The 144179-nt window shown below is 38.1% G+C and overlaps 1 protein-coding gene across 1 annotated transcript; it reads right to left on the bottom strand.

Moving 5' to 3' along the window:
* Positions 1 to 36365: 36365 nt before the first annotated feature.
* Positions 36366 to 140593, bottom strand: LOC131039931 (pentatricopeptide repeat-containing protein At3g18110, chloroplastic). The gene is made up of 4 exons (XM_059221210.1): positions 136769 to 140593; positions 136460 to 136660; positions 38023 to 38113; positions 36366 to 37791 (listed from the first exon to the last, which is right to left on the bottom strand). Exons 1-4 carry the CDS (start codon positions 140410 to 140412, stop codon positions 37285 to 37287), a joined length of 4443 nt encoding a protein of 1480 aa, XP_059077193.1. The 5' UTR covers positions 140413 to 140593; the 3' UTR covers positions 36366 to 37284.
* Between the last annotated feature and the right edge of the window lie 3586 nt (positions 140594 to 144179).

The raw sequence follows: 144179 nt of genomic DNA, 5'->3' as shown, positions 1-144179 counted from the left end.
CAGGCAATGCCAGCCAGTCAGGGGGCACTGAGCTAAGATGCGTCGGGCGAGATCGGAGTGGTCTCAGAGGATGCAGAGCAGTGGTGGTGTTATGGGGCCTCCACAGAAAGATAGTGCGGGTGGTGCAAGGGGTAGTGGTGGAGCAGGCGGTGATGGGGTGCAACATCTGGCCAGAGTGCCATTTGAGAGAGCTTTATGTATTTTATTATATTGTTATTTTGGGCTGTGACTTGGATGGCTCTTGGTAGCCGATATTTTTGACATCACTGTACTCTGATACATGTATGTTTTTGCGAGATGATATATGATATGATATGATATATGAGGAGATCCCATATTTTGTGATGATATTAATGTTGATGATATGTATGGATTTATGCAAGATGATGATTTATGATGTATGCTTAGATGGATGTTTTTACTTTCTAGATGTATATGTTGATGAAATGATTTCTATATGCATATGATGATGTTTGAATGATGTCTATATGCATGTGATGATGATTTTATGATGTCTATATGCATGTTTATGAGTATGATGCTAACATGTGGATGCAGGTTAATACATGTATGATGTGTTATTGTAATGCTTTATGTATGTAATGCCATGATGATGATGTACGCAAAATGATGAATGAATGATGTTGACTATGAGATAGATAGTACTTGTGTTTATGTTGATGAAATGATGATATGCAGTTGTGTTTTTTATATTATGAAGATGTAATGAATCTAATGGTTTATGTAAATGTTCATAGATGGTTAAAAATGAATGTAAAAATAGATAAACAAATGGTGATTCAAATGTTTATGTGATGATCTTAAATGAATGCATTTGTAAAAAATGAATAAATAAATGTTGAAACAAATTTTTATGCTATGATGCTAAATGACTTAAAATATAACTAAGTGAAATGATAATGCAAATAAATGCAACTAAGGGATAATGAATAAATGCACCTTAATGCAATTAAAAGGATAATGAATGCATCTTGTTTATGGTGAAAATGGATAACAATAAACAACAATATTGAAAGACTAACATGGATTCAACCACCAAACCCTAGCCTAACAATGAACAAAGATCCACCATAACATATGAAGATAACCTAAGACAATGCAAAATAACTCAAAAATCACAAAGATTATACCATCACATGTCCACTAGGGTTTTGATCTCCATTCTTCCTATCTCCATTGATCTTGTTTGATATGCTTGCTCTCAGATTTTTATGTGCACAAGAGCTCAACAAAGAACGGAATGTGGTTGCAAGTAGAATTGTAGTGTAGCCAAGTACTCCAAAATCAGTCATTAGGAATTAGGGTGCTTCCTTAGGGTTTGACAATGAAGAAAGCATCTCCTTAAATAGAAGACACAATAGGAAATGGAGGGTTAAGATTGAGAGGTGTAAAAAGGAGGTCGGCTAGGATTAGAGGGTAGGTATAAGAAATACCAAAATAATGAAAGGGGTAGGTAGTGTATGAATTAAGAGATGAATGACATGTGTCATGTGTAGAAAAAGATAATGAACTAATTAAATAAATAAAGATTTATTTAATTAATAGAAGAAGTAGGACAATTAAATAAATAAAATATTTATTTAATTTAGGAAAGGGATAATTTTAAATAAATAAATGTATTTATTTAAATGAGAAATAAGGCTAGAAGAGGATAAATGAATTAATTAAATAAATAAAAATTTATTTAATTAATAGAAGAATTAGGCTTAGATAATTAAACAAATAAAATATTTATTTAATTAGACATGACAATTTTGGGTGTCTACATTTTGCCCCTCTTTGAGACAATGCGGCTTGTCGCGTTGTTTCAAAGAAGATAAGATGAACTGATACAGAGTTGCCCCAGGATGGGAATGATATGCCCCCTCGAGAGATTGGATGAAAAAGTCTGGAAAGATTGCAGACAATCTCTCGATAAGAAAGATGGGATAGAATGGACTGAGCGAATAGAGTGACAAAGTCACAAGATGAAGAATACTGACTCAGGAAATGAGGGCGAGGGCTAGGCTAGTCTATAAGATAGACCACGGGCAAAAGACATCCTCATTGTCATCCACACCCTTAGAAGATCACAGTGCAGAGCGAGAAAAGAGCAGCAGCAGTCAGCAGCGATGGCATTCGTTCATAGATTCGACCGTGTCCGCCGATTCCAGCGACCAGCCGATGCAGGAGAGCCGGTAAGTACCCGAAAACCTCCTCGTACTTTCACGCATTTCGAGTTTTGTCATTAATGCATGTTTAGGAGCAATAAATGCGCTAGAAATAGGATAGTTTAAAAGTGCAAAAACGCGCAACCGCGTCTGTGTCAGTGCCAGGCGCGTCTGTGTCCAACAGGCGCGTCTGTGTCGGGTCCAGGCGCGTCTGTGCCTGGAACCGCGTTTGTGTTGATTGCGGACGCGTTTGTGAGATGCAGAAGCGTCTATGATTTATAGAAGCGTTTATGTCATGCAGGGACGTCTGTGTTCCCTGGTCGCGTTTGTGTCTGGCATAGGCACGTTTGTGTTTAGAAAGCGCGTCTGTGTTGCAGAGGCGCGTTTATGCAGTCTATAAGCGCGTTTATGAGTTAAAAGCGCGTGTGTGTTGAAACAGTGCGTTTGTGTGTTTAAATGCATGGTTTTAGTCCTTTAGGTCAAATCGGCAGTTCTGTGATGAACATACGCTGTCGATTGGATAAGCTGCTGAGAGGATACACTCAAGCAGGTCCTCTAGGAAGATTAGGATAGATCAAGGTACTTTGTGATGAACAGGGAGCACCAGGATAGGCAGCACTTTGTGATGAACAGGGAGTGCGAATGTGAGTGACACTTTGTGATGAACAGGGAATGTCACACACGTAGTACTTTGTGATGAACAGTGAGCACTACTAGGATAAATAGCAACACTTTGTGATGGACAGTGAGTGTCACTAGGGTAGATAACCATATGCATTTAGGTAGCAAGTAGCATTTTGTGATAAACAGTGAATGCCACGATAACTGACAAGATTTGATTTGCTTGACTGCAGGAGTATTTGCCGATGCTAGAGTCAGGGGAGAGATTATCGTCGACACAGAGATTGCGACCTGAGTTGTCGATCCAGGACATGATTTCCATTGAGGAGATGGGTCTCACATATATGCTCTATGTGCCCGAGTTTCGGGCAAACATGGGGTTGCTGACTGCGTTGGCCGAGAGATGGCACTCAGAGACATGCACGTTTCACCTGCCGATGGGTGAGATGACAGTGACACTGGAGGATGTATACAGGATATTACATGTTCCCATTGATGGAGAGTTGATCCCCTACGACCGTGACGGTGACAGGGAGGCCTTGAGACGGGTCTTTCAGGATCCTGAGTTGGAGATGCGAGCAGGCCATGTAGCCTGGGACACCATGACTGCCACAGGATTGGCATTGCCGGCAGTTGTTGGGGGAGTTATCAGTGGATACTTGTGTCCAGACAGGGCCACACGAGGATTGGCAGTGGGCTGGGGAGGGGCCTTGGAGACGCTGATGGCAGAGCATACTAGGTATGCATGGGGGCCATGTGTCCTAGCACATTTGTACTATGAGTTGCATCAGTTTGTATACCATGGATCAGTGGGTTTGGGCTGCGGTGTGACTCTCTTGCAGGTGTGGGCCTATGAGCACCTTCCCATCACACGGCCTATTCATTTCAGAGGCAGAGGACAGGGACAGAGTTTTGTGCACCTATATGCGATGATTACATCCCAGCCTCGGATTGGGAGATTGGAGCACTGGAGGAGAGTCATTGACGATATTGACATGGTGATCTGGAGGCCGTACCTGGGGTGCGAGGAGTGGGGGGACGATGCACTGGAGCTGCCCTACACCTTCCGGAGCAGGTACCTGATTGGGCGGACGCCCTATATATTAGAGAGACAGCTGGTGGACAGGGTATGCAGGCAGTATGGCAGGATTCAGAGGATGCCGCGAGGCTCGGGCATGTATGCCCATACAGTCAGAGATCAGGTGCAGTTTGGCCCACTGCTATCATATGATCAGGCAGTGATGCAGCTAGCGGAGATGATGCCGATGCCATGGGACATGTGGCCAGAGGTAGATGATGCAGGGATGGACGCAGAGTACTCTGCGTACTGGGCAGAGCATCCATTTCCGAGGTTGACAGATCCAGCAGAGCCAGTAGATGGAGAGGGTGGAGGAGATGATGATGATGGAGGAGGGGATGCAGGTAGGGGCCGGCGGAGGCGGAGGGGAGTGGTGGGAGAGAGACGGGTAGCACCTCGGAGGGAGGGAGGTCAGGAGAGAGCAGCTCCAGTGGTGAGGGGACGGGGTGGACTGCCCCTACAGGTGCCAGCAGCACAGGGTCCTAGAGAGGGACAGAGACAGGTACAGCCACAGGTAGCTGTACAGGCACAGGGACAGGTGCAGGCAGAGGCACAGGGACAGGCACCTGTAGAGGAGGAGCCACAGGCAGGGACGGAGAGCGGAGACTCTGAGGAGGATGAGGTGGTGAGGCTGCGGGAGATCTGCCAGGGCCAGGCAGATGAGATTGAGGATTTGGTTCGAGAGAGGAACCACCTCAGGATCAGGGTCCGAGATACAGAGCGGGAGAGGGATCAGGCCATCCAGAGATATACCGAGGCCGAGACAGCTCTGAGGGCAGGTAGGCGGGCAGCAGAGGATGCAGGGGTAGGCTACGCCTATGTTTTGTGAGCCGGAGAGGAGATCGCCTACTGGAGGGATCTATACTATGCAGCCGTGCCAGCAGAGCAGCGGGCTAGGAGCTTCCAGAGATCGTCGCGCACAGCGACGGCTACGGGAGGGAGCCGCAGGAGACAGGCATCCAGCGGTGGAGTCATGGGGCCTCCACCACCACCAGAGAGACAGGGGGATCCAGGGGCAGGGCCATCTACAGCTCAGACTCCGTCGAGGCGAGGTGGCTCTGAGGGAGGGAGTTCCTCATAGCTATAGTGGGCTCCCATTGTATCAGTAGATGTATCATTGTTGTATTGTAGACACCTGCGGGTGATTCTTTTGTAGCCATATGATTCTTTTGACATCATTGTATCATGACACATTTGATTATATATGTGAGATGATTCATTTTGCGGCAGCTATATGCATGTGTACCTTATGTGATGAAATGTTCTTATGTGATGCATGTTTTATGATATGGATGCTTATATGATACAATGCAATATATTTTTGTTCTTTTATGTTGTATATGTGATGCATGATGCAAATGTGAATGTATGTAATGCAAATGAATATGATAATGCAAATGTAAATTGTGCTAACAAATGTTGTGTGCAGGATGTGATGTAATTGTAATATCTATATGTATGAAATGCTTATATGTGGTGATGCAGGTGCAACTATATGAAATGCAAATGTTTTTGGTGTGTCATTATACTCAGTCATGTGATAGCGGGCTACGCGGACACGAGAAGGACAATGAAAGTCAATCAAGAAAGGGGGATGGAAGACAGAAGATATGAACGTGAAAGAGCTTCTTGTGCGTTATCATCATTGAGCTTTATTATGGCAGAATAGGTTATGACAATCGAGGCATATGTTCGGCCCAGAAAGTCATTGTACCTGTTTGCATGGAGATAAGACAGTCACAAACAAGGAATGCCCCAGTTCATACTAGACTCACAGTGTCCTCATATCCTTGGACAAGTCATAACATTACTAAGAGACAATCCACAGACAGCAAATGCAAATAGGTGACGATACCCCATCCTCGCCTTTCTAGTCAAAGACATCCTGGAGATAGAATCTCTAGTCAAAGACATCCCGGAAAAGCTAAAAGACATGTCACCAAAAAGATAAAACCAAAAGAAAACCAAGACTCGACACCAACATCCACTGTAGTCCTCAAGTTTGTGTCTCTTGTCACTTGTTTAAGTCAAATTTTGATTGTGGTCACAATGTTCACTTTCACAAAAAGGATAGATAGCACTGAACCATATGTTGTCTGAGTCTGTTGAAAGATTTGATTTTGTTGAAGCCCATTGTTGCTGCTGTGTCTCCTTGGAAACTGACTGAATCCATGAAACTGATACCTTATTGTGGAGAAGATGGAACTTTATTGCGGATCTGCGATGCAAAATGTTGCTTTATTGCGAATTGTGCGCGGATAGACTGAAGAGAGCTGAAAGAAACTGTACTCCTCGAAACATGTGATGTTCTCAGTTCCACACCCATTACTAGACGTAGGAATTGGCCGTAGTCACAGATAGGATCTGATTTATTATGGATGGAAAGAGAGTGAAAAGGGAGGGTTTATTATGAATGGCTAACCAATCTTGGGTAGATCAATAACAAGCCATGATGGGAATGGGTAAGTTTATTGTGAGTGAATTGGTCGTGAGTGTGTGCGAAGTGAAAGAATGAAAGGGAATCCTGAAGGAGGGAGGAGCAAAGTCCCTACGCATGGCGCTGGTGACCCAGTTTTCACCATGGTACTTGCCCAGGGCGCCACCGAAGTGGTTTTCACCGTTGGACGAAATTATTTCTCTTTACTTTTTTGGATTTTGCAATTTTTTTGTTGTCACAAGGCGCCTGTTTGCCAGGTTTTCACCAAGTAACAATTTTTTTGTTTTATAATTTTTTTTTTGTATTTTTGAATTTTTTTTTTTTTTTTTTTTTTTTTTTTTTTTTTTTTTGAAAATAAACAACAATATTGAAAGACTAACATGGATTCAACCACCAAACCCTAGCCTAACAATGAACAAAGATCCACCATAACATATGAAGATAACCTAAGACAATGCAAAATAACTCAAAAATCACAAAGATTATACCATCACATGTCCACTAGGGTTTTGATCTCCATTCTTCCTATCTCCATTGATCTTGTTTGATATGCTTGCTCTCAGATTTTTATGTGCACAAGAGCTCAACAAAGAACGGAATGTGGTTGCAAGTAGAATTGTAGTGTAGCCAAGTACTCCAAAATCAGTCATTAGGAATTAGGGTGCTTCCTTAGGGTTTGACAATGAAGAAAGCATCTCCTTAAATAGAAGACACAATAGGAAATGGAGGGTTAAGATTGAGAGGTGTAAAAAGGAGGTCGGCTAGGATTAGAGGGTAGGTATAAGAAATACCAAAATAATGAAAGGGGTAGGTAGTGTATGAATTAAGAGATGAATGACATGTGTCATGTGTAGAAAAAGATAATGAACTAATTAAATAAATAAAGATTTATTTAATTAATAGAAGAAGTAGGACAATTAAATAAATAAAATATTTATTTAATTTAGGAAAGGGATAATTTTAAATAAATAAATGTATTTATTTAAATGAGAAATAAGGCTAGAAGAGGATAAATGAATTAATTAAATAAATAAAAATTTATTTAATTAATAGAAGAATTAGGCTTAGATAATTAAACAAATAAAATATTTATTTAATTAGACATGACAATTTTGGGTGTCTACACATCTTAATGCATCCAGATGAAACTTTTAAAGATGAGAATGAAATGAATGAATATAATATATAAGAATATACTGGATGGATAGATGAATGTGTTTGACTAATAGATAGATAAATGCAAATGAATGCAACTTAAATGAATCTAAATGAATGCATTGTAAACAAACTTAAATGATGATGAATGATTTTGAATGATTAAAAAGACATCTAACTATACCTAGATGACTAAATGAATGTATGTTTAATGGCTAATAATGGAAGGAAATGAAATGATTGAAAACTGATACAAATGAATCTAAATGCCTTTATTTTGAAATGATGAAATGATAATGTAAGGGTGATAATGTAAATAAATGATAATGAATGTGACTGAATGATATTAGATGCACTTAAATGAATATCTAAAAATGGATGTAATGAACCTACATGCAAGTAAATGATAATGAACTAGATGCATTTCAATGCAACTAAATGTAATGGAATGATAATGCCATCCGTTTATGATACATGAATGCAAGCTGGTGAGAAATTGTATGATGCATTGATGATGTATCAAAGAACTTCATCATGATTGTATCTAAGACCAATTCATATTTAAACTTGTTCACACTTGTATATAAAACTATAAATATGAATAATGAATGAGCAAATGGATGGGTGATATGCAACAGAATGCAATATAAATAGATGAGATGAAATGGTGATCCATAGTGCTTTTATTTTTCATCATTGAGAAATGGTAGTATCAATATTGGATGAGGTAGTAGGAACCAAGTTTGGAGCATTGTACCTATAAGCAAGCAGCATAGATAAAGAATATGGACCCTCAATAATGGTTCATGCTCATAAGGTCGAAGTATACGCTGTAGTAAGCAATCCATAGTGATCCATGACTAGATTTTTGCCTATGATCACATAGCTTAGTGAACTTCCCACGTAGACACCATTAGTACATGCCCCAAAAATTCATTGGAACAATTTGCAGACAATAAACAAAACGATGCTTAGGAACCATCCTGGCTATTCTAATCACCTATGGATATCCCTAAGTAGTGTAGGAACCTGATATAAATGAATAAATAACTAACAAACTGACCAAGGATTTGATAGCTTAAACAAAATTTTCTTGTCAAAGAAAATGTTATCGTGTCTTTGTTTTGGTAAGGAAGGATGCATCCTTGTTAAGATAGTTGTGTGTACCTGTGTTGATTGTTTGGTTGATTTGATAAGTGATCATCATTTTGAGTAGCTCAAAATGTTTGTTTGATATCTGTTTCGATGTGTATGTACAATGGATTCATGCGTTGCCATTTTTTGATTGATTTTTGATGTTTTATGATGTTTTTTGGATTTTGTGAGTGTTTTTTAATGTTTTTGGATTTTGTGAGACAGTTTTGAATGTTTTTGGATTTTGTGAGTCAGTTTTGAATGAAGAACTCAATGAATCATAAGTAATGTAGAATCCACTTCCATCAATAGGTTTAAGAGCACTGCTCCCAGTTTAGACATGACTATGAAAAAGCGAGATGCAAGACGCGTGAAGTACTATCCCTGATTGCAGGTCAATAACAAACCATGGTTTGACTTATGGATGAGTGGATGCAATGAATGTGATCACAACATGTCTAAAAGACAATGGAGCCATAGCCTTTACGAGTGGCATCTGTTTGCCAGGTTTTCACCATCGTACTTACCCAAGGTGCCACCAGAGTGGTTGTTCACCATTTAGATGCATGTTTTTGGTGTTTTTTTTTGGTATGTATGTGAGCTCGATGCCCTGTACAGCTTATGTATGAAACCATTTGAGGTGCATGTTGTTGATCAAATCTGCTAGTGGTTCTCCTTCTGAAGTAGCCAACTAATATGCCCTGGACCCAAATACAGCAATGATAACATATGGACCCAGCCAGTTTGATTCAAACTTTCCCTGATGTTCTTTGTTTGGTTGGTTGTGAGGGTTCTCCCTGAGAACAAGATCACCTACCTCAATGTGTGAGGCTTGACTCAATGATTGTAGCTCCTGCTCATGCGTTGCTGATAGGCTTTGAGGTGGTTGTATGCAGCTTGTCGGCTTTCATAAAGTAGTTCCAAGTCTTAAAGATGGGAGACTCCGTATGCTTCATCATCTATCAGATTATGCAAGGAAACCCATAGAGATGGTATCTCAACCTTAATAGGAAGGATGGCTTTTACACCATAGACCAATGAGTAGGGAGTTGCGCCTATAGGGGTTCGAATGCTAGTTCGATATGCCCATAGTGCTGGATTAATTGAATGTGCCAATCACGGTCGGCATCATTGACTATCTTCTTGAGGATTCTCAATATGTTCTTGCTCGATGCTTCGGCCAGACCATTTCCTTGTGGATAATAGGGAGTGGAAAAGCAGTGTTGGATGTGAAACTTCTCACAGAGCTCTAGGACATCCTCATTTTTTAAAGGAAGCTTGTTATCTGTGATGATGGACATGGGTACACCATACTAATAGATGATGTAATTAAGGATGAATGAGGCGATCTTCTTGCCGGTGACTTGGGTAAGTGGAACAGCTTCGATCCACTTTGTGAAGTATTCGATGGCAGTAATAATGAATTTGTGGTCGTTGGATGAAGATAGATGAATTTTACCCACAAGGTCAAGTCCCCATTGGCAAAAGGGTCATGGTGTTGTGACTGGTTGCAATTCCTAGGCCGGTGCATGTATCAGGTCTCCATGAACTTGGCATTTCTTGCATTTTCTAACAAAATAGTAGGAGTATTTTTCCATGGATGGCCAATAGTATCCAGCATGCATGATCTTCTTTGCTAAGGAAGGACCTTTGGAGTGAGTCCCACAAATTCCTTCATGTACCTCTTCCAAGGCCTTTGTTGTCTCATCATGTTCCAAACATTGAAGGAGAGTACCATCAAGACTGCATCGGTATAGGGTTTCAGCAATGATGGTGTATCAAGCGGTTTGGAAAATAAAGATTTTGCATTGGTTATTCGATTGGTTAGGAGGGAGTGTGTGATCGCGGAGGTAGGTGTAGAACTCATTGTGCCATGGGGATTCAGAACTGACAAGGCGACATATCATCTCGGATTCGAGGATATCATAAGTGGGAATCCAAAGTTGTTCTACCAAGAACTTGTAGCGTGTTGAATTTTGTGGAAGATCTAGGAGAGATGCAATGGTAGCCATGGCATCAGTAGCTCGATTTTGATCTCTGGGTATCTGCTCAAAGGTGATAGTCGTAAATGATGCTTTTAAATTATCCACCATTTTCTTGTACGGCATGAGTTTATCATCCTTGGTCTAATATTCATTTGTGACTTGTCGGATGACTAGTTGGGAGTCGCCATATATCTATAGCTCTTTCAATTTCCATTGTATGGCTAGTCTGAGTCATGTGATTAGGGCCTCGTATTCTATTATGTTGTTTGTACATGGAAAAGTTAGCCTGTAAGACTTTGGGATGTTGTCACCTTGAGGTGTGATAAACAAAATGTCTTCCCCCGAGCCATGCCTAGTATATGAACCGTCAAAGTATAGTTTCCATGGTTGTGTTGTTGTGATCATGAAGATTTCTTCATCTGGAAAATTGGAAACAAGAGGATGATCACCTATGAGGGGTGCATTGGCCAACTGATCTGCAATAACTTGGCTCTTGATAGCCTTATGGTCCACATATACAATATCAAATTCACTCAGAATCATCACCCATTTGGCCAACCGGCCTGTTAATGTTGCTTTGTTGAGGGGATCAATCTTTGCAAAGAGTTGTACTTTATGTGTTAATGGGTAGTGCCTCAGTTTAGTGGTTGCCAAGATTACTGCTAAGAAAGCTCGCTCAATAGGTGTGTAATTGAGTTCATAGCCGACCAGTGTGCGAGAGATATAGTATATAGAACACTCTTTCCCTTTTGCATTGTGTTGAGCCAGTAGTACTCCCAATGTTGTATTAGTTGTTAAAATATAGAGCAATAGAGATCTACTTGGATTTGGTGGGATCATTAATGGTATATTCATGAGATAGTCCTTAAGCATCTGGAATGCTTGTTGGCATCTGGCATCCCATCGAAAGTGGATGTTTTTGTGTACCAGGTTTGTAAAGGGATGACACTTATATGCTAGTTGTGCAATGAATCTTCGGATGGATTGTTGCCACCCTTGTAATGTCCTTAGCTGACTGATGTTCCTTGGAGGTGGCATGTCCAGGATTACTTTGACCTTTGCTGGGTCGACCTCAATGCCTTTGCTTGAGACAATGTATCCTAGAAGCTTCCCTGAGGTTACTCCAAAGACACATTTATTTGGGTTGAGGTGAACATGATATTGTTCTAGTCTGTCAAAGATTTTATCTAATATTGCAAGATGACCTTCTCTTGTTAATGATTTTGCCAGTAAGTCATTAACATAATCCTCCATTATGGTATGCATTATATCATGAAAGATGATGGTCATTTCTCTTTGATAGGTCACCCCTACATTATTTAGACCAAAAGGCATCACATTCCAACAGTATGTTCCCCATGGGCATGTGAAGGCAGTCTTATGTTGATCCTCTACTGTGATCTTTATCTAGTTGTACCCTGAAAAGCCATCCATGAGAGAAAGCATGGCATGTCTTGTTGTTAGGTCCACGATCATGTCAATGTTTGGTAGGGAGAAGTCATCTTTAGGATATGCCTTTTTTAGATCTTTGAAGTCAGTACAGATACGGATGCCCCCATTGGTTTTCTGACAGGTACAATACTAGATAAACAATTTCCATAATCAATTCGTCTAATAAAACTAACATCCAGGAGTTTCTTAAGTTCTGCTTTGACTAGTACCGCAATCTGGGGGTGCATCTTGTGAAGCTTCTGTTTGACAGGCTTAGCTCCTTCTGCCACGGTGAGGTGATGCATGACCAAATCAGGATCTAGACTAGGCATGTCTGCATATGACCATGTGAAGTTGATCTGATGCTTCTAGAATAATTCTACAAACTTAGGTTACTCTTCTAGAGTTAAAAGAGATGCCAGATGGATTTGGTGAGGAGTCTCAGGGGTCCCCACATTGAATTCTTTTGTTTCCTCAATAAGGATTGTTGATCATTCCTAATTTGCATTGGAGGGGAGGATGTCAAACCTTTAATTCATAGGCACCTCAGAGAGGTTTTCACCATTAGATACACTCTTTCTTTTTACTTTTTTGGGATCAAACAGTGCCACAGTGTGGTTTTCATAGGAAGATCCATATTTTATTGTAATATTTTTGCAGCTGAAAGGTTTGGCATCTGCCCCAAAGTATGTTGCGCTATTATGTTCAATGGCAAATCCAGATTTGTGATCCCCGCTTGATATGTTATCTCGTAGTTCCAAAAATTCAATGATTGCCCCATCGTTTTGAAACTGGTCAAGGCATGGGGGATTTGGTTGGTTCCATTCAATGAGTTCAGGATAGATAATGGGCATTACCTCATTGGTCAAGTTAAGTTCATAAGATGTGTCAATAAGGGTTAAGACATTGTGGTGAAGGTCATTGATGGTACTTTCCCTATCAAAATCAGGTGCAGGATGTGACATAGGGTCTTTGGAAGGTGTCTCCAGTTCAAGAACCCAAGAGGTTTTAATCTATGCTTCTCCATAAATAGGGAATTCTTTGCGAGGTGGATGTGGTGATACGTCTTCCTCATCTGAAGTATTGAGATGTACAGAATCAAATTCACACTCATGTGAGTCTATCTCTGAGTTGCTTTCCAGTATCTGATCGATTACTATACCAAACCGGGATATCTTTTGAGTTGAACATTGCAGGTGTAATCAACTGATGTACCTTTGGAGAGGGAATGGTTGGTGTTATGGGGAGGATTATTGGGATCACTGAATCCGATATTGGGAGTATCAATTGAATCTATCATTTCGGATGGAATTATCAATGTTGTCAATACTATTGGGGGTTCTGATACTGCTAATGGATTTGTTGATGCGGTTGTTGTTGTTGATGGAGTTGTTGGTTTGATTGGTGGGATGATTGGTGTTGTGGATGGTATTGTTGGGATTCTCATCCTTAGTGGGGCAGTTGGTGTGGTTCTTGGTGTTGTTGATACAATCAAGGGTGGCCTCTTTAGAGTATTAGGCTGATATAGAGTTTTGTTGTGTTTCCCTTTCAATCTAAGCTTAGGAAGAGTCTCCTTTTGAAATCCTAATCCAGTGTTATATTTAGGCTTTAATTCAGGTTGCAATGGCTCATGTCATCCTTGCTTGTAAGGTCCCAAAGCAATATTGGTATTATGGATGTGTTGCACTAGTTTTGTCATTGATGTCAATGCTTATCAACACTTATCCTTATGGAGATCCTTGGTTATGTTCATTGGCAAGTTCAGTGACATGCACAGTCACCATTATATCACTCACCGACAGGTTATATTGTTCACCAGCACTGAGGATGATTTGTTATCATCTGGAGATTACTTGGTTATGTTGAAGACATGGTTTGGATACTTTGTTTTGGTATTTTGGTTATTGGTCTAATTGGGTTGACATATTTGTTGTTACCGGCAAATTGATCTAGAATATGGACTGGCATGTGTTATCTATTCCAGATCAGCACGGCATGTTATGGAGATGATTTATTGATTGAATATTATTGTAAATGTATTGAGCTGACATGATGCATCGCATCTTGATCCATTTGTAATTGATTTAATTGTAATATTCTTAGTGATCTAACCTACACATTTGGTCTTAGGATTGGTATATATGTAAGGTCTCATTTGTGAGATGAGATATGATGGTATGGTAATGGTATGAGCAGAGAAGAAAAGGTTATGGTATGTACAAATATTGAAGATCATATGAGAAAACCATAGAGAAGGTTCAAGGAAGGTTTGAAGGTGATTATCAGAGCTTAAGCGGTACTAAATCCAGCATTGAAGATACTACTTTGAGCAGTACATTATCATTGGATTTAACTATCCAATTTTAGTCAGTGTGACTCCTATTTTGTGATTGAGCAGTGAGCTCTAAGCAGTTGGCCTTTCTGCATGTGTAGACCCCATTTTTATAACACATGCTATCTGCAGTAGTATCATCTGATTGTGGGTAAGGTTTCCCATCGTAGTTTTTCCCCTTAAGGGGTTTCAAAGTACAAATCTTTGTGTTATGTGTTGTGGATATTGTTTCTCTTTCTATTCTATGAATTAAGTTTTACCGGTATTAATATTAATTGCTAATCTGTCAACCGACATTAAGTTTGGTTTACCAATATTAAGTATCAAGTTTTATTAAGTTATATTTGGGTTGAAATTAATAGACAATTGATTCACTCCCCCCCCTCTCAGTTGCCTCCGGGTCCTAACAAGCACTCTGACCATCATAGCCCATTCTTTGCATAATGGTAAGGCCTTTGCCATATTGATCTATAGGAAGCTTATCTCGTGGGATTTCTGTGGTGATAGGGTCTTTATAGATCCATTCGGCTAAGTCCTCATCTCTGGTCTCCTCTTTCTGACTCTTTCCAAGGATAAAAGGTGCCAAAGTGCATGCTAGCTTGACCAGTGGTGCTTGAAGTATCCCTTGATGCTTACCATGAGTTCTAGGGGAAGTGGGTAGTTGCCCAACACAAAAGAGTTGGCTTAGATTGTACTCCCCGAGACCTTCCTCTGCCATTTTCATTTTTAGCTTCTCTTGCTTTGGTATAGTGGTGTTTGAACTAGAAAGAGAGGATGGACTAACATATGATGTGGATGGGATAGCTTCTTTGTTGTTGGGAATGGTAACCTCTGGCTGATGGTTGATATTGTTATAATATGCAAATGGATTTTCATCGCTGAGGATTGTAATTTCTACACCGTTATGAGGAAACTTGATACACTGGTGATAGATGGATGGAATGGCTTGCACGACGTGTATCCAAGGTCTTCCTAACAATAAATTATATGGCAAAGGAAGGTCCAGAACTTGACATATAATGTGCTTCACCATTGGGCCCACTCGGATTGGTAACACAACTGCTCCTTTTGAAGAATGCTCTACATCATCATAGGCTTTTATGGTTATCTTTTTGTGGGGGTCCACTGATTCAACTGCATATCACAATGTTGTGACCAACTATAACGTACATATATTCAGGCCTGCTCCATTGTCAATCAAGACTCTCTTGATCTTGTGTTGGTTGAAAAATCCTTCAATATGGAGTGAGGCATTATGAGGTTGTTGGAAGGATGTATTGTTGCTTTTAGAGAAAGTGAGACATGGTGATGACCTCAAATTACAAACCATAGCTTGAAATTGATTTGTATTTAGATTGGTCAAGACCGATGCCTCTTGGAGAGCTTGATCCAAGATTGTTTTATGAGATGGGGAGAGGCACAAAAGCTCTAAGATGGATATAAGTGCGAGCATCTTATCTAACTGTTCCACAAGGTTATATTGCTTTGGGATGGATGTTGTTCCTTGTGGAGTTGTTTTAATGGTGATCTTACTATGACGCGTAACAACATTGCAAGTAGGGTTTGGATCTTTGATGGTGATGGTTGCAATTTGTTCATTGGCATCATATAGGTGATTCACAATGTAATTATAGGCAGCTTGCGTATAATCAGTTGTATCTATGTTTCGCCTTGAAGTGGAAGGACCTCTTTGATCTTATGATGGAAGCGGATTCTTAAACATGAGATGATCATTATTTGAGGTTTTTGGGTCATGTCCTTCAATTTCAATCTCTCCTTGGTCAATAAGATCTTGAACAAGATCTTTCAATCTATGGCAGTTACTTGTTTTATGCCCTTTCCCTTGGTGAAATTTGCAATGTTCATTATCTCTCCACCATGGAGGTTTGACCTGAGGTTCGTAGTTAGATGTCTTTGGTAAGGTCACCAGATTTGAAGAGACCAATTGATGCAACGTTGCTTTCATAGGTTCCCCTAAGGGAGTGTATGTATGTTTTGGTTTATAATTTTTTTTGTCGTTGTCTCGGTTCCTCTTGTAGTGTATTGCGACCTTGATTTTGTGGAGGAGAAACCGTATTATTTTTAGGAGGGGGATTTTGCCCCACAAATCGGACCACATGTTGTGTGCTCTTTATAGTTCTCACATCTACAACCCCTTCATTAACGATGTTTTTGTTTTTATTCCATCACTATTAAAATGCAGGCGAGGGCCATCTTTTGGTTCATTGTATATCTTGATAAGTCCCTTTTTGATAAGGGCTCGTTCACATTTTAATCCCTGGGTGAGCATGTCATTAAAGGACTATGTTCCTTTCATGTCTAGATGGAATTCCATTTCTTCGTTCAAGTTGGAAATAAATATTTCCACTAGCTCTCGTTCAGGTAGATGAAGAGAACGTCCACTAGATAGTTGTCTCCATCATTGCAGGAAAGTTGAAAATAACTCCCCTGGTTTTTGCTTGGTATTACACAGATCTGCCATGGTGACATCGCGTTCTATGTTGTGTGAATAATGTGCAATGAACTTTTGGATAAGTTCCTTGAATGTTCTAATGCCACCTGTTAATCGAGAAAACCATTGTGTGGTTGTCCCTCCCAAACTCTGAGGAAAGAAGCACATTAGATATGTGTCCTTATATGCCACTTCTAGGCAAGCTGAGTAAAATTCCCTGACATGATCTCAAGGGTCTCCTTCTCCCCGATACTTTTTGAACTTAGGTGTTACAAAGCCTCATGGAAAAGGTGGAATATGTCGATTCCTATCAAAGGGATAGGGGAAAATGTCATTAAGTGAAAACTGAGAAGTTCTTACACCACCGTGGAGTTATTGGGCTAGATTCTCGACTTGTTGCCTCAACATGTCAATGTCATTAGGAGGAGGAGGAGGTGGGGGATTTCTTTGAATAAGGTCATATCTGAAGTTATCTTGATCTCTTCCACCCTCATTATGACTATGGTGTTCTGATGTTTGTCGTAATTGTGCAGTATCAAAATCAGAGGGTGGTTTGGCTCCCTCTTGAGCAAGTCTCAAAAAATGAGCATCAGTGTTGTTTTTGAGGATTTCATCAAAAAGTCGATTGAAAAGGGGGTTGTGTTGTGCCCTTTCTATTGCTTCAGGAGTGGGAGTACTAGGATTTTCATCATTTGCATTTCCTCCAAGGGCTTCTTTAAATTCATTGAGATTTTCATCCTCCTCTTCTTCGACCTCTAGTTGTCTAGTCATTGATCTGGTTTGAGCCATTTTGTTTGAAAGTTGTTGTTGTAGTTTGGTGAAAATGATTATGAGTTGGTGATGGAATGAGAGATAAATGTTTGGTGAAGTGTTTAGCATATGCATCTCTAACACTAAAGGTTTGATGTTACCAAAGTCCTTTTATGAATTTCTTTTTTTTGTGTTGTCAACAATGTTTGATATGATAAGGTATACCAAGGTCTGAGATGTGTTACAAACTAAGCTATCTAGTAATGAGAGGATGCACTCATAAACTAGTTTTAACCTGCATATAAATGACTCTTAGGATGATTTTATCCTAGATGTAGAGACACTCTAAAGAGTGATGTGTTGTTTTGATTCAAGCAATATCTAAAAAGAACTTAGGACAAGACCTTTTTATGTTTCGAGAGTTGGAATGGATTGATGATGTATGAATGTGAGAATGGATGGGAATGTTAACGGCAATAAAAACTTTGTGTTACATATGGGATAAAATTTTCCTCTTCTCTCTCAGGGGTTGGTGGTTCTTCCCGAGCTATATTATATGTAATGCATATGTCTGGAAAGAAGGCAGGATTGATTTTTCCTCCTTTGTTTTTATGATAACTCAAATCTCTATATTGAGTAAAAGCTCTGCTATTCAAAGACTCTTGATCAAACTCATTAGATTTTCCTTGAAGATATAGATGCATATGATGCAAGAAGGCTCTGTGTGAGACAAAAATTTGTCTATTGAGATAGAAAAATTTCCTTCTTTTGATGAAAGCTTTTGAGCTCAATGGTCTTTTCTTCAAATTGATATGTTGATGAAGATTCCTCTTTCTCAAAATATGAAGGATGGTCATATAATTTGATATCTGGTTTTGCACTTTGTTTTAATTTTTGCCAAATGTTGCTTTTGAAAATTTTGTGTTGGATGAATACTTTGTTTTTGAATTGGTTTTGATTTTCTTTGACAAGAAAACAAAGCAAGCACACAAACACAATAATGTTGCCTCAAAAGGCACAAATAGGTGTGGGTTTAGATCAACCCAATCATGAACTTGGACCCTTTTACAAGTGTATTTTAGATGTTTCAAAAGCCTGAAGCCGACTCAAATTTGTACTAGTCTGACACAATATGAAGACAAGTCAAGCACTTTTTATCCATAAGGTCAAATGGCCAGTTGTAATAATTTCAGCCCACATCCTGAAATTTCTTCAACTTGGGTACTATATACCTTATGAATCTCATTGTAGCAAGTAAAGATGTGATATACTAAGTCTTGCGTGAGCATAACAGATAGATGATCCCTATGATGGGGGAGTCACCACTTTTATCAAGCTACAAGTAGCCTTTCAAAAAGCCATGTTTCTACTCAAGGAAATATGTATGGTGAGTATCTTGGGAGCAAAACCATCTATGCTCTTGCACTAAATTTATCATAAATATCCTCAATCAATAGAATGGGTGGGTTTTTATATAAAAAGGTGTCTAGTAATGTTCGATGTTTTTGGACATAAGTTCATTCTCCAATGACTCACTTAGGAGCCTTGTAGCTTGTGGTGGGGCCTATTTGTCCTTTCGGCAAGTTACACTGTAGGAACAGATATACCCAAGGCTACAGCTTTCGCTCACACCTGATTTCTATAGCGGCTCGAAGGATTTATCGAGAAAGGTCATTCCCAAGAGTGATGTGTCTCTTGGTAGGCCTCTATTAAAAAGATAAAATTTTGAGTGTTACTAACACTTTTCTCTTGCACCTAGGACCACAAAAGCCAAGGGAGAGGATAGTGTGTGTTAGAAGTAGGACCACTCGACAAACTTTGCACAAGTGTACCAATCACCAAAAAGACTTGTCCTTTTTAACCAAAATATAACATTGTGATCTAACTATTTGGAGATGCTGCTCCAACAATCATGGCATTCTTTTTAACTTCAAAGGCAAAATGTTTTGTAGTCTAGGAACTGAAAATCATGTTCAACTGAATTTAAAACACGTTTTTGCTTGAAGTAAAATCGCTTGAACTTGAAGGGACAAAATGGCTTGTTCTTTATAATCTTGCCCAAAATGAAGTGTGGATTGTGATTTCTTTAAGTTGATGCAAGAAATAAAATTTGCTTTGTTGTTTTTAAGCACCAAGATAAAGATTGTTCCTATCTTGCCAAAAGAAATTTTGTTGGGTTTTGAATTTGTGGTTCTTTTTACCTTGACAAATGAGATTCTTTTTACAAGCCCAAACAAAATGTTTGATTCTTTTTAAGAGCCCAAAATGGAAGTGAAGTTGATTTTGTTAGAGTAATTAGGTATTTACTTGATTAATTAAACAATATTTGTTTAATTCTTTAAGTTCCCTATTATATTTTTACACTTAAGCTAACATTAGGTGCATAATAATTAATTCTTTTATTAATTATTATGTGCAAACCTAGGTTTTCCCTTTTAGGGTTTCTTGACCTATTAAAGGTTAAGTTCATTCTTTTCATTGTAACAAGAAGGAGGATTATTACATTACATTTTTGTGAATATTGAGCTCTCTCTTTTTGAGCATATTTTATGTGTATTTTGTTCTTCAGATTGTTTAGCTTCCTTGCTTCTCCTTGTAACAGGTTTTTCAGCTTGCAGAGATCATTTGGGCTCCTGTGGTGTTGTATTTTCTCAACTCCAATAGATTTTAACCAAGAAAAGAAAATGAATTCATTTTATCCTAACTTTAAAGACAAAACTAGAAACGTAAATAAATTTACTTCCTAAGCTTAATTTCTGAAATCCTACAAAAATGGGGTTAGTCCAAACCTACACAAAAGATAACAAGTTAGTAAAATCCGCATGTTTTGTGGGCTTCTACAAGCCTAATATTTTTGGTTTTTCGGTTACAAGGAAATTTTTTACAACTCTCTGTTACAATAGCGCTACTCTGTGTGGAAACAAAATCTTTATTTAACACAAAAGCACTAAATAACCGACGAAAGTGTTAAAAGAAGGGAAAGCACGCTATAAAAAGAGACAATAGCGCTAAAAGAACTCTGTCAAACATAATTAATTATGTCAAACAACGAGCTGAAAGTGCTAAAACTAGGAATGATAGCGTTATTTAATGGTCAATAGCGCTAAAAGAAATACAATAGCACTATTATTAGGAACAATAGCGCTAAAATACCAACTTTCAAAACCACTAGAGTGTGAACAATAGCGCTAAAGCGTGACCTGTGTGTCAATTAAAACATTAAAAAGTTAGTATCTTTCAAAAAAATACGATATCAAAAGGTTGCGTGTTTGATTCACGTCGGGTTCACCAAATGATGCTCTGCAAAAAAGGATGGTTAGGATGACAAACACAAACAAACAAGCAACAAACAAGTGTTAGTGTTAGAAAATCAGAAATCAAACACTATCCTAAGCAAGCATATCAAGAGACACTAAAATCAAAATAAAGAGCTTAACAAAGAAAACAAATGTTCTAAGACATCTCCAAATGCCTTCCACCATGCTTGTAGCTTCTCCTCCCTTGTTCCTCTCCTCTCCAAGTTCCCAAATGAGTGTAGCTCTTAGTAGCTTTTTGCACTATTATGGATGTCTTATGGAGATTCAAGATTGTAAAATGGATGATTATGAAAATGAAAATGTGAACAAGCTAAAATAATATATTATCTAATTATCTAATATTAATTTTAGCCCAAAATGACAAATGTGGATGATTATGTTAAATGGTCTCTAAAATTCACTATAAGTTAGATGCATATAAGTTTTCAGGATTTGGATTATGAAGAAATGAGCTTTATTTATAGGTAAAATGGAGCAATGGAGGGTTGAGATTGAGTAATCTCAACAAGGGTCTAGATTGAGGGGTTTATGATCTATGTGAGGGATTTCAATCCAATCTCAGGATGACAAATGTCAACAAGAGATGGGTTGAGAGGAGAGGGAATAAGAATTAAATGCTTGACATGGCTAGAAGGTTAACTTGGGAGGTAAGGTTAATGTTGAGTTGAAAGAATAAAGCTATTATCCAATAAATAATGTCTTTATCCAATGGATAAACTCTTGTGCAAGAGTTAGTGAGGATAACCATGGTCAAAGCAATAAATGATTGAAGAGACCCATGGGTTAAATGAGGGTTGAGTTAGAGGTAAAGTATCTAGCCATGGGGACAAATGGTTTTAACCGTAAATGGTTATGTAAGAGCCATTAGTGGTTTGGAAGACTTTAGGGGTTAGCTTGTTGAACACATAAAGCATTAAATATTCATTTAATTAAGTGGACAGATTTATGTGACTACAGATCCTATGGCAACTAATACTTCAAATCCACCAGCAACTATTTTCAGAAGAGAAATCCCTAAGCTTGATGGAACAAATTATGGAATATGGAAAATCCAAATGGAGACTCAACTTAGATGTCTTGGCAAGGATATTTGGGAGATCACTGAGAAATGATATACACCTTATGATCTGGCATCTGGCAATCCTACTCTTGCAGACTTGGGTAAGAATATTGTAAATGGTTGCAGAGCTAGAGAAGCCCTCTTGTGTGTACTCACTGATTAGCAAATCATGGGATTGACTAATAAATCATCTGCAAAGGTTATGTGGGATACATTTCAAAGTCTGATAGGTGACCCTATTGTCAAAATTGCTAAACTTGATGGTTACTATTAGGTCCCGGAGACAACTAAGAGGAGGGGTGAATGAGATGTCAAATAAATTCAAACCAAAAACAATTTAACCAACTTAGTGCTTAATACTGGTAAACCAGTTCAATATGCCAGTAGACAGTTTTAACAATTAATTGTTATACCGGTAAGGATTAGTGCATGAAACATAAAGACAAAGTCATCCACAACACATAACACCAATATTTGTACATGGAAACCCTGTAAGGGGAAAAACCACAGTGGTAAACCTTACCCACAATCAGATGATACTACTGCAGATAGTAAGTGTACATAAATGGGGTCTGCACATGCAGAAAGGCCAACCACCTAGAGCTCACTACTCAATCACAAAATGGGAGTTACACTGACTACAGTTGGATGGTTAAATCCAATAAGAATGTACTGCACAAAATAGCATCTTTATATGCTGGATTCAATACCGGTGTAGTTCTGATTGTCTTCACAAAAACCCTCCTTCAATCTTCAAATGATGTCTACGTGTATAGCTCTGCTTATTCTCGCATATACCTTCACACAATCCTTTTTCGCATTCCACATCTGATCTTACAAATAAGATCTTACATTTATACCATAACCTAAGACCAATATTAGTAGGTCTGTTCTACAAAATATTACAATAAAAACATTTTACAAACAATATAATATCTGATGCAATAACTGATTGAACATGTCAACTTAATGCATTTACAACAATAATTAATCATCTCCATAGTGTGCCATGTTGATCTGGAAAAGATAAGCCTACGGGTGTAACCCTGGACCTATTTGTCGGTAACAACAAATATGCAAATATGAATATACCTATAAACAAAACTCCAGGACAAGATGTCCAAACGATGTCTTCAACATTACCAAGTGTTTTCCATATCATTCCAAGTGTTGGTGATCATTATATCTTGCCGGTGTACCAGATACTGGTGACTGTGCATGATTCACTTGCTTGCCGGTGAATGTTGTTGATTCTCCAAAGTGCTAGAGTTGATAAGTGTTTAGTAGGTGTTAACATCAATGACAAAACCATACCAAAATACCAAAAATCTCCCCCTTTGACATTGATGGCAACACAAGATAGAAAAACCATCAAAGTGCCAAAACAGAAATGCCAAATACCAAAAACCAACAATCTCCAAAAATGATCATAACCAGAAATCAAAATACAGATACAGAGAGTAATAATCTCTCCTAAACAACAATCTCTCCCCCTGGGAGCAACATGTGTTTTCCTTGTGTTTTTCAAAGTTTTTCCATACCAATCTCTCCCCCTTTGATATCAAATGCCAAAGTTACAATAAAAACCAAGTTCATATACAAAATACCAATCAATTCAATATACCAACTTCTCCCCCTGAGAAGTAGCTTCCCATCAAAGACCGGAATAAAATATTTCTCTATTAATTCTGTCGGTTGATGTCAATCATCAACTGTCTAAGTCTCTACCGGTGGTGGTATGACTCCAAGTTGATCTCTGAGATATTCAAAAGTCTCCTTAGGCAAAGGTTTAGTGAAAATATCTGCAATCTGCTCTTTAGTATTCACATAAACCAGTTTTATCTCCTTTGCTTCAACATTTTCCCTTAGAAAATTTAGTTTGATAGAAACATGTTTGGTTTTAGAATGTAATACCAGATTCTTAGATATATCAATTGCTGCAGTGTTATCACAATAGATAGTAATAGGTTCCTTGCATTTTACCTTTATGTCTTTCAACATTTTCTTAAGCCATGGTACCTGTGTACAGTTAGTTGCTGCTGCAACATATTCTGATTTTGCTATTGATAAAGATGTACAACTTTGTTTCTTACTCAACCAAGAGACTAATCTATTTCCAAGAAAGAATGCTCCGCCGGTGGTGCTTTTTCTATCATCCACATCTCCTACCCAATTTGCATCTATGTATGCACATAATTCAAAGTTTTCATCTCTGGGGTACCATAATCCAAGATTTATAGTGCCTTGTAAGTACCGAAAAATCTTTTTTACTGTTGATTCATGATTTTCTCTAGGATTACTTTGAAATCTTGAAACAATACATATTGCATTCATAATATCTGGTTTGGTTTGTGTCAAATACAGTAAACCTCCTATCATAGATTTGTATCTAGTTGGATTAATAGGTGTAGATTCATCCCTTTGTGATAATTTGTCATTTGTTGTCATAGGTGTGCTTACCGGTTTAGAGTTCTCCATCCCAAATTTCTTTAGTAACTCTTTTAAGTATTTGGATTGACTCAAGAATATAATCTTTGGAGGAGAAGATGGATATTAAATGTGCATTTTTGAATGGAGATCTTGAAGAGGAAGAATACATTGAACAACCTGATGGATTTTCTTTGACAGATGACAATGATATGGTTTGTAGGTTAAGAAAAGCTCTGATACCAATTGTTAGGTCCCGGAGACAACTGAGAGGGGGGGTGAATCAGTTGTCATATAAATTCAAACCAAAAACAACTTAACCAACTTAGTGCTTAATACCTGTAAACCAATTCAATATGTTGGTAGACAATTTTAACAGTTAATTGCTATACTGGTAAGGATTGGTGCATGAAACATAAAGACAAAGTCATCCACAACACATAACACCAATATCTATACGTGGAAACCCTGTAAGGGGAAAAACCACAGTGGGAAACCTTACCCACAATCAAATGATACTACTGCAGATAGTAAGTGTACATAAATGGGGTCTGCACATGCAGAAAGGCCAACCGCCTAGAGCTCACTGCTCAATCACAAAATGGGAGTCACACTAACTACAGTTGGATAGTTAAATCCAATAAGAATGTACTGCACAAAATAGCATCTTTATATGTTGGATTCAGTACCGGTGTAGTTCTGATTGTCTTCACAAAAACCCTCCTTCAATCTTCAAATGATGTCTGCGTGTATAGCTCTGCTTATTCTCGCATATACCTTCACACAATCCTTTTTCGCATTCCACATCTGATCTTACAAATAAGATCTTACATTTATACCATAACCTAAGACCAATATTAGTAGGTCGGCTCTACAAGATATTACAATAAAAACATTTTACAAACAATACAATATATGATGCAATAACCGATTGAACATGTCGACTTAATGCATTTACAACAATAATTAATCATCTCCATAGCGTGCCATGCTAATCTGGAAAAGATAAACCTACTGGTGTAACCCTGGACCTATTTGTCCGTAAGAGCAAATATGCAAATATGAATATACCTATAAACAAAACTCCAGGACAAGATGTCAAAACGATGTCTTCGACATTACCAAGTGTTTTCCATACCATTCCAAGTGTCGGTGATCATTATATCTTGTCGGTGTACCAGATACCAGTGACTGTGCATGAGTCACTTGCTTGTCGGTGAATGTTGTTGATTCTCCAAAGTGCCAGAGTTGATAAGTGTTTAGTAGGTGTTGACATCAATGACAAAACCATACCAAAATACCAACGGTTACCGAGTAAGATATGAGAACTTGAAGATGGAAGATAATGAAAGAATTACTACATTTATGGAAAGAGTAAATGAGATTGTCATGAGAATTCAATGTTATGGAGGATCTCTTAGTGAAGATGAAATACTTTTCAAAGTCTTGAAAGCCCTTCCACCGGCTTACAAGATGAAGGTGACTGCAATTAATGAATTGAGAACAATGGGAAACACTTCAGTTAACAGAGACATTCTGATTGGAAAATTATCTGTTTTTGAGCTTGAAGAATTTGGACCCTCTGGAGCTACAAAGTCTGAACCTTCTTTTCACGCATCATCATCTACCAGCAAAAGTGATTGGAAAGCCCTATATGCAAAAGAATTGGAAGATATGAGGAAAGAGGATGAATAATTTGAGCAACTTGAAGCCTTATTTGCTAGAAGAGTACCTAAAGGACTGGAAGGAAGTAAGTATGAAGGAAAAGCACCTTTTAAATGTTTTGCATGTAATAAGATTGGTCATTTTGCATCTAGAAGTCCTGAAAGGAATGCAAGATTTGAAGAAAGAGTTAAGAAATCATTTAAGCCTAATCAAAACATATATAGATTCAAAAAAATCAAACAATGCTACATTGCGGATGAGGAAGGAGTAAGTGATGACTCTGAGGATGAACCGGCAGCACACTCTACTAGTGTATCCGGCAATGGAAAGGAATGGGTGTTTTATGCTTTAAAGGAAGATGAACCGGAACCGACTATCAAGAATGAAGAAAAGGCCCTGGCAACAAAAGTTGAAGACAGGGATGAATGGGTAATTGATAGTGAATGCTCACATCATATGACTGGAGATAAAATAAATTTTTTGTCCCTGTAAGAATACAATGGCGGTCAAGTCAGATTTGGGGATGACAAAGCATGTATGATCAAAGGTAGAGGTATTATTTATCTAGATGGAAAGCATAATACTGATAATGTCTATTATGTAGAAGGTGTAAAGCATAATATTTTAAGTGTTGGTCAATTGGTGGACAAGGGATTCCAATTTCAGTTTAAAGATAGAAAATGCAAAATCATTAACAAAACTGGTTTGTAGATTGCAATTGGTACTCAGACTGGAGGTAATATCTTTCACTTGAACACTAGTAATAAGACATGTTTTCTTGCTCATATTGATGAAAGTTAGTTATGGCATAAGAGGTTGTGTCGTGTTAATTTTGATTGTATTGTTAAGATCAGTTCAACCAAGGCAGTTAGAGATATACCTAAGATTATAAAGCCTCATAATCCGGTATGTAAGGAATGTCAATTGGGAAAGCAAGTTAGAACTTCTTTTAAGAGCATAGATGATATATCTAATGATGTGCTTGATTTGATTCATACTGACTTATGTGGTCCAGCAAGGACCAGAAGCTTTCAAGGTGATAGATACTTCATGCTGATAATTGTTGATTATTCTAGAATGATGTGGGTGACTTTTCTAAGAGAGAAGTCTGAAGCTTTTGAGAAATTCAAGATCTTTAAAGCAAAGGTGGAAACAGAAACTAGATTGAAAATTAAATGTCTGAGATTGGATCAAGGCGGTGAGTTCACATCTCATGAATTTAACAGTTTTTGTGAGACAAATGGAATTAGGAGACAGTTATCTGCAACCCAGACTCCTCAACATAATGGAGTAGTGGAAAGAAAGAATAGAACCATTTTGGATGCAGCAAGAACCGTGATGATGGAAGCCAAATTGCCTCACATCTACTGGAGAGAAGCAGTGAGTACAACAGTCTACACACTCAACAGAGTTCACATCAAAGGTGAAACCGATAAGACCCCTTATGAATTATGGTTTGGACATACACCTACTATTAAATATTTCAGAATTTTTGGAAGTAAATGTTATATCAAAAGGGATCATTCAATTGGGAAGTTTGATCCTAGATGTGATGAAGGGATATTTCTTGGATATTCAATTCAGAGAGCATATAGATGTTATAACAAAATATTGCAGAAAATTATGGAGAGCACAAATGTGAAAGTGGATGAGCAATATAGAAATCAATTTATATCATATGACAGGGAACCGGTAGTGGAAATGATCATAACTGAACTGGCAATGCCTCAACCGGTACAAGACATTGAGACAGTTACACCAATACAATCAGAAAATTCAATTGTGACTGATGATCAGAATAGTGAACCTGAAGTTCAGAAGACACCAAGGTATGTAAGGTTAAATTATTTTGAAGATCAAATCATTGGAGATAGGAACAAGGGAGTTATGACAAGAAAAAGACTGGCAAATGAAGAGGTATGTCTTATTTCTCAAATTGAACCGGCATCTGTTATTAAATTTTGTAAAGGTAAACATTGGTTAAAGGCTATGGAAGATGAATTAGATCAGATAGAGAAGAATAACACTCGGACTTTAGCTCCCTGACCTAAAATTAAGAATGTTATTGGAACTAAATGGGTTTTTTAGAAATAAACTAAATGAGGATGGTCAACTTGTAAGAAGCAAGGCTAGACTGGTTTGTAAAGGATATTCTCAAATGGAAGGAATTGATTATGGTGAGACATTTGCACATATAGCTAGAATTGAAGTTGTTAGACTATTTCTTGCCTATGCAGCTTACAAGAACTATAAGGTCTATCAAATGGATGTTGAATGTGCATTCTTTAATGGTGAACTTGAGGAAGAGGTATACATTGAGCAGCCTGATGAATTTTCACTGACAGATGACAAAGATATGGTTTACAGGTTAAGGAAAGTATTATATGGATTGAAACAAGCTCCTAGAGCTTGGTATGCAAGGTTGGATAAATATCTTTTGAAGCTTAGTTTTACTAAAGCCAGTGCTGACAGTAATTTATATTACAAGATCACTGATCATGATATTTTGATTATTGAAGTATTTGTTGATGATATCATTTTTGGAGGTGAAGATAAATTGTGCATAGAATTCTCTAATAATATGAAGAATGAATTTGAAATGTCCATGATTGGTGAGATGATATTTTTCTTAGGTTTGCAGATTACTCAAACTGACAAAGGCATTAATATCTATCAAACTAAGTATCTAAGGGAATTGTTGAAGAAGTTTGGTATGGATAATTCCAAACCGGTAAGTACTCCTATGGTGACAAGTGAGAAATTATTTATCAAAGACACATCTGCATCGGTAAATTCGATAAGGTATAAGTCTATGATTGGTGGCTTGTTATATCTAACTCATACTAGACCAGATATTATGAATGCAGTAAGTATTGTTTCGAGATATCAAAGTAATCCTAAATAAAATCATGAATGTGCAGTAAAGAGGATATTTCGGTATTTGCAAGGAACAACGGAATATGGCTTATGGTATTCTAGAGATGATAACTTCACTTTATGTGCATATACAGATTCGGATTGGGTAGGAGATACTGATGACAGGAAGAGCACTTCTGGTGGAGCTTTCTTTCTTGGAAAGAAATTGGTTTCATGGATCAACAAAAAACAGTCATGCATTTCTTTATCTACTGCAGAAGCTGAATATGTTGCAGCAACAATTAATTGCACTCAAGTCTTGTGGATGAAACAAATGTTGAAGGATATCAAGGTAAATTATAGTGAACCAGTAGTTATCTACTGTGATAACTCTGTAGCTATTGGCATGTCTAAGAATTCGATATTTCACTCTAAGACTAAGCACATATTAATAAAATATAACTTTTTGAAGGACAAGGTGGAAGAAAAGGAAGTCAAATTGATTTATGTGAACACTAAAGAATAGATTGCAGATATATTCACTAAACTGTTGTCTAAGGAATCATTTGATTATTTGAGAGACAGGTTAGGGGTATCTACCCCTCTGGCAGAAACTTAATTGATGGAGTAGACCATCAGTCCGGTATGCATCATCAGCTTTATCCTTTGCTCTGGGTTGATGTAGTGGTGCTACTACTCAGGGGGGAGTAGTAAGCTTTGAGATTCACAGAATTTTGATATCTATGTCATATCCTTGGCATTGATGTCAAAGGGGGAGAGTTATATGTGAAAAAATCATATCAGTTTTAGATTGGATTGCACTCCTTAGGGGGAGTTGCTGGGATTTTTCAATTTTTCATTATTATATCTTCTATGAGAGATGTTTGGCACTTCTTGGCACTTAGATGTTTTCTTTTTCACATCCTGTGTTGCCATCAATGCCAAAGGGGGAGATTGTTGGCAATATGGAGGAATTGATTATGTGTTGCATTGATGTTTTGTCATTGATGTCAACACTAGCTGTTATGGTTGGTTACCGACAGACAGGTTTTGGTTACCGGTAGAAGAACTTGTGTTACCGGTAAGGGTTTAAGGTTTTACCGACAGAGCTTTTACTGAGAATCTTTGACAGGGTGCATAAGTGGTGTTGGTGTGGCTTCTAGATGGAATTCGAGATGCAGAAGGTGATCCTTGACCATGGCTCGATTGATTGGAGACATCGCTTTGGCATGGCGGACCCAGATTAGGTATGGTACCTATCCAGGTTATGGACCGATATCATATTAACGTGTTCTCTACACGTTATCGAGATGATTTATGGATTGGTTAATGTTGTTTTGGTCTAAAGCCGACATGGCATATCATTGTAATATGGATGTATGTAATGATCTTATTGTAATATCTTTTAGGTGATCGACCTAATTGGTTTAGGCCTTAGGGTTTGTATAAATTAGTGTAAGATCTCATTGTAGATCGTGTGTCGTGGTCATGAAATGAAATATCATATGCGAAGGAGATCTGGTCGATCATAGGTGATCGAATTGGGTTTAAGAGGTCAAAGGCCTCTGGTATTAAGCTTAATCGAGACTATAATAAGGCATGATAGATGCTATCTCTGGCAGTTCATTCTTCTGGATTGTTGTCCAATTATCTTGAGGTGGTTATAACCTCTCTGTAGTCAGTGAGACTCCTTTGTAATGAGCAATACACTCTAGGCAATGTGTCTTCCTGTATGTGCAGGCCTCGTATTGTATCACATACTTTCTGCAGAAGTATCATTTGTTGTGGGTAGGCTTCCCACCATGGTTTTTCCCTTTATCGGTTTTTCCATGTACAAATCATGGTGTTATGTGGTATGGTTGATTTGTGTTAATTCTTTGTTTCATTCTTAAGTTTTATTGCTCACCGGTATCTGTTTCTGCTTTTTCGGTATTCAATGTTTATGTGCTTCGGTTAAAGGTTATAAAGTGGTTTGATTAATATAATTTGTCATTATCTCACAATCCAACCAATTCAATCTTAGCCATCTATTGTCTCAAGACCAATTCCTATCCATTGATCTTTGCCACCTAGGATCAGAACCTAAGATATCCTATAAAAGCATATCCTCATTTTGGCTAATATTCAAGAGTAGAGATTTTAGTAATTTGTGCTTATTGTGCTCAATACTTTCAAGAGTTCGTTTTAAATTTCAAAGTGTGACATTGTCTTAAATAGCATTAGCTTAGTCTCATATTTCCATTGTAGCTTCATCATAGTAATAGCTTGCATATTCATAATAGCTTCATCTCCATATTAGCTTCATATTATTCCATTACCACTATCTTAGTTTGCATTGTAGGAATATTCCACTTTGCGTTATTCAATTACCACATAGTTCAACCCTTTGAAGTCATCTTGGGACCATTTGTGCAAAAGTTCTCAAAGAAAATAGTGACAATAAGATTTCAAAAGGATGAACGATAATGGAATGCATTGAAGGAGCCAGCTGAAAGGTATATTGGTTTGTTTCTTATTGTTTCATTAGTGGACTTGTGATTTTAGGTAACTTGTGGTTTATCATTGTGTTTTACTTAGTTTCTAGATTACACTTAGTTTCTAGATTACAAGCTCACAAAACTAAATACCAACTTTTAAATAATTATTAGTAATTTAGAATTATATATAATAAAAAAATATTTTATTTTAAAAATTACTTTTAACACAATATTCAACTTAAAAAGTGCAACACTAAATTTGATTTATTATCTAAATGATTACTAAATTAGATATAGAATATAGCAAATACATATACACTAATTAAAGTAACAATTCTATTTTTATCAGAAAACGATTTTAAGACAAAAAGCAACTGAAAGTAAAAGAAATTTATTTCCTAGCAATTGGACCTTGGTGTGCAATGGGTATGCCGAAGAGGTGTGGAATGTCAAGTAGGGAAAACTGTGTTCTATTTTTTGCATACAATTGTGTTATACATGAAGTTATAAGAGTGGAGAGATATGGAGAGATAATGAGATTGAGATAGAGAAATGGAAGAAGAAATATGGAGAGATAGAGAAAGAGAGTCAAATATAAATATATATATATAAGAGAGAGAGAGAGAGAGAGAGAGAGAGAGAGAGAGAGAGAGAGAGAGAGAGAGAGAGAGAGAGAGAGAGAGAGATGGTCAAATAAAGTGATATACATAGAGATATAAGGAGATATATAAAGGGGAAGAGCTCGACAAAAAAATAGACTAACAAAAAGTAGAGATAGAGATATAGAGAGGCTGATAGAGAAGGGAAATGGGAAAGCTCGGGAGAGATATAAATATATGGGAAGAGACAGGGAGAGAGTGTTAGAGATAGATAAGAGAATTGGGTGGGAGAGAGAGAGAGAGAGAGAGAGAGAGAGAGAGAGAGAGAGAGAGAGAGAGGTATAAAGAGAGATGGAGATAGATAGAAATAGATATAGAGATAAGGAAGGAGAAATAGAAAGTATGTGTATGACATATAGATATGTAGAAAGAGATAGAGAGGAAGATAGATTTTATATATATATATATATATATATATATATATATATATATATATATATATATATATATAGAGAGAGAGAGAGAGAGAGAGAGAGAGAGAGAGAGAGAGAGAGAGAGAGAGAGATGTACAAAAATACCAAAGGAGAGATGAAGATATAGGAAGTGACATGTAGAGAGAGAGAGAGATATGTGGAGATGGAGAGGGAGAGAGATATAAATAGATAGAGAAGGAGGGGGAGAGAAAGGGAAAGATATAGAGAGGAAAGAGAACAAGTAAAAAGATATAGAAAGAGGGAAAGAAAGTGAGAGATATAGTGGGACAAATAGAAGGGGGAGAGAGAAATGCGGGAGGAGATAAAAGCATGCTATAGAAGGTAATATAGAGAAACATATTATTTGATCAATCTTAATAATTGATTAACTTGTAAGAGCATTTTCATTTAACTGTTTATATTTATTCTTCGTATCTCACTATTAAATATAGATTTTGCTGCTGCTAAGTGTACATTTTAGGATTTCAAAATCATTATAATGTGTATTAATGAAGGTTTGGTCCTTTATACTACAAATACTCCCCTAAAATGCCTAATGCTAATCTGCTAAACTAATATTAATTCCATACTTTATTGAGATAGTCTTATTAATAACTACATATAGCAAGCAACTTTGTTACACAAGCCAATTTAGAATGCTTAAAATGTAAGATGAAGAGTGAAGTTAATCAGCTCTAGAATCGTTTGGGGGATGGCATAAGCTTGAGCATTCTTGAATTTGTCAGTCCCTCCCTCCACTGCAAACTACCTCTCACCCAACAACAAAACAATTTGACAGAACAACCATATTCACCATTCTCCTCATCATCGTGGAGAAGGCCATAAACTGAATCTTACAGTCATAATCATTAATCTCAAGGGGGAAACATAACACGATATCTTTAAAATTCTAATTCTAATAATTTAAGATTGCACTACCTACTGTTTTCAATCAACTTTACAGACATATTGCTGTTCTTTTGTTGGTTGATCGTTTTCCGTAGGCTATGCAAGACAATAAAGTCTCTGAACAATGAGGCAAATCAAAGCAAAAATAAGTATTATGTTCTCTAAAGAAGTGCCTAAGAATCTTATCTCGATGACTGGAGTCATGTTAGAACACAATGTGGAAAGAAAATTTGCAGTCTTTCATAGCAGCACTACAAGAGAGAAAAGCCTTCTCATTTTACGCGATCAGTATTTGGAAGAATCCCCATATTTAGAAAAAAAAAACTTTGTTATTAAATAGAGATAACATTTAATCTTGAACTATGAAGTATTAGTATTTTTCAACTTTAATTTGGTTGGTCAAGACACTTTTCTCGCTCAACCAGAGAGTCGTGGAAATGGTCAACTGACTGTAGCAATGAAAATGGTAGAAGGTGAGTTTGAGCGAAGAGTAAGAAGATGAAATATGTAAAACAAGATACCGTTAAAGTTTGGAAGTGGAAGTAAGGCCACTATACTATTAAATCCAAAAAAACAAGACTGAGAGTGTATGTGTGGGTTGTGAATGGCCAAACTGAAGATAAATAAGCAGAGTTCACTATTTCTAGATGTAGATTGATCAATGATATCCATGTCATCTATTGTTCAGGGTTTGAGGAGCTCATTTGTTAGTTGATGGGTGTTAGTGTGCCTTTGGAGAGGTGGTGCGGTGCAGATCTGATCGATGTCCAACGGAGGTGTTCTACAACAGCCTTGGCAAACAACAGCACCAAGTTTCCGATAAAGGGCATCATCTGACATGCTCTACTTTATTCAGAGGACACCCTGAAACACAACTTCTCCGATTGCCTTTGCTTCTGTTTTTTATCGAGGAAGAGATTGCAGCAATCTTATCCCCGCCTTTACAAGTACTTTCTTTAGTGTAGTGACTGCTTCTGAGGTGGTGCAGAGGTTGGGGGTTCACAATCTTCTACTGACTGTGGAGAGTTAAAATGAGCGCAACCGAAAACAAAACGGAAGGCGAATAAGAACAAAGATCTGATGGCACGGAATAAGAAGGGGCCCCGACCTTAGTCTTACCCACGTTGACAAAGATGACCGAACTTGGTCTTATCCACCCGGACAAAGCTGAGCACAACTCGAACGGTCAAGCTGATTCGGATCGTCTTGCTGCAAAGTGAAGTTAAAGGGTACACTTTTGGCATAATTAAATTCAAAAAAATCATTCTATTTTATTATATTTTTTTTTCTATTTGAAAAAAAAACATTATATTCTATGAATGAAATGTATTACATATTAACTATTGGAAAGATAAATATTAATTAGTTATTAATAAATATTCCTTGTGGACTGATTAATGGATGACAAAAAGATGCACTTGTATTAAACTAAAAAGGAAAGAGAGAATAAGCAGTGACAACATCAAAGAAAAATTAAAATGAAAAATCTGAATGAACATTCCATCAAGCTAAAATATATCCTCTAAATTGTAAACCAAATTGAAAATATTCAGTGTGGACTGATTAATTGTTGTTATCAAAGGGAACCAAGTGGACTGATTAATGGATCACAAGAAATGCACTTACCAATGTTAAAAAACAGAGGAAAGAAAGAATAAACAGCGATAAAACCAAAAAGATAATCAAAGAAAAATTAAAATGGAGAATCTGAATGAACATACCATTAAGCTAAAATATATCCTCTAAATTGTAAACCACCGTGAGAAAATGGAAGATGGCATAGAAATAAAAAATTGTTTGAGAAGTGAAACACAGTTCATTAAATTTCTTTACATTGATATGTGCATGGACAGTTAAATAAAAATATGTGCATGTAGAGTTAAATAAAAAATTAGTCCAGTTAAAAATGGTAACTTGTTGGATTGACTATTGAGTTCTTTTAAATAGCCTACAGGTGCAGCATAACTATATATTCATTTTTTTCTTTTTTTCTTTTTGAAACCCCTCCATGACTGTGCCTCACAAAGAGCCCTTATGCTATACCATAATTCAAAAAGGTAGGAATGGCTCTGTTTTCTTGATTCGATTATGCTAACCATTATACCAACAACAATATAGTGTATAAAAATAGAAAGAAAACACTTTTTTATGGTACTTTTATTTTCTTCTTTGAAATGGATGAAATTCCAACTAACATAAAATCAAAAGTAACATATAATCCGTATATATATGTAAATACGACATTAACCTACAATTCATTTCATGTCAAATAACAATATATTGTAGGTGATATACACAGTGCAATCATGCAGTTTCTAAATAATTAGAAGCCATGCACAAAATAGATTTACAAATAAATTAAACAATGAAACTTCGTAGATCGACAATGAAACTCAATAGATTGTCTAGCCAATTTTTATGGCAAAACATAGATCTCCTCCACCTATAATGCACTTAAATAACGATATTAAACATTCTTTACAATTTGCAGATTGCGGCGAGAGTAAGGCTAGTTGAATACCAGTCTCTGTGAACTGATATCGAATACTCAGAATCTTGTTTACCGCTACTTATTTAAATACAAACTGATAGAAACCAAAAAACAATGCAATCGATTTTTATAAAACAAACGAATTTCCATGAACAGAAACTGTGTTTTTTTCCAATCGTGTAATTTTTGTTTACAGCTTTTTGTGTTTTTAGTTCACGTGCTGTTTTTTGTCCAATGATATATTCTTATCTAATCTAAGCACAATAATCCCCCATATGACCTAAAATCTTCTAGCCAATGGTATTGCAGAAAATTAAATTTTTAAATTATGTTTACTTAAAATATTTGCGTCTATATTTGAATCAAGATCAATATTTTTTGAATAGAAAAAATAATGCTATCTGATATGTAAATTCTCAATTCTGATTTGTTAGAAAAATATTTATTAATAACTCGTTAACAACAGCCTCTTGCCAATGGTTCTATGCCTATGGCAGGAACTAATAATATTTATTTTTCAAACCTATCATAATGGGGACATTACATACACTCAAAATGCACTATTTTATTTTGTCAACTGTATTTTACAAAATAACTATTGACACTGAAAACCAATAGATGGCTCTCAAAGATGATGGTGACGATTTTTTATGTCCTTCAAACCAAGTTGATCTGTAGGACCTATCAAAGTCTATAGACAATGCAATTCATCTCTATATCCATAGGCATTGGAGAACCTACCATTGTTGCCAATCTCCACTATCTTTGTATCCTAACTCCACATTGACTAATTGTGAAGTGCCTTGAATAGGAAATGACACCACCATATTAGATTGTCAGAGTAGAGGAATCTCGATTATATAACAGCAATATGAAAGCCACTCGGCAATAATCTCCTTCACAAGATGTTCTCCAATGTGTACAGATGCCACCATTCACCTAAATAAGTGAAGATAAAAGACCCAGAAGTTCTCTTTATTTTGCTAATAGAAATATATATATATATTATCTTCATTTCCATACTTCATAAAATTTGTTTTTATAAGAGAATAGGGTATATATGTGAAACTTATTGCAAATTTTAATGTGTTCGTATCCAACTTTTTTTCCCAACTCTGGGCAAAAGGTAATATACCAAAGGTTTCACCCAACGACTTAAGCTCTATAATGATGAATGATTTGAATGATTTATCTTGTAAGGCCCTCGGCCAAGTTGTAAATGTACAGTAAACACTGAATCGTGTAAGCTTTTCTTGACCATCTGATAAGTGTGCATAAGAATGCATTCAAATAATGAACCTCAAGATCCTAGATGCATCAGAACTACATTGTTTAGCTCCATGGTGACCTTGAGACATGAGATACAGGTAAATGGACAGGCCAAGGCCCTCATTCCTGCAATATAGTTTTTGGATGACTATGTTAAGCACGCATAAATACTTTGCATTTTATCAGATACAAGAATTACTCTCTGGCTCTTTGTTTTAAATTAAATTTCCTTCCCCTCTTTAATCTGATGGAACCCTTCCTCTTCTCTAGCACCTCTTTTCTGCCCTTTAATTCAGCAGATATTGCTTTTTCCCGTTTCTCATCTGGCATAAGAGCAAGCCTTGAAAATTTTTTAGGAGTCACTTTTCCCAGTTGTTCATTTATCTGTCTAAATGGAGAAACCATCTCAGACCTCATTAATGAGCCTTCATAAATGTCCATGGAATTATATTCAGGTAAAGATTGGCAGTTCTTCAGTTCAAGATCCATGCAAAATGGTGAGTCCTTAAGCCACATACACAAAGCATGACCTTTTGCAACAAAGATACCAGTGTGAAGCTTAGAAGGGTAAAAAGGTGAACCCATCTCCCATAAAAAGGCCTTCAAAGTTTTGTTCACAGAAATGGCATTACTGTAGATGCTGCTACCAGTTACTAATACCACAGATTTTGAACATTCTGGTACACCCTGCAAAGACGCATCCTATAGACAAAATTATCTGGGTTAGCCCAAAGCTCAATGATACTTCAAACCAAAGTGCAAACAAGCAGAAAACAGTATTAAAATCAATTTGCATACATTATAAAATTTATTTTGGCTATCAAAAGTCTTGGTGCCTAGATGAGTCTAATCAATAAATGTAATCTCATGACATCACAAACAGATCTTCAACTCCACAATTATTCTAGGAACAGACTACAGGATAGAAGCTACCTGCATATGATCCATCCACAGTGTGAGTCCAACCAATGCTGCACCAGCAGAAAGCCTCCGAAAATCAGCCCTCCAGTCCTTGTTTTCGACCCTACAATGTAGCATCGAAGTGTAATTTGTTCAATCTTTCTTTAATAAACAGCAAGCTACAGAAAACTTAAAAGAATGATAACCAAGTCAAGCATTACCATTTCATTCTCAATGCCTATGCATGACATCTACAATAGTAAGCTTAAATTTCAGTTTATCTCAAACAACCATCCAGTTAACTTTGTTCTCGGCATTTCCTAAACAAACCTGTCAAGTGGACCTAAAGTTGGCTGGGTATCTACTTTTCTAATTCAATTTAAGCTCATGGAATCTTAAACCTATACAAATCCAAGAATTCAAAATTTAACTAAGTTATTAGTTCCCCCAGACTAGCCCCTGGATCCAATGTCCAATTCATACCCAGTCCAAGTACGCAGTCCAGTCTACCATGGGTGTGGACAAGGCTCTGCAGAACCCACGGTAAAACCAGTTATCTTTTGTTCGCTTCCTCTTTTTTCAAATATTTTTCATTAAACAGTGCCATTACAGTTAGGAAGCTGAGAAAAATATGTTAGTAAGGCCATCATTCCCATCCACAGACATCCAGATCTGTTTGATTGGCCCTCTGAGATCACCAACATGCTCATCAACTTCAGCACTTAATTATACAAATGGCCATCTTAACCAACACCATAGAACACCCTTACCCCTCTGGGAACCCCATCAGTGATCTCGATAGCAAAGTAATGAAATTCCTCATCCAAGGCAATAAAGACTTATCTGCTGAGCAGGATCAAAGCCAAATCCTTCTAAACCTCCTACCTGCTTCTCTGTCCAATGACAGCCAATGAGTATGTGCATAGAAATTATGGGGGTTCAGTGGTGTTGTTATTAATATACTATTATCGGTCCTCCTGCATTTTCAAGTTTGTATTCTGGTCTTTAATTTTATTGTTAATTTTTTTAATTTGGGGATTTGTACTAGGGATTTTTAATTTTTATGGCTTGTGTTGTTACATAAGTCTTGGAGTATTACCAGGTGCATTTCCCTATAAAAGGCAATAATTACAGATTTGTGTAAATAAAAACAACACATGTTTTAATTTTGACTGCCTTTCTAAGTGTCCACCACATTCATATAGTAGGTTGCATTTCTTTAATCATGTTAAATGTTAATTATTTACAATGATATATATTTAATTATGTATTTACAATTTAAGTGTCAAGTTGTATTTATTAACAGTTTTTAAATTAATATAAATTTTGAATTTAAATGTATGTTTTATCAGATGTTAGCCCTGTGTATGATTTCGCCTGACTTTAAACTTTTGTGTTGAAATTGATAGTGGTTGTAGCGCCAAACCCCTTGTAACAACCCAAATGATGCAAGTGTATTTAAACACCTCAGAGTCAAATTGTTTGTCATGTGCCCACCATGACAACCATACTCGCACCATCTCTAATAAGAGAAAATTGTCTTGTTTCAAGACTTCACAATTTTCTGAAACTCAGATTGAACCCAAACATCAATCTGATCCTAGATTGATACAAAAAATGATATATATACAGCAATCAAGGCATATAAAATTGTTATTGAGGAGTGATCTTATTATCAACCAAGGCAGCCACCTTATTAGTAATTAATGCTGTGATCTCAACCTTAGTCAAGCAGCGATTCTATCTTAGAAAGAGCAACTATTCTTATTATGCTATTGTTGTGACCTTTTCACACATCGCCCCATTGCTAACGGGGACCCCCTTTTTGCCGGCTTTCTACGTTGTTAGGTTAGGGTTTTGGCTGCTTAGTGGGCAATTCGCATTTCCCGTGCCCGAGTCTCGGAGTTTTAATCATGCCTAGTGTCGTCTAGGGTTTTTGAAGTTATAGGATCACGTTGCAAACGTTGATATTTTAATGATCCTAAGTTTTGTCTAAGTGTAGACCTATTGAGCGTTAACGTGTTTTTAAACACGCGCATCAGTGATTTTAAAGTGCCAAGATATTCACAGACCTTTTGGAGTTGTTTTCTCACTCCTAAGGTATTATTCAAATTGATTTCGCACTTTATTCCAATATTTTCCTAGCGTTTCGCTCATATTTTTGGAAAATTAGCCCAAGTCCAGTCAGATTTAATGTTTCTAAGTGATTTTGAGTGGTTAAAATGATAAAATCCTAAGGGAAATTCATATTCCAAGGGTTAAAGGGTCAAAATCCATTCTAGAAGTACTTTTCCCCTCACATTCCAAACTACCCAACCCATTCCCCCACTCAAAATCTACACTACACATGGGTTTCCCCTGAAATCCATACTGGCTACTATTTTCCCCCACTGTTTATCCATACCCAAGTCGAATTTCCCCTGGAAGTGCTAAAATTTGGCTAAGTGTCAGGATTTATCCAGACTACCATCGATTTTCCACCAGGAGTGCGGACAAAGTTAAGGATGATTCCATGCCTGGGTTGATTTTCCACCAGGATTTTTGTGACAACTAAGTGAGGAGTTTTGTCCGGATTTCCATCCAGACAGGGATCGAATTTCCCCTGAGAGCATTTGTAAGGATTTTTGTCCGGATTTTCATCCAGACAGGGATCGATTTTCCACTGGGAATGTTTTGAAGTGTTTTGAGTCCGGATTTTCATCCAGACTAAGGTCGAAATTCCACCAAGGAGGTTTTTTCCAAGTCAAGTGATTTTGGAGTGTGGATTTTTCAATCCAAACTGCCATCGAATTTCCCCTAGGATAAATTTTGACATTTTAATGATTTTTGAAGGGATTTTTTAATCCCAACCTATATCAATTTTCTCCTGGGAGGGTTTTTGTGTGCATTTTGATGAAGTTATGCATGGATTTTTGTCCAAGCATGGGTCGAATTTCCCTTATGGGGTAAATTTTGACATTTTAATGATTTTTGAAGGGATTTTTCAATCCCAACCTATATCGAATTTCCCCTGGAGGCTTATTTTGGATTTAATTTACAATATTTTAATAAATAAGCCCCATTTTAATTGCTTTTAAATAATTATTAATGATTATTTAAAATATAAAAGCAAAATTTAATAACTTGCAATAATCATTTAATATTTGAACCTTCTAGAAGCAAGTTAGGTTTTTACCAAGCAAGTATTTATACAAATGTTTTATCCCACATTGCTTGTGTGGTGAAAGTGAGAGGTGAAAGCAAGTATAAGAGAGGAGACTTAGCATTATTTTATTATTATTTATGCCAGGTGTCTCCATGAAAGCGATTTTTTCTCCAAGTTGGGCGAATTTTTAGCAAGGCGTTTTTGTGAAGTGTGGGATTGAGGATTTATTTTCCTCCATTTTTTCCAGCTTGTTGATCTATTCCTTTTGGCTACCATTAAAGACCAGTTTCAGAATTTTGATTTTGCTAAGTTTGGCAATTTTTTCAAACTTTAGCATTTTTTGGTGAAAATTGGCAATTTCATGTTTGGAGACTTAGGCGATTTTTCTTCCACCATTTTTGCTTGCTGTTCAGACCTTCATTGCTGCAGATCAAAGCTGCCATTAACAACATTTTTCAGAATTCTGAAAATTTCGATTTTTGCTAAGGAAGGCGATTTTTGTGTTTGGGGTATCCAATCCCAACTTGGGCAATTTTTTTCAGATTGCTGCCATCCTTGCTACTGCAGATCTAAAAGCTGCCATTGACATCATTTTCAGATTTCCATTTTGGCGCCATACTTGAGAAATTTTCGATTTTGCTTGGGAGGTGATTTGGTGCCACATTTTGATGATTTTTGTGCATTCTTGGTGGCTGCCATCATTTCCAGCCTGCTGATTCGCTTCAGATCTAAGGTTTGCTTCAGATTTTGACCTCCATTAATGGCTGCCATTAATTTTCAGACTTAAGTTTTTATTGCCCAGCCAATTCCAACTTAAACATTTAGCATTCGGAGGTGTTTTATGGAGTTTTTTGTGCATTTTTTAGAACATTTTATCGCTGTTGCAAGTCTGAAACTCCATTGTTGGCGGTTGTCTTCAGAAATTTTCATTTCCAGCCACCTAACCATTTTTGGTGAATTTGCTTGGAGCTGTTTCCTTACCATTTTTCATCATTTTCAGGGATTTAAACCACTTGGCAAGACGCTGGTAAGTCTGAAGTATTCAATTTTCAGACTTGTCCTCAAAAATAAATTTTTTACCAGCCATACATTCCTGAGTATGATTATTTTCATCATTAGAACTGATTTTTATCAAGATTATGCACATTTTGAAGATTACAACATGTTTTAAGAGTCTGATTTTAAGGTTATCTTCAAAATTGTTGACCTCCATTGTTGACTACGGAAGGTGTCTTCAGACATTCATTGGGTGAAAACACAACATTTCACACCTTTCCTTAGTCATCATCAATCCAGTATACTCCTTTGCATTTTAGCTTGCATATTTTCTAAGCATAAGGAGGTATTAAATGAATTTTATGGAAGGCTTCCATGCCTTAGTGTTGTCACACTTTGAACTTAATTGCTAAAATTTACCAAGTGTATGGATTATTTTCCTGACTCCATGCTCTAAATTAGCTAAATCTTTAGAAAGTTAGGAATTGTATTACGAACATTATTTATTTTCCTAAGTCTAACTTCGAGCTTCGTACAGGTGCGATGTCAAAGTCAAGATATAAGGAAAGGAAAGAACTATTGAAGATGCTGGAGACTGGGTTTTATCCAGAGCCTAAGATTTCATCCAGATGGAAGGAGATCACTGATACAAACATGCATTTCTTGGACTTCGACCAGATGCAGCGTCGGATGTTCTGAGTCAGAGATCAGGTTCCTTCCCCAGCATATGCGAATATCATGAAGAGTGGCATTTTCCATGCCGCTGGATTTCCACAGTCCATACAGTGCAATGAGCTTATCCTGGAATGTGCACGATGTTACGATCCGCTCACAAGAATGATTAAGAGTCTTAAGGGCGTTGTCATCGCCTACCTTGCTGAGGATGCCATTGCTGAGGTGTTCGGAATTCCACGCGGAACAGACATGAAGAATGTGACCAAGGAGGATTATGCAAAAAGATACACGAAGGTGGGTGTATGCAAGAATTTAATTAACAAAGAGTGGATGATTGAGCCTAGGTCTCATCATTCCAAGGCTCCCAAGACACTCATGTGCATAGATTTTAAGGAGGAATATAGTGATTTGATATTCCTACTCAACAGAGTGATGGGGATGTGTTGATGTGTATTTTGTATACAACCAAACACAGAATAAAATATCTAAAGGTACCTTATCCTCTCTTGAGCAAAGTTTCCCGACTGCTGAAGATCTCGCCGAAGGATCAGTCGAGGCAACTCCAAGGTTCTTGTATGTAGGTTCTCTACTCGTGGATAAGCTCTCTGTGGTATGATGTGATTTTGCTGGAATCACAAGGGGACTTACACTTGACGACCTAAACGTCTGATTTGCTTTGAATATTACTGGAACACAGGATTTCACTAGCCTAGATTTTCAAAAAAGAAAAAAGGATGAGGGTGAGGAAAGGATCTAATTCTGACACTAAGAATGTAAGAGCAATAAATGACCTTTGATGAAATTCTAACTAAGTCTTGTTTTGACATCCCAGGACCATCTCCACAAGGTTAGTGCGATCTTCGAAGGAAAGCTTTATGATGTTCAAATTATCACTACAGGCATAGACACCATCAAGCTGATGCATGTCAATGAAGAAGCGACAATTGAAGTTAAGCTCAAGCTGAATGATTCCAATTGACTACACAAGGCAAGTCTACAATCAACAAACTGCTAGTAGTATAGATATACAAATTTCACCATCAATCAAACACATTTCTTCCACTCATCTAATAACATGAAGTCAAATCTGAGAAGTATAGAGACCATGCAAATTGTTGAATCAACCCATAGATTTCACCATTTCTTCAATGAAGTTTACAAGTCTTTTACAACATCTTGGCAACAATCTTTGCTTTCTCTTCCTATTCTCCTCTAACTGCTATTCTATTTGCTATTAATCATTAGCTATTCTAACCTCTATGAACTAACTATTAACCTTCTAGCTATTAATGACTAACTATTAGCCTTTACAAATGAGGAGCCAAGGCTTATATAGCGCTCTCAATACAATTATATGGCTCAGATCAATTTTAGATCAATGGCCGAGATTTTACAATGAAAACCCTAATTAGGGTTTGTTACAACCAACTCAATTCTGACCAATGAAATAATTGCATTATTTGGACACATGTCTTCTCTGGAATATTCGACCAATGGATAACCGGGGTAGGTACATCGAAGTTTGTGCCATCTTTGATGAGTCAGGTACATTGAATCTAGACACACTGAGGTGGACCAATCCGACTGGAGGAGTGCTGACTGGGATGCCACCTTGTCTGACACTTGCAACTTGGTAGATATTCAATTTGATGATGCTAAGAAGCTAATTCTAGTTAACTCTTCTGGAACTGTCTACTTCTTCAATGAACCCTTGCTTTAACCTCCTTTGTCTTTGATGTGCAAGATGGATGGTGTACCTTTCCTTCAAATGTTGGACTGGAAGAGGTCGTCCCTGATGATGCTGGACCGGAGAAGGTCGTCCTTGTCTTGGCTTGATCTTCTTTCATCTGCAAAAACAAATCAAAAGATGATTAAGGACATAATAAATTCATTTCAACATAGTATTTCACCCCTTAAATCATCAACAAAAGATATTAAAATGAAGTTAGTTCAAGACTCTTTCCAGGGACAAGCCCTATAAGAATTTCGCCCTGGACCCTCTGGAAGGGTCAGGAGCAAAATTAGCATTCCTGGCCAACTTGGACCTCTTTTCAACGTTACCTCACAACCAGCTCCTTGCCTGGCCCAAACAAGGTGAAAAATAATAGTTTCAAAAGATTTCGCCCTGGACCCTCTGGAAGGGTCAGGAGCGAATTTTGCATTTTTGGACAAATTCCATCATGTCTCTACTCCAAAATGTCTTCCAAGGCAAGCATACGCTATCCTTCTCCTCACCAAAGGCTAGGAATCTACAACCTGACCTTCCTCATGGGCAAACTAGGTGATTTTGGGAATTTCGCTCTGGACCCTTTGGAAGGGTCAGGAGCGAAATTCAAGTTTAAGCTTGATCCTTCATCTTCTTCACTCCAATCTATCCTGCAAGGCTAAATAACATCCTTCCATCCCAACTACCCCTTAGGACTCCAAGTCTTGACTTGACACAAGGAGGAAATAGGTAGATGAAGAATTTCGCTCTGGACCCTTTGGAAGGGTTAGGAGCGAAATTCAATTTTTGCTTGCTTATTCACACTCAATTTCACTTCCTCCACTTCACTTCATCTAGACTCCCTCATATCAAATCCACTCCTCAAGTTGGCAACATTGGTTTGATCTTCATAAGGCCCAAAAAGGAGAATTCGCTCAAAAACTTAGCCAGGAACAGGACCTATCTAGGATTTCGCTCTGGACCTTTTGGAAGGGTCAGGAGCGAAATCCTTGTCTTAGCTCAAAATTTACATTTTTGGTGGCCAAAATCCATTCAAAGGCAATCTTAAGGGCTTATCTTACCTAGGTCTAAGCTTGGCCTAGCACAAATTTTAGAGAAAATGATGGGTTTTAGGATTTTTGCTCTGGACCCTTTGGAAGGGTCAGGAGCGAAAATCTTGTTTTAGGCTCATTCCTCCATCATTTCAACTTGAATTCACCTCCAAGACTAAGGACACATTGCCTCACTCCTAACTAGGCCATAAAAATCAAAATTTTGACTTTTCTTGCAAAGAAAGTAGGTGATCCTAAGATTTTCGCTCTGGACCCTTTGGAAGGGTTAGGAGCGAAATCCTTGGTTTGGGCTAATTTCCATCATTTTTCAACACCAATTAACTTCGAAAGGCAAGAACATGTCTCCTTGCACCCATCCAAGCCATGAAAACCTAACGTTTGACTAGATTTTGCAAGGGAAAATAGGTGTTTGAAGAATTTTCGCCCTGGACCCTTTGGAAGGGTCAGGAGCAATTTTCATCATTTGGCTCAATTCCTTCAAACTTGATAATTATTGACCATTCAAGGACATGCCTAAAGACACCTCTAATCTTGACCCACACTAGACTTGGCATAAATTTGAGGGAAAAGATAGGTTTTGAGAAAATTCGCTCTGGACCCTTTGGAAGGGTCAGGAGCGAAAATCTCATTCTTGACCAAAAATCATCATTCTTTCAACTTGAAACTTCATTGCAAGGAAAAATCTCATCTCTCTTCGCCCTAGGAACAACGTTTTAAGCCTAAGAAAGGTCAAAAAGTAGGCTTGTAAGGAATTTCGCTCTGGACCCTTTGGAAGGGTCAGGAGCAAAATTTCCTTTCTTGGCTAAAATCCTTCAGTTTCATAGCTACCAAACACTCTTAAAGGCAAGATCATGTTCATTCTCCTTCTCATCATGCCTTGGACATCAAATTTTAGTCAAATAAGGAAAGAAATGAGGTCTAGGAGGATTTTCGCTCTGGACCCTTTGGAAGGGTCAGGAGCAAAAATCTCATTCTTGGCTTGATTCTCCATTTCTTCAACTCCAATCCACTCTAGAAGACAACTAGACATCATTCTTCACCCAAGGGATAAGGTCTTAAGCCAAAACAAGGTCAAAAGAATAGGCTTGCAAGGAATTTCGCTCTGGACCCTTTGGAAGGGTCAAGAGCGAAATTCACCTTCTTGGCTAGAATCCTTCATTTTTTCAAAGCTCTCACACATTTCCAAACACGTCCATCCTTCCTTTCAAGATGCTCTGCAAATCAAAATTTGGTCAAACTAGGGAGGAAATTAGCTTTAGGAAGATTTTCGCTCTAGACCCTTTGGAAGGGTCAGGAGCGAAAATCTCATTCTAGGCTAGATTACTCACTTTTCAAACTTCAAACCACTTCAAGAAGCAAACTTGGATCATTTTCCACCTGCAGAAGAAGGTTTCAAGGTCAAACAAGGTAGCAAATGAAGTTTATGATGAATTTCGCTCTGGACCCTTTGGAAGGGTCAGGAGCGAAATTCTCCTTTAGGCCAAAATCTTGTTCTTCAAAATCAATCAACTCCATCTCAAGGCAAGAACATACCAATTCATCCCCCAACATGCCCTAGAAACCAACACTTAGTCAAAATTTGAAAGGAAATGAGAGCTACAAAGATTTTCGCTCTGGACCCTTTGGAAGGGTCAGGAGCGAAAATCATTTTTTGGGTTGGATCCTTGACTTTTCCTATTTTCATCCTCTTTGGGAGGCAAACATAGATCCTTCCTCATGCATCTTCACCTTGGTCTTGACTCTTGCTAAAGGAAAAATGAGTGTTTTCAAGAATTTCGCTCTAGACCCTCTGGAAGGGTCAGGAGCGAAATTCATCTTCTTGACTAAAATCCTTCATCTTTCAATCTTGACAAAGCTAGAACATTCAAAAATACCTTCAAACATGACTTAGGAACTAGAAATTTGGCCTTGATAAGTGAGAATTTGAGGTCTTCAAGGATTTTCGCTCTGGACCCTTTGGAAGGGTCAAGAGCAAAATCCCTATTCTTGGCCAAGATCCTAACTTCATTTTCACATTTCTTCATTCAAACAAGCGCTTTTACCTTCATTCAAGCTTGGGAATGCGTTAGTTCTAGGTTTTGGTCAAAGTAGAATGTCTTATGGAGAATTTTGCTCTGAACCCTTTGGAAGGGTCAGGAGTGAAATTTGACATTTTGGACTCTCCGTCAAGGTCATTTTATGGAATATAACATTTAAGTATAAGAAATACTTTAAGTCATATTCCATATATACTTCCAGGATGTTTGAGAGTGGTTTCGGACCTCCAGGAGTTATATTGCAAAATCTAGTTTTTGGAGGATTCTTCAGTTTTCCAGACAGTCAAATTTCAGGATCAGGACATTCCAGACTTAGCCAAATTTCAGGGCATTTGAAGATCAGGATGACATTCCAGACTTCATCACTCACCAACTTGACCTTGCTCGGACCTTCAAGAATGATACCCACTCACAAAGCAAGACACAATTAGCAACAAGAGCAAAACCAGGCCCTAAGGAAGACTCTCAAAGAAATCCTAACCTGGAGCACCTGCTAACTCCCCTGGCTCAAGCAAAGCCTACCATCCTATTGATCCCTTGGCGACACTCAAAATGCAAAGGCTAACAGACAAACCCTAAACACCTAGAAAGCAAACCCCAGAAAGCAAAAAAAGTAGGGGTCCCCATTTGCAATGGGGCGATGTGTGAATATGTCACAACAGGATGCCGCAGGGAGCAATATTTGATGGATGGATGTTCTACTTCATCCAGGATTGTCTTAGAGGAACACTAGTGAATTGGTCCAAGATTGTAAGTGACAACCTAGATTTTCAGCTGAGGAATGTAGAGCGGTCCAAGTCATTCGCCATGACTTCTTACCTGGTGTACCTGCTTGCATGGTTTGTTTCATACAGAGGATTAATATGCAAAGGTGAAGTCGGGAATGGGCAAGGACAATTTAAAAGTTATGAATGCTACCCCAGCTAAGCATGCATAGAATTGAAGACTATAAGAGAGCGAATGATGCATTCACTATGTACATCACACGGATGTTGCAAGGCGAAATCCACAGAATATTGTCCAAGGAGGCAACAGAGTTAATAGAAAAATATGGATCGTGGTATATACAGTTTCCCACTTTCACATACCTCAGGATTCATGGGTTTCAATCTGAACCCTACAGACTTCCTAGGTATCCTACCAACAGAATGATATTGTTGGAAGTGGCGAGACAGCTTCTAGAGTTCGATGTTATCCAAAGAGAGAAGCACAAGACAGGAATGGCATTCCCTATTTCAGTTGGGAAGACGTCAGAAGTTTGCCAATCCGCCATAGCCGCCAGCACTGCGAGTGAGGAGCTTGCATTCTACCGATTTGCTACATACAAGAAGAGAGAAAGATTTGATCCAGACAAGAAGGTCGGAAGGATCAGAGGAGAGAAGTTCACTCATAAGATTGACATAGAAGATTATTGGGCTAACCTGATGGACGAGCAAGCAGTGAAGAGAAGAATGTGGTCCAAAATGTTAAGTGGATTTCATGAGGAAGTGTGGACTTTTCCTCATTCCTGATCAGGTATTAGATGATAGAGATCATACACATCCACGGTATGAGAGTGAAATGAAGAAGGCAATCCCATTGCCTAATTGGTCAGAGTCAGAAGAGATTGACCTGAATATATTGATGAGAGAGGTCTTGAATTTCTCCCGCATATGGGTGGATATACAAATGAATAAGTTAGTTGACATGGGTGTTCCCTTCACTTATGAAAAGATGAAACCAGAAGAGTCTACTTCTGAGGATGATCAAAGAATTGTCAGTGATGTCAAGATTCATGTAGACGAAGAGAGTCAAGCTCCCAAGAGAAGGAAGAACACGCCAGGAGAAGTCAAGGCCAGAGGGAAGAAGATTGAGGAGGTGAAGAAGAAACAGAAGACTATCATTCCTCCGCTTATCATTCCTTCACCCCCTCCCAGTGTCTCATCAATCAAAGTGATTGAAGTAACAGAATAGAATAAGGAGACTCAGCAGTGTTCCAACACAATGATACTACCAGAGAATATTCAGGAGTTCCATGCCACAGCGACATCTGCACCTCCTGATGAGAATAATGATCAGCCAGACTCCCCTACTGTCCTTTTGGAAGTTAGCTTGGGAAATGAGGTATATGATTGGACCAGGAGTATGATAATGATGATGTTATTTCGGCCATAGAAGCAATGATCGTGAAACAATCGCGACTGATCGCGATTAATCGCGAATCAGCAGATTTGGCGATTAATTCCCAAAAAAAATCGCGGAAAATCGGTCAACGATTTTTTGGGGTTTTTCAACGACTTTAACGCGATTAATTGCGAATAAAACGGACCCTTAAATCGGGTAAAAATAACACGCGAAAATCACTAAACCGCCAAACCCTAAACTACCACGAAAATCACAAAATCGCGCGAAAAAATCATCGCGACACCTTTATAACGGACGCGGGGTTGTAGGAGGTTAAACGCAAGTTTCCTCCTTGCCATTTTCGTCTCTTCTCTGCCGGGTCAATTCAAGTGCTGCGACAGAGCCGAGCGAGGTTGATTCATCATTCAGGTGCTACGAGAGAGGTATGTTGATTTCTTCCAAATATTTTTTTTCGGGTTTTCAATATGTTGATGATTTTGTTGGGCTTTCAAGATTTTTTTTTAAATCACAAAACATATTTTGTCATGCCATATTCCTATTTTTGGGGTTTTCAATAATATTTATTCTGAAAACTATGTATTCTGTTAAAAAAAATAATGTATTCTAACATTAATACATTATTTTTTATCAGAAATTCCGATAAAAAATATATGTATTCTGATAAATACGTTTTTTGGAAAAATATGAATACATATTTTTCCAAAAAACGTATTTATCAGAATACATATATTTTTTATCGGAATTTCCGATAAAAAATAATGTATTTGAATACATATTTTTCAAGAATACATATTTATCAGAATACATATATTTTTTATCAGAAATTTCTGATAAAAAATAATGTATTCTGATAAATATGTATTCTTGAAAAATATGTATTCTCATTAAAAAAATATGTATTCTGAATCAGAATATATTAAAATTTTTGATATATTAGATGCACAGTTAAACTTGACTTAATATATAAAAAATATATATAGTCAAGTTTAACTGTGCATCTAATATATAGTCAAGTTTAACATGCATGCCTTCACATTGACACAAACACTGCTCTTACACCTACCTTTAAGATTATTTATAAACATGACTATCATTGATTATTTGACTGTTAAAGGTCTGATATAGGCGCCCATATAATTGTGTGACTTCTTACTATCATTTCTTTGTCTTGATGTCATAAATTTATGAATTAATGTCACTGTTGTTTGTGGTCTTTTGTACTAGATTATGTATCGAGCAACTTCCCACTGTACTAGATTGTGTATTGAAATTCAATCACATTTACATTTGCAATTTCCCGTGTCAATGAAATTCAAATGCAATTATTATACACAAACCCAACCCAAGATCCCTCAAAAATAAAGACTGAGTGTAATGTTTTTGTAGATCTGATTCTTGATCAGAATGCCACGTCAAAAAGACTTTGCGTGGACACATTGCACAACAATTCCTGGTAGCATGAAGGTCAAGTGCAATTGGTGTCTAGAAGAGATCAGTGGTGGAATTTATCGTTTCAAATGGCATTTGTCCAAAGAACGAGGAAATAACACAGTGATATGCAAAGCATGCCCTGCGGATGTCTCATATCAGGCAAAGAAATCTCTTGAGGGGATTGTTGAGAGTAAGGCAAAAAAGGCAAGAATTGGGGTTGAACTAGGTTCTAGTTCTGTAGATCCTAGGACAAACCATTTGGGTGAGGAGGATGGCGAAGATGGGACTTTCAGGGAATGTGGGTCAACACCTAATTCTATAGCACGTGGACCAACCACAGGTGGAGGAAATATTAATACTTTCTTCCAACTTCGTACTACACCAAGATCACAAACCACTCTGGAGAGTACAGGATGGAGGAGAACTGTCACTGAACAAGCAAAGAAGACCATTGGTAATTTTTGGTATTCCTCTCACATGGCATTCCATGCTTCCAGAAATCCATATTGGCAACCCATGGTAGATGCTATTGCAGCTGTAGGACCTGGGTTTCAAGCCCCGTCTTATGAGTCATTGAGGGTTGGTATGCTGAAAGATGCAGTAGAGGATGTTCAAGATGTTGTTAAAGAACATCGGTTACAGTGGGCTAGAACTGGTTGCAGTATCATGTCAGATGGTTGGACAGATAGAAGGAACCGAACTCTCATTAACTTCCTTGTCTCTTGTGAGATTGGCACTGTTTTTCTAAAATCTGTGGATGCATCTAATATGATTAAATCCACAAATACATTGTTTGAGATGTATGACGTGGTAGTTATGGATGTAGGGCCACAAAATGTGGTTCAATTTATCACAGAGAATGTTGTTGCTTGTGTTGCTGCAAGGAGACTTCTGACAGATAAATACCCTTCTGTGTTTTTTACACCATGTGCAGCACATTGCCTTGATCTAACCCTAGAGGGCATTGGAAAAATAGAATGGGTTAAGGCGGCCTTTCAGAAGGCTCACAAGGTTACCAAATTTGTTTATAATCACACGAGGGTTTTGGCTATAATGCGCTCTTTCACAGGAGGCAAGGAGCTAGTTCGACCAGGGGTGACAAGATTTGCAACATATTTCCTTGCATTACAAACGTTATGTGAACAGAAAGGTAATTTGAGGCGAATGTTTGTTTCAACTGAGTGGATGGAGTCTAGCTTCACAACTCAAGCAAATGGCAAAGCAGTTGCAGAGTATATGTATTCTACCACCTTTTGGGAATCAATTGAGCAAATTGTAGAATTTTCAGAGCCTTTAGTAAAAGTCTTGAGACTAGTGGATGGGGAAAAACCCCCCATGGGATATGTGTATGAGGCCATGGATAGGGCCAAGGAGGTGATAAGGAGTAAGCTGGAAAATAATAGGGATAGGTATATGCCATTGTGGGACATAATTGACAGGAGATGGGATGGACAGATGCACACTCCTCTCCATGCTGCAAGATACTTTCTCAATCCTTTATTATTCTATAAGACTGACTTCTTGGAAATTGATGCTGAGATCAAACGAGGATTTTTCAAGTGCTTGGAAAAAATGTTTCCTGACTTGGAAAAATTTGATGCGGCTACGATAGAGTTGGAAGTGTACAAGCATGCTAAGGGTTTTCTCTCTTCTAGGGCTGCTATACAAAGTAGAAAGACTATTCAACCAGGTAGACTATAAACTTTTAACAATCTCTTTATTTTGCCAACATGCTCATTAAGCTCGTTAAGATTATAAGATATTATTAGTCTTACAATATCATCTCCATATGATGTGTTTTTCGGCTGCATGGTGGGCTTCTTTTGGAGACGAAATACCAAATTTAAGGTGGATGGCAGTGCGCATTTTGAGCCAACCGTGCAGCTCATCAGCTTGTGAGCATAATTGGAGTGTTTTTGAACACATACATTCCAAAAAACGCAACCGCCTATCACAACAACGACTGAATGACTTGGTATTTGTTCATCACAACCTTCGCTTGAAGATAAGGAAAGCTCTAGGTGAGAATATTAATATATAGTTGCAGTTTTTGAAATTCTATTCACTATTCACTATTCATTGTGTTTTTCACTTGCAAAGGGAAACACTAATTTCTACATGGGCAAAATCAGGAACTATTGAGGATGGCTTGCCAATTGACCTTGATGAGATATATCCAGAGTGTGAGTTGATTGTTGCTGAAGATGTTGATGATGATGATGATGATGTTTATGATGATGATGATGTTGTTGTTGATTGTCCACTTGAAACTAAAGATTTTGATATCACGAGGCAAGCCAACTTTGCTCCTCAATGGATGGATTGAATTAGGACAGGCTCTCACCTGGGAGCTTCATCATCAGAGCCTCCTGCCCTCTAGCATGCCATTGCCTACATTTGATATTTTGGAATTTTGTACTTAGTTTACAAGTTGACTTTGTTCAAAGTCACAAACTATATTGTAATTGACATTTTGACATCTATCACCATCTAGATATTATTTATGGTGTATTTTGTGCAACGTAATCGGTGATATGAATATAAACAACAGAAATCTATTTCCTACAATTCATGTGTTCAAGTGTCTATTTTATTTGCCTAAAATATCTCTATGCTATGGAAATGCCTTAATATATATAAAAAAAGTAGTTTTTGATTGTTTTTTTACAATCTTTTACGTTTTTTTGTAAATCCGATTTTTTCCCGATTTTTTGAAAAAATCTTATACTTTTGATTTGCCGATTAATTCCCCAAACAATTATTGCTTCCTTGATTTCGGCATTGAAAGGACTTGATCGAGAAATATGTCTCGATGATGGTATGGAGATGGCTGCTATTCCTGAATGGCTGAGAAGTATGGAGAAAAGTAAACAAATGATAGAGGTACAACCTATTGATGATATTGATGACTACCTAGCTAGGAGTGCTAAGGGGAAGGAGCCCAAGAAAGCAAAGATTTTGTCGCACATAGCTAGAGATGAGACAGGAATGCGGATTGCACAGATTGTTGTTCCTATTGCAGGCGTGACAGCGGACATTGCTACTCCTATGAATTTCCAGATCACTTCAGTTGCCCTTGGTCGTACGTCCAAAGAACAGAAATTCCAGGAGATTGGTGAAAACCTCCAGGAAATCAATGCAAGGTTAGACAGAGCGATTGCAGAGAATGAAAGGTACAAAGAAGAAAATATTAGACTTAGAGAGTATATTGCAGGGACAAGGCATGGAGATCCCACCCTTATTTCTCCTATTGCAGTTGACCATGAAATACATTCACACTGCGAGGTAGTGAGAGGTACGCACTCAGAGGTGGAAAAGTGGATTGAAAGCACAAGAAAGCAGGCAGATGATTTCCTTACTCAGTTTGTCCATGCATATGATAGGACAACAGGGCTTATATTCAAAATCCAGTATTTGGAGGGAATTTGGGAAGAATTTCGGCCTATCCAAGAGAGGACTATTCCACGCCTCCAAGCATTGAAGAAGGTTCTTAATTCCACCTTGGTCAGCGAGAACATTTTGCACAGTGGAGACAGATACGATTTCCATGGCTAGTATTGTGCATTAGCCGTGAAGAAATCAACTTATGAGAGCGCCCAATTGAGTTGTATGGAGATGGAAGGATTAATTCAGGACATTCAGATGAAGATCCTTGCCTCAATTGAGGAATTATTAGGTATTGATGTTAGTGATGCTAGTGGTTTACACTTAGCCAAATTAAGAGACAAGATGAAATGTATGTATTTTTGCCAGTAGGACTCTTTGCAGAAGAGTCAGATTGATGACTTGGTCTCTTTGTTGATTCATGTTCATAATTCGCAGAAGCTTATGCCAGAATGGGAGAACACTTTGAATGCTTGCTCGGATTCACTGGACGTGATTGATTTACAACAGGATACCTTGCCTAGCATTTCCATAGAGGAGTTAGATTCAGTATTGGCTAGATTCTTGGAGTATGCTAGGAGAGAGAGAGAGAGAGATGCAGGGAGGAATCTTCTAGAAGATTCCCTATTTGATGACTAGGTATCTTTTCATTGGGCCATATGTTGGTGCCGCCATTTTTTATGTAACCCTAATTAGGGCAATTCTAGGGTTTTGTTGGCATGATCTCGGTCGTTGATCTTAGATCAATCTGGGCCATCCATTTTGTAAGAGACTCTATACATGCCTCCTTGTCTCTCATTTGTAAGAGAGAGTTTTTGTAGAATTGTTGGTATATGTTGCAACTATTTGAATCCTAATCATTGTTCAATTGTTGGTGATTTTGCTCTTCATGTGTTGTATTTGCATTCATGGTTCTCAATTCCTCCAAGTTAGATTAGAATTTAGATTAGAATTTATTTTCATGTATGTTAGATTGAGTGGAAGATTTGTTGAATTTATTTGTGTGGAATCCTTAATCCATACCACTAGCCTCTTGCCACTGGTAAGTGTGCCTTGTGTGGTCAACTAGAATTTGAGTAAGCATAACTCAAATTGGATGGTGTCTATGTTTGATGGTGACAGCCTGAAAATCTTTAAGTATACCTTAGATGATTGCACTAAGCTTGAGTCAATACCTGATTGTGAGACCTTGCCTGGTTTGATTCTATTAGATCCATTCATCATTTCCTACATTCCTAGGCTTAGAATAGATTTCCTGAACCCTATTCTTTTTCCCCCATTTTTAGTAAGAAGTAAATCTAGAGCCACATTGATAAATCTTAAGTTGTCAGTGCACCTATTCCGCATCATTCATGATAATCCAAACATTTGTGTAAGCCCCCAAGTGAAACACAGCAATTCACATCAACCACTAAACTTACCCACTCATCAAGACCTAACATGTAGAAACCTTGGAATCATTTTAGTTGATCTCATTCTTAGCATCTGAGGTGATTTTGTTCAAGAGAGGGTAAATTACCTTGGTACTTCATTCTGAAATGTTTTGTGCATAAAAAACACATCAACAGCGATCAAGGATAAGAAGTAGTGATTCGATCATAGGAGACAAACAATACAACAACAACGATTAATATCTCTATACACAGCACACGTGAATAAGCAGAAGTCATTCCTTGGAGATCAGCAAGCAAGACTAATAACAAAACAACTATAACAAACAGCATGAGATAATTAAAGTTGTTAATGAAACATGAAGAGATACAATCAAGGGAAAAAGAGGCATGTCTCCTCACAAGGATCACCTCTCCTCAAGGAGTAATAGGATATAAAAGGGAGAGGGCTGTGATGAAAGGAGACATCAACAAATCACTCAAGTATGATCAGATAAAAGCACATTCAGTAAACAAATACAATTACCAAGGAAGATCAAAACATTCAGCATAAGAGCGCATAAGTGTAGGATCGACTTATAGCAGTTGAACATATACACCAAAGGAATTTATCTTCAGATCAGGCATAATACGACAGACTGATAGTATATCAGATCTGCCTTCCTCAGCACTTTCCTTCTCACAATCAATTATGATATATATATAGATGTTTCTTATGCATAATAGATAATGCATAAGTGTATGATTATATATAGACACCCATCAATTGGGAGTTTTATAAACGTACCGGCAAGACAGAAGCCTATGCACATGCAGAAATTGGGAGATTTGAAACAATGTATAGACACCCATAAATGCATAATGAAAGTGAACTCAAATCAGAAGTTGTAAACATGAGTGCCCTGGAGGAATGTACGAAAAATGTCGAGGCATCACAACACAAACCATCTGAAATTGATTTATTAGTGAAAGGCTGAAACACCAAAGACTCGCCTTAAAACGTCTATCAATGAGATAAAGAAGACTGCACATCAGGTCTTTGAAGAGTACGGATCTAACAAAACTTCTATCAAAAGACCTGTCATGCCTTCCAAAGTGTAAGAAGATACTTATAACAATTAGAAAATTTGATGAAACTAACATGCTTACAAAAACAGTTCAACACTATGAATAATGCGTAAGTGTTCTTTCACATTCAGATGCAAATAAGATTGTCTGTAAACAAGCTTTAGGAAGCACTAAAGCAATTTTTGACAAAGCTTAGATGTCAAAGTACTTGTGAGACTACATTGAAAATTGGGGAATACTATAATAGATCAAATGAGCAACCACAAACTCAAATCTACTACTAAATTCTCAATCGCAATCAATGAAAGAGTACAAACAAATTCAACAAAAACATAAATCAATAAAAAAGAAAACCCAATGTCGAATCCATGCAAGAGGCTTCCATTGCTCTTCTCCTTTTTGTGTTGTATATGATGGCTCTCAGAATTGTAGCACAAAAATTTGAAGATTGTGGTTGTTGATGAATGAGAATCAAGTTTGCTTTTAAGATGTCATGATATTGATCGACGGTTCAGCAGAATGATCAATGGTTGAAGATTCTTGAGACAATTTAATTGAGAATGGATTGCTCATGTGATTGGAATTGATTAATTATTCAACAAGATTGATTGATCTGTCAGGAGAGATGACTAAAGATTTTAACTGAATTGATTGGGAGTGAGGTGGATTGATTGACTCAATTAGAAAAAGGTGATTGTGAGTTAAAGTGGAAGTCAATAGCAATCAGTGGGAGGGAATAATTAGCCATTTTAAACATGTGCTGTAGAAGAAATAAATAAAAATAAATTATTTATTTATTTTGCGAGAAAATTGATTTTTGAGATGGACAATTGAATAAATTAAAACATTTATTTAATCGTGAAGACATAATTAGAAAATTAAATAAATTGGAATAATTACTTAATTGTGAGAAATTGGTGGGAAGATAAATTTAATTAAATAATAAAGATTATTTAATGAAAGGGGATAGAAGATTAATCAGATAATAAAATTATTTAATTAATATTAGAAGAAAATAAAATTATTAAATAATTAAAAAATTATTTAATTATGAGGACAGAGGGGAATTTTGATATTTGAATTTAGAATAGACAAATAAAGTTAGATTAATTAAATAATTAAAATTTATCAATTAATTAAAAGGAAAGTTAATGAAATTGACATTTGCAGGCTTTAGGGCAATTTGAGGTGTCTACAAGTGGCATCCCTCTAGTCCTTAAAATGGTAGGGTCAATGCCTGTGATAATGTGATTGAATTTTTAAGGTGGTTACTAATCAAAGGAGAGGGAAAGTTGAGAGAAAAAATCATTGATGTGGTATATAATACCTTGCAAGAGGATCTTTATAAAAAAGCCTTTCTAGATAAAGCCACTTTCTTTAATAATTAGGATTGGTAGGTTGACAATTATATTGTAGGAGAAATAAATCTTAGAGCCCAGGAAGAAGAAGCAATGGTAAAGATCACTGAAGAAGGCAAAGTGAATGTTCACGATGTAGTTAGAGCTCGAGGAAGAAGGTTATCAGAATTAGATAAGATAACCAGCATGGAATTTTTTACAATGCTTGGGAAATTGAAAGGGATTTGGCTTTCTGAGAGTGAACCTGCATTTCAACTTCAAGCAAATCACTTAGACATGACGAGCAGATCTTTAAGAGTTTTGTCTATGAGATATAAAAAGGAAATAATTGGAGAATACAAGAGAATCTTTGAGAATCTCAGATTCCTTGACCTCAATAGCAGGCCTTCATTGTCAATGGACCTCAACAAAATTCAAAGATAGAGAGATTTCCAGGGCATCATATGGAGTGATACCAACCTTTCAGAATTACCTGATTCTCTACAACTTATTAAGTTCAGAGATTTCAAGCTCCCTATATTGCCTCCAAGCTTTGGCAACTTATTTGATTTGGAAGAACTGTAGATAACTAATAGAAACAATGAACAATGTTGGGTGAGTCTTCCTGAAAGCTTCAGCCAAATTACATCTTTACATTGTGTGGGGTTAATAAATTGTGGACTCACCAGGTTGCCAGGAAGCTTTGGAAACCTTTCTTTCTTGAAAGAGCTGAATCTGTACAAATGTTCCATGTTAAAGTCCCTTTCAGCCAGGTTTGGGAACCTCTCTTATTTGGAAAAGTTGAACCTACTGAGCTATTGTTTATTAATATCTCTTCCAGACAGCTTCATCCAACTTGAGTAATTACATTTTTTGGACTTAGAATCATGTTTTTGTGATCAATTGCAGTCTTCCAATCAGGTTGGGCCAACTGCATTCTTTGGAAGAGCTTAATATAAGATCTTGTCTTATGCTAGCTAGTCTTCCACAATCTTTTTGTGAATTTAACTATTTAAAGAAGAAGTATATATGGCAAATTGTAGTAACCTTTCCAGTCTTGTTGATAAAAATTTGGACATGAAGTATTTGAAATTTTGAAATATCTTGACATGTGTGGTTGCATAGCTCTCGAGAGATTGTTTGATGATTTCAGGTTCTTGAGTTGTGTGGCTTTAATAGATGCATCAGACTACTCTAAGCATGATCTTAAGCGGTTGCAGCAGCAGATTTTGCATGACTTTTTGGCAGAAAATTTGACTTGAGGAATTGAGGAAAAAATGGGGAACAAATTCTAAGGCTTTTAAAAAAGCAAATAGTCAACCTGTCTTTCAGTTTATTGACAAGGCTTTGAGAGGTTGTGACAACCTCATAAGTTGCCAATGAGTTGTAACATGCAGTTGAAATGTTGACTTCAATAATAATTAATAACCCAACCATGATAACTACAATTGCAGATCCGTTGATGGTTTATACTTTATATCATCCGAGATATCACAAAACTCTAGGAAACAGGGAAAGTATCTTTGAGGCATCATTGAAGAGCAAATTGTAATCAGTTGAATGTGTCACCCATGTCAGAGGAATAACGAGGGAGTTGTTTTCTGTCCTACATGCAAAATAAATCATTATTACTTTACTTGTCCTCATTTTTGTTTTCAAAAATGAAGGACCATTATATAATTTTTTTGTCAAAAAATGAAAATTTTACTCTATGGCACGCTTCCCGAGGCAGAATTTTGCTTCTCCCTTGGGCTGGCTTAATCCTCAGTCCATCCTCGAACCACTTTTCAAATTTCATCGCATTCTGGGTTCGTTTGCTATGTCTTTTCTTCAATTTCAAGTTTTTTCTCCCTGACTGCAGGTGGGAAATTTTCCTTAAATTGCAAGTTTAAATGATTTTCTTTGTTTTAGTCTTTGTAGGGAAATTTTTAGCTAATTACAAGTGCACTTTTTGAAAAAAGAACTTGTAACTTACTTTTTATTTCCCCCTTGATGCTTTTTGGCTTTTAATAGGGATTTTTTTGTATAAGTTAATTTTAAATTGCATATTTAAAAGTCACTTGTAATTCTTTTGTAAAATCCCTATTTTAGTGTTTTTTGCTTGTAATGGGGATTTTATTCCCCTATTACATGTGTTAAGTTATTAAAACTTGTTGAAGGGATTTTATTTTCCCTTTACAAGTTATTATAACTTATATATCTCTCAAAAACTCGATTTTGCTTAGAATGAAGAAAAGTGACATATTAAAACTTGCAATTGAGTTTTAAAAACTCAATTTGCTCCATAAGTGAAAATAAAAGCATTTTAAACTTGCTATTGTGTCTTAAAACCCAATTTTGCCTTGTGGGAAGAAAAGTGAAATTTTAAAACTTGTAATATGAAAATAAAAACCCGATTTCCACTATTACATGCAAAATCGAACTTGTTCTTTTTTCCCAAAAACCCGACCAGCTAAGGAAGGCGATTTTGTTGGAGATTCAAGGCAATTTTTGTTGAGATTTTTAGGGAAGAAGAGGCGTTTTGGATTCTTGCCTATTTTCATGCATCTTGAAACTCATATCACACCATTTGGAGTTTGTTTTTACTGGTTCTGGGGTCTAAAACAGCAAACACGTGTTTGCCAAATACAACGTTTTGGTGGATCCAAACTCCACAAATCTTTCATCTCCCCAATCGTTTTTGCTTGATATGCCTAGGCATTGGGGTTTGATGGAGATTTGACTAGTTCTTGTGCCTTTTTCCTTGCATCTTGCACCACGTTTTGCTGCTAAAGGCATTTTTTCAAAAATGTGGCAAAGGGTTTCAAGTTTGTTTCTTGCTTACTTAAGGGATTGTTTTCTTCTTTCAAAGATTGATCATCTTTTGAAGAAGCATTTTGGATTGAAGCAAGGTATGATTTCTCTTCTTCTTGTTTCATCTTCTTGTTTCATTTTCTTGTTTTCTTGTTTTTCCATTCTAGTTGTAAATTTGTGTATATGTTTATTTTGCCCCAAAAATCAGTTTTGTGAGAGAGATTTTCCCCTTTGCAAAGCAATTTGTGAATTGCATTGTTCTTCCCCATTTTCCCTCTTTACTTGCATTCAAGATTTTAAATCCCGATTACAAGTTGGATGAAATTAATTGATCTTCCCTTATGGTTATAAGAATTTAACCATCTTTTGGTGAAATTCCAAGTTGCAAAGATGAAAAATACCCATCCTTCCAAAATCAGGTTTTTAGAACCGGATTGCATGTCCAAAGTTCTTCCCATTTTCTTGAAAATGACATTCCCAAAATCTTCCTATTTTTATCCATCCATATTGTTTATATCCGTACTTTCCGTTAACATCATTTCCCACAATTCTAAATCTCATTTTTCACTCGTTCCTTCATTTTTCGTTTTACAAGTATACTTGCATTCGAGTTTTAAAAGTCCGATTGCATGTTCATTCTTCCCAACTTGTATACTTGTAAAACTTTCTCCAAGATCCAAAATTGGTCAAAGTCAAATTTCCACCATTCCCATTTATTTCCCATCTTTCTCTCACAAATTTGTGAAGTGCAAGGGTTGGAGTTCTTCCCATTTGAAGAAGGAAAAATGTTAGTTGCAGTTGATTATGATGTTGCCTTAACACTTTTTAGTCTTCATCGCAGTATACCAGGTTATCCTTCAATGTCAGATTTACCATCCTCTCCTATTCCGAAGAAGATGAAGTATAAATATGACAAGTACCAGAATGAAGTTTCACCTTCGCAAGTTTCCTCTCCTTTGGATCACATAAACGACATGGAGATAGGGCATGTGGACATGTCAGAATTCGTCAAGAGAGTGGAGGATCCACAGAATAGTAATATGCAACGGCTGTTGGACAGCTACATCCATCACGCATCCTCTTTTCCACTAGCTGCCCTAGAACCTGAATTTGTTCTCGCTTGTGCCCATCGCTTTGACAAGGAGACGAGAACCATTAAAAATGATGATGGTGAGGCAATAATCCGCCTTGATGTAGATACAATTGAGAAAGTCTTCAGAATACCACCAGCACCTGTTTATATGGAAATTTCAAAGGATAGTGCAACCGAGTACTATGTCAAGAGGGAAAAGGGCTGCAAACGTCATATAAACAGGTGGATTCATGAGCCACAAGCCGCCTTCTCAAGGTGGGCTAAGTTGTACCGTTGTGACTTTAAGTGGGAAATTGGAGACATCATAACTCTCCTCAGCAGGATGATGGGTCTTGAACACTCTAATGTTTTTGAACCCTGGATGTATCAGTTTACCATGTTCATAAGGCAATCCCATCATATATCATGGGGAGAGATTATCAATGATGGTTTGTGCAAACAACTTGCAGCAGTCTTTACCACCATGGCTTTCTACATGAATTCATACTTAATGTATTTGGCAGCATCACTCAGACATTTCCCTAGTCTTTCTACCAAGGGTGATCGCTCGCTTATACCTGTGTGGGAATATTATGATCAGTTGCCTTTGAGACCCAGCAGATTACATTTCAGAAGAGTTCAAGATGCATTCTTTGGTTACTTCATGTGCCAGTTTGACAAGACTCTAAAGAACAGAAGGGTGTCAAATGAAGCATGGGAAAGAGTCAATGAATTTGGGTGCTTATTTCTTCAATTCCCAACTTTCACTTATGTGAGAGTCGGATGCTACAGTGGGCAACCATACATGCTCCCTAGATACCCGACTGATAATATCATTCTTATGGAGTTGGGAAGACAGATCATGGTTGTGCACGCTCATCAATCTGTCAGACATAAGGTCGGAATGGGGATTTCTACAACAAACCCATTGAAAATTGGTTGGTATTCTCTTGTCACATCTGTCAAAGCTACTATGGAGACTGAGATGCAAGAGATTAAACTCAAAAGGTTTAAGTCCAAGGCAGATTTTGATTACCGGGGTATGAAGGAAAAGATCAAAAAATCCTTTGTGCATGTGCATCTTATTGAGGATATCTGGGTAGATCTCCGTACAGAAATGGAGGTTCTCAAGATGGACTACTGTAGGCTTACCGTTGAGTAGGTTATTGATCTAAACCTGGTGGACATTCTGCAAGGAATGATCGATGATGGTCATGTGCTCGATCCAGAGTACATCTCACGAAGGGTTGAGGAAGCCCCACTTCCTTTAATCCAATGGTCGCATAAAGAATGCACATCCATTCTTGAAAGATTTCAGCCTATCCTAGCTAACACCAACATTTGGCTCAAAGGTAATGGTGTTAGACTCATCAAAATCAAGGTTGGGAAAGAAGATGACTCTACGGGGCCTCTTGGACGTAAGTCTGAGATTCAGATTGACAACAAGGAAGGTGCATCATCTTCAAGTACCAGGATCAAATTGCGGGTTAGTCAGACAATAGTGCTTCCTCCTGAGGAGGCGACAATTCGTGGAAAGGAAAAGTCTCAGTTTCATGTTCATGTGATCGACCTTGATAATCTAGAAGAAGGACAGCAATCAGATGATGCTCCTAAGTCTCTAGCTTCGGACTCACCTCATGAGATTCCTTCCTCAGTTTCCATTGAGATGCCTCTTTCTCCTCCTAACATAATAGTGGAAGAGTCTCCTCAAAATGTTGTTCCTATTTCAGCAATTGAGCCGCCTCCTGATCATCAACAAAAGAGTTTGCTGGAAATTTCTGAGGATACTCCTGCATGTCATGTATCCATTTGTCAGAGATCGATACTTTTACTTCTGGCTTTGAAGAATTTATGAGGCAATCTTCATGCCCATTGGTTATTGAGCAAACCATGGTCGCCATCCAAACAGATACTCCTCCTAGGGTGACCACGGTTGTTCAAAAAAAAACTGCTTCTCCTTCGCCTTCAGCAGCTATTAGAGGAGAACTAGTCGTTTTACCTCCATGGCTTAGTTCTTTTACCCCAAAGAGGAAGAAGCAAGAAATCTCTCCTGATCTTTGACTATCAGCAACTCAAACAGTCTAGGCCTAAGGTTGCTAAAAAGGCCAAGACAATCTCAAAAGTAACTGTTGATAGCAATAAGATGAAAGTGCAGAAATTGTTGAGCCCCTTGCAGATAAGCCACGTGAGGAAATGCAAGTTGCTGATTACAGGGTTACAAGGATAGAATTGGGTAAACAAACGCATGAAGTGGGCAAACATGATAACCAGCAATCCGTAGCCTCACTAGTGCAGCGGTATGATAAACTTCTAGCAAAGAAAGACAAGCTAGAAGAGGAGAACCGGCAACTTGTTGCAGCTGTTCATAAAATTACAAAACCTGCTAGTGAAGGGAGTAATCCTACAAGTTCTTCTAGTTCCCAAGAATCAATTCGGGGAGTTGAAAGAGCTGCTCAGAAAGTACAAGCGTTGGATTCTTGGGTGGATCAACTTCATGATCTGTGTGCACAAGTGCTAAAAGACATTTTCCAAATGATGTCTAAGTTGGAGACCACTGAAGAAAAATTGAATCACACCTCCGAGACTTTCAAACAGAATTTGGAAAGGGTTGAAAGTAGTTTGACAATTTGGTGCACAATGCCCCAACAACAGTTGAGTGTTCTTCAGGAGCATGCCATTATTCCTTCCAGGGTCATGTACTTGGAATTTGAAGAACTTCTAGAGAATAAAGCCCTTGTTCTCAAATCCCTCATTGAGGAGATTGATGATGCAATGAGATTGCAAGTTGAAGTATTCCAAGGTGTTGTTTTCCACTGTGAGAAGGCCTCTTGCAACATAATGAGTCAAAATGGATAATTGATACCGGAAGAAGAAGTGCTCGCAGATCTACAGATGAGGATTCATAATGAATGGAGGAGCGAACAATTTTCAGCTACCTCAATTCAAGTTTTGATGAAACATCAAATCTTTTTGCACGAGATCCAATCCATCTTGGAGAAGAACAACTCTATGCTTCTTCGATGCCATGATACCATTGTGAAGACTATGGTTGTTGCCAAGAACACCCACAAACCAAATCATGTTGAGCTACGAATGATCATCCAGAAGTTCGAAGGATTCATGTCTTCACACGCTGCAGCTTTAGTGTTTTTCAAAACTTAGTTGTATTTTTCCAGATTTGTAATCTCGTAGTTGTAGTTTTTCTTTTGACAAGTTGCATGTAAAAACCTTTTGTAAATTGTAAGTTAAGTCTTTACTTGCAATTTTGTAATTACATGTAAGGCAACTACAAGTTGTGTTCAGTTAGGACTATAGTTGGAATAAGTCATAGTTAGTTATTGAATAAATCTTGGTGGTTGAAAGAATCTCTCAAGTTAGTTAGGAACCTCCCACCTTTTTCTCAAGACTCCTCTTTTATAAATACTTGAGGGGTCTATTGTAATCTTTATCTTTTGGAAAGCAAGCAAAAACTCTGCCAAATTTACAGCAAAGAAGTCTTTGAGCTTTCATGTGTGAATTCAAGAATTGAAAGAAATAGAAGGAAATTGCTCAAGCTTTGAGTCTTTGTGCTACATTCTTGAGTTTGTGTTCTATATTATCTTTCTTGCAAGTGTTTCTTCAAAGAACTTAATCGAATTTGATTTGCAGTCTTTGCGCTGCAAGTATTTGAGGTTAATATAAATTAAAATAAATATTCTTTTGAGAGGAGTTGTAAGTCTTTGTACTTGCAATTATTCTTAAGAGAGTTTAGAAGCAGATTTTGTGAGAAATAGCTGTGAGTCTTTGAGCTTATACTACTTCCCACTGTTTTATGTAGAAAAGAATAAGATATTTCAGTCTTTGAGTTGTTATAATTTGTTCTTGATAGCGAAGTATAGAAAAGGGTAGATAGGACTTTGAGCTTGATATTGTTGTCCCGTCCCGAAGGAAGTGACGGAAGTCTTTGAGCTTTCGGGAAACTTCATTTCCTTTCTCTCATTTCATTTCAAAAAGTTTTACTGTTGTTTTATGTTAAATTGCTATCACTTTTCTGTGAAGAGAAAAGGATATTGGCTTTCTTGAAAGAAGAAGAAAGGTTGTTGTCCCATCCCATTTTATTTTTAAAGTTGCAGTTAGATAGGGGGAATATTCCCTTAATTAGGACAGTTTTACTCACACACTGTGGTTGAAACCACAATTTTGTATATTTCCCCAAGTGTACAAAATTTTCAACCAACATTACTTGTAGTGATAAACGGTATCCAGAGCAGTCTAGAAAGGATATTGAGGGGGCATGTCTTATTTGCATTGGAAATTGTAAATCAAAATTCCTACGTGAAGATGGCCATGTGAAGTTAATGCTACACAAATGGAAAGCATAGGAATGAGAATTTATTGTTAAAAAACTTATAAATTTTTGGCATGGGGCTGAGAATTTCTAGAGGAAGGCAAATGATTTTCTCACTTGTACAAAGGAAAGAGTCTATGAACTCTTTGATTAAAGAAATAGATGAAGAGCATCTAGCTAGTATGTGAATCTGACGTGTTTTTCTGTGTTGTGAGTTCTTCTGTTGTTGGATTTACAGCTATTTCTTTAATGCTTTGTCATATGATTAACTACACTTATTTTCCTTCATATTATATACACTCTTTATACCACTGGGAGATGAATCTTATCACAGTCAATCAAAAAACTGGATGATGTTGAGTATCAAGAGATATTGTCGAAAATGCAAAGACTTCTTTATGATGGTATAGAAGTGGAGTTGATACAAAGAGCTAAGAAGAAGAAGAAGAAGAAGAAGACAATTTAATGTTCACGAGGCTAAGGATAGCCTATGGAACAGAAAGGAGAAACTTTGCAAAACAAGCAAGTTGAAGTGAAGAAAGGAGAAACTTTGCAAAACATGCAAGTTGAGGTGGCACCTACTCACCTCCACCAATCAAATAATACGAGGTCAACATGTCCAGATTCATCGAGCCTGACTCATACAAAGAAGAGGAGATGGATGTGTGGGAAGCATTGAATGAGATATTACAAATCATTTTCTCATTGGTCCTTTTTCTAAAAGGATATGTATGCAAGGACATCCAATTTTCTCATTGGATGGCATTAAATGTATGATGTATTAGTTATAACTAGCCCCACCTTAGGCTATTATTGTTTAATATTGGCCATTGATTTAGGATCAATCTGGGCCCTTGGTTTGTAATTGAGAAGTCTATAAGGCTTGGTCTTTCATTTGTAAATGTTAATAGTGGTAGTAGTAGTAGTAAAAGGAGGAGATTAGAAATTGTTGTCGAGACTATGCTGGAATAAATACATAATTTTCATTGGAGATATGGTGAACATTTGTATAAGGTTTCAACATTTTGCATGGTTTCTACTTCTCAAATTTTAGTTAAAGTTCATTGATTTTAATAGTTAAGTGTAATGATATTTGATGGATTTCCGATTCATACCATTTGTATCTTACTGTTGTAAGAGACAATGCATGGTTAGTCTAAACTTATTATGATCTTAGTTCAATTGTGGATGCTTATTTGAGTTGGGCCAAAATTGGGCACTTGAATGCATGTTTATAATATGAAGATCTTTCACTACCTTTGGAGATTGCATCATTTTTTGTGTAGTTGTTGTTATCAAGGCAAAACAAAGCCTGATTTATGGGATCCATTTATTGTCGTTGTCCTTAGGTTCTTAGCTTACTTTCCCTAATCCTTATCCTTTTGTCCTTTTGTTTGAAGAGTTTGAGTTAGTTTAAGAGGAAAGCATCACCTAGATCACCATAACAGATGTTCAAAATTCCAGCTTTGTAGAAGCGTAAGTCCCTTTGTGAGAACAGCAAATCACATCATTTCATTGAGTCTATCCATTACACATCAAGACCTGACATAAGGAACCTTGGGATGACCCTATTTGATTATATCTTTAGCATTTGAGATTTCCTTGTTCAAGAGAGGATAGAATACTTGGTATTTTATCCTATGTTGGAGAGCATCACAAAACACCTGTCAACAAGTTGTACCCTTTGTTGAAGGGTCAGCAACTTCTAAAAGACCACCCACCCTCATAAAGATATTAAGATATATTAAAGGACCAGGATGGAGAAGGCACCATGGGAGGATCATCGAAGAAGATCAGAATTCATATAAAGGTGAATAGATCAGACTCAAATCAGAGCTACTCTAATTCTTTGTGGGCAAAATATAAGATGATCCAGAAGTTAAAAACCTTTAAGGCTAATTAGACAAGTGGAGAGGCCATTTATGGCATGATTTGGCCTTCTCCCTAATCACATGATTAGGGATGTACACACCATTAGAGGGGGGATTAGGTGGGGATTAGAAGGTAATTTGGATTAGGATTAGATGCAAGTGGGAAAAGATGGAGGATTTGGCATTTGGAGAGAGAAAGGGAGGAGGAATTAAAAAATTGATTTAATTCCAATTTGGAGGAAAATAGATAACGTGAACTTAATTAAATAAACATGGGGATTCATTTAATCAAATAGATGAAGGGTTAAGAGGATGCAGGTATATAGGCAAATTAATTAAATTAATAGCCTAAGGGATTTGGTTAAGGAATAGAAGAATAAATCGCTAATTAATTAAATAACTGTGAATTATTTAATTAACAAAAAATGGGATTTAGATGAATAAAGGGGGATAAATTGACCAAATGTTAATGGTCAATTTTAGGTGTCTACAACTTGCAAATCTAAATAAATTTGTACCTGGATATCTGAAATTTGCAACTAACAACCAATTCTCCATTTTCACACAAATCATGACCCTATGTGAATGACACCATATTGGTTAAGGAGGAATCTTAAACCACCAAAACCAATCTTTCAAGGGTTTTCATCTTGCAGCAGTAGTGTCATGCCCCCAATTATGAATCCAATAAAATAAAATATAATAAGTAAACATTCATTATCATAACAATGTAATTAGAAACAAATATAATAATAAATAAATTCAATAAAAATTTATATATAAAAGAATTGCATTCATCCTGACTGGTAACTTGCAAAATAAATAAAGTTAATTATTAAAGCAAATACTAAGTGGACTACAGGCGTCAGTGAAGGAACACAAATGGACCATTGAGAAGGGCGGGGGCGGGGGCGGGCGCGGGGGCGGGGGGGGGAATGAAATCTTTAATAACAAAAGTCAAAAAACTATGAGTAGAGATATTAAACACATTTGCGCACACAGACAAGGCAAACACATAACACAAGATATACGAGGAAAACCCACAGTGGAGAAAAACCTCGGTGAGAAATGTTGCTAGAGTTTACTACTCTAATCTAGCCTCACAAGTAGAAGTTTGATTGCACATTTATGGGCACCAACCCAAAGGAGCATCAACTCCTGAAGTTTATGGGCACCAACCCCCTATCTGAGCACCAACTCAGATGATATACAATGAATAAATATTTAATTACAATTAAGCACCTTGTTACAAATGAGATTTTGTAACTCACAAATGTTCTGCTGCTTGCTCACAGAATGTTATGCCTACTCTGTTGCTGTGTTATGCTGAGACTCTGATTTCTTTCCTCTATAGCCCTCTTCAACTCTTCAACCTGTTGATACCTTGAACTGTATCTTTTCTTCACTTCTCTACTTAGCTATCCCTCATGCTCTCTGCTGCACTCTATTTTCTTCTTTTGTATATCTTCTTCACTTTCTTGTTCTATCTTCTTCAACTCTTTGTTGTACCTTTTTACCTTCTTTTCTCTGCCTTCTTGGACATCTATTTTTCTGCTCTCTACTTTGGTTTTCAGCTACCTCTTTTCTCCTCTTCACATCTAATCACTCTGCATACAATCTCTTCTGGTGTTATGCCTGATCTGGCGTTGTATTTTGCTAACACATGAGTTCATTCCTTTTCAGCACCTCTTCAACTCTCAACTCTATTAACATCTTTATCTATATCTTTTCTTCAACTTCTTGTTCTATGACCTCTCATGCACTCTGCAACACTATATCATTTTGTTCTGAATACTCTCTTCACCTCTTTGTTCCATCTTCTTCTCTTCTTGACTCTGCCTTCTTCACTTCTCTATGCTACCAGCCATAGTTTTAAGACTCATGGGACTCGCCAAGGACTCGCGATTTTTTTACATGGACTCGCGCAAGTTTTTTACATGGGCTCGCGAGTTTTTTACAGACTCGCGCCGGCCAGCATGCATGCCCAACCACGTTTTAAAGTGGTTTTTTTTTTTCATTTTTCACTCATTTGGCATTCTTGCTAAAAACAGGTTTGTAGGGTTTGAAGGAGAGGAAAAACATCAAAACATTACCTAAATTTTTGTTTTCAAACAGTCTCATTCTCTCCATCAGAATATATATATTTCATGTATATATTGGCAAGATGTTTGAGAGTGGTTTTAGATCTCTAGGAGTTATAATGCAAATTCTAGGTTTTAGAAGATCTTTTAAATTTTCAAACAGTCAAATTTCAATAATCAATAGGCTCCTATTAGCATTCTCTTGCTCACTCTATCTCACTCACTTTATCTGCCCCAAATTTTAGACCTATCTATCTCCCTATCACTCTTCCTCTATCCCCTCTCTCTACCACTCTCTATCTCACTCTCTCCTCTCTCCCCCAAGATCTAGACATATCTCTCTACCCCTCTCTCTCTCTCACCCTCAGACCCTAGCAAGTGGTGCTACCCTCAACCTAATTTTGGCGAGCTGGAGAAGCCACATTGGACTCCTAGAACTAGACCCTCTAGCTCTATCTCTCCCTTGGTTTTCACTAGAGCTGAGAAGAGGAAGATGTACTCTTCTCTTTAGTTTGTTCATTGTTGTTTCTCAAATTTGGACATATCATTAAATGTAATTTTGTAAACATTTATAAACTTATGTTGCTATTATACATTTTAAAGTTTGAAACTATTGAGTATGAATGATGAAATTTCAAATATTAAGTGTTTGGAAATCATATGACTGTTATGACATGTGTAATGTTTCAATTATTGCACTTATGTTCTCTAAATGCATTAGTTTCGCTTTGTCTGTTTTGTAAAACTACCGTTGTTTTTTTTGCCGAGTCCTTTTATGAGTCTGTGGCGAGTCCATCCAAATTTTGGGTTGTCGAGTCTGTGGCGAGTTCAAGTTAGGTGCAGTATGCATAGAATCTAACTCTCTTCTACAGCTTCCTCTTCACTTCTCTGCTATGTAACTCGCTTTGTGTGTCTTTGTTGCTCACACCAAAATTGCCTCTTGATCTCTCCTTTGTTGTGCTTACTATCTTCACCACCCTTCACCTTACCTTCAACAAAAGTGCATCTGATAGTTCTTCTTAGTCCTCTATTGCTCTGCTCTCTGCTTTGATTTTCAGTTGTCTCTTGTTCTATCTTCACCTTTGATTATTTAGAATGCAGCCTCTTTTGAGGTTATGCCTGCTCTGGCACTGTGTTATGCACACGCGTTGAAGTTGCTTCTCTGAGGCCCTCTTTTTTTTTTTCAATTCTATATCCTCTGTTTTCGCAGAGCTTCTTCACCTACAAATCTGCAACTCACTACAATTCTTCTTCCTACACACTCACATCAACTAACTTCACTTGGTGGTCATCTACGTACACCTAGGGTTTTCCCTCCAAAAAGAAGCATTTCAAAAATCTGCCTTCCTTTTTACTACCTTCTATCTCGAGTACACACACAGATCTTTCCACCATATCAAAAATTAAATGCTCTACATGATGTATGCAAAGATTTGATCTTCTGATGGCTGTCATAATTAAATGCATCTCTTCTATCTTCAGAAAATTTTCTGTGTTCAGATTACTATCTTTAGTAATTTTCACCTGCTCACCAATCTGATAGCTTGTTGACTGAAGACAGTTAATCTTCTCGAGCCACTCAACTGGTCTTCTACCTGTTCTGCATTAAATGCAATTGCCTCTCTTCTTCATCTCTGTGATCTGATTGGATTGGCCAGCTAACTATCATTTTGGGTGTGTCCACATAGTTATTGTATGGCGGCAAGGTCTCTTCTTTCAATTCGTCTCGTACCTACCACGTCAACAGCTTCTCTGTCTTCGTCATTGGGTCGCCCTTGGTCAACGTCCATGTGGACCATTTTTCCCTCTATCGCAATACCTGATTAACACTGTGTGTCATGCACATCTCTCCTTACATTTCCAGCAGTCTGACTAACACAGAGTATAATGCGCTTTTTCGTGGTTTTGCAGCAACCCTAGTTAACACAAAGTGTTGAACTGCTAAATAGCAATGACACACTTTGCATGTCATGCGCACCGCAGTTCTACAAATGGTCGAGCAGTCACCTTATGTGGACCTACGGAGGCCTTCTTCCTTACCACTCTACTGTCGCCAGCATGGCCAAGGTGGGGTCCACCTGTTTCTTCCTTACCACACAACCATCACCAGCTTGGCCGAGGTGGGGTCCACTCATGTAGGGTTGTGGCAACGTTTCCCCCTTTCTCTGCAAGTCCGCAGGTGTCCTAGCAGTCATGGTGAGTTGACCTACAGAGCTACAAAGACGCTTTCCTTTTTCCGCAAGTCCGCAGATGATCTGTTAGAGATGGAATTTTGCCTTGCGGAAGTGCGGAGACCGTGGCGATAGACACAATGGGTTATGCTACACTGGTAACTGCATGCGACTAACATGGTGTTATGCAATACCTGAAACTGTGTGCGACTAACATGGTGAATTATGCATAACTACAACTACACTTTGTCTGAGTCATACCTGTTTGCCCAATGCTTCCACAACTCTACTGCCTTTTTCTTCTCTATCTAATTGCAAGTCCAAATAGCAAATTCCATGCTTCAGCTTCCATGCTTACAATCAAATCTACTCACCTTTGCCAACCTGGGACAACACCATCATTATCAATCTAACCTTCATTTGGGACATTCATCATCCTGCATCTCTATCCAATGGATGTCTCTGCATCATTGTCCACTGCATCAGCTCAATTGTTGACATCAATGACAATCTAATGCCAATAGTCAGAGATTGTCCCCTCAGCAATAGACAGTGATAATCAGCCTTTAGTGTTTATTGGCAGCGATAATAAACTGATCAATGTTATTTATAGGTCAAAACCAATTTCTTATGCCTTAAATAAATAACGATTGGCCTTAACAAACCGTCCTTAATTAATAACTTGAATACACACTAAAGGATGCGATTAGTGTATGTGAAGAGCCATGATTAAAGAAAGGGATATGTCTACTCCAAATGAAGATATGCAAGTGATCAGACTTTTGAGATATTTAATACAAAACACATACTCATTCAGCATCATCGAATCTTTATATCTTTTATATATATCCTATTTGGATGGCTCAATTTGAGCATTTGGCCTAATGTTAGGAATCGGTAAGAATAAGAGGATATCAACTAAGAATCAGGCTTGAGTCTGAACCAAACTGGACATCACCATGGATCAGATCAGATCAGAACTGTTATTAAGTTACAGGCAGTAACATCCTTGTTTTTGGTGGTATGCATGGAGATGTGCTTAATATATGAAGCTTGATAATGTTCTTATGCAGAATTTAATAGTAATATTAATATAGACTGCAATATGTATGACAGTCATACTTAATTTCATATACATTTATGGTACAACAAGATATTGACATATTTACAATCCCAAGCTCTGAACCAGTTCTAATTCCTTTTTCCTTTGGAGTGGTGTGATGCTGTTAGGGAGAGGTAGAGTAAAACCATCTCATGATAGATGAGCCCCAAGGGTGAAAGAACTCATGATCCTGAAATCTGGGCTGCGGGCCTCAAGGGTGAATGGACTGATGTTCCAGTAATCTAGGCTGCATGAGGGAGATGGTATCATCACGCCCTAGAGAAGCAAGTCACCCATCCAAGACTAGAAATTGGAAAGGGATTAAGATAGGCCTGAATAAGGACAATACCGAACTGTGCTATGAGCAATCTTAGTCATTAATTCGTAATATGGTAGATAGTAATGTATGTTTCCCTTGGGAAATGACAGCCTATAAATAGGGGCCATTAGAAGTAGGAATCTGTTCAACTCCACAACTAGGGTTTCAATAAAATACCAAATGCACAAAAATGCCCAAATGAATCCCTTCATCCTCTTTTTATAATCTCTCTAGAACTTTCCAAAAAACTATATTTGCAAATCACTTTTAAATAATAATTCATGACTCTTTTCCCTCCACAAAAGTGACTTATATTACTATTTTATTTTTGGTTCCCAGCTAAAGTCACTTTAATAAAATATTTATCTTAATAATTAATTAAATGCAAGTTGCCTCAAAATATTAATTTAAGACAACTTTATTTAATTAATTACATTATCTCTTTTCTGCCCACTAAGGGCGAAAAAGGGGACATCATTAACAAGATTATAGGGATCACACTTCCCTCCTTCAGACTTTGGAATATCTTTCTATTTCAACATTTGATCTATGTCAAACAACCTTTCTAGTATGATCCTTTTGGGATACCGTCACTTAACAATTTAATGATGTTTTCATCTTCAATGTCTAGTTCCTCTCTATTGGCTACACCAATCACTTGAGCTTCAAACACATCAAAATTAGTGTGAAGTCTATAATGTGTTTATCATTATTAAAAACTTAGAAATTCGTCAATTATTTGAACTTCAAACCTGACACTGATAGTGGTTCTAAAGTACTGGTTGCAACTGCCAAAGCATCAACCTGCAAATTTAGCTTCCTCGGGGACATACTTAATATTGAAAGCATCAAAGCTCTCAATTAGATCCCATGCTCTGTTTCTATAACTCAATAATCTTTTATAATGGCAAACATACTGCTTTCTGACTTGTTTCACAAGTGCTAAGTCACCTATGACTCTTAACATGTTTACTCTTTTCCTCAATGCTAATAGTAAGACATGGATCAAAGCTTCAAATTCTGTCACATTATTGGTACACTAAAACTGCAGGCAATATGCAGCAAGGAATGACTTACCTCATGGATCAATTAACTCTACCCCTATTTCTGCTCCCTGTTTGGACTTAGACACACCACATTTCAACGTCCAAGTCTGGTCTTTATATCCTTTAGTCAACCGCCCTTTTGAGGGAACTGGTTGTCTATCTTCTCTTGTTTCCCTTGGAAGATTTGACATTCCTTGTACTTCTACTAGCTTTCTTCCTCCAAGTTTTGATTTTTTGTCTTTATTACAAGTTGCTGAGTCTCCTAATTGTGTGGGGGAAAAAGCGAGACTAGGTTATCATGCCCTAACCCTACCTTTTGTCACACATTACAGAATACGAAAGAGCCTAGAGGTATCACACAATTGGCTACTTCTTTTTGTGAAAGAGAGAGCCACGGGCTACCTATTAGGGTTTCTATTCCCTTGTTGAAATTGTAAGATCAAGTAATGCAAGTTCAAACCCTAATCCCAAAATGCAAGTATAAACTAATAACAAGATTGCAGAATTGAGATTAATCAATGAACAGCTGTAAATACAAGGATGGAATAAGAATGCAGATGTGTACCCGGAGTCAAAATCGGACTGAAAATGTGCGGGACGGGGGCGCGGGCGCCACTGTCCTGAAAACTGCACCAGAAACTGTCGTTCTGCACTCTGAAACACTGTCGGAAAGCTGTCTGTCCGAAGGACCAGGGCGCCCAACGCCTCTGTCCCAGGGACCAGGGCGCCCAGCGCCCCTGTCCCAGTCTTCTGCTCTGCAATTTGATACAGAGTGCTGTCTCGACCTGTTCTCTCTGGATCTGTATCCTGCGGCGTCGTCCGAGCCCCAAAACCTGCACTTATATCTGAAAAAGGGTGTATGGGCGGCTATATAGGGTTTTGCCTTAGTCAAACCCCCGCTTCGGTGATTTCCACCTCCACGAATAGCCAAGTTGTTTTGTAAAATGTATTGTGTGTGCAGACCTAGTGTGTGTGCAAGGTCCTAAAATGCAAGAAAGCAAACTAGAGCAACCTACAAAGTAAACCCTAATTGCTTGTAAATGATAATGTAAATGCTCTAAATCAAGATGCAAAGTGATCTAAAGCATGAATGAAGGATATATTGAAGCTTTATGCAAAGACATGAAAACAACATGAAATCATACCCAACCCTCAAGGGAGAGGTACAAGCCAATCTTCAGTCGGTAATCTCCTATTGTTCTTCAATGTCTTCCAAGCCCTAAATGGATGAATGGAATTGATAAATGCTTGATAGAGGGATGTTGTAAGATGTTGAAGTCTTCAAAGATCTGCTCTTTCACTGCATATGAGGTTCCTGGAAACAAAAATCCGATCCTTTCAAATGAAGAAAGAGAGCTCTTATGTATGAAACCCTAGGTCGCAATTTCGTCTTTTGGCTGACCTAGAGATTGAATATCCCGCCAATTTCTTGGGGTTAAGCTTTATTTTATGATTGGATCGCGCTCCTAAAATTTCGGGAAAAATGTCCGGGACCGTGTGCACTCCGGGCGCCACGGTCCCGACAACTTTTCACCAAATTTTCAGGGCCGTCAGATATGATGATTTTAGAGAGAATCCCGAAGTTACAGGTGATTTTGAGATGTTTTGACCCCCGAAATCAAGCCCCCAAGCTCAGAATAGGGCTTAATTAGGGTTTTTGATTAAGTGATGTATTGGAGGAATAAAATGAAAGGGGCACGCTTTAATGAAAGGGCCCGACTTTGTGATGTGGAAGATGATGAAATAGAACCTTTAGACCTAATTAATTTGATTAATTAAGTGCTAAAAGGGAAATGCAATGCAAAATGCAACTGCGCCAAGGCGGGTGCTAAACTAGGTGTTAAATTGTACTGCTTTAGCAAGTGCGTACAATTTATGACGTTACACTAATCAATTGTGGTTGATCATTCATCTTTTGAATCCAATCTTTCCATGATGGGTTAATCCCATTTCAAATCCTCAATTCTATTCTCCCTGGAGAGAATACTTTTCTCTTTAGCTATTATGTCAAGGAAAAGTACACAAAAAGACTCAGAATGTGCTACATTATACACTCTACACCAACCTTTCAACAAAATATCTTCTAAGAATAGAACTTCATGGTTGTACTGTTTAACTTTATTTGCAATGAACCTTTGAAAAATCTCTATGAATCCTTCACTGTCAGAGGAAGATCTATTATAAAACTCAATCAATATGTTTGTATCAAGGGTAGTTCCATAATTATTGTTGCCACTCATCTGACACGTGAAAATTTCTTCATTCTGATACAAGTTAGCATGGTATCTATATACTCCAAGTTCGGCCTCCAAATACAAAACCTCATTATTCTGGTTGTACTCAGCGATAATGTGTTTCATCTGAGGTTCTCTTTCTATTTTGATGTGATTTGAGATACCTCTCCATGGCAACCATGTGTGCAAAAAGTCCGTAGACATATATACCCATTCAATATTTTGGACCAATCTCTACTCAAAAACATGTCATACATGTCAGACATGTCCAATACTTGTATATCAATATAATGGTGTAGCCTAGGATCTAAAGTTAATTGCATGTGAATGTCTGTAAGTTTCCCTACAACATTAACTTCTGCTTTATCTAGTTGTGTTACTTTCCTAGAGGATTTTAAAGGAGACAGACAAACAACGAAGGGCATTAAATTTGTAGAAGCTCCCGAGTCCACGAAACAACTGTGTAAGTTCTTTCCGAATATTCTAAGGATAAGTAGGAAAGGTGGTGATTCAATTTTTTCTTTGTAGAAGGCAACTTGAGTATCAATTACAGGTGCTGAAACTTTATCCTTAGTCTTTTGGTTAGGATCTTTGGGTAAAGAGTCTTTGGCTGCAGGGGTATCTTTAGAAGAAGACTTTTCTAGTGACTTAAGAAAAGCTTTATTAACCACTGGCAACTTATATTAATTTTCTTGATCTCTTCAGCTATGTAATAACACAGTTTATCAGAGTTAAGGATTTTCAGACTTACCAGACTGAGTTGTTGGCTGAACACTCTGAATGATATTAAATTACTAGGGTACCTTTGGTGCTTCTAGTTTGTTACTTGATTGCAAGTCTAGTGGAGTATTGAAGTTATCAGGTGGAAAAGAAGTAGTCAAAGGCCCTTTAGCCCAATTATTGTTACTTCTCAGATTGTAATTATGATTTTTTTGGTCTATTGATAAGCATGGCCTTCATCTGGTTCCAACATAAGCTCGTTCTCAGATTCAAACTGAGACAAATAACTGTCCAACATCATGGTTGAATCATATCCCATTGGCACTAGCTCTTTGCTCCAAGACAAGTTCTGGTCTGAACTTTTTGTATTTAAGACTTTAGTCTGAAAGATGTCTGAAGCAAATTTAAATTGGGGACAGTCAAACTTGGCATGTGAGTTGACATTGCAAATTCTACACCAATTGTAGCCACTTTGTTTGTGTAAGGAGCCAAAAGTTTGAATGCAAATACACCCAAGTCATCTACCTTTTATGAGTGTAGTCGACTGTGCTTTATTACATGGATGTAGGAGAATTTGGTCCAATTCCTCTCACATGCAGATGAACTAGTAACCTATTAAGACAAAATTAGAGAGTTAAGAGTTATAAAATTCAAAAATTTAAATTACAAAATTAACATGTACATAAAACTTAAAAAGAATTTTTTATAAAAACTTCCTTGCGATAAAATTTTGATCGCAAAAGGTTGTAGATGTGTGAACGGTTGGCCATGGAAGTACTACCAACCATGAACATCAACCTTATACTTGTCCCAAAGAATACTAAAGTCATTGGAGCGTGCAAAATCCATTAACTCAACCCTCACTACGTCCCACATGTCAAGCTCAATGAAGTGTTGCCTTGTTTCTTCAAGATCGTACACTTTTGCATTTATGATGGCTTTCATCTTTGCAATCATTGAGTTGATGCCATCATATATCTCACCCAAACAAAGCCTATCCATGTCGATATAACGGATCATGCTCAATATGGTTTCAGCAAAACTAAAGAGATATTCAACAAAATCCCACCAAATGTCATCTAGGATCATTTACTTAACCTTTGCTGCCCTTGTAGTGCTAAATTACCTCCATATGGACCAATTTGGATGATGACCATGTTAGAAAGTGCCTCATGAACGTTCACAAGTTGTCTCAACACAATTGTGTTGGAGGCAAAAGCAGCCTCAACGACTTCTTTGAAAATCAAAATTAAAAAAATTAAATTTACAAAAATTAAAATTAAAATAAAATTTAAAAAATCCACTAAAGTGGAACATATTTAACTTACCTTCAACAGCTCAGTTGTGACCTTTTCACACATCACCCCATTACAAACAGGAACCCCCTCTTTTGCTTTCTAGTTGCGTTGGTTTCCTAGGGTTAAGATGGCTAGCAATCAATTTTAAGCTCCAAGTATGAAGTTTGACCTTAGGAAGTGATCAAGTTACCTGATCTCAATTGCAAGCATGAATAGGTCCTAGGGTTTTAGGATAGCAAAGGTCAGGATTGAGACATGGTTGTCAAGAATCACCTTCCAATGATGAAATACAACCAAATAATGAAGAATGGAGGTCATGAACTCATGAAAGCTTGAAAGGCAAAAATTTTGATTAAGTCATGATTTTGCCTAGGTCATGGTCTTGATAACGGCTTGCTCACCATGAGCAATTTGTGCGAACGAACCCTCATTTTGTGCCCTCCTTCAAGATTTGTGCATTTGAACCTAGGATTTGCACCCATGCTAGAGAGGTAAAGACCATGAGATAACCTAGGGCAATGTTAGGTAAGTGATCAAGATTGATGAATTGGGGTGCAAAATCGAAATTTGATTAAGTCAAATTTTTGCTCAAGTTGTGGTCTTCATAATAGCTTGCTCACCCGGAGTAAGTTTGTGCAAATGGCACATGAAAAGGCGCCTACGCAAGATAAGTTGTTCAAACAACCCTAGAAAATGTGCCTCCCCTTGACAACTTTGTACAAATGCATGATGAATTTGCACCCTCCATTTGTGCAAATGACCCATGAAAGTGCGCCCTAGCAAGAAATTGTACGAATGAACACCAATTTGCTGCCCTAGTTGTGCAAACACATGATCAAGATGCGCCCTAGCAACCAATTTGTGCCTACAAAAGGCACTCAATCAAGCAACAAAGTTGTGCAACCGACCATGAAGAATGCGCCCCTCTAGGTTTTTTGTGCAAACAAGCATGAAGATTGCACCCAAACTTGTGCAAACGAACATCAAAAATGCGCCCTAGCAAGATTTGTGCAAACAAACACTAATTTCGCACCTTCCTCTTGTGCAAACAAATGTGTAAAATGCGACCAACCAAAGGTGTTCAGATGTGAAACAATTTATTTTAATTTGCTAAGTCAGCCATATTGAGAAAAAACACTTAATGGGGAGGTAAAACGACTTGCTTCTCTAAATGCAAGTCGGCTATGTTTGAAAGTGGAGAGGTGTTGATCCTTGAAGGGAGATGCCTATATAACAATAGCAAGGAGCATTATTTCAAAAGTAATTCAAATCAAATTTGATCTGCTCCTTCAAACTTTGTCATGTCCCCTTTCTAAATTTAACAACTTACTATGTATAGTAAGCCCAATTATCTAAAATAGTCAATCACAACCTTCAAATAAACTGGGAAAGTCTAATTGCCAAAAGGAATTCTTCAAATCTGAATAAATGGAAATTAATTTGAATTGTTACTAATAATCAAAAAAGGGGCATGAGTTTGGAAATAGAAAGTTTAGATTGTGAAGGGAAATAGAAGTTGTTAAATAAAGAGAGAGAAGGATTTTGGAATGGAATGTTGAAAGGTGGTGGACAAATGGCAAGTGAATGTTCCAAATTTGAATTACAAACATATTTCCCTCCTCGGCGTTGGATTTGGGTGCCAAGTTTAAATTCAAAATTATTATGGGGTTTAAGTATTGTCTTGGCTCCAATTTCATTCATTCTATCTTATGATTTTAACAGAGTTTTGTTCTTCTTCTTCAGAAGCTGAGAAACCATTGAAGGAGTGGTCTTCCAGGCTGATAAACCAGGGGGATAGAGGCTTGCAAGCAGTGTGTTTACAAGTCTCCAGTGGCAATCACATCCAGGGGTTGCAGTTGTGCTTCAAAGAGACTTTATGTGTGTTGTTTCAACAGGGGTTGTAATAAATAGTGTGTTGTAGTTCCTTAGTTTATTTTCAGATTTGTAGTGCTGGTAATAATAGCGTATATTGTTGTTCTTGACTGTGTTAGACATTTATTTCATGCATCTTTCTACTATGGGAAGTGTGAGGAGTTTGGAGAGTATTTTGGAATCTGTAGTGGATTTGTTAAGCTTTGAGCTCCACTGTAATAGTCTATCTTGTAATGCTTCATGGCAGATTTGTAGTCTGTCACAAACATATATTTGCATGCTGCTGTAATGCCAATTTTTTTGTAGAATCTTCTTCTTATGTTTTATAAGGGTTTTAGGTGTTTATAAGTTCATTGGTGCAATTTTCCGCATACCCGATTTCACCATTTGGTTGCAAATCGTAAATCTGAGTTGGGTTATTAGAATTTTGTAAATCTGATGTAAGATTGCAGCAAGGGTTATTACAAATTTGCACAGCAGACAGCACTCAGAAGAAATTGTTTCAGAATCATGGCAAACAAAGAAGATTGTAACCAATTCACTCCAAAGGAATAAGGCAAAATCCCAGCATACAAGAGTGCTTCAAATTCGTTGCTAGAAAGACTATTCCCAAATTTTCATCAAGAGGAAGAATTGGAACAAGTTCACATTCAAGACATGTAGCAGTCCTAAGGACAAGCCTGATTAAAATCAGACCATTAACACTTGTCAAAACTTTGTTTGCAAACCTAATTTTAAGGCAAGTTCATCATTTGATAATTTCAAGAAACCCTAGGATTGAAATTTTGCTATAAGATCAAAGGTCTGAGTTATTTTTATCACCTTCAGTTCTGATTCAGTTGTCTAAGCACTGCAATCTCATCATATCAGACTGATTTCTAATTTGCAATCTGGTTTTCAAAGAAAATTTTAGTTTTTCATCTTGATCAACGTATGTACAAAGTTGAAAATGCTATCATGATCTAGGATCAAGCTTGTTGTCCTCATTTTTGTTTTCAAAAATGAAGGACCATTACATAAAAAAATTGTCAAAAAATAAAAAATTTACTCTATGGCATGCTTCCCAAGGCATAATTTCGACTAATCCTTGGACTGGCTTAATTCTCATTCCATCTTCGAACCACGTTTCGAATTTCGTCGCATTCTGAATTCGTTTGCTATGTCTTTCCTTCAATTTCGGGTTTTTTCTCCCTAACTGCAGGTGGGAAATTTCTCTTGAATTGCAAGTTTTAATGTTTTCCATTGTTTTGGTCTTTGTAGGGAAATTTTTGGCTAATTCCAAGTGCACTTTATTGAAAAATAAGAACTTGTAATTTGCTTTTTATTTCCCCCTTGATGCTTTTTGGCTTTTTAAGTTAAAATAGGGACTTTTTGGTTAAGTTACAAGTAAACTTGTAATTCTTTTCTAAAACCCCTACTTTAATGGCTTTTGCTTGTAATAGGGATTTTAAACCCCTATTACATATGTGCAAGTTATTAAAGCTTGTTGTAGGGATTTATTTACCCTTTACAAGTAATTTTAAACTTGCACATCTCTCTCCAAAACCCGATTTTGCCTAGAATTGAAATAAAGTGACATTTTAAACTTGCTATTTTGCTCAAAAAACCCGATTTTCTCCATAAAGTGCAAATTGGGGAATTTTAAACTTGTAATTGCATTTTTAAAACCTGATTTTGCCTTGTTGATGGAAAAAGTGCAATTTTAAACTTGCAATTGGATTTTTAAAGCCCAATTTTGCTTTGTTGAGAGAAAAATCACATTTTAAACTTGTTGTTTGCTCTCAAAAACCCGATTTTCCTTATTGCATGCAATTTTAAAAAACTTGTTCTTTCCCAAAAACCCGACCAGCAATATTGGAGGATTTTGTTGAAGATTTCCAACGATTTTTGTGGAGAAATTCAAGGAGGAGGAAGGCGTTTTGGATTCCTTGCTATTTTCATGCATTTTTCAACTCTCTTCATGCCATTTGGAAGACATTATCGCTGGTTTTATGGGGTTTTAACAGCAAAAACGTTTTTGAAAAATAACACGATTTGCATCATTCAAGTGTCACGAATCTTATCTTTCCTAAATCGTTTTGGCTTGTCTTGCCTAGGCGTGGAGGTTGGGTGCTTTACTTGACCGATTCTTCATGCTTTTAATGGGCATTTTGATACATATGGCATTTTTTCAAAAACGTGGCTAGGGTTTGAATCTTCTTCTTTTTTCTATAAGAGATTCTTTCTCTTCATGATAGTTGTTATTTTTGTTTTGATCTTTCCTAAAATCGGTTTTTGTGAGAGATTTTCCTCTTTGTTCCAAGTTTGCAAAGCAATTTGTGAATTGCATTGATCTTCCCCATTTTCCCTCTTTACTTGTATTCGGGATTTTAAATCCCGATTACAAGTTGAATGAAAATAATTGATCTTCCAAAATCCTTCCATTTTCATCCATATGCATTGCCATCATCCGTACATACCTTTCCCACCATTTCATCCACTCATTTCACACCTTCATTCATTTTCCCCATTTAAAGTCTACCTGCAGTCAACCATCCAAAACCCGAAATTAGTCCAAAATGCACTCAAAAAACACTTGAAAATGAGTTTTAAAGGTCCAATTACAAGTGCAAACTTGTAGTTACCCATTACACATATGAAGTTGCATGTCTATTCTCCACAATTGCAAGTTAATTCTCTTGCTTTTCCCACACATGTAATGCAGCTTCCAAAACCCGAAATTCACTTGTGAGCCCATTTTTGCATCAATTTATCTCTTCCCTTGTCAGTCCGGTTTGCACACACGATCTTCCAAATCAATGGATTAAGGCATGGGCCTTATTTTGCAAGCAAATTTCAAGATTGGAGGATGATACAAAGAAGAGATACAACAACAATTCATGGTTGAGAGCATAGACTGCTTCCAAGACAAAGATGGTCATGACGTGAAAAGAGGAAGGCAGCCCTTTCCCTCTTGAAAAGATAGTACTAACCCAAGCAAGAAGATAAGGATGCAAGTTCCCGTTCCGGTTCAAGATGTCTTTACCAATCCAGAATACTTTAATTTCTAGCATCCTAAAGCGACATGAAGATCATCACAAACAAAGGATGATGCAGTTAGAGTCGCGTCTATAGACACATGGAATAGTTTTAGTTATGCATTTGTAATTTTGTTTTGACAAGTTACATGTAAAAAAATAAATTTGTAATTGCAAGTTAACTCATTATTTGCACTTTTGTAATTACATGTAAAGCAACTACAAGTTGTGTTCGATTAGGACTGTAGTTGGAATAAGTCATAGTTAGTTATTGAATAAGTCTTGGTGGTTGAGAGAATTTTTCAAGTTAGTTGGGATCCTCCCACCTTTTTCTCATGACTCCTCTCCTATAAATACTTGAGGGGTCTATTGTAATCTTTATCTTTTGGAAAGCAAGCAAAAACTCTGCTAAATTTGCAGCAAAGAAGTCTTTGAGCTTTCATGTGTGAATTCAAGAATTGAAAGGAATAGAAGGAAATTGCTCAAGCTTTGAGTCTTTGTGCTATATACTTGAGTTTGTGTTCTATATTATCTTTCTTGCAAGTGTTTCTTAAAGAGCTTAATCGCATTTGATTTGCAGTCTTTGTGCTGCAAGTATTTGAGGTTAATATAGATTAAAATAAATATTTCGTTGAGAGAAGTTGTAAGTCTTTGTGCTTTCACTTGTTCTTAAGAGAATTTAGGAGCAGATTTTGTGAGAAATAGCTGTGAGTCTTTGTGCTTATACCACTTCACACTATTTTAAGTAGAAAAGAATAAGATATTCTAGTCTTTGAGCTGTTATAATTTGTTCTTGATAGAATTAGTATAGAAAAGGGTAGATAGGACTTCATATAATCAAGTCTTTGAGCTTGATATTGCTGTCCTATCCCGAAGGAAGTGACGGAAGTCTTTGAGCTTTCAGGAAACTTCATTTCCTTTCTCTCATTTCATTTTGAAAGTTGTTACTGCTGTTTTATATCAAATCGCTATCACTTTTTTGTGAAGAGAAAAGGATATTGTCTTTCTTGAAAGAAGAAGAAAGATTGTTGTCCCATCCTATTTTATTTTTAAAGTTGTAGTTAGATGGGGGGAGCCTTCCCTTAATTAGGAGAGTTTTACTCACACACTGTGGTTGAAACCACAATTTTGTATATTTCCCCAAGTGTAAAAAATTTTCAACCAACAAAGCTAGGGTTTTCTTGCGGCAATTTTCAGATTTCATATCATGAGGCTTATAAGGGCTTATTCTTTTCATATTTCTTGCATCAATCTCATTGCAATTCAAGTAAGACTTAAGGCCTAGAAGGTCTGCAATCTGACCTTGTCATCATCTAATCATCAAAAACCCCAAACAATATCAATTTTGTAATACAAAGTAACTTGTTTTGTAGATAGATGTCAGAAGTAAGGATTGGAGGTAACCGAAGGCGGGTGCAAATGAAGGATGAATTTAGAGTACTCTTTGAATCCAAGCTCTCCTCCAAATGGCAAAGAGTTGGTGACACCAACCTTGGTCCTATTGACATCAATGACTTTCGAGATCGAGTGTTTGGGAAGGGAAAGTACAATACTTCCAAGATGGCAAGAACGCTGACAAGGAATGGCATCTCTAATATTGCTGGCTTCCCCACTGCAATTCAATGTAGCGAGCTGATTGTAGAGTGTGCCAAGCATTACAACTCAAAAAAAAGGGAAATTGTGGCACCCAATGGTAAAGTGTTAGCTTACTTCACAGAGGAAGCAGTGGTAAAAGTATTTGATCTTCCTATATATGAATTCCATGGTTTACAAGAGCAAGAAGGATGCCTTAGCATTATATGATAGCAAGCATGAAAAATGTGTTGGGATTATCAACAATGAGTGGATCAAAGAGCCTAGACATCACCATAAGAAGTTACCAAAGAAGCTTCTCAAATCTGACTTCAAGGAAGGTGAAATGACCCCCTTACTTTTTTTCAATTTTAAACATCACAACGCACCCGTTAAGGTTAGGAAAGAGAAATACAATACTGCGAAAAGGCAACCCTTCCACTTTCTGATCACCAAGAGCCCAATGTGAGTAAGGTGAGAGCATAAGGTGAATAGGGAATCGTTAGCTCCAAAACAAACCGAAGTACAATGCTGGGCGGCAAGCTAGCCCCTTCCGCTTGTCCAACGGGCAAGAACAACTTAATGTGAAATCACTCTACCACTTTTCAACAGGAGGACAATTATTACAATACTGAAAATAAGATCACTCAACCACTTATTCAGTAGGAGGACAATTATTACAATACTGAAAATAAGATCACTCAACCACTTATTCAGTGGGAGGAATGTTAAACCAACTAAAGGTAATAGATAGGCAGCTAAGCCAGCCTCTTCTACTTTTTCAGTGAGAATACAAAATGTAAAATGCAATAAGATGAAGGCTGATCAGTACTACTGATTTCAGCGTTACAATGAGAGCATTAGCTTGCAGATTACAATAGGAAATTGATACCCAAACACACCAAAATGTTAGGAATTGATCCTCTAACAAATATGAACCATCCAGCATATGAAAAGTATCCAAACAAGTAAATAACTTGGGTCTGATATAAAGAACAACAAACTGAAATAACAGACCAGCAAGAAGAGAAATCACCTAGATGCTCATAACTTCGCCCACACAACTCCGAATGACTTGAAATCAAATGCAAATAATCTCTAAAGAGGAGGCGTCAAAGCCAAGACCAACCACCAGCTGCAAATCTGATCAACACACCTAATGCACGCTTCCCAAGGCATTCACATACATGGTACGGCCAAGTAAGGAGGATGATTTTGTTAATAAAATCCAAATCAACACCAAACACCACGAAACTTAGCAAAAGGAATCGCCTAACCAAGAGGAAAACATAGGAAAAATACCCAAAAGCAGCAACTGAACTCTCAAAGACTTATGAATGAATTTCACAATCAACTCCATACTAAACAGCAAACTCCAGTACTGAAAACAACACTCCAAAATCAGAAGGCATCAAATAACTTTATCTTCGTCGAGCTAAAACTGCTCCTTTGAATGAGCAACAGTCACAATATTCAGCTAGGGGCTATCTTTCAAGCACGAAACTGAAGGAGGCTAGAAGGTATGCATTCCTCAAAGCAAGTTTGAAATGATTTCGGCAACACTTTGTTGCAATATTCATGGATACCCCAAAATGAGGAGTTGAGCCTTGTATTTATAGAGAAATATTCCCCTCAAATTCAAATTCAACTCCCTCCAAATGAAATGAAATCCATTGCCATCTTGGACACCCAAGCAAAAATAATATTTGACTCTAGCTAAAGTCATATAATTTCTTCAAAAGGGACGCCAACTTAAGTCAAAAATAATACTTTATTCACCAAATCGACCCCCTCAAGGTAGCAAATATACTTCATAAAATATTCATAAAGTGTGTTATGGCGTCCAAGGTAATAAAGTGAATTATTTCATAAAATTAACATATTTATTTCTAAAGCGTCCATCATGCCTTATAAACAAGTGCCACATAGTGGCTAGTACTTGACGTTTAATATTGCAATAGATATAAAAAATCTAATAAAATAAGTATGTGAAATTGTAATTTTATTGTAACTTAGAATTATATACATTGTGGCTTAAAATTAAATGTATTGTAATTTGATTTTAATTTGGATGGATTGATTGAATATTCCATTGTCTTCATAGGAGAATACTCAAATTTGATTTGATACCTAAACTAAAAATAATTTTATATAATATTCTATCAAATAAAATTGTTAAATATTTTTCTATTAATTTCAATAATATTATATTTAATAATTTATAATCCATTAAATATAAAATAAATATTATTTATAATATTATTTTATATATAAATAAAATTAAATAATAATTATATTTAAATATATGATTTTATTATTTATATTAAAAAATATATCTAATATTTACATTATATAAAAATAAAAATAAAAATATGTAATAGTAAATATAATTATAATATATATTTTATGTAAAATGTAAAAAAATTAAATTGTACCAACATTATAATATTATTTTATATATAAATAAAATTAAATAATAATTATATTTAAATATATGATTTTATTATTTATATTAAAAAATATATCTAATATTTACATTATATAAAAATAAAAATAAAAATATGTAATAGTAAATATAATTATAATATATATTTTATGTAAAATGTAAAAAAATTAAATTGTACCAACATTTGCAACTACAATTTTTAACATGTTATTTGCTTTGATGAACACTTCCACCAATTCTAGATGTAAAATATGATCCACATATATTAGAATTATCAAATTAAAAATATGTATATTATATTATATTTAATATATATAACTGTTTACTATGTAATTATGTATCTATTTTATATATTAAATTTGTACTATATTAACTATTATATAATTAACACCTCTCTAATTAATTCACTGTTTTAAAATATAACATATAAATTAAACATAATTATTAGATTATTTCAAAATTTAGTTGCATTACTATTACAAATATATCATTGACAAATTAAATGAATGATACATATATTATATTTTATATCTGGCAATATTTATTATTTAACTATGTATCTATTTTATATATTAAATTTTTAATATAATTATATTAAATATTATATAACATTCTAATTAATTTATTAAGAATAAAATAAATATAATTATAATATTATTAAAAATCAAAAAATAAACTAAAACTTTGTATTTGTTTGTAGTATATTAATTAAATATAAATTATATTTATGTTATTTGTTTGTAGTGTATTAATTAAATATAAATTATATTTATGTGAAACAACACCATATTTTTTTCAATTATAAATAACAATTAGTAATGTAATTTGTAACTAACAAGTTGTCTTGGGAAACACGGTTTTCGATGGAAAAGAAGAGAACATAAATTAATTGAAACCTATATTACAATAATTTATTTTTGCATTGTTTCTTGACTTTATGGCAAATGTGAACGGAAATTTAGGAGAGAATGGTGCAAGACAACCTTGGCCATACAAACATGTCCAAAATAATACCTATAAAATAGCTAAGCATCAAAATATTTTAACGTGCCCAAAATAATGCCTATAAAATAGTTAAGCATCAAAATATTTTAATGTGTCCAAAATAATGCCTATAAAATAGTTAAGCATCAAAATATTTTAATGATCTAAAAATTATAACATACTAAATATTATTTTAATGACCTAAAAATTTGCCTTAAAAAAACTCATGTAGAAAGTGCATTGGGAAATCCGGTAATAAGATGCAAATTATTTGAGCCAATTAGATTGAAGAAAAACAATTTTTGTAAACTGAAAACTTAAAAATCATGCATCTTAATTATTGAAAAATTAAAAAAAAAGCATCGAAACAAAAAATTCATAGATATAATTGGTGGAAAAACAATTGAATAATAACAAATTAATGAAAATTGGGTGCAATCGATTGCAATAGTACTAGCCTAACCGCAAGTACTAATAATTCACTTGTAAAATATTTTTCTTCAACCATGAATTCACCCAACATAAGCTTTGATTTGCCAAAATAGCTCCAAAAATGTTGGAAGACCAACTGCTGAAACCCTGCTAAAAATAGCACTTACTAAAAATAGCATACTACTAAAAATAGTGAATGTGTTCAAATGCATTTTAACCACATTTTGTGCAGCCGTCACAACTTACTAAAAATCGCAAGTCCGGAAAAGTCTTCAAATCCAGTTGCATGTTACACCATCGTGAAGCTCTCTGAAAAACCCAGAGAAACAAGCTATCCTCACCTCCACTTACTAAAAATAGTAAGTATACCAAACTCCACTGCTTGCTATGCATGTACCATCATTGCGAAGCTTTCTGAAAACCCAGAGGAAATCCAAAACCAAAACTGTAAACTCCAACATGCAAGCCACCAAAAAGCCAAAGCATCCCCCTAGAGGTAGGAAATCCTAATTTCTGCTCTCAACTAGCCTACAGGTCTCCGGGATAGGCTAACGGCCAACTGAACTAGTTACTGGTTGAGAAGGGGACATTACAGAAGGATTTGGGGAGTTAGTCATGATGTTGAACCAAGTCATGGGATCACGCCAAGCTTCTTCGTATGAACATTGGATGTGGTATTACATTGAAGAGGTTGCGAAGGGAGCCAAGATCTTCAATTGGGCTAAGTTAGTGAGTTACAACTTGAATGAACAGTTGAGGGTCATAGAGCATACAAAGACTTTTTATATGAGCTCATATGTGGCGTATATCCTAGCTAAATATTGCAATACAAAGGGCTAACTTGTAGGGCACCGATTGGACCTGTTGAAGGACAAATGTTAGCATATGACGCCTATCCTCACTTACACTTGCATAGCATTGCTCACTACAAGAGGGTGAATGATGCCTCCACGATGCACATTGTGAGAATGTTGCAAGGAAGCATTCACATGAGGTTGTCTAAGGGGGCTATGAATCTGATCAAAAAGTATGGTTCATGGTACATTCAATTCCCTAAATTCACTTATCTAAGGATACAAGGATTCCTATCATATGCATATCGTCTTCCAAGGTATCCTACGGATAAGATGGTGTTACTAAAGATATCAAGGCAATTGCTGGAGTATGATAAAATTCAGAGGAAAAAGAAGGCGGCGAGAATGACTTTCCCCATCATGATAGGGAAGTCCATTGAGACATGTTATACCTTGCAAGCAGCACAAGGATCTGAAGAGGAGTTGCAATATTATAATCTCAAGACACACACTGCTAGAAGCAATTTTGATCCTTACCACAACATCGAGACAATAGATGGAAAGAAATCCATTCATCTCATGCACATTAAAGATCATTGGGCTTGTTATCACTGTTTAAAAAATGGGTATTTTTTTCCCATAATTGGCTAAGTTTATGAAGTTTTTGAGTTAGGTATGCCCTTGTTGCTTCAAAACTGTTTTAAGTCCAAAGGGGTTTAGGGTTTAGGTTTTAATCGCTTGGATGTCTGATAAAAACCCTTTGGCTTCTAATTCTACGTTACTTTATTCACTTAAGTGATGGGTCCCTTAGTCGTATGAGTGTCCCCCCATTGTTATTTGCCTAGGCGATCGTTAAATACTTGTAAAATTTTACGCCCATCTCATATGCCTTTTCCTAATGTTTGTTGAGCCCCATAAGTATCGCGCAACTCTCAAGTAAATCTACGACTTTCGTTGTTTCGTTGGGCGGAGTGTTGCTAGTGTGTTAGCCTTTGCGAAATAGCGAAAGGCATAAGCGGGCCTGACCGGGTGCACTGGCAGCCAGCTTAACGAGACTCCATCTTGTTTTGAATCCAACGGCTCGCGTTGATTCGCAGTCGAAATAAGCATGCAAGTTACCTATCGCGAAATAGCGAAAAGGTTTGGCAGGACCCAGCGGTGAGGACTTCTCCCTAGACTAAAAGGCGATCAGGTTTGAAAGAGATCAACGGCCTGCGTTGATTCGCGATCGGGAGATGCCCAAGGTTTATTAATCGCGAAGTAGTGAAAAGGTGGCAGGTCCCGCTAAAGATGGCAGTGAAGATGGTAGGTCCAGTTGGTGATTACAGAGCAATGGCGAGGCGCTCAATTGGCGGTTCGCAGTAGGCCTAGGCAAGGTTGTCATAAAAGGAATAAACAACGAACAGGTTCTTGAGATCTGACGGCTCGCATGGATTCGCGAAGGTAAGATGCTAGTGAATTAAAGCCTGCGAAATGGCGAAAAGGCTAGTGGGCCCAAAGGACAGGCAAGGCACGAAGTTAAAAGTCGATCAACTCTGTTTAGATCCAACGGTTCTCGTGGTTTCGTGGCCGCAAGCTGAATGAAGATTAATGTTCGCGAAATGGCGAAAGACAGGTGGAAATCACACGAAGGCATGACGTGGCATGATAGCTGGTGCATTTCGTAGGGTTTGATAGTGATGTGTCGAATGCCACGTGTTTCTGAAGGGTAGTTGAGGGCCCGCCTAGGCGCAACCGGCAGTTATGTGGGAATAGTGAAGTAAGACACGTGGCTGACTCAAAACTAAACCCGAAGGAGCTTCCAGAGCTAATGGCCGACTGCCATGTGGCATTTGTTAACCGGAGAACAAGCAGGGTAAGTGATTTCCGAATAAAGGACCCACTTAAAAGGTTCGAAGCTTGTTAAAAGGTATCCATCTCGAGGTCGATCCAACGGTTTTCGTTGTTTCGTGGCCCAAAGATGCCCACGGCTTAACCTTTGCGAAATGGCAAAAATCGCTAGCTATCAAGATGAAGCGCGGTTAATTAGTGAGGTTGACAATCCTGGTTAGGGTTAAAGACCGGGTGATTTGAGCTTGATATAATGGTTGGCGCGGCTTCGTGAAAGAAAAGTGTTCGAGGGTTAAAGCCCGCGAAGTGGCGAAAAGGAGGTAGGGCCCGGCACTAACGCAGTAAGATCAAGCGGAGATAAGGACCGATCAAGTTCCATCCGATCGGACAGCTAGCCCGGCTTCGCTAGGTTAAAGTGCACGTTGGCTACCGTCTATGAAATAGCAAAAGGATTTCTAGCCCATTGCCGGATGAGGAAAGGTAAAAGGGTAAAGGCAGTGCAAGTTTTATTTGATCTAGCGGTTGGCGTGACTTCGCTAGATGAACATGCAAGGGTGTTATGCTCTGCGAAATGGTGAAAGAGCGAAAAGAAAATACACAAACATGTTATGATCAGTTGGTGCCAAATTTTCGAATTCTTCCATGAATTCAATTCTGAAGGGATGACCGAAGCATGCGGTATCAATGTCGTAGTTAAGAGCCCGATTACCGTATATGGTCTCACATCAATTGAATGTAGACATTATTTTGAAGAGCTGTTGCGAAAAGGCGGGTGCAGAGCAGACTTCTTCAAGCCAAGAACAGGTTTTCTTGTATTTTTGCTTAGCAATTACCTGACAGTTTGTTTGAATTGAGGTTTTGTTCTATTATAGAATTGTTGTGGTTAGTAATTAAGTTACTTGCATGGTATTATTGAGATGGCACCTAAAAGGGAGTTCCCAGGGAAAGTTAATTACCATGAGCAATCTGTGACGATTTCCTGGAATAGTTAACCATGTCAACTAACGTGGCAGCTAAGGTTAAAGAGTTGGTGCCAAAAGCTCCTCGCCTGAGAATAGGAGAAGGATTGTACGACAAAGGCAATTGGCTGAGAGACCCGCATACAAGGTTGTCTGGGTTGGGTTTATTCAAGGTCGGATTCAGTATGAGACACTCCCCAGCCCCAATGAACAGTATTTGGGAGTTGGATGTAGGCAAATTGGTGGTACCTGGAGTGTTCATGGATGTGGATCTCCTAACTCAAATTGCACACAACTATGACCCCATTACAAAGAGTGTTAGGGACATAAATGGAAAAACCCTCATTGAAATAAATGATGAGGTGTTCAGAGATGTATTTGGGCTCAGTGAAGTGTCCAATTACTTGGAACCCATCAATTTTAAATCATTGGCTCAAGTTTACAATGCACAGAGGAATCATCTTAGGAATGGGCCTCTTAAAGAATTTTTTGTTAAAGTACGCGGATTAACTGTTGTAGGACCTAATACCATGGAGCCTTTCTCCTTAAATCTGTTCACTCTTAGAGCCAAGGGATTATACTGGTCACTCTGCCAGATTTTTGGAGAGGATGCTGAAGCAAACATGCCAACTCATTACATGTTAATGATTGCTCAAACTTTAAATCCTTCTCTGGCAGTGACATTTGATTATGCCCCCTATATTACTGATGCCATCCATGAAGGCTTGATAGGGATAAAGAATGGAAAAGTGGATAGGCCTTTTGGATGGTACTCCCTCCTCATGCACCTGTTTCTATTCAAGGGTGGTGATTACTTTGCAAATGGTATGGATCTAGTGAAAGAAAAGGATGGAGAGAAGATGCCAGTTCAGTTATGGAGCACAGTGTTGTCATGGGACAGAGAAGATGCTAGCTACTTGAGGTTTGATAAGTGCTTTGCATCCAAGATCAGGACTCTTTTATGCTCAAAGAATCCAAGAGTCCCTAAAGTTTTTTTGGAGTTCCTTAGGCCAAAGGAGTTTGCTGAAGATATCAAAATTGTCCACAATTGGGGTGATATGTACTTATACCCCATTTCCACAGTTTTCAGAGTGTATGGTTTCAGGCACTCCTTTTTGTTGCCATATCAAGTCCCACTAAAAAAAGGAATTGCAGAAGTCCTCAGGCAGATTGGAAGTGTGCAAGAGGCAAAGCTAACAGGTAGAGGTAAAGGGACCATTTTCCCTACAATAACTATAGCACATCAGTTTGTAATAACTAAAGGTGGTTGGAAGTGCTTTGAAGATTTCCTTCAACCTTACCATTTATCAAATGCAGTATCAAGGTGTGCCGACCCTGAAGATTTCTTCAACAGCATGTTCAAAAAAAGGGCAGTATGCAGAGGCAGACCTCACCAATTCCAATTCCCTGAAGACCTCATCAGAAATGAGTTCGATTTGGATGAGCAAGAGCTAAGGAAAGAAAAGTGGGTGGCCTACAAGAAGGCCCTAGATTTTGTGCACCAATTTGACACCAGCTATGACCCTTTGTCCAGCTTCCACCCCTTTGAAGAAAAGGCAAAATTCTTAATTCTTTGTTTTGAAGATGTAATGCAGACATTGAAAGAGAAGAGGGAGGCAGTGATTAAAAATAACCCTGAGAAGGCAAGATTAGTTTTAACTAAGTCTACATCTGCCAAAGCAATCCCTCCAGGTGATTATGTGCTACATAAAAAGTCCAAATACAGTGTGCTAGTGCCAGGGGAGCCTTCTACTTCAAGAGGGAAGAGGAAAATACAAGATATCATTGAAATTCAGGACTCCCCAAAGAAGCAAAGGGTGGGAAAGGAAGTGCAATTTGATGAGCCCTTGTATTCCCCATCTCAATCCCCTATTCATATAGGAGATGAATAGGCAGTAGCTGAGCAACTATTACAATTAGGCAATCTTGGGGAGATAGCCTACACCTATGATGAAGTAGAAGAGGGAATGCCAGAAGAGCCCCTTAATGCTGAGATGAACATCACCAATGAGTTCAAAGGCCAAGAGCTGGATCCTGATATTAAACAAGCCAGTGAGGATTTCTTGGCTGATAGCAACTTTGTCACTTCAGAAGCTTTCATGCAATTCGTGTGGAAGCAAAATATTGATCAGTTTAATGCTAGATGTGAGAAGAGGAAGAGTGAGCAGCCCCACAAAGATCTAGCTGTGGTGGAGGAAGAAATAAAGCAAGAAATGGTCACCAAATTCAAGACCATCACTCCTGAGCAAGGAAGAGACATGGTAGCAAAGGCTGGTGTACTCATTCTCCCTGAATGGGATATAGTAGATGCCTTGGTCTTAGAGGCGGTAAGGAAGGAGACCAAGCCTGTGGAAGGAGTCACTTTCAGCAAGGATAACGCTGCCCTGGTCATGTGGTCTTTGAAAAGAGATGAAAATAGAAAGAAAAAGGACACCCCAGGGTCAAGCTACCTTGGAGGTATGATAGTGAAAAAAGTACAAAGCACTGGGGTGGTGGAGGCTGCTAGCACAGTCCTAGAGACTGCAAAGTTCAGTGTTGCAGTGGCAGAGAAAGAGGCAAAGGAAAAGGCAGATCTCCATTTTAGAGGCGGTAAGGAAGGAGACCAAGCTTGTGGAAGGAGTCACTTTCAGCAAGGATAACGCTGCCCTGGTCATGTGGTCTTTGAAAAGAGATGAAAATAGAAAGAAAAAGGACACCCCAGGGTCAAGCTACCTTGGAGGTATGATAGTGAAAAAAGTACAAAGCACTGGGGTGGTGGAGGCTGCTAGCACAGTCCTAGAGACTGCAAAGTTCAGTGTTGCAGTGGCAGAGAAAGAGGCAAAGGAAAAGGCAGATCTCCAAGCTAAGTTGGAGACAGTTTTAAAAGCTTACAACAATGCCAAGGAGGAGGTAATGGGTAAAGATAGCATCATTGCCAAGTTGAAAAGCCAGTTGGCAGGACAATACCATCAAGGTGAGTCCTCAACATTGATGATCGCTTCTTCTCTTGCACGGCCTCCACCTACTAGCCCTATCATCGAATTCCCACCATCTCCAGCACCTTCTAGTTCCCAATTGGTTGAGATCACTCCCCATGAGTTGGAGAAGCTAAAACAGGCCCAAGCCTTGTTTGCAAAGAAATATGAAGAGAGTGTGAGGGCTACAATTTTGAGTTTTGCTGACACCATAGGGTCCTCATTAATGTACAACAACATGAGCAAAATTTTGGACATGTGGAATGAGCTCAATGGAGACAAGGCTGTTCTAATGCCTATTTTTGACAAGTGGAAACCCAGAGAGCAGGATCTAGAACTTATTTGTGTATCTTATGATGAGGCAGGGGCTGACCCCATTATCAAATCCACTTGTGACATAACAAAGGATCTAACAAAGTTAGCAGAAGGAGTAGATAATGCAGATAGAAAGATCAACTTGTACAAGAAAGAGTACACTGATCAAGTATTTGAATTACTCCCAAGGGGTTTTGCCAGTCCAACTCAATTGAAGGATAAACAAATATGGCTTAATGAATTAGAAGCCAACCTATCATTAAGAATAAAAGGAATCATTAATACAGATGATACTTCCCTATTTGTCAAAACAATTGAGGAGATAGAGAAAATCAAATCACACTATGGTTTTCTAAATTCAGAGGTCAACAAAATGAGGAACTCTTGGAAAAGATTAGCCAAGACAAAGGGAAAAGTGATTAACTTCTCGTGGCCTGCTGACGATGTATACCAGAAGTGGACAAGAAAGTACACGGTGTTGGATGTAGAGCAGTTAGAAGAGGTTGCAACAGAACAACAAGCAGAGGAAGCCGCAGATGCTGAAAAGGACTTGTAACCGCTTCTTGGAAAAAACTCTTGTTTGTAACAAACTATCTTTTGAAAGGTCCGAAGCTTTTATGCATCCATGCTATTATAAATGGATACCAGGACTTCTAAAAAACGATTGCAAGTAATTGTAAGAAAATGTTGCAGAAATTTATCTGAGCTTTCTTTAAGTCTTATGGAGAACATTTAAGTGTCTTGTAATATTTTCTGAATTAAAATATCAATACACAGACCATCAACTTTGAGCCTAGAATCCGTGTTGTCTTCAAGTGTGCTTGCAAATATTTGTTGTTTTCAATTTGAGTAATCTAGGGTTATTCATTTGAATATGGATTGTAAGGCAATCTTAAATAGATGCGTTTCTTAGCCTTTCTCTTCAAGAGGGAAATGAAATATGCAGGAATCATTTCTATCAGTAAATTCCTTGTGGGAGACTTTGAATTTGATGAATGCTATGTAGTTGTGATGAGGGTAAATTCTTATGTATGTCAGGCATATGTGGGGTTTTATAGAAGCCGAAGTGATGGGATGAATGGAGATGTTTAATTGTGAGATTATTGTTTGAACTTAGATGACTCTGTGGCCTGGATAAGGCACTGGTATCTATTGTGGTTATCTTTTACATATCTTGTATGTCAATACTGAACATGAGCATAAGCTTTCTTTCTTTGTTTCAATTAGTTTTGAGGCGATAGGATTCATTGGTTTTCGAACTAGTTGACTGTGGATCTGTCTTTTAAAAGTGTGAAGTCAATTCACATAAGGTATACCCACCTGAACTTTGGATAAGTTCGAAGTGTAGAAGGTTTTAAAACCTTGTCATATGTTGCTCTGAAGTTTCCTTCTCTTTGATTTCTCTTCTGCAGACAGAGTTTATTATTTTATTGTAAGGGTTTTTAAGGGGAATCAGAATTTGAGAACAACAGGGCTAATGCAACGAATGACTATGAGATAAGGAAGAGAATGTATTCAAGGCTATCACTTGAATCGATCAGACTTACAAGAGTATTGTGTGTGCCTGATCAGCTTGAGAAGGAGGATAGAATTATATTACAGCATTTTGACAAGGAAAAAGGTAGACCTCTTCCTTCATTAGATTGGTCCGTCCCAAAGATTACTCGGCCTGAGATAATTGATCAGCCAGTGATAGAAAACACTAAGAGATGGATACTTCAGCAAGTTGACAAACTAAGAGAGAAACACATCTCTTTAACCTATGAATTGATGGACAAAGAAGAATCATCTTCAAATATGAATATTCTGAGGGATTCGAAGATGAAATCACAGAGAGTGAAGTAAATACACAAGAGGGGAGTCATGGCAGAGATAGACATGTTCCCGAGAGTTCACAATCTCAAGGAAAGAAAAGGAAAGGAGTACATGAGGGACCAATGCAGAAAAAGAGACATAAGTCAGCAACTAATCAGTCCACCACCAGCACCTCTTCTGTAAGGGAAGTAGATCTCTTTGTAGATATGAATGCAGCTTCAAAGGAGAGCTACACATCTTAAGAGGGAGATAGAATTACTCTAAATTTGCAAGATAGGAGTGTAAATGAATCAAATGAAACTATCCAGCAAGAGAATGCGGAAGTTAATTCACCACCCCACAACGAAGATCCTCCACACAATCAGCAAGCAAATACTGTTGGAGAGATGCTAGGGATGAACACAGATGCTCATGAGGAAGAGTTCCATAAGGACACAATCGTAGCCTCAAGAGGAAATCCACAACAAGCTGTATTGGAGGAAGATGATGAGAAGTTAAGTCAAGTACCTAAATGCCTAAGGGAGAGAATGAAGAAGAAGCCTATAACAATAACTGATGAAGTCAAAGATTTGGATGCTTTACTAGCTTGGGTGAACCAAACTAAAGAAAGGAAGAAACCTAAGAAATATTCCAAAATTGTAAATGAAGCTTCCAGTTCTCAAGTGATGCAAGTGGCAACTCCAAAAGTTGATAAACCAAGAGAAGAGATCACAGCTGAAAATTATTATATAAGAGAGATTTATCTAGGTCCTATGACTAAGAGTCAAGTAATTGATGAGCTACAAGGTTCACTCTTTAACATGGAAGAGCAATTGAGGATGGAGACTGAAAAAAAAAGACAATTGAAGAAAGAAAACAAATAGTCAGTGGACTATATACAACATTTGACAAAGCCGCTCCAACAAGAAGGTGAGACATTTGTCCCTCCAAAAATGCTTTCCAAGGAAGCAATTGAAGGCATCGAGGAGACAAGGGTGATGGCTCAAAAAGCCAAATGGTGGATTGAAGGTAACTTTGATCAAGCAAATGAATTTACTAGAGAGTTTGTGCACATATGATAAGGTCACATCACTCTTGTGTCCAATTCATAACACAATAGAATTGTGGGAGGACTTCCAAGTTGTTCAAGAAGACTATCCCACATTTGCAAGCATTGAAAGAAACTCCTAAGCAAACTTTGGTAGATAGAGGGGTAATGGAGGCTGTTGTGACGTATTCACACATCGCCCCATTGCAAATGGGGACCCCCACCTTTTTTTTTTGTTTTCTAGGTTAGTTGCCTTAGCTTAGCTGTTGATAGTGGTATAGTCCTGTTGTGACCTTTTTCCCCACATCGCCCCATTGCAAATGGGGACCCTCTCTTTTCTTGCTTTCTAGGGTTTTGTTAGTGTCCTATGGCCTTCCACTTCAATTTTACCAAGCCTTGCCCAGTTTTGAGCAGTTCAGGTCCTGACGATTGAAAGTTAGTTTTGCAAATCATGTGATTCCAGAGTACAAACACCACCAAAGTGCTTGTAAAGGCCGGAGAACGAAGATCGCAATTGATTTGGGTGAATTTGGACAACTTTCTATTTTTAGAAAGTTTGCTTTTTTGCTTTTTCCTATTTTTTAAGAAGTTTTGTTTTTGGCATTTTCAGCCCAATCCCCAGTATGGCTATTTTTAGAAAGTTTTCCCTATTTTTTAGGGATGCCTGCTTTTTGCTTTTTCGGGATGGGAATCTAGGGTTTGCACTAACACCACTGACCAGCTTTGACCGGGACCCAAAATTTCCAAGTTTTGACCTAAAAAGCTAGTACCCTACATTTTAGGAGTTGTATCGCTTCAAATGGTTTGCCTAAATATAGATTTCAAATTTCAAATTAATCTGGTTAATTTTGGTTAAAATGTGAAATTTTGAAATTTTCCAAAAATTTTGTCTAAGTGTGGCTAATGGATAAGGTTGAGTGTCCTGACAGGTGTGGAAGCCTCAGCAAAAGTCTGCCATGTAGAAGCCTCAACATCAAAGTCCGCCATGTGTGAGAGGTATCAAAAGTCCGCCCTATCCAAAAGACGAATGAGCCTTGTCTAAAGTCCACCATGTAGAGGTTGACTAAAAGTCCGCCCTGTCTTGGAGAAGCCATGAATAGGGGTTCTCAAACTCCGCTATAACTTGGAGATGCCTTGGGAGTGGTCTTAAAACTCCGCCATGCAAAGGTAGAGCATCAAAAGTCCGCCCAAGGAAGACCTTCAAAACTCCACTCTAGGCTTTGTTGGGGTCACACAATGTCCGCCATGCCTTAGTTAAAAGGCTCGTCCTATGCTTGAAGGAGAAGTCCTCAAACTCCGCCCAAGATGCTAAGTATGATTTTGAAGAGCCTTATGAAAACTCCGCTCTAGGCCTTGAAAGGCGGTAAAAGGTGTCAAGGAAGTCTGCCATGCATGTTGGAAAGGCCATGAGAAGATGTCATAGAAGTCCGCCATGGTAGAAGTCTTCCCAAAACTCTGCCCTCCAAGCATGTTGAAGCCTTCAAAGTCCGCCTTGGTGGAGGTAACACCAAAGTCCGCCCTATCCAAAAGATGATGGAGAACTTCTAAAAGTCCGCCATGCTGGTTGAAGACCTTCCAAAAGTCCGCTTTGAAGGTAGTAAGGTAACATAAAAGTCCGCCATGCCTTGGAAAGGTAAGAAAGTCCGCCAAAGTTTGATGAATATGAAGGTGAGTCTTCAAAAGTCCGCCTAAACATGAAAGTCAAACAAAATCAACGAAAATGCAAGTGATGTCATGAAAATCCTTCAAGATTTCGAACTTAAATCCAAAATAGAAAGTTTTCAAAAGGAGAATATTGGAAGATTAGTAAGGATTTTGAACTAGAAACCAAAATGGAAAGTTTTCAAAAGGAGAATATTGGAAGATTGATAAGGATTTCGAACTTAAAACCAAAATGGAAAGGTTTTTTTAAAAGGGAATATTGAGGATTACTAAAGATTTCGAACTAAGTTCTAAATTAGAATCTTTGAAGACATTCTTTTTACAAGCCTAGTTTGAGTTAACCAACTGAAAATAAAATAGAAACTTGCATTATTGAAAGATTTTCGAACTAGAGGACATGACAATACTTTCCCAAAATGCGAGCTGGATTTGGAAACACGAGTTGGAAGATTTTAAGTGTTTCTAATTGAAGATTCAACTTTATTTACAAATACCTCGTTGTGACTTCATTTTCTGCACCAAGAAGTTTGAAGTTATTAAGGAGAGCATAGTAAAGTACTTTCAGTTTGGAGCTCATCTGGAGAAAGTTTTGATATCGCTGGAGTTTGGACAAATTTTGTGACGAAGGATTCACAGATTTGTGAGTGAAGCCAGCAAGTGTAAGGGACAATTATCGAATCTTTTCTGGATTTTCTGAGTATTCTTGAGAAAATTCCAGCCTTCTATCCATTCGAAGGTGAAATTGAATTCATGATGCAGATTTATGTTTTTTATTGAGTATTTTTCAGAATTTGAGAAATGATTTTTAGAGAATTTATTCGAATTCCTAGAGGAAGAAAATCATTTTTTTTTTGGCTAAGTAAGAAATTTTCGGAGTTATAACACTTGGTGTTGATTTACGATCACAACCATCCTTGAAGATTGAAGGGTTTTAAGATGAAATTTCAGTTTTTATGGTTAAGTACGAGAATAAGATGAAATTTTCCGACACTTAGCTGCTTCGCAGCCCTGTTATTTTCTTCAAATCAATTCCTAACTTAAATTTCATTGTTTGTTTGCAGATCCTAGGCATTATGAAATTTCAAGTGGATAAAGATGCTCCTTCGGGGTCAAGGATGACTTCAAAATGGAAAAATGTTAGCGACACCAACCTCGGACACATCAATCTAAGGGAATTTAAGAAGCGAATGTTTGGTCTGGACAACCTTGTGCCTACCACAATCGCACAAAAGATGATGAAGAGCGGGATAGTGCACGCTGCTGGTTTTCTCCCCACCATGCAATGCACTGAATTAGTGGTTGAATGTGCTAAACATTACAACCCCACCAGTAAGGACATTGTTGCACCTGATGGAAGAGTGTTGGCGAACATCAGTGATGAGGCCATCAGAGAGGCCTTCAGGATCCCAAAGTATCACAACACGGTGTATGTGACAAAGGACGAAGCTGACAGTCTGTATCAAGACCACCTGGAGGAATATGATGCCATAGTCAACCATTCCTGGCTGGACAAGCCAAGGAAGGGCGCCTCCAAACTTTAGAGGAAGAGTCTAGTGAGAGCATACTTTAAGGAGGACATTGGGGACATGATCGTTCTACTCAACAGAATAATGGGAAATCCTCAAGGTGCCCCATTCGAACCCTGGATGTATTATTTCATTAATGAAATAATGAATGGAGTAAAAATGATAGACTCGGCCAGGATGATTAGCGACAACCTAGACAGCCAGCTGAGGAACCTAGAGGCAAATAGGACCTTCTTCATGAGTTCGTACCTGTTTTATTCCTTGGCCAGGACTACAGATACAGAGGTCTCACTTGCAGAGGAGAAATAGGGAACAAGGAGAACCAGTTTCCAGTGTATGATTGCTATCCCCAGCTCCACATGGAAGAGAAGTTCCATTTTAAAAGAGTGAATGATACCTTCCTCATGCACATCACTCAGACATTGCAAGGTGGACTGCACCAGAGACTCTCTCAGGAGTCTATGGACTTCATCAGTCGATTCGGGTATTGGTATATCCAATATCCAAAGTTCACTTACCTTAGAATTCAAGGATTCTCAGGGCCTCCCTACAAGCTTCTAGCTTACCCTACCAACCGAGTTGTGTTACTCGAGGTTGTAAGGCAATTGGAAGAGCATATGGTAATTCAGAGGGAAAAAAAAAGAAGGCAAGGACTTCCTCTCTTACAATTGGTAATGGGCTAGAAACATGTCCATCGGCACAAGCTCCTGCGACAGCTGAGAGGGAGCTAGCCTGGTACCCCTTTTTCAATACAAGGCGAGAAGGAATTTTGATCCATTCCACAGGATAAAAAAGTTCAAAGGGACAACGTATGAACACAGGGCCAATCTAGAAGATTATTGGGCTAATGCAGCCGATAGCTTCGAGATCAGGAAGAGATTTTGGTCGAGAATTCCTTTGAACATGGTGAGGGCAACAGAGGTATTCAAAGTTGCCGATCAAGTAGAGGATAGCCTTGAGCTTCAGCAGTCGGGCTTCGAAAAAATGAAGAATGAACCACTGGTTTTGATAGATTGGACGAAGGGAGAAAAGTCAGATCTAGCCAACCTCATGAGGACAGTGGTTGAGTATTCCAAGTGGTGGACATCTGAAAGGACAAAGCAATTAAAGTCCAAAGGTGTAACCTTGACTTACGAATTGATGGGAGTGGATGATTCTTTGCCCTCCAATCCTTGTACTTCCGCAGGTAATGCCCGGAATCTAGAAAGTGTTGGGTCTCGGAAGAGGAAGGAGTTAGTTGGGAGCTCCGTAAAAGTCACAGGAAAGAAGATTGTAGGGGAAAGAAGGGAGTCCAGCGAAGGCTAGTCCATCCTAAGTGTCGCTTCTATCGTACCTAATCAGAATGCAATTGAGGAACAAGAGATGAACATCTGCAGGGTTAATGACGAAGAGAGAATGCCTTCTCCTTCGATTGAGGAAGTAATGAAGGAAGTTGTCCAAAGTCCGGACAGAGAGCAAACTGAAACGCCTACATCTCCCGTAGTCTTCTTGGATGGCATACCTGCAAACCCGGGAGGGACAGATGATGGATTTGACCAGAACACCATGGAGCAGTCAACTATCCCGAATTGGCTAAGGGAAAGAATAAAGGCCAAGGTTCCCAAGGAGGCGTGTTCTGAAGGAATTACAACAGCATTCCTGGAGAAGGTAAATGAGCCAGCTGTAGCTAAACCGCCTAAGCCCGCTAGAAAGTTTTCTTTAATCCAGAGAGACAGTGCAGGATAGAGGGTAGTCCAGATAGCGGTGCCTAAAGAAGGAAAAACTAGGGACAACGTCGCCGCAGATGATTACAAGATCACCACCATAGAGCTGGGTAAGCCCACCCAAGACCAAGAGGTCCAGTATTTTGATGACTCTTGTAACGCTCTAAAGGCAAGTTTAGCTCAAGAGAAAGAGAAAAGAAAGAAGGTTGAAGAAGAAAACCAGCAATGGAGAAAGTATGTTCTCCATCTCACCAGGCCACTTAACCATGAGATCCCGGTTACCCCTCCACAGCCTCTTCAACGGGAATCGATGAAGGATTATGAGGATATGAAGGGTACATTCACACAGGCCAAGGAGTGGATTTCAGATGCCTCAGCACGTGCAAATATACTAGTAGAGAATTTAGTGTCAGCACATGAGTCGGCCTCTTCACTTCTCAGCCGTATCCAGGACTTAGCTGCCAATTGGGAGGACGTGCAGGAAATTCAAGATGAAATACTACCTCATCTAAAGGTTATCCGAGGTTTGTCGAGAAGAAGCCTAGTGGATGCAGGTATCATACAGGCCGGAGATAGGTACGACTTCAGCACATGGTACTATGCTTTGGTCACCCGGATTGAAGTTTTGAAGAAATCCGAGACCAAGTGCTTTGAGACAAAGGAAAGTGTCAGGGAGATTTTGAGCAAAGTACTTCGTGTAGCATCCGAGATTTGGAAGAAAGAGAGTATAAGTGAGAAGCACTTGCAGGCAGAGAACCTAAGAGCCAGGATTCAGTCAAGTTTCTTCAAGGATTCAGGGATGATTGACAAGGGCGATCTTTCAAAGATTGCAAACTTTCTCTTCATTGATGAAAACTTTCTTGCCCAGGTAGTTGAGTGGGAAGGCATCCTCGCCACATGTACCGATGATGTGGACATCATTGACTTCCAGATTGGCAGTTTGCCAAGTGTCACCAAGGAGGAGGTTAAGCTTATTGTGTCCAGGTACATCGAATCTACGAAAGGGGAAGTGGACGCTCACCTCAGTGAGATTAGCAGTTGTGCCACATGCCACTTTCTTATTCATTCAAGTTGATAGTGTTTTGGGAAACCCTAATTAGGGTTTATATCTTTCAATCTTGGCCCTTGATCACTGTTTGATCTCGGTTGTTCATTTATTTTTGAAAAACTATATAAGGCTACCTCCTCTCATTTGGAGAGTGTGAGGTTTTTGATGTATTGTTGCGTAAGGTCATTTCCAGATAATATATTGCATGTGCGCTTGCTTTGTAATCTCTATTGTTTGAATGATTTGCATGGTTTCAATTTCCTCAACACCTAGTTAAAATTAATCTAGATTTGCTTTCATTGTTGTTAATTTGAATGAAGGATTTGATGAGTGTCAATTGATGGTGTATCTCCGCTCATACTTTTGGTAAATGGATGATTTCCATTTTACCGTGCAAAGTTAGTCTGAGCCCATCCTCTATGCATCCCAACATCTTAATCATAAGCACAATCCATTGAAGATTGCACCAGCTTTGTGTAGTTGTCCCTAGTGTGGCGAAGCAAGGTTTGGTTTCTCGAGAGCACCCAATTGATACCGTCTCTGGACTTTGTAGGATTAGATTAGACTTCTTCAACCTGTAGCGTCCTAAAATTGCGACACTTGCAATTTCGACTGCATTTCGGTCTTCACGATGGCGACGCAACACGCAACCTGAATGGAGACCCCAAAACTTGCTCACGACACTGAAAACTGCATTTTTCATGCACCCTGGCCTGAACCTCCTTTGCACCCCGTTGTCCCGGAGGTGGGACCAGAGCGCCCAGCGCCCTGGTCCCTCAGGACCAAGGCGCCCAGTGCCCTGGTCCCTGGGTCCTATTTTGGGCCCGGTTTCCTAAGTGATATCGGGTCTTTTTGATTGCAATTTGGAAATATACTTCCCTGGTCGGCCTAAGGTCGGGAAAATCAGTCTATCAGCCCTAAATGACAAGTATATAAACTACATTTTCCTCTCTCATTCGATATGAGGGAAAAGGCGTGGAAACTATACTCAAGCATTCAAGCATTCAAGCAATTGATCATTTCAAGTCTCCATTCAAGGCTAAGTGTTGCATTCAAGTCAAGGATTCAACCATTGAAGAGGAGATCACTTATTACATGCTACATACTACAACATACAACATCTAAACCTTCGCACATAAGGATACCAACATCCTTAGAACAAGGTATTAGTACTTGTTTTACATTACAGTCATTTACATTTACAGCTCTTGCTCATTTCTTGGTTAATTCCAAAACCGGGGTTTGACCTAAAGGCAAACCCCTAATCCCTAACCCCCCATCGTCTTCGCTTTTCTGTGTGTAGGTTGCAGGTACGCGGCTGAGATTGAAGATCTGGAATCCTTGTGCAGAGACGAACCGATCCCCCTTCGTTTCGCGGATTTTTCGGAGGACCGTGGCGCCGGGCGCCATCGTCCCGACAGCTTTTTCTCAAATTTGCAGGACAGCGCCGTATCGACATTTTACTGCTAATTCCAGGTCCGCAGCTTCATCCTATAACCTAAACTCAGTTTATAAGCGAATCTTTATGACTTTCTATGCATCCTTAGCTTAATTTCCTTAATCAACATTCTTTACAAAAGAGGGTAGCTTTGCTTTCCAAACCCTTGAAATTCATCTAGCATCCAATCTTACCTTGTGTGGGATTGGATCTTATGAGTTTCAACCCCTCTTTTGAATGTAAAGTCTTCCCCCTAAGTGAAAACCCATCGAATCCTAGCGAACCTCCCTTCTCTCTCCTCGGAGTTAGAAGAGGGGAGACCAACTAGGGTTCGACAGCGATTTTCCGCTTTACACAACCCTATCTCTTTTTCCCTTTTTGAAAGTCTAAATCCCCGAAAATCCAAAAAAAAAAGAGCCTAAAATTGCTAAATCCATCTAAGTCCAGCCGTTCAAGATAGTTGTTAAACGTAAGTCCCCTTGAGATTTTCAGCATACACTACCCAAGAAGCTATTCCACTAAAGTCGCTTGTTCGCACATGTAGACCTTGGAATCAGTAGTGATTTTTCAAGAGAGGATAGAATACCTTCGGGTATCCTATTCTAATGTTCGGTAGATGATAAAACAGACACCAACAAGTCCTTCACCATTAATCTTTGCATTGAAGAGGTATAGTTGGTCAGGTGGCCAGAAGTTAATCAAGTCAAGACGATTAATTGCACTCTATTGAGAGATAGGTCGTATAGGGCAAAATTTGTCTATGTATGGGAAAATTTCCTTTGCCCTTCCATGGAATGGGGTGTCAAGTCAAGTGTCGATTTGAGCATGACAAGCAAGGAGATTTGATGGATGCATACCTTAGATCAAGTCTCATCAATTATGCAAAGTTTCCTTCGTCATCCAAGTGATATGATCATACTTCATTGAGAGGCAGGCTGAAGAGGCAAAATTTGACTGTGTGAGAAAATTTCCTTTGCTCTCTCCAAGGAGCGAAATACACTTCCTTTGCCTCTCCATAGGAGCTAATTTCTATTGGCCATGTTTAGGAGCGATTTTCTTTGAGTCATTTCCTTTGCTCCTCAATTGGAGCGAAATTCACTTCCATTGCCTAGACATTGAAGTGAATTTCTTCCTTGGCCATCAAAGTGGAGTGGTTGCATGGCATAAACAAGAATGTAAGAATCTCTAAGATCAGGCCTAGTCAACTACGCAAGTATTTGCTTTGTTATCCAGGTGATCCAATCTTATTTCAGTGAGAGGTAAGTTACAGGGAGCAAAATTTGGTTAAGTATAAAAAAATTTCCTTTGCTCCCTCCTAGGAGCAAAATTCACTTCCTTTGCTCCACTTTTTGAGCGAATTTTGCTTCCTTTGCTCCTTCTCAGGAGTGAAATCCCTCTCCAAGCCTCCCAAGACATCTAAAACCCTGTTTGATCACCATGTGATGTCTTAGTTTGAGCAGTGGATGCAATCTTTGATCAACAAACTTGAATTGGGCTAAGTGTGGAGGTCACATCCTTTGCTCCCCTCCAAGAGCGAAATCTACTTCCTTTGCCTTCACCTTGGAGCGATTTGAACTTCTTGAGCACATTTGAGGGTAATGAATAAGTTTAGTGTCTTTAACATCATTTTTTATCATGGAAGAGGTAAGTGCATCATGATTTTGATGAAGGGAAGGATCGAGATGGCCAATTTGGAGTGACTTTCTTTGCTCCTCTCCAGGAACGAATTTCACTTCCATTGCTTCCCTTTGGGAGCGAAATTTGCTTCCTTTGCTCATTCATGAGAGCGAAATCATCTCCAAGGCATTCGGTGAAGGTGATTTAACGACTTTTGCACATGAGAACTAAAAACTTAAGAGATAGGTTGATGAATGGAAGGAAGATGGCAAATTGAAACAACTTCCTTTGCTCCCCTCTAGGAGCGAAATTTACTTTCATTACTCCTCATTAGGAGTGAAATCTGCTTCCTTTGCTCATTCATGAGAGCGAAGTCATCTCCAAGGCATTCGGTGAAGGTGATTTAATGACTTTTGCACAAGAGAACTAAAAACTTAAGAGATAGGTTGATAAATGGAAGGAAGATGGCAAATTGAAACAACTTCCTTTGCTCCCCTCTAGGAGTGAAATTTACTAACATTGCTCCTCATTAGGAGCAAAATTTGCTTCCTTTGCTCATTCATGAGAGTGAATTTGCTTCCCAAGCCTCCCTTACTGATAATTTGCACATCTACACACTAGGACAGAAAAACCACAAGATCTAAGTTGATAAAAAAAAGAGAGATTGATAAAACCTAGCTAAGGGGTGAATTTATAGGTCACTTCCATTGCTCCCTGATTGGAGCGAATTATGCTTCCATTGCTCCTCAATTGGAGTGAATTCCTCTTCCTTTGCTCCTTCATGAGAGCGAATTCACTTCTAAGGCATTCATTGAGGGCTATTTGATGACCTTTTGTGCATAGAGACTAAAACCTAAGACATGAATTGGTGAAACCAAGCCAAATGGCGAATTTGAAGTGATTTAATGTAATTTCCTTTGCTCGTGATTAGGAGCAAAAAACACTTCCTTTCCTCCCTCCTAGGAGCGAAATACTCTTCCTTTGCTCTTTCATGAGAGCAAATTCACCCCTAAGGCCTCACATGAAGGTAATTGTTATCACAAAAGCTCGCACCCTTGTTGAGCTATCAACTTAACAACCTTGTGAAACATGGAAACAACCCCGAAGTGTGGGACCTTGCGCAAGGGGGTTGAATCTCCGGAGAAGGCCGGCTTCCTTCTCAATCCAAATGCAGGTGTTGAACCAACTCAACACTTCAAAACTTACTCCTAAGCCTATCCTAACAACTTGCAGAGGTAAAGGGAAGAGAGAATTGCTTGAAATAAAAGGAGGTGATGCACCGAGAAGAGATTGTTCCTCTCCCTACCTGAAAAGGAAAGAGAGAAATGCTTAAAATGAAAGGAGGTGACGCACCAAGATAAGAAATTGTTCCTCTCCCCACCCCAAATGGCACAAGGAATCAACTAAAATACCCAAGAGATGCACAAACTTCAGTTGTATGAGTGACCTGAACGCATGTATGGAGGTTAGAATTTTGCTAAGTGTCAAGAGGGGAGAAGGATTCCCACAAGTCACACTCAGAAAAAACAAGTTAACATAGCATATATGGAGAGAAGAGCCACAAAACATACACTTATGATGAAGGTAAGGAAACATACATAGCATGCATAAGTTGAAGGAAGGCAAGAATGTAATTTCAATTCATTCAAAGGCCAAAGGCACAGTTGCAGAAATGCTAAAATTATTACAAGTCTTCAAGAGAAGAGAAAGAGCATAGGAAAGCTCAAGGCAACAAGGAGAGAACCCTTTACAATGAGGCTTAACAGCCTTTATATAGAAAAATGGTTACAAAAGTGATCATGACCCCTGCATGTCAGTCTAGGAGTGCAGGGAAGTGCATGCACTTGACTTTTGTACATGCAAGCAACCTAGCCATACCCACAAAAGGCAACCTTGAGAAGGCGGATTGGCTGACCTTCCAAAGTCAAAGTATTCAGACATGACATAAGTCACCACAACAAGTATGGCCCCGTACCTCCCTTGATGGAAATCCTGCCAAAAACATTAAATGCACCCCTGTGGCTCCACAAAAGAAAGTGCATAAGTCACCAAAACTGTCGGAGCATTTAAAGCCTTGAGTGTCGATCACGCCATTCGGAAGTGTCGCCAATCGGAAAGAAGTCTGGGGACTTCAGAAACTCAGGTTCCCGAAGTGGGGAAGACAAGGAAGGAACTTCGGAACCTCGAGGTGCCGGGGAAGAGGAAAGAGACGCAGAAAGTTATTTCGGAACCTCAGAGTTCTGGAGAACTGAAAAAAGGGCTAAGGAAGGAACTTCGGAACCTCGGAGTTCCGGGAAGGAAGAAAGGGAAGCAAAGGAAGAGAACTTTGGAACCTCGAGGTTCCGGAGAAAAGAAGGAAGAAAGGCTAGGAGGGAACTTCGGAACCTCGAGGTTCTGGAGTTCCGAAGAAGGCAAGGGAAAGGAACATCGGAACCTTGGGGTTCCAGAGTTCTGGGGAACTGAGAAGGAGGCAAGGAAAAGGCGGAACTATGCAAAAGAACTTTGAAACCTCGAGGTTCCGGAGATCCAGGGAAGGGAAGAAGAAAAGAAAGGAACTTCGGAACCTCGGGGTTTTGGAGTTCCGGGGAACGGAAGAGAAAGGGAAAGAAAGAGAGGAACTTTGGAAACTCAGATTTACGGAGTTCCGGGAAAAGAAAGGAGAGGCAGCAAAGGGAAGGAATTTCGGAACCTCGGGGTTCCGGAGTTCCTAGAAAGAAGAAAATGAAGAGGGAACTTCGAAACCTCGAGAGAAGGAAAAGCGAGAGAAGGAAAAGAGGAGGAACTTCGGAACCTCGGGGTTCCAGAGTTCCGGGGAAGGAGAACAAGAGAAGGCAAAGGGAAAGAACCTCGGAACCTCGGGGTTTTGGTGAAGGAAGAAAAGGCCAAGGGAGGAACTTCCTCCGGACAAGGCAACACCTCACACTTCATGATTCTTCTACTTTCTCCTTGATCAACTAGGGCACCGCTGGTCCATGGATCGTATCTCTGATCGGTTCTTACTGATGGACCAAGGGTGTCATAAAATGACAACATTTTTTGTGACATCTGCGGGATGCTTGCCTACTAAGCATATAGATCAGTAGCCTATGTAATCCATTAGGCACAGAGTCACAACTACAAGAAAAAAGAAAACTCTCTCCTCTGTAACCTGCAAAGGATCAAGATCAGCCATTCTGCAAGGGAACAACCTGTGCTCGTGCACTTCTTGGAAAACAAGAAACCTAACCAATATTTACATTATTCCAATAAGTGGCAACTGATGCTTTTTCTTCTATCAAAGAGGAACCTTTTGAAGGAGTTGATCCCCCTCATACCATTGTTGCATTCACCATCTAGCTGCAATGGTTGAAATCTATTGTATGCATGCATTAGATCACACATACTACTCATGTGGTGAAAGAACACTTCACCATTTACCTTGCCACCATAGGGAAGCCATAGAAAATAGCCACCTGAGACATCCGGAGATGCATGAAGCATACACATAGTAGCAAGGGGGAAGTTTTTTAGGAGTCGGCTAGCATCAAAAGAACTACTCCTTGCAAAAGAGAAGGCATAACTTTTATACAAGGGGGCATCATTTTTTCCACAATAGCCGACCTCCTCTTGGCGTGAGTTGAAACCAAAAGAAAAGGCCTCGAACTCACATGGTGATGAAAAGTATACCATATCTCTGTCTTGGTCAGCAAAAGGGGGCTCTTCAGACACATCAAATTGGAAACTTTGAAGCTCGAGTCTACTGTCAAGTTGAGCAACCAAAAAATTGTCAGCATGACCAACATGTTGTTGCTCAACGTCATCAAACTTGGCATGTTGGTCCCAAGTGAAACATTCAAGCTCAGGCATATCATCCCTAATGCCAAAAAAACATCTTCACCTTGAATGAAGACCTCATATTCAACATCATCACTTTCAGGGACAGGGGAGAACCAACATACATCATAATCACATGTGCTGATATCCAACTCATCAGCACAAATCTCAGGTTTATGAGACACCTCAAAAGAAGAACTAAAATCTTTAGATTGTCTCTTTGTTTTTGTTTCCTCCTCCTGGCAACAGAATGCAACAACCTCAGGTTCATGGCACGGTCCATCCACCATGCAATCTGTAGTAAAAACATTACCCCTTGTGCCCTCCTCAAGACTAGCATGTTGCTCCAGAGCTACCACCGGGAGAGGTGTAGACATATCCTTCTCATGATCAATAAAGAAAGGAAGATTGTCAAATGAGAGGACAGTGTCCTCCTCTTTACCTTCACACTCCTCATGTTCAACAGTGTCCTCCTCTTTACCTTCACACTCCTCATGTTCAATGACCTGCTATTGCAACTGATTGTTCTCAATATCCTCCTGCAGCATTGCCGATTCCTCTTCCTTTAGAGCATATGAAGACTCACCAATGGCTGATTGAACCCCTTCCTCATGATGAGGATGGGAACCATCCGTCCTCCATACAACAGATCAGCCCTTAAAAAGGGAGATAGCATCAGGAAAGGGCCTAGGTGGTGGGTTTTGCAAAAGGCACTAAGGAGAAGGTTCTTATATAACAACAGCTGGAGCTCCTTGAAACTTGGAATTTTAAAACTGGGGGGGCAATTGAAGGCTTGGGAGGTCTCCCCTTCCTGAAGCTTGGGATTTCAAACTTAGGAACCCTAGGGGCAGAAACCTCCTCCTGTATGAGCCACATCTCTATGGCTGCTAGCTGCTTAATTTCTTCCTTCCTAGCAGAGGCAAGTTGCCTTGCAAGAAACTCCCTATGTTGTCTTTGGGCTTCCATCTATTGTTGTTGAAGCTGAGCCTGATAAGCAAGTTGATCCTGCTGTAAATCCCACTCCTGTTGTCTCTTCAACTCCTCCAGCTGCTTGGTGAAATCAAGCAAGACACTTTTGATTTCTACAATTTGCCTTTTTTTGTCATCTTGGGGCTGGTTGGGCTGCCAAGAAGGTTGAGCAGGGGTGGGTGGGTGGCAAGCATTAGGAAAGTACCTACCTGCTGCTGAAGTGAAGTTGTTTGGGTTGAAACTAGGAGCAATCCTAGTTTGGTCCTGTTCGTAAGGAGGGGAAAAATGGTTGGCATTCTCATAGAATAGGGGTGAATAGAAGTTACACCCATGATATGAAATCATTTTAAAGCATTTGAAACAGATGGAGCTTTTTTAACAAAATGCTTAAAAGAGTAGACGGACCCTCTCAACCAGAGGTTGATAACATACCACAAATCCACCAAATGATTGCATAGTCACCAGGTGCTTGAAAGATGTTGCCTCCAAAGGCTTTATGAACTAAAGAACACACTGAACCTTCAGCTGACTTAGGCTTAGGACTGCATGACTTAGGAACCTCAAGGTTCCGGAGTTGAGGACTTAGGCACTTCGGAACTTGGGGGTTCCGGGGTTGCGAACTTCGAAACCTGGGGGTTTCGGAGTTCCAAAGTTGGTGACTTGGGAACCTCGGGGGTCCGGGGTCCTGTTGACGTGTATTTTGTACACTATCAAACATAGAATAAAATACCCAAGGGTACCTTATCCTCTCTTGAGTAAAGTCTCTGAATGTTGAAGATGTCGCGAAAAGGTTCAATCGGGATGACTTCAAGGTTCTTGTATGTAGGATCTCTACGTGTGGATAAGCTCTCTATGGTATGATGTGATTTGCTGGAATCACAAGGGGACTTACACTTGATGACTGAACTTCTGATTTGCTTTGAATATTGCTGGAACACAAGATTTTACTACCTTAGATTTTTAAAAAAAGGAAAAAAGACGAGGGCGAGGAAAGGATCTAATCCTAACACTAAGAATGTAAGAGCAATGAATGATCTTTGATGAAATTCTAACTAAGTCTTGTTTTGACATCCCAGGACCATCTCCACAAGGTTAGTGTGATCTTCGAAGGAAAGCTTTATGATGTTCAAATCATCACTGCAGGCATAGACACCATCAGGCTGATGCATATCAATGAAGAAGCGACAATTGAAGTTAAGCTTAAGCTGAATGATTCCAGTTGACTACACAAGGCAGGTCTGCAATCAACAAACTGCTAGTAGTATGGATATGCAAATTTCACCATCAATCAAACACATTTCTTCCACTCATCTAATAACATGAAATCAAATATGAGAAGTATAGAGACCATGCAAATTGTCGAATCGACCCATAAATTTCACCATTTCTTCAATGAAGTTTTACAAGTCTCTTACAACAACATCTTGGCAACAATCTTTGCCTTCTCTCTCTACTCTACTCTAATTGCTATTCTAATCTCCTTCTAACTACTCTCTATTCACTAACTCCTTTCTAACTACTTTCTATCTTACTGCCTCCAACTGCCTTTACAAAATGAAGAGTCAGGGCTTATATAGTGCCCTTAATACAATTCGATGGCTTAGATCAATTCGAGATCAATGGCCAAGATTCAACAATAAAAACCCTAATTAGGGTTTGTTACAACCATTACATAACATTTAATGCTTGACCAATGATAAAATTGCATCTTTAGGACACGTCTTCTCTGGAAAAATCGACCAATGGATAGCTGGGGTAGGTACATAAAAGTTTGTGCCACCTCCCATGAGTTAGGTACATTGAATTTGGACATGTTGAGGTGGACCAATCCAACTGGAGGAGTGATGACTGGGATGCCAACTCATCTGACACTTGGTTGATGTCAATTTGATGTTGTTGAGAAGCTAGCTTTAATTAATTCATCTGGAACTATCTGCTTCTTCAACGAACCCTTTGCTCTGACTTCTTTTGTCTTTGATGTGCAGGATGATGATGTACCTCGCCTTGGAATACTGGACTGGAAGAGGTTGCCTTTATCCTGATGATGCTGGATCGAAGAAGGTCGTCCTTGTCGATGCTAGACTGGAGGAGGTCGCCCTTCTCCTTGCTTGATCGTCCTTGATGAGAACCTGCCGACTTGTAGATCCTTTGGGCTTTGGAGTTGCCATCTTGATACCTACACAACATTTCAAAATTAGTAATATATCTTGAAATCTAAAAATTAAACTTTAAAAGGAAGATTCAAGATTTTAATTAGGAAACTTCATGATAAATCTTGAGTTATCATTTCCTAATTAACCATGTAATACTTAGATTTTTCCAAAAAATGTCTAAAAAATCAAACCTTGAATAAGGGTGTCAAGATGATTTCGCCATACCTCCTCTTGAGTTTTAAACTCTAAGAAATTATGTAAAAAATAGATTTCGCTAGGCAAAGTGTAGATCAAAGCCCTCTCTTGAACAAATTGCACCTCCCCTAGCTTGGAAAAGAATAAACTCCACTAGCCTCTTTAAAAATCTGGAAATTCGCCTTCAAATGCCTTCAAAAGTCTGGAAATTATCCTCCAATCCAGCAAGAAATTCGCCTCTACAATAGCCTTCATAAGTCTGGAAATTATCCTCCAATCTAGCAAGAAATTCGCCTCTCCAATAGCCTTCAATATGAATTTCGCCCTCCTTAGTCTCCACACTTAGTAGAAATTCGCTCCACTCCAACTAGATTTCGCACCTTCAATAGAAATTCGCTCCACTCCAACTAGATTTCGCACCTTCAATTAGCTCTCCAAATTCGCACTTGAAAGGATGATTGAATGATTTGAATTGTGAAAAAACACCTCCAATATATAGAGTGCTCACCTTCCACTTACCCATGAGGCCGACCTAGCAAATAAAAGGTGAAATAATAAATAAAACCTCAAAAGGAGTAGGCCGACTTGTCAAATAAAGGCAAAATAATGCCTTGTGCGCTCCACATTTAATTTTAATTTAATAAAAATTAATTTTAAATGCCTCCAAGGGAATTTTTATTGATTTCAAGGCTTAAAAATTAATTTTAAAAATGCCTTAATTTAATGCGAATTTGATTCAATATCTCCAAAGGCCTCAAAGTTAAAATATCAACGCTCAAATGATGTGAAAATGAAGGACATCACCAATTTCGCCTTGGACCCTTGGTGAGGGAAAGGAGCGACTTTTCACTTTTGCTCTCAATCCTTTGTCCTTTTATTTGTCGATTCTCATTGTGGGGTAAGTAATGATCTCTTTCACTTGTTCCATGCATGCTCAATTTGCTTTCGCAAGGCAAAATAGGTGTTCTAAAGATTTTCGCCCTGGGCCTCTAGTGAAGGACAAGAGCGATTTTAGCAATTTAGGCTAGGATCATCAAATTTTGAAGTCAAATCTTTGTTCACCACGCTTTAGAAGACCTTTTCCATCCTTGCACAACCTTGCCTTAGCGTAATCTTGGAGGGAAATTGTTGATTTTGTAAAAATCGCCCTGGTCCTTCAGTGAGGGACAAGAGCGCTTTTGAGTCCTTTGTGCAAATTCTTGATCGCTTCAATCTTCAAATTACTCTAAGGCGTAGAACATCATTCCCCACTCCCTCTTGAGTCTTGGAAACAAAAATAGCATCTCAAAATGTAAGGTAAATGGGCATACTTGGAGATTTCACCCTGGTCCCTTGAAGAGGGACAGGAGCGAATTTGCAAATTGTCATCAAAATTTGTAATCCTTACATCTCAATTCCACTTCAAGGCATTTTAAGCATCATTTCAAACTTGCGCCTTGGCTTAGATTTGCCCAAACTTGGCGAGAAGGAGTGGATATTAGGTTTTTCGCCCTGGTCCCTCAAAGAGGGACAGGAGCGATTTTGCAATTTCAAGCTTATCCGTTCTTTGTTAGCCTTCCAAATTATCTTCAACGGGCTAAACATGCCTTCTTTCATTCGTTTCAATCACAAAACTTGTTTTGTCCTTGCAAATAAAATTGCACTTTTGGAAAATCGCTCTGGACCTTCAGCAAGGGACAGGAGCGCCTTTTGTCATCTTGGTATATTTCCTTGCTTGTGGGACCACTCAAATTATATTCAATGCACGAATCATGTTTTCCTTAATCTCTTCAAATCATAAAATCATTTTGATCTTGCAAAAATAGTGCAAATTTGAAATTCAAGCTCCGGTCCTTCAGTGAGGGACAGGAGCGAATTTTGTCACCTAGGCCAAAATGCTTCATCTTTCATCATGAAATGTCTTTGCTAGGGAAGATTTCACCTTGCTTCACGCTATGAATAAAAGTTCATGTCCAAGAAAGGTCTAAAAATGTGTATATGAAGAATTTCGCCCTAGACCTCCAGTGAAGGACAAGAGCGAAATTACCCTTCTAGGCAAAACTCCATCATTTCATTGTCTTTAATCAAATCTGGATGCTTTATCACGTTCATTTCGTCCTCCACCACGCCTTTGATATCTTAATTTGACCAAACAAGGTCAAAAATGACTCCAATAGGTTTTTTCGCCCTGGACCCTTGGTGAGGGACAAGAGCGATTCACCTTGGACCTCCTGAGAGGGTCAAGAGCGAAATTCGCTCTGGATCCTCAGTGAAGGACAAGAGCGAAATTTGACTTTTTGAACTCTCCGACAGGATAATTTTATGGAATATAACATTTAAATACTTTAAGTTATATTCCATATATACTTTCAGGATGTTTGAGAGTGGTTTCAGACCTCCAAGAGTTATATTGCAAAATCTAGTTTTTGGAGGTTTTTCAGTTTCCAAACTTAGTCAAATTTCAGGATCAGGACATTCCAGACTTAGCCAAAATTTCAGGAGCCAAAATTTCAGGATCAGGACTTTTAGACTTAGCCAAATTTCAGGATCAGGACATCACTCAAGCCGGACTTGCTATCCATGTGATCCCCTTGGCGACACTCAAAATGCAAAGGCTAACGGACAAAACCCTAAAAGACCTAGAAAACAAACCCTAAAAAACAAAAAGCAGGGGTCCCCATTTGCAATGGGGCGATGTGTGAAAACGTCACAACAAGTCCCAGAGTTAGGAACTTCGTATGAACAAGAACTGGACTTGTTGAGCAGAGTCGCCAAGTGCTTGAGAGATGACTGCCACTAAAGGTTGAGACACTAAGAACAGCACTGAATCCTTAGCATGTGCATCGAAAGTAAGTCCCACTAAGCGTGCAAAAACATTGTTATCACAAAAGCTCGCACCCTTGCTAAGCTATCAACTTAGCAACCTTGTGAAACATAGAAACAACCCCGAAGTGTGGGACCTTGCGCAAGGGGGTTGAATCTCCGGAGAAAGTCGGCTACCTTCTCAATCCAAGTGCAGGTGTTGAACCAACTCAACACTTCAAAACTTACTCCTAAGCCTATCCTAACAACTTGCAGAGGTAAAGGGAAGAGAGAATTGCTTGAAATAAAAGGAGGTGATGCACCAAGAAGAGATTGTTCCTCTCCCTACCCGAAAAGGAAAGAGAGAAATGCTTAAAATGAAAGGAGGCGATGCACCAAGATAAGAGATTGTTCCTCTCCCCACCCGAAATGGCACAAGGAATCAACTGAAATACCCAAGAGATGTACAAACTTCAGTTGTATGAGTGACCCAAACGCATGTATGGAGGTTAGAATTTAGTAAGTGTCAAGAGGGGAGAAGGATTCCCACAAGTCACACTCAGAAAAAACAAGTTAACACAACATATATGGAGAGAAGAGCCACAAAACATACACTTATGATGAAGATAAGGAAACATACACAGCATGCATAAGTTGAAGGAAGGCAAGAATGTAATTTCAATTCATTCAAAGGCCAAAGGCCAAACTTACAGTTGCAGAAATGCAAAAATAATTACAAGTCTTCAAGAGAAGAGAAAGAGCATAGGAAAGCTCAAGGCAACAAGGAGAGAACCCTTTACAATGAGGCTTAACAGCCTTTATATAGAAAAATGGTTAAAAGAGTGATCATGACCTCTGCATGTCAGTCTGGGAGTGCAGGGAAGTGCATGCACTTGACTTTTGTACATTCAAGCAACCTAGCCATACCCACAAAAGGCAACCTTGAGAAGGTGGATTGACTGACCTTCCAAAGTTAGAGTACGCAGACATGACATAAGTCACCACAACAAACATGGCCTCGTACCTCCCTTGATGGAAATCCTGCCAAAAACATTAAATGCGCCCTTGTGGCTCCACAAAAGAAAGTGCATAAGTCACCAAACCTGTAGGAGCATTTAAAGCCTTGAGTGCTAATCACGCCATCCAAAAGTGTCTTCAGTTGGCAAGAAGTCCAAGGACTTCTGAAACTCGAGTTCCGAAGTGGGGAAGACAAGGAAGGGACTTCGAAACCTCAGGGTTCCGAAGTTTCAAGGAAGAGGAAAGAGACACAGCAGGGAATTTTGGAACCTTGGAGTTCCGGAGAACTGAAAAAAGGGCTAAGGAAGGAACTTCGAAACCTCGGGGTTCTGGAGTTCCGGGAAGGAAGAAAGGGAAGCAAAGGAAGAGAACTTCGGAACCTTGGGGTTCAGGAAGGAAGAAAGGCTAGGAGTCGAGGTTCCAGAGTTCCGGAGAAGGCAAGGGAAAGGAACTTCGGAACCTCAGGGTTCCGGAGTTTTGGGGAACTGAGGAGGAGGCAAGATAAAGGCGGAACTGCGCAAAGGAACTTCGAAACCTCGGGGTTCCGAAGTTCCGAGGAAGGGAAGAAGAAAAGAAAGGAACTTCGGTTCCAGAGTTTCAGGGAACGGAAGAGAAAGGGAAAGAAAGAGAGGAACTTCAGAAACTTGGATTTCTGAAGTTCCGAGAAAAGAAAGGAGAGGCAGCAAAGGGAAGGAACTTCAGAACCTCGGGGTTCCGGAATTCCTAGAAAGAAGAAAATGAAGAGTGAGGTTCCGAAGTTCCAAAGAAGGAAAAGCGAGAGAAGGCAAAGAGGAGGAACTTCGGAACCTCGGGGTTCCAGAGTTCCGGGGAAGGAGAACAGGAGAAGGCAAAGGGAAAGAACCTCGGGGTTTCGGGGAAGGAAGAAAAGGCCAAGGGAGGAACTTCCTCCAGACAAGGCAACACTTCACACTTCATGATTCTTCTGCTTTCTCCTTGATCAACTAGGGCAGCGCTGGTCCATGGATCGTATCTCTGATCAGTTCTTACTGATGGACCAAGGGTGTCATAAAATGACAATAGTAATTTGATGCATTTGAGTGGATGGAATGGAGGGTAAATAGAGGAAATCAAGCTAAGTATCGAATTTAAGGTCATTTCCTTTGCTCCCCTTCAAGAGCGATTTTCACTTCCATTGCTCCTTCTCAGGAGCGAAATCACCTTCATTTGCTCCTCCATGAGAGCAAAATTCCCCCCTATGCACTTTTGATGATCACTTGAAGTATTTCACATATGAAATATGATAGCATTTTGATGATCACTTGAAGCATTTCACATATGAAAGATGATAAAATTAAGGCATAAGAAGGTAAGATTGATGAAATTTAGTTAAGTGGGCTGAATATTGGAGAGCTTCCTTTGCTCCTTGACAGGAGCAAATTTCTCTTCCATTGCTCCCTTCTAGGAGCGAATTTCTCTTCCATTGCTCTCCTACAGGAGTGAACCTCCTCCATTGGCACTCAAAAAGTCCGAAATTCTTCTTTTAGTATGATAGGGGATGTATTGATTCAGTTAATTTTGTTGTTTCATCAATATGATTCAAAATGTTTTCTTTTCTAGGTCTGATTGGAGAATCAAAGCAAGGAGTGAGGAAGCATATTCAAGATGGGACGCAACACATGGCAAGTGTGACATTCAAGAGGAGGGATTTCACCGGCAAGCATAATGATATCAAGGAAGGTGACTAAACAAGAAGCATTCACTTATACTAGAACATGATCCACACATCCAAGGATGTGGATGAAAGAATCAACAGCAGGAAGGGAATCACAAAGAAAGAGTTTCGAAGGAGTGAAGAAGCAATCGTGACATTAAGGGTTCATTCCAAGGTAATATCAAGATTCAAGACTAAGAGGAAGTCAACATCTTGAACCATTATGGATTTCAGCATTGAGACATTCAAGAAGATAGTTTCAAAAGAGTTAATCAAAGTTAGAAGATCTTGAACAACATGATACAATTTGGAAACACGCCTTCATCATCATCACTACTGAAGCTTGATAATGTTGAGTGTCAAGAAATATTATTCAATACTCAATCATGATGATGAATCCAATCCACAAGTGTAAGTTGAGGTGGCATCCTAGTCATCACTCCATCAATCAAAGAGTTCCACATCAGCATGTCTCAATTCAATGAACCAAGCTCACCCATGGGGGCACAAACTCTAATGCACCTGCCCCCCACTATCTATCGGTCGAATACTCTATAAATGACGTGTCAAAATGTTGTAATTATTTCATTGGCCAAGATAAAGTTTGTTGTACCAAACCCTAATTAGGGTTTCATGATGGGGTTCAATCTTGGCCACTCATCGTAATGAGCTCTCTATATAAAACTCAAGCTCTTCATTTGTAAAGGGTTAATAGTTAAGAGTCAATAGTGAATAGTTGATGGATACTAGATAGCAAGCAATTAGAATAGATTAGGAGAAGGAGGAATTGTTGTTAAGACTTGTAAATGGAGATACTCTTTTCATTGAAGTTATGGTGAAATGTGTTATTCAAACAAGTCCCATGGTTTCTACTTCTCATTTACTTTCATGTTGATTAAATTGAATGGAGGAATGTGTTAATGTATTTGTGAGGAATCCATTTAGTCCATACCACTAGCCTCTTGTTGATTGTAAGTGCCTTGTGTGGTCAACTGGAATTAAATGAGCTTAACTTCAATTGTTATACGTCCATTGTTTATGCATTAACTTGAATGGTAATCAATGTTTGATGATAATGAATTGAACATCTTTGAATTGTACCTTAGAAGATTGCACTGAGCTTGTGTGAAACTATTTGGTTTGATGGTGTGAACTTGCCGAGTAGGATTCCTTTGAATCATTCACTCTTCTCTTGTCTTCCTAAACCCTATGCCTTTTGCCCTTTTTTATTCTCCAAGCAAGTAGATAGAATCTAAGTTCCAGCAATTCAAGCATTCATGTAAAACGTAAGGCCCCTTGAAGAAACAGCAATCACAACAACCAACAGAGCTTATCCACACGTCGTAACCCGACATTGAAGAATCTTGGAGTTGTCTCAAGTGATCCTTGTGTGAATCTTCAGCATTTGAGAGACTTTGTTCAAGAGAGGATAAGATACTTTTGGTTATTTTATTTTGCGTTCGCGTGTGCCTAAAAATAACATCAATAGAGGCAAAGGCAGTTTATGAATTCGGCCAATGGTATTGTGCCTAGGTAGCTGAGGAGACTCTTGAAAGGGTGAAGGATGATTGTATTAGAATGAAAGAGATGCTTAAAGGGATTCAGGATCAGCTCCTAGCATCAGTCAAAGAAGTGTATGGGCAAGAGATACTTGATGAGAATGGCTTGAGTGTTGATAGTTTGCAAAGTAAACTGAAATGCAATTTCTTTCCAGCTATAGGCTTCTTGGCAACTCTCTTGAGCAGTGTTTCTTCATTCAAGGCCTTCATGGAAAATTTTGGAAAACAAGAATTGGAATGGCAAAGAACCATTGCAACTTGTACTGAAACATTGGATGTTGTTGAATTCAAGCTTGACATCATGCCAAGCATATCTATGGAAGAGCTTGACATGGTCATGTCCAAGTTCATCGTATTTGCTCTCAAGGAGAGAGACAAAGGGAACATTTTTCTAAAAGAAAGTTTGTTCCAATCCTAGTTGGCATGGAATTTCTCCATTCATTCTCTTTCCTCGCATTTTGTGCCAAGGAAGGTGTTCATCTTCTATTGGCTGGGTTTTTATTAGGTTTGACAATTAGTTAGTTGGTTACAACTAACCCTAATTAGGGTTTAGTTGTCTCAATCTTGGCCATCGATTTTAGACTGATCTTGGCCCTTTATTTGTATTTGGAGCTCTATATAAGCTGCCATTTTTTCATTTGTAACTAATGAGAGACTTGGAGAATTGTTGCTACATTGCTGCTGGATTAATATAAGACATTGAAGCTTGATGATTTTATGTTATATCTTGGAGTATTTGCATGGTTGTCCATCTTCTCAAGTTAAAGTTTATTGAGTTACTTTGAATGAATGAAAGATCTTTGTGCATTACTTATGGTGAAACTTTCATGTTCATAATACTTGTATTTGGCTGATTGTTAAATACTTTGCATGGTCAACTAAACTCTATAATCAAGCTTAACTTCAATCGCTATTCATTCATTAGTATGCATTCTTTTGATGGTATTGATGATTGTGATTGGTGATTTGAACATCATTCGCTATCCTTAGAAGATCACACTAGCTTTGTGGAGTTGTTCGTTGCATGTCAAAGTGAACCCTAATTGAGTTTCACTAGAAAGTTGCCCATTGTCCTTGCATTCCTAGTTTTAGTTTAGTATCCCTCAACCCTTTAATCTTTTGCACTTTTTTTATCAAACAATCTTTAGTAGTAGAAAGCTAAGCATGTCATTGAAAATAATCTAGCCTCATTAAGCATTCCTTGTGTTTGAGTGATTCGTCTCCTAGGAAAAACTACATAAGTCCCCTTGGATTACCAGCAATCACATTAACCATTGAGCTATCTACACGTCAAGACTTGACAATAGAAACCTTGGAGTCATCTCGGTTGATCACATAATTTAGCATCCGAGGAGAAAGAGGATAGAGTGCCTTTGGTATTTTATTCTGTGTTGCATAGTGCATAAAAACACATCAACAAGCTCCAATTCCGAGAATGTTCTAAATATGCCTTCTGCCATATGGTCGCTGGTGACATATTTGGATGTCTTCAACCTCATCAAACACCTATTTGATCCAATGAATTTTGGTGCCAATTTTTTGTAGCATAAGGTTGAGGGAGTGGACAACACAAGGTGTGCAAAAAATGTGTGAATTACACTCAACCAATGACCCAACCGCTCTACATTTTGGTATCGTATATTATAACTTACACAACATTTTGAGTGCCCACTTCCTAGATAACTTGAGAAAGAATGTTAGCAATAAATGCACCATCCTTCACCTCCCCATCACAATCCATTGCTCTAAAAAACACTGCCCCTTTAGGGGACACTACAATAACATTGATCAAAGAACAATCTCTTGCATCTTTCCATCCATCATAATGGACACCCCTGTTTTGGCCCATGAATCTCTTATGGGTTTCAAGGACTCCTCTACAAACTTCACCTCTTTTTCCAACAAGGTGCTATGCACCTTCCCAAAACTTGATCCCTTTGAATCTTTTGGAGCCCCATTAAATGCTTTCCCCATTTGTTGCCAATATGGTGAGAATGCCCAATCCACATAGAGGCATCTTGCCGTGTGTTGATCAAGAATCTCTCAAGACTCATTGTGAAATGCCATTTCCAACAGTTCATTTGATCTCTTATGTGTATAGACCATAGGTTGTTCTTCAAGTGTGGACAAAAATTGGTGGCTCTCTATAGGCTGAAGATTAGAAGGCGATGAATGAAGCTCATACGTCAAGATCCTCTCTTTAACAAAGGAAGGTTTGATTTATGGTATACTACTTTATCTACTTTTTCTTGCTCGTTAATATTCGTCAAGACTTGTGATTCTGGAACAGGTTTACCATCTTTTCCTAGACAAAACTGTTAATGCATTAGTAGCTTCTGCAAGATAAGACGTCTCTAACCCATTAATCTCCTTTATTCTATTATGGTTTATTCATCTATGCTATTAGATTACCTGATTTATGCTTTCCGAACTGAATATGTTTATCAGATTGTAACATTGATCATGATTATGATATTGGCATTGGATAAAGATGGATTAGATCGACGACTTGCTTAACATAGTTAAGCGTCGATCTAAATGCTATCGGGCTAATAACCTGATAGCATATTAATGTCGATTCATTTATGAATCGGCATTAATATGCTATCGGGGTATTAACCCGATAGCATATGTAATGCTATTTGTTAACGGGTTTAGTTCATACCGATAAACATTTATAATCGGGCCATTAACAAAGCATCATAACTAACACCGTTTCAACCGAGTGTTTAAGTATTAAATGTTAGTTACCAAACATAATCGAAATCGGGATGTGCAATATGGAAAGACACCGATCAATAGGTGCCTTGATCGGTCATGTCTAAAAGACATGACCGGTCAAGACATCTATTGACCGATCTTCTAAAACATATAAAGCCCGCCATGAATCATTTGGAGAAGACATATAAAAATATTAATATCTCTCTCCTTCAGCCTGCAACAAAATAATCAGATTATCAGACAATATAATCATATAAAATTCTCACATATATAATTTGTTCTTTTATTGCAATTGAATAAAACTTTACATGGTATCAAAGCCAAGTTAATCGAATCTGAGGCTATTCAATTTCTGAATAATTCAAGAACAAAATTATATATTACATCACATTTCCAAAATGGCCAGTGCTATTAGATTCGAAGATAGACTCGGAGGTAGCGATGATTTCTCAGCTTGGAAGTTTAGAATCAAAATGATTTTGAGAGAAAATAAAGTTGATTCATATGTTCAAACTGAAAGTGCAGCACCCGAGAATGAACCCGACAAAACAGCATGGATTGAGGGAAATGAAAAGGCTATTAAAATAATAGTTGATGGGGTAAGAAACAACATAATGCCCATCATAAAGAAACAAGAGACAGCTTACAAAATGTTCAAAGCACTTGAAAGGACATTTGAGATATCAAATGCAAGTCGTACTCTGGCATTGAAACGAGAGATAAATCATATCACGATGAACAAAGGGGAGACAATCAACTCCTACTTCATGCGAATATCAACCCTAAGAGATGAACTTGCAACCCTTGATTATGAGATCCAGAGTAAAGAATTAACACTAATTGCTCTAGATGGGTTGCCCAATGGATGGAATACATTTGTCCAAGGCATTAGTGCAAGGTCCAAATATCCTAAGTTTGAAAGGTTAAGAGATGATTGTCTCCAAGAAGAGTCGAGATTAAACAAAATTGGAATAAAACAAAAGAACATAGACGAAGACCTTCAAGTCCTAAATACTAGCTCAAATAAGAAAAGTAAGAAGAAGCAATTTAGGAAAAGATAAAGTCATTGGACAAAGACAAGGCTATTTGTATGAGCTATGCACAGAGCCCAACTTAGCCTTAATTCATGAAGCCACAAATGCAAATGAGGTGTGGCATAGAAGACTAGGCCACCTGAATTATAGGGCTTTATCATCTATGGGAAATCTTGTCACAGGTCTACCTAAGTTGAAGCAATATCATTCAAAGGCGTGCAAGGGATGTGCCCTAGGTAAAAATACCAAGGGTGCCTTCCAAAATAGTACTAGGAAGACAAGCAAAATATTAGAATTAGTTCATTCTGATGTATGTGGACCTATGTCCGAACCCTCTCTAGGGGGATTTTTGTATTATGTAATATTTGTTGTTGACTACTCTAGGAAAACTTGGATCTACTTTCTGAAATGTAAAGAATCAGAAGAGATTCTCAATAGGTTTAAAGAATTCAAATCACTAACGGAGAACTCCTCAGGAAATAAAATTAAAACCCTAAGAACTGACAATGGGAGGGAATATACTTCAAAATTATTTAAAGATTTTTGTAAAAATTCAGGGATTAAGAGGGAGTTAACAATACCTTATAATCCTCAACAAAATGGGGGTAGCTGAGAGGAAAAATAGGACTATTGTAGAAGCTGCCAAAGCCATGATCCTTGATCAAAATCTAAATATCAAACTTTGGGCAGAAGCAACTAGCACTACGGTATATATACAAAACAGATGTCCTCACTCCCCCCTTGAAGATAAAACTCGATGTCCTCACTCCCAATTATGCCAAATGAAGGCAAAAAAACTTTAAAAAAACTCAATTTTTAAGATATCATGACTTTTTTTTGTGGGTCGCGCAAGTCCATCTGAAAGACTCGCGAGTCCATGCAAAAGACTCGCGCGAGTCCTTGCAAAAGACTTGCGAGTCTTTCAGATGGACTCGCCTCGCGAGTCCTTGGCGAGTCGACTCGTGGCTCCCATGGACTCACGAGTCCGTGGCGAGTCCACGAGTTTTAAAACTATGCAAAATACAGCTACAAAATATATCAAACAAGTTTTGTAGGTGTCTAGGGGCAGCACCCCTAGTGTGTTCCCTCCCATGATATAGGGCAGGGTTGAGGGGTGGAGCCCCTATCACCTAGCCCAAATGAAACCTTTCAAAACCACACAAACCTTCATGGTGCACACAATTTTCATATTTTTTTAAAAAGGCAAAAAACAATGCTTAAAAAGCTTGGAGTGTTTAACCCAAATCTTTTCCATGTTTTTGACACATTGTCGGCATGACAATTCAGATTGTTGAAATTGCTGAAAGACTCAGTGAGCTTTGCAAAACACTCAGCATGAATTCCTGGTGGGTCTATCCTGCAAATACTCAAGAGCAAAAGAAAGTTGCAAGTAGTCAGTGACTTGCCAAGTTTGGAATCTATGCTTAATACTATTGACTAGTCTAAATTCGAGTTTGAACACCTTGGCAAGCACCCAAGCAGTCTTAACAATTTTTCCAACTCGCAAGATTTACACTAGAACAGAAATCTCCTCTTTTAAGAACCCGGTGATCCATTACACACTTCACCTTTCCTTTTATTTTCTGTTTTTCACTTATGAAGAATTCAGTGTCCTTATTCTATTTGCCATTTCTCCAAATTTGTGGCAAGTTTTTGTTCATCATTATCTATGCTGTCATTTTTTTGTGTGCAAGACACTAGCACAATTGCACTAACATTCACAAAGGTGCACCAACATCTTGACATGAAAATCTGACTCTGTTCCTCCTGTCAGCAACTTAAACTCATTCTACAGGATCCTTCTGATCTTTTGCATCAGCCAACTTATCCAGTTTCCATCTCTAATTTCCATTACTTGTCAAATATCTTTAAACACTCTTGTCATTCATATGTTTAATTGTCACTAAAACTAAACACATCAATTACTATAAACCTAGTTTCTATTTTGTTATCATTTCCCAACTCAGTCCTATTTAATTAGGGCTTTCGTTGAAGTAGGACATCTTTAGAAATATAAGTAAGATCACAAATAACTTGTAATTTAGTTGGTAAAGAATTTGTTTGTGTTTAACTTAAGAAGACTCTTTTATGATAGATTGTTCGTGGAAATCTAGAGTAGGTAATTGAAAAAAATTACAACATTTAAATTATCTATTCCCTATCTACATAGCTTACGAAGAAGGAAACTAGAGGATCTGTGAATTTCTAAGTAGTTGAAATCAGCAGACCACAAAAAACAGCTAATTGTAGGAAAAAATATTGGAAGGCGTTGAGAGATCAAAAATGAGTCATACAACCTATTGTGAGGTATTCACACATCGCCCCATTGCAAATGGGGACCCCCCACTTTTTGCTTTCTCGGTTGTGATAGAGTCTTTGCTATTAGTCTTTGCATTGAAGGGATAGAGTTTCTCAAGTATCTAGAGGGTCATCGTGTCAGGTTGGTCTCTTGAGTGGAGTGAAGTAAGACATTAAGTGTTGCAAAAAATGATTCATAGATGAAAGACTTGAGGATTGAACAAATTGAGCAAAGTCAGGTGAAAGGACTAAGTCAAGAGTCTTTCCCAAGGATGTGTACCTCGCTCCCTCGCTGGACCGAAATTTACCCAAGAACCTTGACCCCGTACCTTGCTAAGGACATAGACTCCCGTACCTTGCTCAGGTCCTAGAGCAAACTTTTTTGAGCTTGACCCTGTCCTTGCCAAGGACCTGGAGCAAATTTCCTACCTTGACCTTGTCCTTGGAGATGATCCAGAGCGAATTTGTTTCTTGTCCTTGCCAAGGTCCTTGAGCGAATTTTTGCCAAGTATGTACCTCACAGAGACCTTAGAGCGAATTCGAAAATATGTACCTTAGAAGTCTTAAAGCAATTTTTGCTTCAATTCATGTCCCTGGAAAGGACATAGAGCAAGGATTTTTATCAAGACCCTGTCCTTCCAAAAGACATGGAGCAAAATTCTCATTTAGATCCCGTCCTTGCCAAGGTCAAAGAGCGAAATTCCTTATCAAGAGCCTTGTCCTTCCAAAGGACCTAGAGCGAACTTGACCGGTTGACCTTGTCCTTCCAAGGGTCCTGGAGCCAATTTCATCCCATGTAATTCTATTTTTAGGTCATGTCCTTGCAAAGAACAGGGAGCGAATTACATTTTGGGTCTTGTCCGCGCCAAGGTCAGAAAGCGAATTCCATCTTGTCCTTACCAAGGTCTTGGAGCGAAATTCTTATTAAGGACAAAGAGCGAATTTTCATTATAGGTCCTGTCCTTCCTAAGGACGAAGAGCGAATTTTCATTATAGGTCCTGTCCTTCATAAGGATAGAGAGTGAATTTTCATTATAGGTCCTATCCTTCCCAAGGACGTGTTGATGTGTTTTTCATGCACATGCGAACACAAAATAAAATACCTTAATTATCTTATCCTCTCTTGAACAAAGTTATTCGAATGCTGAAGATTTGCCTAAGGATCAATCAAAATAACTCCAAGGTTCTTATATGTAGGGTCTCTACGTGTGGATAAGCTCAATTTGGTCTGATGTGATTATGCTAGAATCACAAGGGGACTTACGTTTGTACGCCTGATTGATTGATTTGCTGGAACTCGAGTCCTATCTACTCACCGGGATAATAAAGAAATAGCAAAATGTAAAGGGTTCAAAAAGTCTACTCTAAGACCTAGAATGTAAGAAGATGGATGAACGACTAGGCGGAGTCCTACTGGGCTAGGTCTCACCATCAAACTGAACAATTCAACACCAACTCAATGCGATCTTCTAGGGTAGTTCTGAAGATGTTCAAATCATCACCGTCAAACACTGATCACCATCAAGTTAATGCATGAACAATAGACGCATAACAATTCGAGATTGCGCTCATTCAATGCCAGTTGACCACGCAGGGCGCCCTTACAATCAGCAAGAGGCTAGTGGTTTGGACTAGGCGGATTCCACGCATGTGCATTCAGTAACTTCCTTCATTCAATATAATTATCATACCATCTAATATGAAGATTCAACAAGAAACCATGCACATTGCAAAGGGACAACATATTTCACCATATCTTCACTGAAAATGGAATCTTTTACAATTAAGGCAACAATTTCTTGCCTTCTCTTCCTAATCTACTCTAATTGCTATCTAAGCTTCTATTCTAGCTACTAACTCTCGACTATTAGCTATTCTCTTATTATTCACTATTAACTAACTATTAACCTTTACAAATAAAGAGCCAGAGCTTTATATAGAAAACTCTTTACATTTCAATGGCTCTGATTGATTTACAATCAATGGCTAGGATTACAAGATGAAAACCCTAATTAGGGTTTGTTACAACAAACTCCCTTGGCCAATGATAAAATTACATTCAAAACATGAGAGCCAATAGGAAACTGGGGTAGGTACATCAGAGTCTGTGCCTTCATGCATAAGCGTGATTCATCGAATCTGGACATGCTGATGTGGACCTTTCTGACTGGAGGAACAGTGACTGGGATGCCACCTTGTCTTGCGTTTATGCTTGGTCAGGGAACTTTGCATCTCTTGATATTCGATGAGAAGCTTAACTTTGTTTAACTCTTCTGAAACTATCTGCTTCTTCAACGTACCCTTGCACTGACCTTGATTGATCCTCCTTCATCCTTGATGTACCTGATGAATGATGTACCTCTCCTTGACTCTCCTGTGTTTGATGAAGCCTCCTCACAGTCAAGTCACTCCTTCTCTAGTACCTCATTTCGCCTTGAAGTGTTTATAAGATCTTTCTTCTCTGCCATCCTATGATTTCTCCATGTGGTAGAATGAGGTCTTTGAGGATGGTTATCTCCATTGCTTGAAACTCCTTGAACACTTGAAGTCCTTCAACTTGGAAGCACTTTGAGTCCTCTCTCACGCATTTGAAGTGTCCTTGATGATGATGAAACTTGAAGAGGTCGCCCTTGTCCTGACCTGATCTCCCTCGAACTTGATTTTATTGATCTGCAAAACAAACAAAAGATGATTAGGAATACATGATATATTCATTCTAACATAGCATTTCTTACCTTAAATCATCAACAAGAAAGCATTAGGATCAATTTGCTATGGACCCTCTGGAAGGACAGGCCCTATAATGAGATTCGCTCTGGACCCTCTCCAAGGACAAGCCCTATAATGAAATTCGCTCTGGATCCTCTCTAGGGACAGGACCTATAATGAGATTTTCACTCTGGACCCTCTGGAAGGACAGGCCCTATAACGAAATTCGCTCTGGATCCTCTCCAGGGACAGGACCTATAATGAGATTTTCGCTCTTGACCCTCTGGAAGGGTCAGGAGCGAATTAGCTATTTTGCTCAATTTTCCTTCACTTTCTCATCATTTTCTTTAATTCAATTGTTTCCAAGGCATGATAACATCCTAATTGAGGTTCCAAGGCATGAAATTAGTCCATTTTTGAAGCAAAAGGGAGGGTCTTAGGAAAATTCGCTCTGGACCCTTTGAGAGGGTCAGGAGCAAATTTTGTCACTTAGCCTCAAATTCATAGTTTCCCTCACTTCAATTCACTTCTCAAGGCAAGTATACATCAATCTTCCCTCAACTACACCATAGGAACAAAGATCTTGGTCTCAAACAAGGAGTAAATAGGCGTTTAGGAAAATTCGCTCTGGACCCTTTGGAAGGGTCAGAAGTGAAATTCTTCCTTTAATGCTATTCATCTTCCATTCATCATTTCTTTTCCTTGAACCTAACTTATCAAACCTCCTCCCATCATGATCAAGTCAATTCGCCATCAATTTAGCTTAAAACAAGGTTCTTTTAGTGCATTAGTCGAAATAGGGATTCCTTCTAGGGTTTTCGCTCTGGACCCTTTGGAAGGGTCAGGAGCTTAGATAAATTTCGCTCTGGACCCTTTGGAAGGGTCAGGAGCGAATTTGCTCCTTTAAGCTCAATTTTTTCATCATTGACTTCATTTTCAACCTTTCCTCATCAAAAACAAGTGTTTTGCCTTCAAAAATGCTTGGGAATGGATTAGTTCAAAGGTATGAGCAAGGTACAATACTTCTTGAAGAAATTCGCTCTGGACCCTTTGGAAGGGTCAGGAGTGAATTTGCTCTTTTTGGCTCAATTCACATCTTTTTTCACTTAGCTTTGCTTTAGACTTGACTTTTGAATCCTTTTCTTGCCATGCATGACCACCATTCAATATCTCTGGTGAGGAATTAGGTCTTTTGGAGGATTTCGCTCTAGACCCTTTGGAAGGGTCAGGAGCGAAATTTGACAATTATACTCAAATCCCTCACATTTAGTGATCGTGACCTACTCAAATTCATGCCTAAGGGTGCCTCTAAGTTCAATCAACCTCAATTAAAGCTTTGGAACCTAAGCTTGATGCAAAGAAGGGAGATCTAAGGAAATTCGCTCTAGACCCTTTGGAAGGGTCAGGAGCGAATTTGAGGAATTAGCATTAGATATCATTCAATACTTCAATACTTCACCCTCATTCACGTTGCTCTCACCTTAGGACATGTTAACAAATCACCTTAAGGAGGTGCCTAGTTCAAAATGTTGGATCAGAAGCACATCTTAACAATTTCGCTTAGGTACATTTGGAAGGACAGGACCTAAAGAGGAATCTTGCTCTGGACCCTTTGGAAGGGTCAGGAGCGAAATTTGCTTCTTAGCTCAAATTCCTCAATTTTCCTCATCTCACTTGGTTGCAACTTACTTCCAAAGGAATGGATAGATCATTTTTCATTCACTCGAGGCGTGGAATCAAGGATTTTAACCCATGTTAGAAGCAGGAGAGGTTTTAAGAGAAATTCGCTCTAGACCCTTTGGAAGGGTCAGGAGCGAAATTCATGTTTTAGGCTCAATTTCCTCATCCCATCTCGTTCCAACTTGCTTACAAGGTATAGATAGGTCATTCCTCACTCAGTCAAGGCGTAGGAGCAAGCTTTGAGGTCTAAACTGGGAGCAAGAGAAGAGTCTAAGGAACTCTCGACCCTTTCACTAACGAGCGAATTTTGCAATAATGCTCAAATTCTTGACCTTTTCTCCAAATTTCCAAGTCTAAGTTTTTCAAAGGCGTTCTGCAATAATGCTCAAATTCTTGACCTTTTCTCCAAATTTCCAAGTCTAAGTTTGTCCAAGGCGTCTCCAAGGGTGAATTCAAGCTAATTTCCTCCCAATCCATGCCTTAAAGTGAAGTTTTTATCCAAAATAGGAGGGCAAAGAGAGCTAAGGAAGATTTCGCTCCTGTCCCTTTGGAAGGGTCAGGAACGAAATTGAGGTTCTCACTCAAATTCTTCATTGTCCATGATCAAAAAATTTGCTCAACTTAATTCAAGGCATCCTTGACTTGACTCAATGGCATAGGTCTCAAAAGGCAAAATTCCTAGCATGATACAATGACTTTCTCAAACTCAATCAAACTCGACCCTAGAAACAAGACCCAGGCCTAACCAAGGGGAGAATTTCAAAGAGACCCTGACCTGGACCACCTACTGACCCACTTCAATTCAAGCAGACCCTGCTATCTCCAATGATCTCTCTGGCAACTCTCCAATGCAAAGATTAATAATCAAGAACCTAAAAGACTAAGCCAAGAAGACTAACCCTAGAAAGCAAAAAGCAGGGGTCCCCATTTGCAATGGGGCGATGTGTGAATACGTCACAACAGGATGAAGAGCGAATTTTCATTATAGGTCATGTCCTCCCAAAGGACATGGAGCGAAATTTTACTTGGACCTTGTCCTTCCAAAGAACATAGAGCGAACCTCAAAGTCATGTACTTTCAAAAGGCCTAGAGCGAATTTATTAAAAGACAAGATGAAGAAAGTTTGTGTTGAGTCGGCCAGGATGAGGAAGACAATTTATTATTTTGTCAAAGTAAGTCGGCCTTATACCCCAAAAGACACACCTTTACCCTAAATCGCATATATAAGAGAAGTCAAAAGGATCATTTTAGCATCAATTCAAAACATAATTCCTCTCTAAAAGCGAATTTTGTCAGCAGGCCAGCAAATTACTCCAATTGAACAGCGAACTTCAGCAGAACATCCACGAATTCCATCAGCATAAGATCGAATTTCATCATTGGAGATGCAGGTCTAATCTTTTGAAGTAGGCAAGATTCATCATTTGAGCACCAAAGAGAAGCGAATTTGCTCAGCCAGCAAGCTTATCAACCAGCGAATTCACCTTAAGACAGCCCAGATTTGTCCTAGGGCACTCAACTTATCTTCCACACAATGAATTTACTGATTTTTATCAATTCTCTTTGATCAGATTTGGAGAAAATCGCATAAAATCAGAATCAGAGATTATGTCAAATTAAGAGATTATATAAGGTTATATATCATGTGAGAATGATGCCCATTTGTATGTTTTGCAGGAGTCAAGGAAAGAAATCAAATGGGCCAGGTTGAAGGAAGATCGGAACAAGGATTTCAAGGAGAAAATTTCAACACCAAGGACAAGATACAAGGAAGACCTCTTCAAGAAGCTCCATCAGCATCAAGAACACCTCGAATGCATGAAGAAGACTCAAAGTGCTACTAGGTTGAAAAACTTCAAATATTCAGCAGCTGCAAGTAGTAGAGCGGGATATCTTCAAGGTTCTCATTCTATCATATTGGCATGGAGAAATCATAAGATAGCAAAGGAGAGATCATACAATCACTCCAAGGCAAGCATGCAAGGATGGAAGAAGGACTTAGCTATATCAATAAATCCCATCACCACTACTTTGAGCAAGCTAGATAATGTTGAGTATCAAGAGATATCTCTTGATATCTCTTCATGATGATGAATCCATCCAGTCTACAAAGGTGCAAGTTAAAGGTGGCGTCCTAGTCAGCATCCCAGTCACCATTCACCAATCAGGGAAGGTCTACCTCAGCAAGTCTTGATTCAATGTACCAAACTCACCCATGGATGCACAAACTCCGATGTACCTACCATTGATATTTATTGGTCCACACTCACTAAATGTAATTTTCTCATTGGTTTAGGAAAGTTTGTTGTAACAAACCCTAATTAGGGTTTCATTGTAAAATCTTGGCCATTGATGGAGAATTAATTCTGGTCATTCATTGTAAATGAGCTCTCTATACAAAGCTCAAACTCTTCATTTGTAAAGGGTAATAGCAATAGCTAGTAGTTGGTTAATAGTGAATAGAATAGTGAGTAGCTAATAATTAGTGAATAAGAATAGAATAGAGGATAGAATAGAAATAGATTAGGAGAGGGAAGAATTGTTGGTATGACTTGTAAATGAGATACTCTTTTAATTGAAGTTATGGTGAAATTTGTTATTTCAACAAGCCTTATGGTTCTACTTCTCAATTTATTTTCATATTGATTAGATTGAATGGAAGAAGTTGTTGAATGTATTCATGTGGAATTCACCTAGTCCATACCACTAGCCTCTTACTGATTGTAAGCATGCCCTGTGTGGTCAACTGGAATGATATGAGCTTAACTTTGAATCGTTTTACATTCATTGCTTATGCATTAACTTAAATGGTAATCAATGTTTGATGGTATTGATTCGAACATTTTTGGAATGCCCTTAGAAGATTGCACTGAGCTTGTGTCAAATTGTTCAAGTTGATGGTGAGACCTCGCCTAGTAGAATTCCAGCTAATCATTCAATTATCTTCTTACATTCTAGGTCTTAAAGTAGACTCTCTCAACCCTTTCCTTTTGCCCTTTTTTTTTCAATTCAAGCTAGTTTAGGACAAAGAGCATCACCATATTGCAACATGAGATGATCGAGTTCCAGCAAATCAAGCATTCAGGCATTCGAATGTAAGTCCCCTTGTGATTCCAACATAATCACATCAAACCAATGAGCTTATCCACATGTAGTGACCCTACATTCATGAACCTTGCAGTCTTCTCAAGTGATCCTTAAGCCAATCTTCAGCATTTGAGAAACTTTGTTCAAGAGAGGATAAGATACTCTTGGGTATTTTATTCTGTGTTCGCATGTGCATTAAAAACACATCAACACAACCCATAAAATAGATAATAAGATTTGCAGAACACTGAAATATTTTAAGAAATTTACAGCTCAGACAACTACCATATTTTCAATAACCAGGCAGGAAATACTGAGAACACAAACTCTCAAGTCCAAAAGATTTATAGATACCATATCATGAAAACATACCTAAGGACATCTTGAGGGTAAATCTTCTTTTGAACTGCCATTTGAAAAATCCATGCAGCGGTAGCTCTCTGTTCAAATGCCCAAAGCAGATCTTCAATGACATTCACAAAGCCAAATCCAACCTCATCTTCCAGCACCTTCATTTCTTCCAGAAGGATGTCAACTTCCGATATCAATTTGTCTGAATTCTCTGTTAGCAGCCTAAATGTTTTTACATAGAAGAATGCAATAAGTTATCAGCTTCAATAATGTGGCAAATAAAGAGAGAAAGACTTCCATGAGCAAACAAAGGCTATGACTAAGAAATACCTGATTGGCAGTGTAAATCCCACATCACCCAAAGTCCTAAGAAGATATAATGTTTCACTGGTACTTTTACACATGCTTGCAGCTCCAATGATGCATGTCCATGTCCTACAGTCTGGTTCAAAACCATCCGCCCTCATCTTCATCAACTTCTCAATTGCCATGGCATGATCGCCAATTTTAAGGTAAGCATTCACAACAGTATTATATTGTGCAGTACCCAAATTCAATCCAGAGTCATATAAATCCTTGAGTACATTTTCTGCTTTTTCTGGCTCTCCACCCTTTCCATATGAGTCCATAAGCATATGCATCGTTGCAAGAGTAGGCTCAATCCCTGAATTTCTCATCTCAGCCAGGAGATTTTCTGCTTTTTTATGCTCACCAGCATATCTATATGCTTTGATCATGACATGATATGCTTCTCTATCCAATTTGCAAGAATTTTGCATTTCACCGAAAAGTTTTTCAGTCTCTTCCCATAGCTGTTGTCTACCACAAACAGAAAGTAATTCTTTGAATGCATTTAATGTAGGCATGTGACCATACCTCTTCATTTCTTTCAGAATAGCAAAAGCTTCTCCAGTCCTAAGATGCCTACTGTACATGGAGATTAAAATGCTATAAGTATTACCGTCTAGATCACATCCGGCTGCTTGCATGTGTTGATAAACTTCAACTGCCTTCTTAAAATGTCCTGTGCATGTGTACAGGTGTAGCATTGAATTGTAGATGCCAACGTCAGGCTTGAAACCAGCTGCTTCCATATCTGCAACAATCAACTCAGCGTCTCTGACTTGCTCCCTCTTGCTGAGCAATTTGATAAATGTTCTGTAAAGTTGCATATTAGGAGAATAACCTGCAGCTTTCATATCACTATAAATCCTTTTTACCTCGGGAATATTCCCAACTTTGGCAAATGCATTAAACATCAGAGAGATGGTGCTTTTACTTATCCTAAATCCAATCTGTTGTAATTCCTCAACCAGGATTTGCATGTGTTCCAATCTTTCTCCATTAATCAATGCCTGCATGAGGCCATTGACAGTGTCTACTGTAGGTGACAAGCCATTTTTTAACATTTGATCAAATGCAATCCGTGCTTGCTTGTGCTGGCCACTCTGAGCATATGCATATATGAGAGCATTCCAAACCTTCCCATTTATGGGCAAATTCGACAACTGAAGCTGCCCAAATATCTCTTCTGCATTCTGCCACATATTTTGTTTTCCGTAAGCCTCAATCAAAGCAGCATAAACCGAATAATCTTCTAATATCATACCGCTCTGCAAAGTGCAGCCAACTAAATTATCCGCTGTCTCAGGAAACCCCATCTTACAATAAGTCATGGCCATAGATCTACAGATATCAAAAGTAGCCTGCAGACCATAAAACCTGAAATCTGAATAAAGTTGTGAAGCTTCAGCAAGAAGCTCAGACTGCTCATATGCTATAATCAGAGCTTCATAAACAGAGGCACCAACCACAGGACAATAAATACTCAATTTTTCAAATTCTTCTCTTGCAGCTTCAACCTGTGCAGCTTCTGCAAGCATAATGATCAATGCTTCATGTATGACAGTGATGGAAGTGATGGATTTGGTTCCAATATCAGAGATGAAATTTACAAAGGCGCGTGCATCATTGTACCTGTTTGACAAACGATATACATCGAGAATGGAAAGCGAATTTTCACGACCTGGAGAGTAACCTTGGACCACAGCTGACTTCAACACATTAGCTGCTTGCTCGTTGCATTTTGCCTTGACCAGGATACTACATACAGTCGAAGGATCAAGAGAAGAAGCCTCCATATATTCAGTCAATTTCTTCACACCCTCTTGGTCATCTTCAATCATATAGATCTGAAGCATGGATTCATACAAACTTGGGTCTGGTTTGAGGCCCTCCTGCACAATATTCTCGCACAATGTCAAAGCCTTTTCTATCTTGTTGGCTTTTTGTAGAACACCAAGTATCACAGAGTAGGCCAGACAATCTGGCCCAATTCCAGTCTTTATCATACAATCATATGTTTCTTCTGCTTCTCCTAGCATGCCTGCCTTCGCATATCCGCAGATCAAAGCACTGAAAGTACGTAATGTGGGTTTCACCCTAGCTTCTGACATTTCAGAGAAAACCTGGGCTGCCTCCATTATGAAGCCAGCTTTCCCCAGAGAATCAACCAAAACGGTGAATGTCACTGCATCTGGCCGGCATCCTGATGTTGTCATTTCCTTATACAGAAGGAGGGCATTTTCATGCATCCCTTTCTTCCCATACATGTGAATCATAGTATTGTAGGTGATTTCGTCTGCCCTGAATCCAGCGGAAGCCATTTGCATCCTGACACTATCAACCTTTTCCACCTTCCCGTTCCTTGCAAATGCGTACAATAGAGCATTGTAGGTGACAGCATCGGGACAAAATCCTCTCCTTTTTATAGCATCCAATAATTCCCCTGCTTCCTCATCGTTTCCAGAACGCCCATACACAGAAATCATTGCATTGTAAGTCCAAAGATCAGGCTCACACCCAGATTGCTCCATGTCCTTAAAAACTTCTTCACCCTCCAAAGCACTCCCACCTGCTGCACAGGAACTGATTAGTGTATTATAAGTAATAATATCAGGTCTCAGCCCTGCATTTTTCACTTCTCGAAGCAAGCCAATTGCAGAACCATTTCCCATATAGCCCGCCTTGGTGCGAGCATTGATCAGAATATTGAAAGTCACAAGGTCTGGCACACAATCCCTGGACCTCATCAAGTTAAGCAACTCTTGCACTCTCTCACAACTCCCGTGTCTAGCATAGACCCCCATCATTGCATTGTATACCTGAACACAATTCCCCACTTTAGGCTCTGCTCTCTGAAAAATCTCCTCAGCAAAAACAATCTGATTAGCCCTGCCCAAAACACCCAATATAGTTGCCAACATCCGGGGATTTGGCGTATACAAATGCCAAAAGTTCAGCCATTCATAAATCTCTAGAGCTCTTTTCCAATGTGTCTGTCCCACCCTTTTCACGACATAACAATAATCAAGGGGTGAAAGCTGCTCTATCCTAGAATTCTCCAGCACATCTGCCACCAGACGATCAGAATGCAGCTTGCAAATGGCATTCGATAGCCGATGAACTCGACTCTGCCAATCAGTGGCCCTCTTGATTGCAACTTGCGCTTGTCTTTTAGCCAATCTCTTACTCTCCAGAATGGATTTCTCGTCCATTATATCTTGGTTATGGGCCAAATTTGGAGGTATAGAGCCTTCCTGCTGCTCCAAATTGGTGTCTTCATTTGTGCGTATTTTGACATTTGTGCTTTCGATATTTTTCAAATTTGAAGATTTAGAGCACCCCTGCTCTCTTTCTAAATGGTTTTTGTGTTCCTTTCTGGATATTCTACCATTTTGTTCTGGTGGGATTTGAGTGGAAGGCAATGAGAATAAATCTACTGGGTCGTCTTCCCTATTCAAATGAGGCCATCTTACTGAAGGCGAAGCCCTACTGTACTTAAATTGTTGTGGAGAAGAAGAAGAAGTAGCTGATGCATTATTGGATAATGAATTTGAATAGCATACCTGTTTTGGAGGTGATGGTGCGCCCGAATGGACTCCCCTGGCTGGGAAAATACATACGGCTAACATTTTTCAGCTACCTATCTATTTACACAGACATTGCGCATCCTCAAATTTGAGTGTGTCCAAGCACTGAATATACGTTGTGAGCAATTCTGCTTAGCGAGGACCAATGTTCTTTCCAGCACACAAAATATCGAAGAGCAGATATTTTTCTGATTAATTGGTGACATTGATTTTCCATTAATTTTGTGAAACTGCCACATAACCGTTTGAGAGGTACACTGGATTTCTTATGGAATATTTTATTAAGGTGTGTCAATTTATAATTTTTCTGTTAAATAAGATAATTCATAAATAATATTTTAAAAATAATTCTAAATATGACATTATTTATTTTCAATATTTCTTTATGTTATTTAATAAAGGATGACAGTATAATATTAAAAAAAGATGGTAGAGAATACATGGACAAAGTTTAACAAGATCAAGTCTATAATAAAGACAATCAAACATAAGCAGGATCAAGTCGAATAAAATTTAAGCAACTAAAGAAAAATCAAAAGGAAGAGGATACTTATCATTAAGATTGCCTAACTTCTCAAGGATAGAATCATCAATTGACTTCCAACTAATGAGAGCACTTTCTTCTTCAGGAGTAATTCCAAAGATAATGTAACTTGTGGTGGATGGTCTCATCCCTCCATGCCACTGTCCACCTTCTCTTAAAGGCATTGCAATGCTCCTAGTTGGCTTGATTTTGACAAGGTCCCCTACCTAGAGTTGGTTGTCTGTCATATTTGCAAATGAAATGTGTTTACCCATCTATCTATGTTCAATCAAAACTTACATTATTAAACTTGAATTTAATTATCTTGTAGGCATTATCCCCATTTTTATAAAAAAAAAAAAATGAAGTGCCTACAAGTCTAAGGAGTTAATCATAATCATTAAATTATGTCATTAACATGTTATTAAATTTCATTTTAATATACAAATACATGAGGAGGGGGTATTTTACTATTCATGTATTATCTTGTAGACATTACCTTCATCTTTAGAAAAAATAGAAAGACCTACAAGTCTAGAGTTAATCGTAATCATTAAATTATGTCATTAACGTGTTATGAAATATCATTTTAACATACAAATATATGAGGAGAGGGTATTTTACTATTCATGTGTCAATAATAATTTAAAAGTTATATTATATAGTAGTGGTGAAAATTGTATACTTCCTTTTTTTATTTAATTTATTTTGATTTGAATGTCTTTTATATTATGTTAAATGTATAAGCGACATGATTCCCCATAAACATAAATATATAATTCAAGTCTCTCTTAATTTTATCAATATTCATTTTTGGAAATCAAATTGATCTTCAATTTATTTAATTTTTATTCAAAATCAAAATTATAATTGATGGGGTTGACCCAAGTCATCTACATAATTTATGGAAATAAACATCACACGTTTAAATTTTATACTCAACTTTTGGGTCGACACAATCCCTTCAACTAACTATTATGTGTTCTGAAAGTCATATTCATCAAATCTAACTTGTCACTGTTATGTCTGAGTCATCAATGACAAGCACATTTCTAGTTCATATTGATTGGATAGATGGTAAGCTATTGTTATTTGTGAGGCAGTGATAATTGTAATGGCAAGGAATTAGGTGGATGATCTTCTCTACAAGGAACAAGTACATTCTAGATAATGAAAATGTTTCAAGCATAGCGATGGTGGTGCACCTATTTGTTGATGTTTGTGAAGTATTAACTTACTAATAGAGTTCATTGAGATTTTTCTAACATTTATTCAAGGAGAGCATCCAACCAAGCAATCTCTCACTCAAAGATCTCATATAGATGGACTATTTCAATTGTGCATGATAACTTATTTTCTTATTAGATTTGTTCTAATGTTTGAGTTTGTTTCTCTTTGGTGGCTATGAAAGTTGGTAATTTCACCATCAACTTTATCGATCTAATTTCCACCTAATCCTCTCTCACTCCTAGAGACATAGATGTGATATGAGGATCATGATCAAGACAGACTATGGAAAAAACTCCTTTGAAGCCTTAGTTGGTTTGTTTTTAGTTGATTTTGATTTTTGAGTGAATCTTGTGTCGTGTGTGTTTGTGTGTTTATTAATGCTTGAGTGTTAAATGTGTGATTGTTCAAGACTAATTTTGTTGATTTCTTTTCTCAAATAGAAAGGTTCTATGTTTTTTTTTATCTTCGTGTTTTTTTCTATTTGTAATAAATATTTAAAATCAATATAAATGTTAAAATGACAATCAAAATAAATTTAATTTTTCTGTATTTTTCAAATAAGTGAATTTTTAGATAGATATTGGTGTTAAGGCTTTATTGTGATTTCCTTAATAGATGGGGTATGGTGTGGGCCATTCCCTAATATTTATCATCTTCTAAAGAGTTTGTTTCTCAAGATTAAAATTCCCACCTTCTAATTGTTAGGAAATAATGCTCCAAACCCATAATCATTTAATCCATTTCATACATAACCCAGGAGAGAAAAACATGCACACAGGCTTACAGAAACACCATTATCTAATGATCAAGTAGACAAGCCACAAGATAACACAAGATATCCCTTGGGAAAACCCTCATAAGGGAAAAATCCATCCTCCAAAAGCATCATATTAATCAACCAATGCAATATATTTATGGAGTTACAATGAATACCCTTGAACAATCAAGCCCTCCAATGCATTCTTATGTGTCCAAGCATGAATCAACACATCCCATGGCATACCCCACAGATTCAATCCTCAAAAGGACTTAATACAATGAGAGGTCAAACCATTAGCCAACCTTAACCATTAGACATGTGCTTGCTTTTATAGACAAAAGCTCATACAAATACAACTAGTGGTAAAGTAAAATAATGTTCCATGAAACCATGTAACTAAAACCATGCACTACCTAACCATTGACACCACAAATATTGAGTACTAAGTTTTCACTTTTTAAATACATTTTCACAATATTAAATAATTCTAATATAATATTACAATGTTATAATACAACACCAAGTGGCCTCAAGAATAATCCAATGGATTCTCTACATGTTAAACATATATGTGCAACTCACATAATAAATAAATATTACAATTATAAACATTATTATGCAAGGTATACAATACCTTATTTCTCAACAATTCCCCACTCGTTGTATACATTACATAAGGGGCAATCAACGAAATACATCATCAAAACCATAAATGTAATTACATGAATCTCCATCAAACTCTCATTCTCCATCAAGATATCTACAATAAAACCAAGTGACCACCATCTCAAGCAAGAAATATTATATCCTCCAAAATGTCACATATGCAAGAAAAGGAACAATCCAAGGTGAAGATGCACCAATCCAAGAACACAAGCATCAAATCCGATGTGATAACAAAAGCTCCAAGTTGTTGTCATAAAGTGAAAACCCATATGATTGGAAATGGCATCCACAACACATGCCAATACATCCTAGGTATAATTAACATCAGTAAACTCATGCCAATATCATATCAACCCCTAAATCACAATCAAGCTCCCTGTATCAAAACCTATCAATCAAATACATACACATCTAGGAATTCCCACTACATGGGTAATGCCAAATCTTAAATGAAGATCAAAGCATATTAAGTCTACTGATAACTACTCATACCAAGGTGTGATGAGTAAATAAAACAATGTAGTACCAAGAACAACCACGATGATCTACACATGCAACTCAAAAGATGCATACTCTCCCACAATATGTAACCATCCTCCCAAAACATGAGAGAAACCATAGAATGAAGAG

Source organism: Cryptomeria japonica, chromosome 5 (genome assembly GCF_030272615.1).
Source record: "Cryptomeria japonica chromosome 5, Sugi_1.0, whole genome shotgun sequence".
Taxonomy (NCBI): Eukaryota; Viridiplantae; Streptophyta; class Pinopsida; order Cupressales; family Cupressaceae; genus Cryptomeria; species Cryptomeria japonica.
Note: the sequence above shows the minus strand (reverse complement) of the source record. Positions and strands in the feature narration are given on the sequence as shown.

What these genes read in the sequence shown, in the direction of transcription:
- LOC131039931 (XM_059221210.1), bottom strand. Translation starts at nt 140,412, where the DNA reads ATGTTAGCCGTATGTATTTTCCCAGCCAGGGGAGTCCATTCGGGCGCA. An exon ending in GGATTTACACTGCCAATCAG is followed by an intron (nt 136,661 to 136,768) that starts GTATTTCTTAGT and finishes AAAAACATTTAG; the next exon opens with GCTGCTAACAGAGAATTCAG. An exon ending in TACCCTCAAGATGTCCTTAG is followed by an intron (nt 38,114 to 136,459) that starts GTATGTTTTCAT and finishes GCTACATTGTAG; the next exon opens with GGTCGAAAACAAGGACTGGA.